The 144,179-nt window shown below is 40.0% G+C and overlaps 2 protein-coding genes across 11 annotated transcripts in view; both read left to right on the top strand.

The window, feature by feature from the left end:
• The window catches only part of TAPT1 (transmembrane anterior posterior transformation 1), a 50,146-nt gene extending 15,598 nt beyond the window's left edge, over nt 1-34,548 (top strand). For 2 of the 3 annotated variants that reach the window (XM_086611896.1, XM_086611895.1), the window contains 11 exons: nt 6,507-6,669; nt 9,619-9,754; nt 10,635-10,732; nt 10,889-10,958; nt 20,235-20,315; nt 21,219-21,328; nt 22,944-23,003; nt 24,394-24,462; nt 25,942-26,018; nt 29,126-29,286; nt 32,922-34,548. In XM_086611896.1, the coding sequence (XP_086468022.1) occupies nt 6,507-6,669; nt 9,619-9,754; nt 10,635-10,732; nt 10,889-10,958; nt 20,235-20,315; nt 21,219-21,328; nt 22,944-23,003; nt 24,394-24,462; nt 25,942-26,018; nt 29,126-29,286; nt 32,922-33,151 (1,255 nt within the window). In that variant the 3' untranslated portion in view covers nt 33,152-34,548. The remainder of the gene's footprint in view (nt 1-6,506; nt 6,670-9,618; nt 9,755-10,634; nt 10,733-10,888; nt 10,959-20,234; nt 20,316-21,218; nt 21,329-22,943; nt 23,004-24,393; nt 24,463-25,941; nt 26,019-29,125; nt 29,287-32,921) is intronic. The other variant, XM_086611897.1, reaches the window with a different exon arrangement.
• A 45,652-nt stretch (nt 34,549-80,200) lies between these two features.
• On the top strand, nt 80,201-142,509 carry PROM1 (prominin 1). 8 transcript variants are annotated; one of them, XM_086611451.1, is made up of 27 exons: nt 80,201-80,420; nt 101,199-101,257; nt 104,440-104,466; nt 106,008-106,213; nt 112,684-112,804; nt 116,505-116,568; nt 119,775-119,864; nt 120,538-120,561; nt 121,189-121,406; nt 121,817-121,891; nt 123,097-123,160; nt 124,965-125,124; nt 127,209-127,361; nt 128,182-128,305; nt 128,732-128,835; nt 129,256-129,340; nt 130,694-130,840; nt 131,120-131,191; nt 133,801-133,893; nt 134,666-134,683; nt 135,062-135,123; nt 136,705-136,777; nt 136,856-136,924; nt 137,501-137,593; nt 139,125-139,240; nt 140,320-140,388; nt 142,491-142,509. In XM_086611451.1, the coding sequence occupies exons 1-27, from the start codon at nt 80,201-80,203 to the stop codon at nt 142,507-142,509; spliced, it is 2,625 nt and encodes an 874-aa protein (XP_086467577.1). The 8 variants fall into 8 exon arrangements, with proteins under 8 accessions (XP_086467577.1, XP_086467578.1, XP_086467579.1 ...); XM_086611452.1 differs by lacking the exon at nt 120,538-120,561; XM_086611453.1 differs by lacking the exons at nt 120,538-120,561; nt 134,666-134,683 and adding an exon at nt 123,799-123,807.
• The last annotated feature ends 1,670 nt before the right edge of the window (nt 142,510-144,179 follow it).

Below are 144,179 nucleotides of genomic sequence, written 5' to 3'. Positions count from 1 at the left end.
TATACTATATAGTGAAAACATTGTTCATTTTGCAATTACAGTTGCTGAAAAGCGTACCATAGGCAACTGTAGTGAGTTTTTTTTAGACTTTTTTTTATACAGTAAAAACAAGTTCATGTTTGTCCTAGGGTGCGTTTTATGTTCCAAATGGTCTAACCACTTTAAATTCAATGAGCAAGACTTATTAAAACACTTATCACCCGATCTTGGTTATTTCAGAAGTCAGTCACTTAAGCAAACTTGTGCATTAGCTACTTCTGGTTTGTGATGTGTCAAAGCCAAATATCAGTAAACTGTGATTTATTTTTAATAATGCTCTACTTAAAGCTAAGTAACTTTAATTATACAGGTGTTGAAACAAAAAGGGGATTGGTGGCGTAGATGCCTATACATTGAAAGCCTTGAGCTGTTTTGCTTCTTTAATAACTTAAGGAAAAATACTGTGAAATCCAGCATGCTCTTGTTGAAACAGTCACAAATACTGTGTATCGGTAGGATGACCATTTGTAGGGTCATACTCCTTATGAATGATTGAACCTAATGTTTTTCAGTCAGTAGATGGAGACAGAACTCTTATTACTGTATGAAATGTGGATCATGGCCTTTTGAGTATGGTACCAAATAGACATGCCTTGAAAATGACAGTCAGGTAACTAGTTCCTTAAACTTTCACTTCTCTAAGGAGATTGCTTGTGACAAACACTGCTTTTCACACCAAATTTTTCTTCATTGGGTAGCCGTTTTATGTATATCTTGAAATAAGTTTGACTCTTTTTTAACACTTGAAGTGGATTTTCTTGCAAATGTCACAAGTAATTATAAAAAAAAAAAACACATTTCTTTTTGTTGTTATTCCTAAAATGTGTAGAACAAGTTTATGGACAGCCAGAGTATTTGGTAGTATTCTAATTTGATAGTACTTTAATGATATAGAATAGCAAAGTAATTCTTCATAACTGTTTATGAGGAAAGTTGCTTCATTTTAGGTTTCTGAAGTGGGAGGACAGACACATACAGATCCAGTGGTTTTCTAAACAGAGGAGAGACTTGGATTCGCACGTTCCAAATGTGTCCCAATGCGGACAAACCATAAACTGAGAAGTGTGGAGTATGAGTAATAAACATTGAGCTTGTGAATTTGTGTTTTTTTTTTTTTTCCTATAGCAGACTGTTTTTCTGAATTCCTGGTTCTTGATTAATAGCAGCCAGTGCACTGTATAAATTTTGCCATAGTTTAACTTTCAACTGTCTCAAACACTGTGTGATAAGCATTGAGCTTGGCATGCTTCTCCTTTTGTTGATTGACTGGACTGAAACAGAAGCATGCTGTGGTGGAATAGGGAGGTATAGTAGTAAGGCTTGCACATCACTTTCTTATATTAAAATGAATAATAAGCTTGTATATCCCCTTAAGCATACATTTGTATAATTATTTTATTTTTAGACAGAAGAGTTTGTTTCAGTGGAGATTTTCTGTCAATTAGTAGACGTAATGGTAAGTGTACCCAAAGGCTGAGGAGTTGGAACATCTTGTTAAGTACGCACGGTAGAATATTGGAAGTCCCTGCGTGTGTTTTTTCTGTTGTTTTAATTCGCTAGTTAGTGTTACAGTGTGAGAGGGCTTATCTGTAGATGATTTCTTGCATTTTCACTCTGAATTCATGCAGATTGAAGGATCACCTCATGTTTAAACAGCTCAGTGTATCCAGCAGTAGTAATAGTAAAGCAATAGAAGGTTTTACGTACCTGATAATAGAAAGAATGGATAAGCCCTACTCTTTACTATTACGGTACTTCAGTGTTTGAAGAAGTTTAATTTAAAAATTTGATTCTTTGGTAGTCTACTATGTACAGCTAAGTGTGGGAACTTGAGGCTTAGCGTAATGAAACCACTTGTAAAATTCTGTAAAGAGCATCTTGGACAGCATGACTTAAAGGAAAATGTTAGACGTAATAATGGAATAATGGCAGAAAACAGGTGAAAAGACATAAATCGTGTATCTTGAAGTGTTGAAGGACAGTCTAAACGCCTTAAATCCACGTATTTATTGGCTTATGAGATGTGAAAGTTGTAATTTAAATTATATTCAGCTGTGTAATCAGCCAAATTGTGAAACAACTCACATAACATTATTTCTGGAATCCAGTAGGGTATAAGAGGAACTGCACTTGGACAAAGGCTCTCATACTATCTTTTAACAGCAGAGTTCCCTAAAGCTGGGAAATTGTTAATATTTAATTCACTTCCGCAGCATCACTGTATGCCTGGGATAGCTTTGAAGGAAAAGACCAACTGATTTCTATGGAAAGATTCTGCTTGCTGTTTTGTAACTGGAATGATTAAATATAAAATAAGATAGTTGTTATGCTCTTCATTTATTGTTCTCCTTTTCTCCTCATGAGAAAAAACGCCCATGACTAATTTTCATGTGAAATCTTTCCCTCCGTCTTCTGTCACACTTCATGCACAACTGTAAAAATACAAAGTCTTTTGAAATGAGCTAAGTTGTCTCAGCTTCTCATATCTCTGTTCAGTGGTTTCTAAAGTTGTATGGTAGCTCAGTTTGCCTAGTTCTTACCTCTTGGCTCCGTACTTTGAAATGAGATATTGAAAGAGTTATCAGCACTGTGCTGTGTATTTCTTGTTTACTTCTTGACCTTTGCATAGTTGTCATAGCTTTTTTCTTTGGTTTTCTGAGATTCTGGTGCAGATTAATACAGCATTATGAATTTGTATGTGATATTAATCATGAAATCTGATTACTTAGTGCTGAGGATTGTTCTGAAAGTACTTTACAGTGTTGGCACTGAGTAGTTACTGAAGACAGTAAGTAGAAACATATTGAGAAAAACGAATGCAGAAAACATGTAATGGGTGGGCTAAGACTTTATGACAGGCATAAAATCACATCAGCCTGTATGTGTTTATATGTATTACACAGTTTAATGCGAGGGATAGGAATGATTTGTGGGAAAGGCAGATTTAACCAATGCAAGCTTCATCATACACTAAAACTGCAGTGTTCAGTTCTCACTGAACACTGACCGCATCATTTCATAACTGCAGGCTTTGCAGTTGTTTCTGTGTGTTTGCCAAAAGGTACAAATCATTAAACTTAATCCAATCCATTTATGTGGTTTCCTTGTCTTTGTAGGAAATAATTATCCCTATCCCATATTATATTCAGTGTCACCTCAGAATCCTTTTGCACATGATATTAGCCAGAGCAGAAAAGGATTCTGCTGCAATAAAAGTGCTTTTGTGGATTTGTGCAGTAGACGTGGTTAATCTCTCTCAATTGGAAATATGTTAGTTGTAGACCTAGTTGTAGATTACTTGCCTAGTCAATATGAAGGAGTCTTACTTAGTGTACAATAAAAGAACGCTGGAAAATATTTTAAATGCCAAGATCTTCTTACTCTTTTCACTTTCTAGGAAACAGTTTGCTGTGCTCAGCATTTGCAGTAATCCCTTGTATGACCAGGGGTTAGAGGTGTTGACAGCTCTTCTGTCATCAAACTGAGTAAATTGAAACTGTGATGATATTTTTACAATTTCTTTTAAAGTTGTGTTTTGAAGAAGTTGTTGCAGCATTACTGTTGGTTCTGTTCGTGTGGATGAGAAGCACAAGAAGATATTGCACAACTTTGAATAGAACATTAATAGAGTGTATTTTTAGTTAAAACATCAGGAAAAAATGAAGTGTTTACTGCAGTTTTTTCTAGACATACAGACTACCGAGAAACTAAAACCAAGTCACTTTGAGAGGTAAAATTCTCTGAAAACATTGTTTCAATGTACTCTGTTCTACAAAAGCTTAATTCTTGTAAGGCACAGCAATCGGGTGTAGTTGATCTGGCCCTTTGGAGCAGCCTTTGAATTGAATGGTGGTGATACTCAGTTTGTTCTGTACGCAGCACGTTCTCAGAATATCTTCATCTTTCCGGTGTATAGGATGCTGTGTGTGTATAGAGTTTGTGTTCCCCTGTGATATTTGCTATCTGCTTTTACATTGGCTTCTCTGGAGTCGGTTTTACTGAAGTGAGTGTAGTCATACTGATGAAAATCAACACAAGCAGAGGAGCGGTAGGGTTAACAGTACAGAATAACTGCGACTTGTGACTGTACTGGTGGTTGAGCATCTTTGATGTTATTTGTAAGCCAGAAAACCTTTAACATGATAATTTCAGTCGATTTGTGGACATCAAAGCACTTTCCTGTGAGAATCTTTCTGGACTGCTTCAGAAGCAGTCAGATAAGCAGGTTCTGCTTACTACTGCATTTCAACAAGAGACCATCCCGTTGTAAAAATTGGTACATTGCCAAACTTTTAAAACATAGACTGTTGAAGTAGGTGTCTCTCTTGCTAGTCAGGTTTTTCTCTACCAGGTACTCTGCTTCCCTAATGATAAGGTACGTGTTGGCTGGAAGAATGAAGATGCTAATTTTCTGAGTAACAAATTCTGATTCTCTTTTTCAAATTAAAAGACCTGGCGTTACAGGTGTAGAGTAATAATACCACTTTATCCCAATCTGTATTGCGTAGTATGAGTGTTTTCTGAGGAACTTGTACCAAAATGACTCTGAGTACACTTCCAAAATTCAAGTAAGTTGGAGAAAAAGGAACATGTTGTGTTACTGGGCAAATGAGTGCTAATCATAATTGTGAACTTGGTTAGGTCCTATACACATTTCAGTATATGCTAATCTATTTTAAAAAGTTCAATCCTTTAAGTCAGATGTAGTTAAATAGGGCAGTAAACTTTCAAAATGTAATTTTGCAGGTTGGAGAGGTTTAATTTTTCTTTTTTTGCAAGTTGCATTTTTGTGTGTGTGTCATGCAAGGGTATAGTCATAGGTTTTTTAAGCAGCAGGCAAACACTGAACGTGCTGAAAAATGGGCACTTTCAGTTTTCTGTAAGTTTTTTAATTGGTGTTTTCATTTCAGACTCAATTTGGGAGGGGAAAAAAAGGAAGAAAATTGAGACTTTTTGTCAAGGACTTAGTCTGAAATAAAATGTGTCATGGTCACTGTTTCTGGATGACTTCTGAGAGCAGGAAAATACCTCTTAGAATGAGAAAGTCACTCTAAGCAGTCCTGGTGTGCTGGACCAGGTTCAATTCTATTATTCAGAATATAACTAATGTTAATACAGATTATGCAGTTAAAAGTGTGTAATAAAAGGAACAGTTGCTCTGTGTTCAAAGTGTAATACTGTAAATCTGAGAGTTCATACTCCTACAATGAGCATAATCTATTCGCATATTGTAGAATGACATTGTATGGTTCCATAAGTGTTATAATGCATGAATGCTGTCTTCAGGGCTTTCTTCTTTTGAATAGAAGACCAGAAAGAAACCCAAAGTATAACACACCAGCTCCGATATTGTATTTAAATAGAATGAATCACGTAGCTGGGATTTTTGACTTGTCTGCAGGGTCTGTAGAATGTCTTGACTCCCAGAGGTCATAAGTAACTGTTCAAATATTTTTCAAAAATAGCATGAATTTTTAACTTATTCTAATTTTTTTCTAAACATATTAGCAGTTTATGGGAACATTGTCTGACCTCTGAATTACCTAGTGATTTAAGCATATAGAAAATGAAAATTTGCAACTTGCATTCTGCTAATTGGTTCTGACTTTTGTGAAACGTTAACTTCTGCAAAAGCCTTTCAGTGTATATTAAAAATAAATTATTTCTCTATTTTTTGATATGTAATTTTCAAATAACCTTTTGATTTAATTTTAAGGCTTTTAAAGTGCTTTGCATCCTATTAATACTAAACTAAGTAAATAGACAGGTAAATACTGCCTTGCAGTTTCATTATGTGTATGGCTGCTCTTGTGGCAATTGAGGTAAAGCTATTTTCTTCCTGTAGTTTTAGTTTATTAGAGTGAAATTGTGTAATGATTCATTTAGTCTTCTGAGTTTCTTGAGGAACTACAGATAGAAAGCTTCTGTGTTGCATCAAGATCTGCCTCAAGCTCTGATGTCAAATTGTTTGCATTTACTGCTGGAGAGCTTAGAGCTAAAAGAAGATATGGCATTGTATTTAGAACCTATTCCTCAGCATCTGGATCACTATGTTGAAATTGAAGATGATGGCTTCATTTCTTTTCCTTTTGGTTATAGCAAATACAATTTCTGTAACTGAGTCAAAATAGAGTAGAATTGACTGGAAGAGGGAAGGTAAATTAAAAACCAAAGGGCATGCATGCGGAAGGTTCTTAACAATCAGGAGCTGTTACCCAACAAAAATAGTATTTTAACTAAATGGATGTGGCAGATAAGAGAATGTGATCCTGCTCAGGAGTGTAATCTATAAATGTGTATCATAGTCATGGTGTTCCTTACGTGTTGGAGTGAGGGACGGGGCAGTAATAAACTACATTAAAATATATCTTTGATTAACAGTTTCCATAAATTCCTATTGACTTGGTAACATTGGTATTTTGTGGATATATGACATTTAGTGGAACTTTTTGCCCCTTGTATTTCAGTGATAGACGTTTGCTGCAGCCTGCTCAGGTATGTGACATTCTCCAAGGAGTCATATTGGTCATCTGCTACTTCATGATGCACTATGTTGACTACTCTATGATGTATCATCTGATAAGGGGACAGTCTGTCATAAAGCTCTACATCATCTATAACATGCTTGAGGTAAGAATATTGGTATGAGAATATCAAGCATGCTTTTTTCAGACTATCTAAAATACTGTTGTATTATATTATTTGTTCTTAGAATACGGCACATGTTGTGTTCTCAGAAATGTGCGCACACCCACGATAATAAGTGTAGATGCAGTGAACAGACAAGTTCATGAAAAGTAAGTTTTGTAGATACTGTTTTATACTGCCCAGTTCTTGGAGCTTATTAATCAATTTAGTTGAATGAAAATTGAGAACTGGAAACAGAAGAAGAAATGTCTTAAACTGCAGAGCAAGAAGTGAAATGAATGAGACTTTGAACTTGTTGAGAAAAGTAGAAACTATTGATTTGAAATAGTGATAAGATCCTGAGAGAGAGCAGAGAGGGAAGATAGTAGAAGACACTGAACTGTAATATTTAGGCAGTCTTTGCTGTGAATTGGAAACCATGTGCCATTCCATTTTGAATGAAGAGAAGAGTTGAGTTTCTTTGCTATATTTGGCAGAACCAAAAGTGCGTGTCTCAGCTAAGAAGTGCTGCCTGAGTTTCTCTCCTTTAGGAAAGGAGGAAGTCTGTTACCACTCACAGTTATTAGAAAAATTACCTCAGACTTTGAAGTTGGAAACGGTGTCTCATGAAACCAAGTATGCCAAGCAAAGGACATAGTTTTTAGGGGACTTTTTTACTGTGGTAGGTTGCAGCCACAGTATTGGCAGAAAACGTCATGAGATCCCACTGAAAGACTACGTTGATAGTCAGCTTTCAACAGTTTGAATATTGGCTTGCTTAGACTACGTTGATGAATTTGGTTATAAGTCTTCGCTACTAATGCAAGCAGTGCTTTTTAAGGAACTGTTAAATATGATTTATATTTTTTTTAAGTAATAAACGTCACCTTTTCACAGGTTTTCAGAACAGGAAAATCTCTTTAATTTAACTAAATCACTGAGCAACAGAGATGTTTACAATGTCGTAATGTTTTCGGCTGTTGGAAAGTCCAGGAAATATTGTCCTGGACAGGTATGAGGAATGTAGAGTCTTCAAATTATGTACTGAATGCTCCAGATAGATAGCTGAAGGGGAGCATTCAGCACATTTGGCTTAAATGACACTTCTCTTCAGACCCACCGGCTCCTGCTCCTTGTGAGGCCTCAGTGTGCATTACGCTGGTGACAGCACTCACCATGGAATTCTGCTGGAGCCTGCAGTCGGCGTGTAGGGTTTAGGTAAGTCATATTTGGAAAAGCAAGCAACAATAATGTGTGGTGGGTTTTAATATTTTTCTATCCTGTCAGCTAAGAAACAAGGACTGCTTAAATAAAAAGGAAAACAAAGCCACTGTATTAAAACCCTCACGATATTGTGAACAAAAACTTAGCAAACTAAGCATTCTGTAGTTGGTGTTACTACACCAACTGTAATTACTCAATGAGTCATCACAATGAGCAGGAACCAAATAATGCAGACCACCTTAATTTAAAAAACTTAAAAGCCGAAAACAATACCACTGTAAATGTCTCTCAAGCTGATGGCTTTTTGGACTTCAGATTTATGATAATTCATCAGCTCATGGTTTGTTCATTTTATTTAATAGGTGATGCTTAGAGGAGCATATAGTACAGTTTACTTGAGACATGCAGTAAAAATTTGTTTTAGTTCAGCCTTCATATTTTAGGAAACTTAATACTTGAATAAATTAAAGCGTATGACTTTTCTTTTGGAGAAAAGGTGTCCTTACCTTTAGAACTCTTAATTAACAAAGTCAGGAAATGATCCCAAATCTAGGTTTACTTATGTTGTCCCAAGAACTTATTTGCTAGTTAATAGGTATGGTTCAGTATTAGCAGGTACATCATGCATGTAGTTCTGTATTGCTACATGTCGTTTTAACATGTCCAAAATTGTTGTCTTGCAGAAAGACAGTAAGAAGAAATAGCAGTTGTCTTTATTAAGTAGAGATAATCAGTTTTAACTATTTCCATTTCGTTGAGTTATTAAGCAATGAAAGTATCTTTTTTTTTTTTAACCAGCATGTGCCTTGGTATACCAAATTGAATTTTTGAAGTGCTCTTTTTCTTGTCCTGTGCAGCTTAATTTTAGAATTACTGAACTGTAGCATATAGGCAGAAAAAAAGTCTTTCCTTGTAAAGTCCTTTCCTCAGTCTTCAGTTTTACATACTTGCTGGTGATGAAGTGTTGAGAACTGGTGGAACTCCATGTCGCCTTTCTTGCTGTGGTATTGAATTACAAGCTCAGATTGCTGTCCATGTTTTACCTGTCTTTAGAATTACTGCTCCTTTTCCCCTAATTGTGCATGTGTTCTTTGGGTTACAATTCAGGTATTTGTAGTTTTTTCAGACTAATTTTCCCTTTGTGGCAGAATTTCTAGTCCCTCTTGATCACTTGCAGTTGTGGTATAGTACTTTTAATTTTGAATTCTGCTTTATGCAGAGATTTTTATTGAGTATATACTGTCTTCCAAGATGTAAGGAAACAGTACAGCCAGATCTAATTTCAGTCCTTTTTGTAACTATAAGCTGACGTTGTTCCATATCACACATTTGAAATTGGCTTTTCATTATTTTTCTCCTGTATTAAACCCAGAGGAGTGGGAAAATACATTTAGGATAGTTTAATGCAACATACATACTGCTTTTTCAAAGGCTGGAGTTTGAACTGTGCTTGGATGTGTTCCAAAGAAGCATCTAAGATAATACTACATGGTTATATATTGTAAATACTGTTGAAAAGGGGATAAAAATGAAAAGGGAAAGTAAGCTGCTGAGTATACAAAATGAACGATACCACAGTGAAATCCAGAGTGGAAATGGAATGAACAAGAGATGGAAAGTGATAAATATGTGAAACTTTTTTTAGGTTGAGCTGTTCTTACAGTGGCATATTCAAGTGTCGGAGAGAAAAATATTGCTTTAAGGCAGTAAAAAGTTCTTCTTGTTTAGGTGGCTGATCGTCTGTTTTCTTCATTTGGACAAGATATTTTGGATGCTCTTTATTGGACAGCTACAGAACCTAAGGAGAGAAAAAGAGCTCACAAAGGTGTGATTCCTCACTTCTTTTTGGCAGTGCTGTATGTCTGTATCCTTTTTCTTCAATAAATGGCAAAATTTTCTAAATTAAATCACGCAGTAATTACTCTGCATTTATTTTACTATTTATGTATAAAAATATAAAATTGATAGTATTTCTAAATCAGTGTTTTTACTTTCAAAGTAAGATTGCCAGTATTACAGGTTTTTAAAATGAATGAAAAAACCTTTTAACCTCCTTTAAAAAAACTCACCTTCATAAGGGTATACTACTGCAGTAGTAGACAACTTTTTTAACACTTAGTGTGTAGTAAAATGAAAAATAGTAATTGGATAGTTCATGGAAACTTTGATTTTTGATTTGTATTTGAGTACGTCGAGTCAGAGGGTCTTGAAGACAGTGGGGTTTTATTATTTAGTGGAACATTACAAACACCTAGCTTGAAAACATTTTCTTGAAATGAAGGGATAAACTCATGCATATTCAGGATGCAAGTGAGTTTATGTGAAATAACCTTGCAGTGAACTGATGAAAATGACCTGTAAAGAGATACGTAGTCCTATAGGTGTGTTGATGAATTTAGAATTCTTGTACTTTCCCCTGTTTTCTCTGAAATTTTTAGGCTAATTCTGAATCTTTCTTTATCTCAGATTTTTTTTCTTCAGGTTGTATTGCTGTTTCTCCTGACTAATGTCATAGGGCTTTTTTAGAACAAGAAAAATTAACATAATTATTACATACTACAAAGCACTGTGGGTACATTACCTAGGTTTAAGTACTGTCTTCCTGTAAATCTAGTTGACAGGGAGATAGAAACTTTTTTGTTAAACTTTGGAAACAAAACAAGAAATTTGAGTTTTGGGTGCTGTTCATTACTGTTGTGCAGAAAAATTGTTTCGAAATATGCTTCCTTAACCCTGCTATCTAGTCCTGCATGCTATTCTTATAATGGTTCAAGCAACAACCCTTAATGTGGCCTTCAACTCCCACAATAAATCACTGCTTACCATCATGATGTCGAATAATGTAAGTATGGAGCTTTATTATATAGCTACCATAATTTTTTTCAGCATCCTGTCTCTTTGTGTATCATATCTCTGTTTGCATATTATTTGATTGTCTGTTTCATTTATATCGGGTTTGTATCAATAAAAACTAACTAACTGTTTTTAAAAATTGCAGTTTGTTGAAATAAAAGGAAGTGTTTTCAAGAAATTTGAGAAGAACAATCTTTTCCAAATGTCAAATAGCGGTATGTATGGCTATGCTAATCAGGAGAAAATGTGAAGTGAGAGGCTGATGTTTTTAACTTATTCATTTATTTAATATTATTGTTAAAACAACTTTATCTTGGTAAATTTGAGTGTTCTGACTTTAATTCCTCATCTACCCTATTAGTGTTTGGTTCAGTAGGAGGCAACTGGGATTCCACTTCCAGGAACAGCTTTTCCTAAAATGACTATTTTTTATTTGAGGTGCTAAAACAACGTATTGGCTGTGCACTGAAGTTATTAAATACTAATTTTGGATTTAAGTTACGGTATTCAAAATATCCATTCTTTGAAGTCTCTGAAGTCTTCTGTGTTTTCAAAAAGTTGAGTTTGTAGTGTGCTGTGTTGACAGCAATCTCAGAATGCATGTTGTTTGGCAGTTGTCAGTACGAATCTTGAAATATTCCTCCTGCTTCCAAAGAATGTGATGATGAAGTAGCTGGCTTATGAAGGAGATACCAGAGATGACGGTAACTTTTGACAGGATAGTTAGGAAACACATTATGCTTCTGGCGCTTCTTAACTGTATTGCTGCTTAGTAGGAGATTTGGGAACTCTTGTTCAGTGTGTCTCATGAGGAAAAGCTGTTACAGGTGTCTTTTGATGGAGGTTCTTTCTAATACTAATATCAGCCATCTGAAATGTGTTGAGTATGTTTCAAAATTAATAGGAGAAATTGCACTTTAAGGTTGTAGTACAGCTTCTTTGCTTGTAATATTTTCTGATCTTTGAACACATTTGTTTGTTATTTTGTGCCTAAGACTTTTTTGGTCAAACCTATTTATACAGATAAGCAAACAGAATATGTTTTGTGTTTTTTCAGTCCAACTCCTTGTTTTTTTAAACCAGAGAACTCTAATATTCCATAGGTTAAAAAAAAACAATGTTAGTGCTTATTTAAAAACAGATGATTCAGATTTTTTTATAGAGAGTTAAGCTTTCAGCAGGCTTGCTTCAGGTTTTGAATTCTGGCTGTTGATGTGATTTTTGACTAATTCATCTGCAAACTAATAATATTACATGCAATATTAAATGACAATTGTTTTCTGATGCTTTGGATGAAAGACTATTTACATAAAATACGTATGATATATCTTAAGTACATAACAGAAAAATTAACACCTCACAGAAGTTCTTAAAAAACAAAGAAAATAATCTTCCCAGATGGGTTGATAAAGTGTTTATTCTCTGCTAATAATATGTATTTTTGGTTCCAAGATTTAAATACTTATTTTTTTAATTAAATGTATTAAACTCTACAGTGAGAATATCTAAGTGATGTTTATTAAAATATTGACATAAAACATAGTTGAGTTTTCTTAAATTTTCTTTCGTTAATCACAATACTTGCAGAAAATAGTTAAAAGTATGCACCTGGGTTTCCTACTGAAAGATGGGGTCTATTTCTTCATTTAAATGTTGAAATAAATGAGAGACTGCTATTAGAAATGTCTAGTAATTTCGTCAATAAAAAGCACCTGCAATAGTATGCTTGAAGAAACGTATATCAATATTTTATTGCTAGATATTATTATCGAAGACCCATAATAGCAATGTCAGGTCTCCTTTATCACTTGGTGGAAAAAGTGGTTCCATTCATTATACTGAATGGGGATGGAAGCAGGTGAGTACATACATGGAAGAGTGCACAAAGCAGGGTAATTTATTCCCTTTAAATAGATAACTTTTCCTGGAACACTTCACAGTATGGTTATAAATAGCAGTGTTTTTCTTCTCATAGAGAAATAGCATGATAGGTTTTTAGGAGAGATTTTCACCTCTTCTGAACTTGAACAGCTTCACTGCATCACAGCTTCAGTAAGGATGGATCAGTATTGCTTCCGTTCATGTATCCTGATAGCTTTGTTATCCTTTAAATGCTTTATTTCCTGCAGTTGAAGTGGTAGTGCCTCTTGCATTGGCATGCTGTGCCAATGCTATATCCTACCCTTGGAACTGAGGCTAGACTCATGCTGTGGACTGAGCTTTCAGTTAGCTTTTGGAGTGCCTTGTGCATCCTAGAACATGATATGCTTAAACTGCATGCCTAGACTGAACTAAACTGCCTCAATAAAGCACTAAGTATAGGTTCCCCCATATATTTCCCACCTTTCTTTCAGTTTCTTCCAGCTGTTTCTGGTCTTCAGTCTCTGCTGTAGGGCAAGAGTGGCAACAGTAGCTGATTAAGCTTAGACAGACTGAATGGATGGCCCCTTGCCCCACCTTTTCTGGGTCTCTGCTCAAAATATTACCGTTGTCTCAAATATATGGTTTTAATTCAGTGAAAAAGTACTGATTAGTACACAGAAGCTAAATATACTAATTCTTGTTGGGGGGGGGAGGGAAATAAGGTCAGTCTCATAGAGGCATCTGAGGAACTTGTCATGAATAGGTGAAACTTCCTTCTTATTTAACATGTTAATGGAAAGAAAAATATGAACTAGCACAAAAGCAAGATATCAATGACCTCAAGATTATTGTGATCAAGAGAAGTTGCTACAAATAGAATTCAAAAGCAAGTGATCTTGTAAATAGAAGCATGAAAACAGAAATGAACTATTTCAGTTGTACTAAGACGTGTCCTATATCATGCATTGAAATACCTTGCAGAGCTCTGATGCTACATAATAAGACACCAGGACATGAAGTGCCACCAAGCTTACCAGTTTAGATGTGGAAATCATTAAATCATTTTCACTTGGCATTATGCTCAGCACTGGCTTGTGGATAGCGAGCTGATGTGTGGCTGTACTATTTTTCCCAGTATTTCCAGTTCTGACTTACTGACTGAGTCAGTGATCCTTCTCACCTTTATATGGCCTGCTAATTCTTTAAAACTTCAGGACTAAAAGACCTGTGAATCATCTACGTAAAAACTGTTTGAACAGACCATGAAATACAGATTGGTTACACAGTTATCTAATAAACCAAACCTGTTATTTTTTAGGTGCAGGAGGTCAACAAAGATCTTAAGGTTTGTATACAGCTGCTTGAGATTGCAGCTGCAGAATCTGTGATTTCAACCATATCGGCTCCTGCAGCTTTGATTTGTCAGCTGCAGCAAAACTACTTTTGCATTTTTACTCTATTACTAAGGAACTTACGTACCCCCAAGCAATCTAAATACTGTGGCCATTGGAAAAGACCTCTATACAGAAGACATAAAACTTTATATTTGTTGTAGCAGAAAGAAATATTTCCCTAAATTTAAATAGTATATCTTCTTTTTGAAATAGATACCTGTAAGCTAATTTTGTAGAGTTCAGGATTAGTGAATGAGGAGACCAGAATTATAGAGAGAAGCTCTTTCATCATTGTTGAAAGCCTGGCATGCTGCCTTCCTTTGTGCTTTTAAATGTCTTACTTTAATTCCAAACTGTGCTTTAAGCTAGATTTTTCACAAAACGCCATTGTACCTCATATGAAGTAGTACATTAGGTGCAGTGTGTTAATGTTACTTGCTTCAGTTGGCTGTTTAGCCAGATTATTCTTTGTTTTTTAAATCTCTTACCTCAAAGATTTAACATACTTATTCTGAAGCTTTAGGAACTTCAATTTTTTTCTTTATAATTTCTTCCTTTTATTTTTCTTAATTCTGTGTTTTCTTCTGTGTTGCTGTTTTATCAGTCTCTTTGGCTTTGATCAAAATATTGAACAGCCTTTGTTTTTATCTTTGGTCTCTGGCATTCAGTCTGCTTTCTCATGTGTCTTTATTTTTTTTAATACCGTTGTTTTAATCCAGTTGTTCATTTTAAGGATGTGGGAATTGGGGACAGGAGTCCATATAAGATAGATCTGTGCCTCCTTGATTCCTTATTTAGTCTTTGATCCTTTCTTGTGCTCTGGTCACTTGTTAAGAGGTAATTATCACTAGAGCTACTTAGGATTTGCTGAAATGTAAACAGAAAGATCTTGTTTCACTTCTTACATGCAATGATTTATAACCAGCTTTTTATCTAAACATATAAACAGTGAAATTAACATGATCAAAATAATTTTTTCCTTCCTGATTGAGGATTCCTGCGTGATGTGTCATGGAATCTGGAAGGAAGTAACTAGGTGTTCTTGTTGTGGTTCAGCCCAGCTGGCAGCCAAGCTACCATGCTCGCTCACTCCTTCCCCCCTTCCATGGGGTGGAGAGGAGGAAAAAAAAGTAACAAAAGATAAGGACAGGAGGGGATCACCCACCAATCATGGCCCCCAGGCAAAACAGACTCAGCTTGGGGACAAATCAGTTTAATTATCAGTTACTTCATTGAGGATAAGGAGAAATAAAACCATATCTTAAAAACACCTTCCTCCCTTCTTCCCAGCTCTGTCTCCTCTCGCCAGCGGTGCAGAGTGACAGAGACTGGGGGTTTTGGGTCAATTGATCACGCGTTGTCTCTGCTGCTTCTTAAAAGGTCAGGACTCCTTACACTCTTCCCCTGCTCTGACCTGAGGTCCCTTCCCACAGGAGACAGTTCTCCACAAACTTCTCCAATGTGAGTCCTTCCTGCAGGATGCAATCCTTGCCCATCAGATTGTTCCAGGGCAGGCTTTCCCCATGGAGTCACAGCTTCTTAAGGTGCAGCCAACTGTTCCAGTGTGGGGTCCCTTCCCACAGGCTGCAGATGCAGCTCTGCTCCACTCTCAATCTCCAGCCCCATGGGGTCCTTACCCATGGAGACAATCCTCTACAAACTCCTTTGGGCACAAGCATCTCTGCTCCAGCGTGGGGTCCTCTTCCACAGGATGTGGGTGGATCTCTGCTCCACTGTTTCTTTCATGGGCTGCAGGGGGGCCGCCTGCCATCTCACCATGGGCTGCAGGGGAATCTCAGCTCCAGTACACCTCCTCCTGCTCCATCTTCACTGACCTTGGTGTCTGCATAGTTGTTTCTATCAGATCCCTCTCCTCTCTGCTGCAGCCGTGCTGGGCCTGACCTGCCAGGTGAACCTCAGCAGTCCTGGCAGAATGAACTCTGGGGCACTTTGGTGCTCTCCATGCTGTGCTGCTGCAGCCATCACCAGTCAAGTGATGGTGGCCCAGCGTCCCCCACCTCTCCCCTCTCTCTGCTGCCGGTCCCACATGGCACGGGTTCCTTTGTTCCTTTCTTAAATATGGCATTCGTAGAGGCGTTGATTGGCTCAGCCCTGGTCAGAGGCGGGTCTGACTAGGGTGGGCAGGGGCGAAACACGATTTCTCGCATCTCATTACAGGGACAATCTCTGCAGTCCTCCCCTGCTACCAAAACCCCACCACATAAACCCAGCACAGTTCTAAAGACTATTTGCTACTCAGTTGAATAGAAGTGCCACTTCTGGATGTCTGTTCTTGGGATCTCACTGCCCTCGTTGTTAGTTACCACTCCAAAGTACCTAAGTTATTCAGAGTTCAGGTCCTTCCTGAATGAGTTCAGTAGTCAGCTATTTGGTATGTTGGTAAATTAATTATGCTAGTCCATGCTGGATGCAGTGCTGTCCAAGGAACATCCTTTATCTCCAATTACATCCATTTCTGTAGTCTTTTACATGTTCTTTAAAAGCGATGATACCCTCTGACACAGGTGACAATTAAACTTTGAATCTCTGTTGCTATCAGTTCTTTAAACTGAATTCTGTATTTTCCAGAAGGATTTACAGAAGGGCAGAATGTGTTATTAATGTGTGGGTATAGAATTCCATTTGAATTGGAATGGCAAGGTTGATGTAAGTGGGGCAAAAGTATTCAAAATCTGATTTGGTTATGTGAAATCCTTTTTTGGGCTTTACTTCACAGAACCAATAGAAAAAAAAAAAGTACATCTTGCTTTTTTCCCCTATTGCCTTTGTGGCAGTATGTGCATTACTGGCTTTGAAACAAATATTTACCACCTCTATTCGTATGAGAACCCTAATAGGCACACGACTCATCTTCATGGAAGAAGGTGCGTTGTGGTTAGATTTTGACATGACAGCTAAATTCAGATGTACTGAGTCTTGAAATGTCTGATTCTTCCTTTCCCTTTTCTATATACTGAAATAGATATTTTAAAGGAATCTGAAAAGATTTAATCAGATGTAGTCATTTGCACCACCAGTGGATGCAAGGAAGCATGAGCAAGTTCAGTGTCATCTTTCAAAATAGTCTAAAGAGTGTGTATATGGGGAGTATGTAGTATGATGTGTGGCCAGGCTTCAGGGCCAGTCCTATTAAGAGCAGAGTTTAAGCATGGTATTAGAATGCAGTCTAAGTATGTGCTGACAAGAGACCAACCAGGAGATAAGTATATCTGAATTAGTGGTAGGTGTCAGTTCTTCTACACTTAGGAGTATAAATGGTGAGAAAGTAAACTTTTAATCATGTGCTAGTGGAGGCAGCTGGAGAGCATTTAAAACATCCTCAGCCTGCTGTTCTGACTGTCATTTAACCCTGTCTTATAATGGAAAAGGTTATTAAAGCTATACTGTATTCTAACTGAAAAAGTTAGTGATATACTTATCACCAGTACTTTGTGTGATATGTTTGAAACTGAGTTTAAATGGCTTATATCAATGTTATTAAGGGTTGTCATGATGGAGAATGAAGGAGAGATCCCTTTTTCTTCCCACTGTACTCTTCACCACGCTAAAGCACAATAGAGACATTTCCTTTTGCTAGTACCTGTGCTCTCTATAACTGAACACCAACACTGGTGGCTTGTCACTGTTTCTCCAGGTTCACAAATAAAGTAATTTACTTTCCTTTTGCTCTTCTTTAAGAGCATGATATCTGAAAGCATGAATCTAGGGATGTCGCCTCACTTGTTCTATAGTTCACCACATCATCTAAGAAGTGACAATACATGGTACAGGAAAATCCCCTCACCTGTTTAAAAAAAAAAAAAATACATGTACATGTGCAACATCAAATAAATTCATAATAAATGATGGAACATTATTGGTGCGTATTTTGCATTCTGAAATTTTAATTGTTATTTTGTTTTGGATATCCTGGAGCCTTTTTTGTCCTTGTCCATAAGGGTGAGAAATGAATTTCTGAATCATTTGAGTTCACTGTTGAAGCTGCTGTAAAATGCCCTTTCTCCCTTGCTTGCATCTCTGACAATCAGTTGATGAGAGGGATGAGGATGAAGAGCAGCCACACTCACTCCTCTCACTCAGAGCAGCCTTGAACAACTGTGGCAGCAGAGATAACAGATTAGAAGGCAGGCCAGAAAGAACAGGAAAAATAAGAAGAGGGGAAACAGGTGTCAGCCCATCATCCAGTCTCAGAAATTAGTGAGGGAAAAATCTTTATTATTATTACAGCATAAGAGGAAATTTAAGGCCAAAGATGTCCCTTCTCGATTTAATCATGTTGACTGGTGAGCTGACACGTACTGAGCAGGTAATAAATATCTAAAGGATTGACTCGAGACATGCTTTAATGTTTAGGCCTGAATTAAGGTCCTTACTTCCCACTTGAGAATTTCTATCTGTACAGGCCTCACTGGGATCTGAAGGTAGGATCTGAGTGTTGTCTTACACATTGCTGATCAATGATGGTTCAGGGCAGTGTGGAAGTATGCAATGTGGGAAATAAAAGATAAAACCTTTTTGAGATTTTGGGCAGAAGTCTGACTACTTTTAGCGACTACTTTCAAGTCGCTAATGAGTGTGATAGAGAATATAGATCAAGGAATGCTAGAGTGCGTATTAATCCACCAGGGAAGGTGCCAAGCGATATCTCATAGCTAGATTTGTCAGAAAATGATGTGTTGTGGTAATTTTGGCAGTATTTGGTGAATTCAGAAGCATAGAAGAACATACTTGCCTTGCTGGAGTGTTATCGTCAGGAAACCAAGAAATTAGGATCAGGACTTCACCTATGTCCTGTTTTTTCTGGTATTTAAATTTATTTTACTAAAGGATTTTCTTGGTTCTTTTCCTATACATGTGCCACTTGTTCTATTTTGGAAATTTGTGCTTCCTCTGACCCTTCCCCAGTCTATACTGAGAGACGAGTTTATGTACCCCAGAATGTGCCTTTTATATGTGTACATGCAATCTCATTCTTCTTGAATTTTGTGTGCTTTTTGTTCCCTCTCCTGGAGGAGATCTTTTGGTTTTGCTCCCTTCCTTCAGGCTTGCTCGTGTTTTGAAACCTCTTTTTAAAAATTAGATATTGTTGTACTAGAGTGTAGTAACCATTAGCATTGTCGTTTATCTGTAGTCAGAGGTGATGAAAGCTGCTGACACAAAGTCAAATATTTTCTTGGCCAGCTCAATCCTTGTGTGTTCTTCTGAACATTTTTATTTCTTGTGTCCTAAACCCAGTAAGTAGAACCCTACAGAATATTCAAGGTGCTTAAGGGAATGAACCCATTGGATTTAGAGACGACTCACCCACAAAGAAATTACTGTCACAGTTATTCACGGTGTAACAAGTGATAACAATATCTTCACTGATTTTCATAGTAGTTCTGTCTTCTAAAAAGACTTCTTCAAACTTGCTAATTTATGGTGACATTTCATTTTAGGTTTTACCCCATTTTTCAATAATACAGTTTCAGGGAGGTTTTTAGTATGTTAACAAATGTGATGCTTCCTGAAGCAAGCTGTATGGATCATTTCTAGAGATAGGGCACCAAAGGAGACAAAAAGATCTTGCCTAGTCTGGGAGGGCAAGTCATAGGACTCTCTCAAGTCGAACTGCTTTTGTGTTACAGATCTTATGGTTTTGATAACTGAGCTGATGTATCCTGCTGTTCTCTTTCAAGGTGCCAATGTGAAGGACTAGTACAAACCTAAATAAGATGTAATAATTGCATTGAAACACTACCCCCCTGCCCCCCTGCTACTGGACCCGGTATATAGCATTTTGGATATTCATGATCTGTAGAAAATGAAAATTGCCTTGCTAATAATTTGAAATGACAGACAGGTGTATTATCTCCATTTTTGCACTAGGAGGTGCTGGTTCTTTTTGAATCCCACAAGAAATGCACAGACTTTATCAAGAAAGATGACTTTTATTAATGTATTAGAAGAGGTGATAGCAAGTCACAACTTCAGTCTCTTCTGATGCTGGGAACCCTGAGGTGATGCAGCATTGGACAGACCTCCAGTCAGGCCACAGCATACTGCAGAGGTTTAGTTCTCAGCATCCCCTCCCCTCAAATCCGATGAAGTAATCTGTGGGAAAGATTGTCTAATCCAAGACCTAATAAATGTTAGAACCTCAGAATGAGTAGATACCTATGTATACAAATAAATGTCTCTTTGGAGTTGACAGCTTTTTTTTTTCTAAACTAGATATAAAGGAGAGGTTCACCACTTACGTGTTGCTACTAATTATATGCCTAAGAAATATGGAACAGTTCTCATGGAATCCAGGTGAGTAAGCTAGTAGAAAAATCAAATACAAAATGACAAATTCCTGTTCTATCATCAACTGTATCTCTTCTTTCATCAATCTGAAAGATAAGGGTAACTGGGACATTTAATTGAGCAATTTTAATTTGTCAGATACCTTAGATTCTCATTTTTCTATTTTTGGCTTTGCTGTAAGAGTGACTCTATCCCTTCTGCTAAAAGTATATGCTGTTATGCTACAAACGTGCATAGTTATGTTTCAAGTAGTGTCTTAAATTATTTCTTCCCAGCCCTTCCCTTTCCTTGGAGTATGTTGAGGATGAAGGATCCCCTAGATAGTTTTATTTTGTGGGGCTAGTGAGATTGAAATTTGATACAAGATTATGTAAAACTTTCCATTTATAATTTAATATTCATTATACTTAGAACCATAAGTTCTTAGAACCTTAGAATACCATATTGAATAAATATTGAGTAAAATTTGGATTTCATTTTGTTAAACTTTTGCTTTAATAATGTCGATCCCTGATCTGTGTGGTGTGTTTCACTTGAACGTTACCAGTCTACCTAAATTTTACCTTAAGCATCTAAAAGTGCAGGTGCTCTGTCTGTTCCTCATACATACTGAACACCTACTATCTAGTACATGGAAAGGTTGTCTTCCTAGTAGAGATAAAGCTTTGTGAAGTAAAGGCTTTAGAACCTGATCCTAATTGTGGTGTGATTGTATAGTACTCGTAAGTTTCTAGAACAGCAGTGGACTAAGTGGAAACTTGCACTCTACATGCTGAGAGGTGATGTAAAGTAACAGACTCTTCAGACTGTTACAGAGGATTTTTCACTGTTGAGTGGAAGTGTTATAATTTTTGTTTTGTATATTGACATCAAATTAAATGGCCTAACTTATTTCTTCCCAACCTTCAGATCACCTTTTGGTGTTATTCCCAGACGTTTGCATGGTGGTTGCTGCAGAAATTGCAGTGGATATTGTGAAGCATGCCTTTATAACAAAGTTCAATGACATCACAGCAGATGTAGGTATCCTATTTGGAATACTGAGTGCTATTTTAAGTTGTAGTTTATTTTGCTATTTTTTTAATATTAAAATTTATTCCAGTGTGCAAAATGTAAAAATTATTTTCATATATAGGATATCGTTTGGGGAAGCATGGTAATTTCCTGATATAATGTACTTCTGAGAATCTTTATCATGTGGAATAAACACCTCTGTTTCTAAATTAGTAGTTCCAGATCCATAAATTATTGAAAGTGTTGTGTAACAGTTCACATAATATCTACAATTCCCATAACTGGCAGATCGTTTTGTGAAATGAACACTAGTTAAATTGACAGAAGGTTACTTGTGCTACAGTCTAGACAGAGCTTGCACCTTTTCCTAGCAGAATGGATTGTAGGTTAAAGTTCAGAGTTTAGGAAAAACAGATCTTCTGATGCTGCTGAATCTCTGTTCTTGCACGTGTGTTAAAGGTGGAATCTGAAATCAGATTTTTTTTTTTCCACTGTCCCTGGTGCATGAATATGAAGCAGGTTATGTTAGTTTCCCACTTCTGAAATTTCTTAGGCCATGTATATATTATGCAGTCCTTCTTTTGAAGTAGTAGATGAGGTTACTTTTTGTGTGTTGCGGCATGATAACGTTGGCCATGTGTCTTGCGTGTTGTGTGAATTCAAATGCACTTGATAAATTTGTGGAGAGATCAGTTAGTGTTTTTTTTCCCTAGTAAACCCATTTTTCAGGAAATGAGATCAGAACTTGGAAGTGCTATCTTTTTCAGCATCTCTAAAGTAACTGCATTGTGCAGTGTAGAAACAAGTTTAATAGATGTACTTAATAAGCTCCCTTGCGCCAGAGGCATTTATGCATGTCCTACTTTCATCTAGAGAGTGTGGAAAAGAGCAGTAATGAAGTCATGATAGCCAAAAATGTAGCATGCTTCAGTGTGCTGAAACAGCTGGAGGATGGAGGTAGTGAGTGACAATTTTGCAAGGTTTGTTTAACAAACTTTGTATTTTTTGTGTGAAGTTCTGAAGATTTATTGTTGCACGGTCAGGCTTTTTCAGAAGACTTGAACGCCTGCAGTGCAAGTCGCCCTACCACTTAGCCTTAAAATTATCTTTCCTATCTTAGTATGCAGAGCTGTTCTAAAAAGAAGGAAAAGCTTCATTCGTCTTCTGATACAATTTGCTTTTTTCATGGGATCACTTGCTTAGTATATAAGTAAACTCTCTCATTTGTTTAATTTGATCCCAGTGCTACCTTTCATGTAGCTTAAAACAAATTACGAACTGTAGGAAAAAAGTAAACATTGTTTCTCTTACTTTGTGTTTCTGATGATCCTCAAATTCAGTAAATGCTTCATAAAGTTGCATTCAATTCCTAAAACATAGCACAGTGTTTGTTTGGGGTGTGTGTGTATATGTATATAAATGCAAGTTACTTTATTGCAGAAATATAGACTAATCTGTTGAAGGGTGCAATGTGACCTCAGAAAAACTGGCTTTGACTCCTTCAGCTTATGCATAAGTGCTTCTAATGTTTTTATAGAAATATTTTATGAATACCTCTGTTGCTTCTATAAAGTGTGATAACAAATTAATCACACATCCGATGTGCTGGATTTTTCCCAGGTCTACAGTGAATACAGAGCCAGTCTTGCATTTGACCTTGTTAGCAGTCGACAGAAAAATGTAAGCCTGAAAATAAAGGCATTTTCTTGTATTAACTAACAGAATTGCGGGGCTGGGGGTGGATTGGAACAAACACTTAAAGAAATACATAAAGAACTGTTATACTCCTACAGCATTGAAATTCTACTCTGCTCTTTTTATTAAGAAATAACAGGAATATCACCTTGTGATTTATATTCTTATTTTTATCCAGTTGTTCAGGTCAGTTTGGGCTTTATATAATATATTGTTGAGAAGCCTCTTCCAAATACACGTACAGTCAGGGGATGGTTGTAGCAACTTTGACGTTTGTGAGTTATATGGGAAGTAAGTAAGCTTAACAAGATGTTCTTGAGATAATTTGGAATTACTGTTCTTTTAGCTCTGTTTTAACTGTGTTGGATCAAAATACAATATTGATTAGGAATTTATATTATTTCTTCACAGGCAGCATGCACAGACGTATAGGGATGTTTGTACCATGCATGTTACTGTTGTGGCATGGGTATTTACAGAATGTACAGGCTGCTTGTGTTTTTCATTAGTACTGAGTACTGTTTTTTGGGACACTATTTACAGCACACCTTTCCTGGATTAGTCTCTTAACTATTAGTGAGTGCTCTAACTCTTAAATGAACTTTATTGTAATAATTTATGGCATTTTCTTGGGAATATTTAATAGCTATTACTAGGAATGCAGTAGTTATATCTCATAAAGAAGTTGGATACCTTCAATTAAAAATAATGATTAATAATTTGCTAATTTAAAAAACAGTTTATTCGTTCTGAATACGTCGTTACTTTTCCTAAGGATCCTCTGCGGAAAATGAGTGCCTATGATGCTACCTAAATTTGGGATAACGTTCAGTACTGCATGAAAGCTGTCGTGCAAAGCAGTTGTGTTTTGAGAGCTCAAATGTAAACGTATTTTCAAAATTATTTTGACACAGTTTTCCTGAGGCTAATTATAGATGTTTGTAGAATGATTTAAAATTGCTAGTGTGGTGAATAATAGTGGGAGTTTTATTCCTGTTACGGGTTTTTCTGTACAGTATTTAAGGATCAAAGTCAAATTAATACTAAAAGGTCTCTAAGCTGGTAATAATGTGCAGATGAAATATCATTGTGCGTTTGAATTCAGTGTCCTAATTGCTCTTGATTTAGAGATTTGTATTATATTCCAGTTGCTCTTGATTTAGAGCACTGAAGCTAATCTCACTGGTCATGGTAGTATTACATTTTTGTCTGAGAGTACAGCTATCTGAATTTCAATTTCAAAATATGAATAGGTACACTTTATACCACTGTAGTGTTTGTTAAGAGATTGACTCTTATCTAGAGGGTGTGCCACACTAAAAGAAGCTCATTCCCTTGCATAAATAGTTCATTATTCTTCCTCTTTTTTTGCTAGGCATATACAGATTATAGTGATTCGGTTTCCAGAAGAATGGGTTTTATTCCTCTTCCACTGGCTGTTTTAGTAAGTTGAATCTTTCCTATCAATTTTCTGTCAATTAGGTTTCACTTTGAGAATATGTGCTTGTGAGATGGCTGGCTCGTTTTGAGGTTTTCAGGATGAAATGATCACGTTAAGTAACTGCAATAATGCTGCAAGTTTGAGTTAGCATTCAATATAACCTATATCACATGCTAATTGTGACTTCACGAATGTGTTACTGTTTATCAGACTTTCGTAGAAAATCAAATGCATATTAATTTTGTAGAATTTATAAGCACTTGAATTGTAGTGTAAACTACATCTATGCTTATTAAACATTTATTCATTTTGGCAATTATCCTGTTCATTCATTTGGAATAGTCAAAGCAGCTGGTTGCCAGAAGGTTAGCAGTAGTGCACTAGGATTTTTAGTTTTTTCATAGAAGTTCTTGTGATAGTCCCTGTAATAGTATGCTTAATGAGTAAGTTTTCTTTTATGTGGGCACTGAGCTTCTGAGCTGTTGTAGAATACATGATTCTGAAATAGTTGACCCTGTTACATGGACATGCTGCTATAAAATGAATCACTTTATTATTGGAATTGTGTCCACATGAGGTCTGTTCTGAATTAACTGTTGCAGAATGTTTTCTGTAAAAAGGTGTTCAGACTTTCCCCATACGCACATGTATACTGGCGGTAGTTGTAATACTGTGAATGTGTCCTTGCTTTGCCAGCAAAGATACTAATCATCGTTTTCCTAGAAGAATGTCAATATGAATTAACTTTTAAATGCAATATTCTCCTGTGGAGATGAGGAAAATAACTATTGACAGGCTTTGCCTAGTTTTTATCTAGGATTTAAAAAATAAACCAAACACAACAACCAAAAACCAGAACAACTATGATCATAATCATGATTTCTTTTATAACTAAGCAAAGTACAGCAGTGAGAATTCAATTGAAATGTTTTTTTCAAGTTGTCTTCTGATATGAATACCAATAGGTTTAAAACAAACTGAAGCTCTTTGCTAACTTGGAACCGTAACTGTGAAATACTGGATTAAAACAGATTTCAGAATTGTTTATTACTGAAACTTGGAATTCATGTGCCTAGTCCACAAAGCAACTTTAAATTCAAAATGTTAGTGTAGTGCAGAACACTATTTACTGCATCAGTATCTCTTGACATTTTCCTCAAAAATTAACTCAGCTTCCAGCCCTTGACTTTTGGGGAGGTTTTTTTCTCTTGTTATTTTACTTATAAGTCAGTGGTGAAGGAAGCGTTATCAGACTGTAGTTTCGGCAAAGTTGCAACTAGATGCTACTATAATACTTACTCAAACCAAAATCTTGGATAGTTAATGCTACCAAGGGGAACAGTAGAATAAATTTATATTAATGCAAATGTTTTTAGTTTGGTCTTGAATTTGCCAAATAAGAAATGTCTGTTAAAAATACTCCATTAATAATTGTGTGCTATATATTTTAACTTAACTATTCAACTTTTATCCTTAAAACAGCTCATGAGAGTCGTAACAAGCTCAATAAAAGTACAAGGAGTCTTAGGTTATGTTTGTGTTGTGCTGTTCTACTGTGGGTGAGTAAATGGACGCAATTCAAAAGTATTTACCGTTATTTGATCAGATACGTGAACAAAGCTTGTGTTGATACTTTTAGGTATAAGTGTAAACACAGTTTATGTTCAGTAGAACATAATAATATAATATATATATTATATATATATAATATATATTATATTATATATAATAATATATATATTATATATAATATAATGTCCTATGGCAATTTGTTTTCCAAAACCGATCCTTTCACTGCCAAGTCAGTTTATAATTGTGTTGTCCTTAACTTCTCACCAGTCAATACGTACTTTTGAGATGTGTTTAGTTGTACATTAAATCCAATCTAGTTTGCGGGTCTTAAGGCATTTGCTGTAGACTATATGAGGATGACCAGTTTCTAGGGAAGCTGCCTACTGAACTGTGTCAGCGTTTTTTGTCTCAGTACTGATTGATATTGGAGTCCTCCTAAAATTGACCATAAAGAATTAGATGATTCAAATTGCTGCAGCACAGAGAGCCAGCCTACAGTATTGTGGGAATATATCTTCCAGTGCCCTACCACGTTGTTTTTGCAACTGAAGGTAGCAAGACTTGGGGAAGTAAAAGACTTCTAGGTCTGGGGCAGTGGTTCAGCAGATACACTGGAAGAGAGGAGGCTGCTGTTTTACAATGCCTTATGAAAAGAATGGAATTACTGCATGTTTTTATGGATAGATAAGACTCTTTCCTCTAATCTGACTTTGATCTGAAAAAAAAAAGCTGAACTTGTCCTGAAGTGTCTAGTCCATGTTGGGTGTAGACGCACCTCCCTTTAGTGTTGGATAACTGGGACTTTGAGATATTGCATATAGACCAAATATTAAAATGTTAGTCATACTTTGATTTCTTCCCCGGTGTACGTGCTGTGCCCTCTCTCTCTCTTCCTAAAGCCAGCTCTATGTCGTTGAAAGCACCAGCCCCTGATCATCACATTCAAGCTGTGGTTTACCAAGCTTAGCACCTTCATTCTGCTCAGTGGTTTTTCCTTTTTCCCAATATATGTAATATTTCCCTACATTTACCATTCCACTGCTGCAGCCCTGTCCTGGATTTTTCCCTGTATCTGTGGCTTGGAGGATGGGAAGGCAGGAAGAAGTAATGTGGTTAGCATGAAGAATTAAATGCTGCCCTTCGAAGGCAAAGGTCACAAGAGTAAATACATTTTGGTTTATTTTGTCCTTATTGAAAAGTTAGAACAGATTTTTTACTTCTGCCATGATCTCAGGTTTGAAGCTAACTCACCTCTTGCATCTTTCAAGTAATTTGTGTTCTGAACATAAATTTCAGCTTTTCATCAGATTATTATAGCATAGATACACGAGAAACTGTGATAAAATCCGAAACAGTTAATAGGGCAAAGGATTGAGACTATAATGTGGAGGACATGGTTTTGTATTGATATATAACAACTGTAATACTGTAAGTTATACTATTAAAGAGTCTTGCCCAGCATATGAAACCTGAGTTTTGTTTTTCTAGGATTTTGAACAACTCTAAAGCTTACATTGTTGTTTGAAATTTGAGCGTGAGGTGGACTGACAGAAAAGAATACAAGGAGAATTGCTAGAAAATCTGCATAATTTTCCATGAGAAGCCGGAACTGATACAGTAAAGTGTTGATTTGTGGCCTTTTCAACTTTTGATCTCATTAAATCAAAGTCAAATCATGCTGTAAACACAGACTGTCTCAAAACAAGAGCGTGTTACCTAAAAAAGCGTAGGAAAATACACCTCTAAAACTTACTAAAAGCAGAGGAGAGCTTCTCAACAATCCGAAACAAAATCTGTCCCGATAACCTAATAAAAGTGTAGAGAGTCAGGGCTTTCAGCTTGCATAAAATGATATCTTCTTTGTGGTTGCTTGGATACTAAAATGTCACTTTCTTCTGAATACTGAAAGTGATCTGCTCTACTCTGCTTATTCTTCCATTTCTCTAAACTTTTTCTACAAGTAAATGTATTGCATAAAATTCCCTTAAAAATGTAGTGTACTGTTTTTCTGTTTGACAAGTTCTGATTACATTAATGCAGTGAGAGATAGTGAAGCTGCTGCTGAACTGTGCTTGGGTCACTTTATGATTAAGCAGTTAGACTCCCTCCATGGATCTCTGAATGTTCACTTCAAGTTGTCTTTTTCAACTTAGTGATGTACATAAACAGATTTTCAGAGAGTGGAGGATGAATTTAGAGTCTGCATTCGGTTCACTTTTGTTACATATGTTGCTTTGCATAGAGAGTATTTATATTCAGCCTACAGAGAACAGATCACTATTTCCTTGTTCTGTAGTGAGCCTTCACCTGCTTCCTTTCTGCTTTCATCTCTGGAGTGGACATTGGTCTGCCTGTCATGTAATGCTAGTAATAGAACTTACATTTTACAAAGCTCATTTGAGTTGTAAATCTAAAAGCACTTGATGGTAGATGAGACCTTCTTGTTGTTCAAATGGGAAGACAGATATAAAAGGGTCTTCAGTGATTTGCTGAAATTTGTCCTGCAAATGAGTGATAATACAAAGGGAATCTGCCACCAGCTGGACTGTGCTAGGATGGTAATGCAGTGCTGCCTCTTTGATTTGTTGAGTTTTATGGACTGTCTTTTGTGATGTGAAAAAGAACTTTTTATGATTAGCCTGTAACTTGTGAAAGCTAGATATTTGCTTTCTTGAGGTTCAAAGTCCGCTAGTGATCCTTGGCTGGGCACAATTAAAGGTACAGTTTTAACAGCAGTGCGTTTAATTTAGACTTGCACGGTTGAGGGCCCTTTTTAGTTCTGTGTTTAAATATTTGATGTATTAAATGGCTGCTTAACTGTCCTTTTAGTCCTTGTGTTAAAACTTGATGTTTTTTTCTAGATGCCTTCGGAAAAAAAATAAAAATAAAAAAAAGCCTTGAATCTGAAACATTGTTAGGAAAAGGAAATTACCTTTTGATCTTGCTATTGAAGGGATTTAAGTATTAACTAATCCTTCCAAGACAGCAGTAACCATATGCAATTATTTTCATATGAATAATTGCTGTATGAATAATGTGCAATTATTTTAATATGCTAATGCAAATATGTAAATAAGTCCTTTTATTTTTTCAGGTTAATATCTTTAAAAGTCCTTAACAGTGTTGTATTGCTGGGGAAGTCATGTCAATATGTAAAGGAGGCAAAAATGGAGGAGAAATTATTCAACCCTGTTTTCACTGCCACTCCAGGTAAGCCGGCTGGCAAACAGCAAAGCATGTTTAAATCGTCCCAAGGTAAGGCTAACTGCCTTGTTTTGTTTTCAACTGTAATGAAAAATGCTCTCAGACTAAATTTAATATTAAACCAGATAAATGACAGTGCTGCACAGTATCCCTGTTGCTGGACCTTAATTGTACCATATCATAGCTGTGAACAGAAGTCTGTAAATGTAATAGAATTTATTGCTTTTAGTTCATGCATCGTCTTTTGATTATAGCTACTCATCTATCTGATAAAACCCCACATTGATGTGTGGAGGTGATAGGACATCAGAACAGTAGCACGCTTTTTTTTGAAATTCATAGTCATAGAATGGGTCAGATTGGAAGGGATGTTTTAAAGATCATCTAGTCCAACCTCCTGCCATGTCACTACACAAATAAATAAATATTTACTTATCATCTCTGGCAGTGCTGAAGTTTAATAAAGAAAGCAATCTATGCATTTCTTATGGAAATTAATGTAAAACATGGCACACGATAGGTATACTTGTAGTTGTCAGGAACACGTTAATGAAAAGCTTTATGAAATCCAAATAGGAATTTCAGCTGGTCTCTGCTTGCTTTGCCTCAAGTCTGTGCAGCCTGGTTTTCTCACATAGGTCCTCAGCATTAGGGGTTAATATGTAATTGGAATGGGGCATTATTATATTCTTGTGACACAGAAACAGAGACCTTTGTTCTTCCAGTCAACTGAACTGAATTGCATGTCTTCCTCTGTGAGGGGCTCAGAGAGAACCCTCGAGAGCTTAACAGTGAGGCTTTTATTGTGTTCACTCTATTGCTTGCCAAAGACTTGAACAACTCGAAATGTAAGGTGCTTATTAGTCGTCGTAGTGTCTTGCCAGCAATAGTAGAGTTAAGAATTTGTCAATGTTTCAGTCATAAATCTCTGTATCTCACCTGTGTCAAATGACATCAGGCAGAAACTTGGTGCAGACATTTATTTTTAAATAGCTTAAATTCGTAGAGTTGCTTTAGTTTCGTTATGAAAGAATAACATGAATTGGTCTGAATGTCTTTTGCTTTTCATTAGATGAGTATTGTAATGATAACGTTTTAATTAAACATTTAGTACTAGGCTTGGATATGAGACTTAAGTCATATTTAGATTGACCCTTAAACTTACAGTAAATAAATCCTGAAGAGTATTTTTAGCTGAAGCAGCAGCAGTTTTACCAGGCGTGTCAGCAAATGAAAAGATTTTGATTGAAAAGTAGCAACTTCTTCACTTCCACCGATGATGGAAAAAGCTCAAATTTTTTTACAGTTTTCTGAGATTTTTAACTTTTAACAGCTCTTTATTTACTAGAAACCTCAATTATGTGAAAGAATTATTTTACCTTCCCCAGCTTCTGTGTGTTTGCATTATTACTACTGGGCTCTGCAATATCAGTTAATCCCTATGCCCCACTTATCAGGTTTTTTTCAATAGTCTCTCAACCCATCTCTTCCTAGAATGAGGATGAGGGAATTAATCTGGTCTACTTTCTATCAGCTTCTAATGTAAGTTAATTTATTTTCCTAAGAGTTTCCACCTTGTCCACAGAAACAGTTTAAAATTTTGAAGGATAAAATTGTATACTTGCTCTTGAAGGATGGAAGTTCTGATTACTGGCAATCAATCAGCGTTCTCTGGAAGCTGCTGGGTTAGAAAATACCTTTGTAATGAAGTTCTACAATTAGCATTACTTATATCCTTTCTTGATGCAAGTTTAGTATGATGCAAGTGTAGTACATTTGGCTTGCATCAGACTGTAGAGAGTAATCCATGTACCTTCCAGTAGTAGATGGTATACTGTGAAGAGATGCTGTACAGAAAGAAGTTTTTGTAGTAATTTCGACAGTGCTGCCATTCTGACAAATAATGTTCCCCTGGGCTGGTCTGTGGTACTCTCCACATTAGTCAGATTTTTTCAGATTGCTTTAGAAGCAATAACTTAGTCTTTATGAGGAGACAATAAATAAGAAAAATTTATTTGCTTGTCATTTGTTTATGTATTTTAATTCTTTAAATGTTTTAGCAAAATGTGGAAACAATACATGGATATTAATTACAAATATCTTAGGTTAATGGAGCCAGTGTTCAATTGCAGTGAAGTAAGAGGCAGGAATAAAAACAGACATCTTTAATAGAACTGCTTTAGGAGTCAGCTACTACTGCGTGTAGCAGTGCATGAGTCATTAGCTATCCCTAGAGAAGCCAGGTTTATTGTACTTATGTAGAGCATTAGGCACCTCTAATTCCCACTAGAGAGATTTCTTTTCTTCATTTCAGTGGAAAATATTTGTGTGATTCACACAATGACTGTCAAAAATCTTTTTGCCTAAGCCAAAAAAAAAAAAATCAAAACCAAAAGAATGCAGTGTATGTCGTAACATCTGCTGCATATGCTCTTCCTTGTTATCTGAACTTCCATTGAATTCATTTTCTATCCTTTTACCAAATTAGAAAAGGAAATCTCTTATGGTAAAACTAAGAGGAGGTAGTAGATTAGTAGTGGCTTCCACAAAGCATTCATCTGTTGCTTCTGCTTGTCACGTTATGACACAGGGTCAGGTCAACAGAGATCAGGGAGCAATTTGACCAGTCTACCGGCTTCCCAAGAAAGACGAGACCCTTGTACCCAACCCGTCTGCCCGCCTTGGGCAGCCCGCTAAGTTGGAGGGTGTTAGCCTTACTTATTCAGGGACCTCACGGGCAGCACAATGAGCCGAACCCCTTATATTCTCTATATCTATTATGGAGTTTCTTGGAACTTATATTTATATATGTGATAAATTTTATTACATATGCTCGTGACAGGATACAGATTTGAAGATAGCCGGTGATAGGGACTGATTGCGAAAACAGATTTGATTTGGAATAATATAAAACTAGAACTGAGCAGTGATAATACTCAATAGCTAGCAAGATGTTAGTAAATGCGCGTAACACAGAGCTCTCACCCAATAGGCATCTCTGTCGGGGGAGAAGAGAGATCCAGCCAGTGGACTGATCGCAAACATTTCGATGGCGGGCTTCTCCCTAACATCCTCCTTCTCTTTTGCCATTTTATACTATTTCTTTACTTTTCGGTGGAGCTTGAGTGACTTTAGTCATACCTACTTTTGCGCAGCCCAGAGGGCGGGTAGCTTTTGAGGTGGAGGTGTATTTTGGTATTATATTGACGTTATAATGAGCACAGTTCAGCTTCAGAACATGATTTCACCATCATTGCTGAGGCAGTAGTTGTGATCCATCTTCCTTGATAGTAAATATGTGGTTATCTTCGCCGGACGTTCTTTATCCATGGTAACAGAGATGAGCCATGGTACCTCTGTACCACTCTGTTCCCCACATTATGGATGTTGCACATTCCGTCCGACTAGATGCAGGCCTTGTCTGTTCCAAGTGCGTCTGTTCCTGGGAGCAGCAACTGTGTCTTATCTCAAGACTGCTCTAATATTACAGCTCATGTTAAGACGTAAGCTGAACTTTGGGGGACAATATTCTCCCATTCCCCCCCAGTTTGTTATTTTTCCACACCGCTGATTTCATACAGCACAGTTTTTCAGGACAGCTTTGGATGAATCTATATGTTATAGATGCATCAGTATGTCTGTGTTAAATTCCTTATTATCATTGTAATTGTCTTCTGTTCCAACAGGAATTTCCACAGATGAAAATGGATCTACATCAGTTACCAATCAACCTGTGCATCAGAAGGAGAATACACCGTCTCTACTTCTAACAAGCAATTCTGATCAATTTCTGACAACTCCTGATGGAGAAGAAAAAGATATAAGCCAAGACAGTTCAGAATTAAAACACAGGTCTTCAAAGAAGGACTTGTTGGAGATAGACAGGTTCACTATTTGTGGAAACAGAATTGACTAAGATTTTTTTTTTTATCAATGTGCTAAGGATACTGAGCTGTTGGGACAGCAGATGCTATCAGAATGGACAGTTGCCAAAAAAGGCACATAAATATTTATTTAAAAACTTATATTATTAATGGCAATAAATATGAATTTCTTTCTACAAGTAACTTGGCTTGGTATCTGGTCAGGTCAAGTGAGTGATCTTTAACTTGCGTCTTGGAAAATGTGGTGGATCGTGAGTCTCTAGCCTGGTGGCAGAGCTGCAGTATCAGTTTTCTAGAAAATAGACTGAGAAAAAAGCAGAATCACAGAATGTTAGGGATTGGAAGGGACCTCAAAGGATCATCTAGTCCAATCTTCCTGGCGGAGCAGGACCACCTAGATAGGATCACACAAGAATGCATCCAGGCGGGTTTTGAACATCTCCAGAGAAGGAGACTCCACAACCTTCCTGGGCAGCCTGTTCCAGTGTTCTGTTACCCTTACTGGGAAAAAGTTCTTCCTCATGTATAAGCGGAACCTCCTATGTTCCAGCTTATATCCATTTCCCCTTGTCCTATCATTGGATGCCACTGAGAAGAGCTTGGCTCCATCCTCATGACAGTTACCCTTTACATATTTATAACCATTAATGAGGTCCCCCCTCAGTCTCCTCTTCTCCAAGCTAGAGAGACCCAGCTCCTTCAGCCTTTCCTCATAAGGGAGATGATTCGCTCCCTTAATCATCTTTGTGGCCCTGTGCTGGACTCTCTCAAGCAGTTCCTTGTCCTTCTTGAACTGAGGGGCCCAGAACTGGACACAATATTCCATATGTGGCCTCACCAGGGCAGAGTAGAGGGGGAGGAGAACTTCTCTTGACCTACTAACCACACCCCTTCTAAGACACCCCAGGATGCCGTTGGCCTTCTTGGCCACAAGGGCACATTGCTGGCTCATGGTCATCCTGCTGTCCACCAGGACCCCCAGGTCCCTTTCTCCTGTGCTGTTCCCCAACAGTTCAGTCCACAACTTGTACTGGTACCTGGAGTTGTTCTTACCCAAATGCAAGACTCTACACTTGCCCTTGTTATATTTTGTTGAATTTCTCTCCACCCAACTCTCCAGCCTGTCCAGGTCTGTCTGAATGGCAGCACAGCCTTCTGGTGTGTCAGCCACTCCTCCCAGTTTAGTGTCATCAGCAAACTTGCTGACCATGCACTCTATTCCCTCATCCAAGTCATTGATGAATATGTTGAACAATACTGGTGCCAGTACTGACTTTTGAGGGACTCCACTGGATACAGGCCTCCAACTGGATTCTGTCCCATTGACCACTACTCTCAGGATTCTATGCTTCAGCCAGTTCACAATCCACCTCACTACCCGATCATCCAGACCACACTTCCTCAGTTTAGCTGTGAGGGTGCTGTGGGAGACTGTCAAATGCTTTACTGAAGTCAAGATAGACCACATCCACTGCTCTACCATCATCCACCCACGGGGTGACGTCCTCGTAAAAGGCTATCAGGTTCATCAAGCAGGACTTCCCCTTAGTGAAGCCATGTTGACTGCCCCTAATGACCTTTAATCCTTGATATGCCTAGAGACAGTGCCAAGGATAAGTTGTTCCATTATCTTTCCAGGGATGGAGGCGAGGCTGACCGGTCTATAGTTACCTGGGTCTTCCTTCTTGCCCTTTTTGAAGACCAGAGTGACGTTTGCTTTCCTCCAGTCCTCGGGCACCTCTCCCGTTCCTCATGATTTTAACAAAGATGATGGAGAGTGGCCTGGCAATGACATCTGCCAGCTCCCTCAGCACCTGCGGGTGCATCCCATCAGGACTCATGGATTTATGGATGGCCAGGTTGCTTAACTGGTCCCTAACCAAGTCCTTGTCAACTAGGGTAGACTCTTCCTCTATCCTTACTTCCTCAGGAGCCTCAGGGTTCTGGGGCTTATTGGGATAGCCTCCAGCAGTATAGACTGAGGCAAAGAAGGCATTCAGTAACTCTGCCTTCTTCTTATCCTCTGTCACCAGGGAACCCTCCTCATTCACCAGTGGGCCTACATTGCCTCTAGTGTTAGTTTTATCTGCCATGTATTTGAAGAAGCCCTTTCTGTTGTCCTTGACCTTTCTTGCAAAGTTTAATTCCACGGAGGTCTTAGCTTTCCTAGTTGGCTCCCTACATCCTCTGACAGCAGACATATTCCTCCCAAGTGGCCTGCCCCTCCTTCCATGATCTGTACGCTCTCTTTTTCCACTTGAGTTTGCCCAACAGTTCCCCATTTAACCATGGAGGTCTCTTGGTACCCTTTCTTGACTTCCTACCTGTTGGGATGCACAGGTCTTGAGCTTGGAAGAAGAGGTCCTTGAAGGCTAACCAACTGTCTTGGGCCCCTTTACCTTCTAGTACTCTGTCCCATGGGATTTCTCCTAGCAGTTGTTTGAAAACGTCAAAGTTGGCCCTACTGAAGTCCAAGGTTCTAATTCTGCTAGATGTTCTCTTCCTGCCACATGAGGTGGAAACGAGTAATGGATAATAATCAGAGGGCTGTACCAGACCAGGGAGTTTCCTAGTGATGTTCCTGACCCGGGCCCCAGAGAGGCAGCAGACTTCCCTGTGGGTTGGGTCCGGTCAACATATTGGCCCCTCTGTTCCCTTCAGAAGGGAATCACATATGACAATTACCCTCCTTTTTTTTTAACAGAGGCAGTCAGAATGTGTAATAATCCTGTTCTGCGTTATGAAACCATGCTTCCAGAACATACTACTTTTCATGAAGGTTCCTCCACTGTAAAGATGTTCCTGGAAATGTATGACAACTTGACCGGAAGCTTGCCTTTCCAGTTACCTTGTTTTATTAAACATCTGCAAGCAGAATTCAAAACGTGCTTTTATCAACAAACGCGTAAAGCGTTGGTACATAAAACAGTAAGTCAAGATAGCTACTCTTGTCAACAAAAATCTTTTCAAGATGTATCTTGAAAATCTTGTAAACAGAATAAAATTTTGCCTTTAAATTAAAGACTTACTGCATACTATTTTATCTAAATGCTAAACACAGGAAAGATCACAGCAATGAAGGTTCTGCTTAACTGAGCAAATACAAAGCATACTCATTTCTTATGTTGTGTCCTGCAAGGCACATTATTTATAAAATTATTTTTAAAAGCTGAGGATTTTTTGTTGCTGTAGGAAAAAATAATTAAGGGGCACTTCTGTAGGGTAAGGAAAGGCAGTGTTAATTGCAGCAAGGAAGTGTTGTGTTGGAACTGCATGTATGACATTGAAGCAGCAGGAAAGAATATTACACTGCATTTTGGGTTTAACTCTGATAAGAATGACATCTGTGTACTAACTTGCCTGAGAACATGCCTATAAAAGCTCATACAGACAATCAAATCAGAAACAAAGCCAGATATTAAAAAACACCACCTCACCCGCCCCTTTCCTTTTCTTCCCGGCTCTACCTCCTCCCCCAGCGGCACAGGGGGACAGGGAATGGGGGAGTGCAGGTCAGTTCATCCCATGTTTGTTACTGCCGCTCCTTTTCTTAAAGGAGGAGGAGTCCTTACACCCTCTTTCCCTTGCTCCAGTGGATCCCCTACCCACAAGGAAAAATCCACAGACTCCTCCAGAGTGAGTCCTACCTGCAGGATACAATCCTTCCCCATTGGATTGCTCCAGTGTGGGCTTTACCACAGTCTCGGATTCTTAGGGAGTTGTAGCCACTTGCTCCAGCATGGATTGTCACATGAACTCTAGATGTGTCTGTGCCTTGTCGTGCATCCCATTCTCCACGACTGTCCTCAGGCTCAGGCATCTCTTCTCCACGGGCTGCAAGTGGGTCTCTGCTCCATTGAGTCTGTCCTGGCTGCAGGGGGGGTGCCTGCCGTCTCGCCACCAGTTGCAGGGGAAACGCAGCTCCGGCACACCTCCTACCGTTCCATCTTCACTGACCTGGTGTCAGTGTGGCCGTTTCTCTCAGATCTCAGTTCTCTCTGGGTGAACGCGGCCCGGTGGGCACCGTGGGAGCGGGGCGCTCCCCGAGTTCCCCGGGCAGCGCCAGCCCGGCATGGACAGCCACCTGGCTGGAAGCCGGGAGCGGGTGCAGCGCCCTCCTCCCTTCTCTCCTCTCTCCCAGGCAAAGCACCTTTTCTGGTTTCTTTGTCCAAACTTAAATAGGGCAATTCGCAGAGGCGCTGATTGGCTCAACCCCGAGGGGGGTGGGAGTCCAATCTGGTGGCCAGAACTGGGTCTGACCCGGTTCCAAAACCAGGGCACAGGGAGCAAATCCCCTCTCCTGCCACCAGAACCCCTCTGGTACATCAACCCATCTCACTTAAGTAGATGGACTAGATCTATAAAGAGCATTTGAGCATTACAATGCATCTTAATTTCTGGTGTGACATGCTGTGGGAGAGTTGATGAAAGATGGTTTGGAATCCTCAGACCAAAAATGGTATAAATTTGAGCTCAAAACATAGGCTGGAGACTTGTATCAGGAGAGACTCTGTAGTTAATGATAAATTCTTCATATATTGTTGTTAAAATACAGCATTAACTTCAAATGCCTTTCAGTTATTTAAGCACCAGTTTCACTTTCCAAGGGAAGGTATCATGAAAGTATTTGGGTGCTGAACAAATGAAGGCAAAATTTGCTCTTTGCTAATTACACAATTTGTCAGAGTGGGAAAGCCAAAGTTTATTTGCTTTATGAACATGTGAAATTCTAATTTTTGTGCTGATTGCTGAAACTTGCCGGACTACAGTAATACAGCAAACGGAGGCAGTTGGACAGAGTTATCATGTATCTGAGCAGACTTGGTAATGAGCTCGCTTTGCCATACAGTTAGCATTGTCTGCCCTGGTGGGAACTTCTTGCTGCAGTCTCTCAGCCTCTCCTCTCCCATCAAGACTAGCTGGAGTAATCGCCAAAATCTGTGGTTGCTGTTCAGAGATGAGAATAAAAGGAAGAGGACTTGTGCTGGGGAAAAATCTGAAATTCTTTAATTTTTGATGTATTTTATACTAATTGGAGATGTTCACACATTGAAATTCAGATTATCTGTCAATTTGGTGTATCTTGTTTTTTAATTATTTAGCAGTTGCTAAAGAAAGCTTGGAATTGCTTTCGTTTTTTTTTTTTTCTGTTGAATGACATTCTGTATCAATTTTATAAGTGCATCTTGTGTGAAATTCAATAAAATTCAATTTTGTAATATTTGTTTAAAAAATGAAAAGGACAGCGTCAACATTTCTTTCTTAGTGTTCAGAATTGGTGAACTTGCAATGTATTTATGGAAATCGGAATTTAATACAGTGAAGTAAGATTCTTGTAAATGTGAGACACGAATGTGCGTAAGAACTGGGTTATTGGTGGCTTTACTTCTGTTTTATTTCTGTAGCAGGTGGTTATTGCCACTTCTAGGAAGAAGGTATTGATGCCAGCCTACTATTAATTTATTTTTTAAAGGCAAAAATGTAAATGAAAAACTATTATGTCTTAAGGGAGTTGCAATTTATGTTGTCAGTTACTACACTTGGACTAGTTACATCTACACAACAAAGCCAAATGTAATTGCAACATAAGCTTAGGCAAATCCTTTCCTGAACACTTGATAGTAAGATTGAAAAGGTAAGGGCTAACTGCTCCTAAGTCCTGGCCTAGGTCTCGTCTTGAGGCTGGGAGTCTTTGTTGCTCCATTTTTACACTTGAGTTGTGGTGACTAGATGTAGAGCAGTATGGCCGGGCTTTGGGATGTGGCAGTTACATCTCCATTGATTGTGTAGGCATAACTTTGTTGACTTGGGGATTGCAATAATTCAAAGGTATGCTTGAGCCACTGGTTATAGAGGGCATTGCAAATGCAACGCTTCCCCTTTAAACTCTCTGAAAGCCTGGTACGAGCCCAACTGGGCATGAAATTTCATTGTCTTCTCCTGCTCCAAGCTCTCTAATGGTTCTCATGTTTTTGTTCATTGTTAGCAGAGATTCCTTGAATATCTAGCACCACATCTTTAATGAAAGGTCAAAGCTTCAGCTCTGACCCTGGGTGGTTGTCTCAGAACACTAGAGGTAGCTGAGGGGGAACAAACAACAACAAAAACACCACAAAACAGCAACACCAAATTTCTTGTCTATACAGTTCTTTAATTCTTCAGATGCTCTTGAAAAGTCCCTGTCTTAACAGTGAAAAAAAGAAAGAGCATCAGAGGTTAGCAGTGAATAAATTGAGTTATTCAATTCATAAATCTCTCCAAAAATAAAATCTAAACAGTTCTGATGCAAGCAGTGATATTTCAACTAAAGTCACAGTTGCCAAATTAATTCCAAAAGCACACACTGAGTACAGTTCATAATTAATATTATTCATTATGGGAGCATTAAGGAACAACTGTGTTTTCCATAGGATGAGCAGAATTTCCCCTCAAGCAAAGTAGTTTTACAATCACAAGTATGCTTTTAATTTACTTGCCTCTTAATTTAGAGTGTGTTGAAACTTTTCAACTTTATCTTGGTTTTTTGTGGTGCAAAAATTTCTATATTCTAAGTATTCATTTAGGAATCTATTTTTGTAAGTCGACATAGTTGTTGATGTCACTGTTGTTAAAGCCAGTATTTGCCCAGTTGTGGCTGCTGTGCCAGCTCAGCTGTTGGGCTACAATTCTGAATCTGCTTGGTGGTGGTAAGCAAGGATGAATGCACCATAATTATAGCACAAACATAATCAAACTCTGTGAGATTCCTGAAACATTGCAACATTTTGTCTTACAAACTGGACTACTCCATTGTGAGTAAATTAGGAGTTGTACCAACTGTGTCAGTTTTGGGTAATCATGGCTTCAGAAATGCCCTTCACAATTGCTAAACAAATTGTTTGCTCTTAAAACTTCTTCAGAGTAATTGCTTTTTCTTAGAAGTTTGGGATATGTTAATTTTGCTGACTCCAAGGGAGCAAATAGTTTTGTGTAAATACTAAGCAGCTGGCAAAGTGATGTGAAAACACTGTGAAAAAAGTTCACAGTTCACGGAAAAAAGTTCGTGGGCGTGGGGGAGGAAGACAGAGGAGTCAGTTCTTTGTGAGAGCAAAGATGTGGGTTGCAGCAGCACTGCCTTGAGTTCTAATATTTTTAGGGTGACTTTGGTGCAGTTCTGTTGCAAACTTTGCTAAATAGATCCTGTATTGATCAGGCAAACATTGCATGTATTAGACACAATATTGCATTTACTACTTCCACATTTTTATATCAGAAACTGCTTAGTAATCTTTGGTGGTACAAGAGCGATTTTTAGTGCATTTTTAGTAGACTAATTTCTGGAGTTCAGAGAAGGCTCGGGTTTTACGTGGGTGTTGCTTCTTCCCATCCATTCTCAGTTTGTTAGACTAGAGCAGTAATAAGTTTCTGTGTATGTTGACTACTTTAAATATCAGGAGTATGTTCCTGTGATGCCCAGTCCTGACACATGCTTATATCCTCTGTTCCTATTGAAAACGAATTAAGTATCAAGGTAGCTCAGGAATTACGTGTTTGATGCTGGCAGTTTAAAATAGGTAATTCAGAGAAGTGGAATTGTGGAGTCATGGCAAGTGATGCCTCTAATTTACTGGGAAACATGGCAATGAATCTTGCACTGGACAACACATTGTTAGGCTCAGTACAGTCAATGAAAATGGGAAGGTATTTGAGTTGATGCTGGCAAGTACAATCCTGGTGACAGGACTGGCTGTCGGTCCAAAATTTTCCTACTGATTTGATTTGAACATGACATTTTGTTAAAGGCAGCAATATAGCCATCAGCCAACTTCTTTATATATCCAAGGCTGCAGAAGCCGTGCTAAACTAGTCTCTTCTGGAAACAGTTCTTGAAGTATCAGGTGTGTATGTGTCTTAACCTTGAAGCTATGGGACCTTGTTTTCAGGTCAGTTAACACTTTGTGCCCTTCGGACTCTTTCAAGGCGTAGATGTAATGAAAATGAACCTTGCATGAGACTTGGCACTAGCTACTGATTTGAGACAATACCGCAGCAGAGAACACATCTTTTAGCCTGATCGGAAAATTCGAGTTGTCTTTAAAATGACTGCGGTATTGGAGAGGGAGAGCAAATTCTGCTCCATCTGAGTTAGTGGTTTGTGGTACTTGTTCTGCCATTTAGTGACCACATGCTATTTTGCCTCCATGAGAGCAGGAGAAAATTCTCTAGCTAGTTTTCGTGCTAAACCCTCATTTCTTAAAACCAAGGACCAAAGCCCCAGTGTATATTTAATAAGTGATTCTTTACAGTAGATGTTCTGCTAATTGTCTCAGAGTCATTTTGTGGAATTGATTTACCTGCTTTGTACGTCTTGTGTTCAAAGTGGCAAATTGCATGAGGTAAGTTTCAGCTTTTGATCTGAATACACGTGTCATTTCTTTTATTGCTATATATTAATTGATTTGACAATTCTAGTTTCTAAAACATTAAAATTCCAGTAATCCAAATTTTCAGTAATGTGGATTTTTGTCATAAGGGACCTGAGGGCAGTGGTTGTGCTGAGCTCTTGATATGCTAACCAAACTACAAACCCTAGGAAACAACAATACAAACTCCATAATTTCACATAACCACCATAAGGAGCAAGATAATCTCTGGTTTATCTCTGATGTGAGCAGTCCCTGAGAGAAGAAAGCACTGTGAGTAAGAAACCAATACACAGTATACTCAGTTTGCAGGTCTTAGAGTTTACCTGTAAATTGTCTTTACAGATTAAGGAAATGAGCTGGGTCTTAAATCTGTCCTCCTTGCTGTCATTTTGGATACGTCAAATTTCCAGTGGTTATTCTAGTGTTCATCCAGGCTATAATCTGCAGCTTTTTTTTTTTTTAAGACAGAAGACTGAATAAAGTTTTTCTGTAGAGGAAAATGTTCTCACTGGAATTTAACTTGAGCAGGGAAGGGCTCTTGGACTATTAAAAAATGTTGGTTGTCTTATTTTTATATTAATTACCTTTTCTTCCTCTAAAGACAATTGCTTGGGGTTTGCCATAATATTCCAAGTAGCTGTGGGCAGCCTCTGGTGAATAGTGGGGTGGGTATCAAATGATCAGCGTTATGATTTCATTGCTGGGTAATACAAGGGCACCCGGTAACCTTCAAACACAATCCTGTGATGGCTACAAACCAGAGCTCCCTAATTAACAAGAAGCTGTGGCCTAAAAGCCACATGAAACCTGTTAATTCTGTTCAGCATATTATGGAGCATTTGAAAGCATCTCCTTTGTTACCCCTTTCCCAGTGTCTTGACGAGAAATTATTCAGGATAATGTTTTTCACAAGAAAAATAATCAGGGATTTTCTCCTTCTGCCCAGCGTGGGGTAATGCTCAGCAGACTGGGGCTTCTAAAGCCTGTGTCTTTATATGGTTGTGAATGTTCTACAAAGAGTGTGTATATGATAGGGAGAGAGCTCATAACTACAACCAGTGGAAAAAAAATTGAAATGTTTGAAAATAGACTCTGCAAATGTAGTAGAACTTCATACATGAAGTGTGACAGTTGGAATAACGTGTGTTTGGGTGCACGTTTCCAGAGATACGTTTGCTTATGTTTATATGGAAGGGACAAAGTAGGATAAAGTCTTTTTTGGTTGTCATTCCACACTCCTAAGCCGTGCTGTTTTGTCACTTTGGCTGTCAGCCTAGCCCCCTCAAATCACCTGAGGGGTCCCTGAACAAAATTGGACTCTAACACAAGGTACTGGGTGCTTTTGTTCCCCCAGCTGGATAGCAGGTCTGCAGAGCACGTAGTTGCCTTTGCGGAGGTATGTGCTCAGCACTTGGGGAAGGTCTTCCTTTGAGAAACGTTTTCTCTGATACCAGATGAGAAGCCCTGGTAGAGCAAGATCTGAGTATGTAGATGAGAACAAACCCCCTCATTCACGGATGGTGTAACCCTTGAGTTGCTGCGCTGTGAGGCTGGCGGGGTCTGGCTTTGGGCACTTGATAAGAGCAGGTATTTCCTCTCCTTTGTTACCCGGCTCAGGAATTTGGCCAGGTATGGTTTCCCTCTGCTGATGGGTGCCAAGGTGAGGCTGTGATGCGAACTCTGACAGGCTCTCCTGCACGTAGAGAACAGGGCAGAAAACGGAGGCCTTAGTCGAAGCCTCCTTTGTAATAATGCAGCTTTGTATCACGATACAGAAGTTTCTTACTTGACCTCATGTTGTAGTAAGTAAACGGTATGCTTGCATCCAGAGAGAATAATTTAGAGACTTCTCTTGCATCTCAAAGCCGACAGCTGAGTGCCCAGGAAAGGGGTGAGGGATGGTGCTGATGTGGTGCTGTGGTGGTGGTGATGATGATGGCACAGGAAGAAGGCAAATGGGCTTTGTTTCACTTGCCCCATGTAAAACGGGGTGGGTTTGTGTGTGGGCATGTAGCAGCCTGACACATGCTGTAGGAGATGGGGGTAAGAACATCTGAGCCCATGCTTGTAGAAGGCAAAGGCAGCATTTATAAGAGCCATCCTACAAATACAGCAGCTCCAGCTCTTCGACTACTGGATCTTTGTAAGCTGCTTGCCTTATTAGGCCATTCATACACACACAGTCACGGCTTTTTAAGAACAAGGGAAGACAGCGCAGTACACTAGGCTAGAGCAGTTGAAGTATTTTGAGAGGCCAATGTCATAATTTGGATCTTCCTGGTTTTAGTCTGCTGTCGTTTCCTCCTTGTTCCTCCGTGTTGGTGCTCATCACTTAGTCCAGCACTGGTGGCTGGGTTCCCTGCCATGAGAGCAGCGGAGAGCAGTTATGCCAGGGCTGAGGTTTGTCCTCTCAGATGTTCAGCTGATTTCCACCTGTTTTGTTCCAGTACTCACTGCTGCACTCACTGATTTTACTTGGCTACTTTTTTTAACCTTGTTAATCAAGCCTGTTTCACAATATCAGAGCTGGATAGAGCTTCTTATTCTAGCTTATGTCCGGTCCAATGCAGCGTCCAATTCATGTACATCCTGATAGATATTTGCTTAACATCTTCCTCAGTCTTAAATGACAGAGATTCCACAACCTTCTTGCACAGTAAATATGTACTGTAAATGAACAGTAAATATGTAGAACTGCAAATGCTGTTACTACCTGTAGAAAGCTTCCTACAGTCTGTTTTAAGTCTTCCTGACTGAAATTTACCCCCCACACACACTTTTTGTCCATCCTGGGCATGGAGAAAAAATTTCGCATCTTCCTCCCTCTCCTTTTCTCTTACACCCTCGGCAGCTGAGTTGGCTTCATGTTTCCCTTCGGGCTCCTTTGCCAACGAGTTCAGCTCCTCTTTGTGCAGGCAGTTGGTCCCATGCTCATCCTGGGCACAGAACTCCAGCTGATGCCTTCCTACCCAGCTGAGCTGAGCCTGAGGATTACGTCAGCCAGCTTTTAGTTGCCATATCCTGGTATGGGATTTACGTCTTCAAAACAGGATGCTGCTTCTGACCTGGGAGAGTTTGAATGCACTGCGAGATCTATATACTTTCTGTGGAACCACCTAATTGTTCCCAAGCCTGCACTTGTGCTGTAGTGTAGTGCTGCCAAAACGTAAAATCCTGTATTAGAGTGGCTTCAGTTTAATTTTTTTACCATCTGTTTCTGCAGTTAGTCAAGTTTATTTTGAACTCCTGTCGTGTAGTGTATCCACAGCCCGCTCTTTACCCTTTCTCTGGCACCAGCACAATACTACTGATTAAAAACACTGAACAGCAACGGAGCGTGAAGAAACCTCTGCAGAATCTTACTGCTGTGTGATGATGAAATAGTGAGAAATACTCCCCGAGCAGGATTTCCCAACAAGCTTTGTCAACTGCTCCAAGCAATTTCAATCTGTACTGTGTTTCCTTAGTCTGAGAATATCTAAAGCCTCATGAAAATCAGCATATGTGAATATCTGCTGCTTCTCACCTTATGGTGTATTATGCTGTTGAAGGGAAATGCACTGGTTTGAAATGATCTGACAAATTTATGCTGCCTTTCATTCATGTTACTCTTCAAGCACTGAAAAGAGCAAAACCCAAATCTAATTACTTGCCCAGAGAAATTCTGGAAGACTGCAGCTGATCAGATCTATCCTTTCCTTTTACCCTGTTCTAAAGATTGCTCTTTTAAATCACAAGAAAACTGCTAACGACTGTGTTAGCCACTTTCTGGAGTTTTTTGTTCTGGTGCCCAGGATAAGACCTAGAGGGAGTGAAAAATCTCACATACCTCAGTACTGATGTGCCAGGATCTGCATGAGCCTCCATGAAACTGCTGGTGGTATATTTGGTAGGGAGAATGGTGGGTTTCATTTTCGTGTGGTGTTCCCACAAAGAAGGTTGATATGAATCTAGTAAGAAGCTCTTGTAATATGTTGTGCAAAGCCTTGCTAATGGGCCTTCAAGTACCTACAGGGATAAAAGGAGGAAAGTGCTAACCTAACACCAGCATCAACATTTATCAAAGGACCTTAAGGAGGAATAGGGAAGAAAGGAGGTAAACCTCTGAAGTGTCTTGCGATGTTCCAATGTCCAGTGTTGAGAAACAAGAAAGCAAAGTCCTGTCAAAGTCAGCAGGCAACGCAGTGTCCCACCATAACCCTCGAACACAGGGTAAGGGCTGCAGCTCTGCCTCTGTCGCTGTCCTTTGCCAGCTTGGGGAGAGGGAGCAGCGTGCAGCCCGGGCAGTATTCAGGCATTCAAAATGTTTGGTGGAGGCATTCTCCCATATTCCTTTCTGTCCTTCTGCTGGATTTACAATAACGACCTGATTTGTTCTGGTCCTTAGACTTTAGTCCAAATCAAGCTCTTATTGCTTAACCAGTGGGCTCCTGTTACTCTCTTCCTCCCAAATTGTACTTAAAGTTTCCCCATCCTGGAAAGCTGGCAGGCAAAGAGGCATTCCTTGTCAAGAGAAGTCCCATCTTCCTCAACAGCTCATGCAACGTCATCCCGTGGCTGAGGGTGATGAAACCATCCTGGAAACATCATCTGTGTGCTCATCTCCAGGAAGAATTTGGCTCCACTTGATCCTTGAGCAGAAGGATTAAGATTCGCAAGTCTAGAGCAACACCACCATTACTTTTCACTCCTTCTCTCAAGCCTTGAAAGTATCTTAGCTGAGCAGTCAGGGTCACTTGGTGCATGACTCTTGGTTGTCTTTGTGCCTCTCCAGTACCTTTGAGGCTTGAGTGCCGACAGAGATCCCATCTCCTGGGAAGGAGTCCTTCTATCGTGCCCAGCTGAAAGTCCACCAGCCTCTGCTGCTTTTTCATGACTGTGAAATGGTTTTTTGGCAAGTCATTTGTTATTTTCTGCAACAAGGAGCAAATCCTGACTTGCTGGCAGGATATTGGAGCAGCAATTTAAACCATCTTTAACCTGGTGGCTACCTGTTAAGAGCGGGAGCAGAGGAAGCTTGTAATCCGTTCATTTCCTTCCTACTTACCATAGCAGATAAAGCAAGCAATTAATCACTTTCTTCATAACAATATTTTTAGTGGAACACTGTTATCATACCTCTTCTTGATCATCTTTTTTTCTAGACTAAACTACCTTCATGTTCTTTCCTCTAGAGCCTCCATTATTTGTCTGCATCTTTAAAGTCTTGTCCCAAAGAGTGGAGGCAGTCCTCCTGTGAAGGCTTCATTGGGAACAAAACCAACAGAATAATGATATCCTTTCCCTGTTATGCTCTTATTAATGTACCTTATAGTTGATAAGATGTTTAACAGTGCTGTTTAACATCTTTGTCGATGACATAGACAGTGGGATCGAGTGCACCCTCAGCAAGTTTGCTGATGACACCAAGCTGTGTGGTGCGGTCAACACGCTGGAGGGAAGGGATGCCATCCAGAGGGACCTTGACAGGCTGGAGAGGTGAGCCTGTGTGAACCCCATGAATTTCAACAAGGCCAAGTGCGAGGCCCTGCACATGGATCGGGGCAATCCCAAGGACAAATACAGGCTGGGCAGAGAATGGATCGAGAGCAGCCCTGAGGAAAAGGACTTGGGAGTGCTGGTGGATGAGAAGCTCAACATGAGCCGGCAATGTGCGCTTGCAGCCCAGAAAGCCAACCGCATCCTGGGCTGCATCAAAAAGCGTGGCCAGCAGGTCGAGGGAGGTGATTCTGCCTCTCTACTCAGCTCTCGTGGGACCCCACCTGCAGTACTATGTTCAGCTCTGGGGCCCCCTGCAGAAGGACGTGGGCTTGTTGGAGCGGGTTCAGAGGAGGGCCACAAAAACGATCTGAGGGCTGGAGCACCTCTCCTATGAAGACAGGCTGAGAGAGTTGGGGTTGTTCAGCCTGGAGAAGAGAAGACTCTGGGGAGACCTTCTAGCAGTGTTCCAGTACTTAAAGGGGTCCTACAAGGAAGCTGGAGAGGGACTTTTGCAAGGGCGTGTAGTGATAGGACAAGGGGCAATGGCTTTAAACTGAAAGAGGGGAGATTTTGATTAGAGATATGAAAGAAATTCTTGACTCTGAGGGTGGTGAGCCTGGAACAGATTGCCCAGAGAAACTGTGGAACATCCCCGGAAGTGTTTAAGGCCAGGTTGGATGAGGCTTTGAGCAACCTGATCCAGTGGCAGGTGTCCCTGGCCATGGCAAGGGGCTTGGAACTAGATGATTTTTGACATCCCTTCCAACCCAAACCATTATATGATTCTGCGATTCTATAAAGCAAATCTTTAATTAAGTTATCACTGTCAGCATAAACTTTGGACATTTCCCATTTAACAGCGTGGGCAACTGCACCAAGTCTGGGCTAGACTTTAAAAGGATTTAGATGCTAATTAATTTGATTTACGCAGCTGAATGCTGTTAGAAAATTGATCTCTTGCATATTATGTTGAGATTGTCACTTCTCTTTACTAAGGTGTAACAGCCATAGATATGAATTAATGGTTTTGCTTTGGGACCCCGATACAGACAATCAAAAGTCTCTTTTTTCAAGTCCTGAAGCAGGCAATTAAGATGCAACATCAGCTCTGCTTACAATGTCACTATCTTGACATGAAATCCTAGATGTAGCGCTATGAAGGAGAGATGAAAGGTCCAAGCTTTGTCTGATTTCCTTTGCACTTCAATAATCTTTACACTTGTACTTCCAGTGAGGTGTCAAAGATTTGGATATTATATTTTTGGATGAGAATTGAAATAAAACACTTTGGGTAAGAAGTTAAGTTTCTGAGCCTGTACTCTTGGTGGAATACCAGCAGACCACAAAAAATCAGAGACATACTTCAACCAGACACGTTTCCCATGTGATGAATGTATTTTGTACAGTGCTAATTTAGTGTAAAGACCTCGCTCTTGTCTATAGCATCTAATGGAAAAACCTGAAGTCAAATACTTGTTTAAAAAACAAAACAAAAAAAAATTAACAACAACCCAAACCAAAAACAAAACCCCACAGAACTCACCCCATACCATCTTTTCAAGGCAAATGATAGCAATTTCCAGGGCACTGCAGTTTACAAACATCTTCAAAATGGTGTGGGGCAGCTCCTCAGTTCTAGCTGACTTTTCCTAATTAAAACAAATTCAATTAGTAATTCCTAGGTTGTAAGTTGAAAGCACCAGTACAGCTTGTCCTTCAATGCAGTAACATTTAAAGATACCTTTAATCTGAAGTAATTAATTAGGAAGTATACTATAGTTCCCCCCAGGCAACTCCCCTAGCAAACAACTGGCAGTACTTAAAAGCTTGTGTCTGCTTGAAAGTGATATACATATTAAAACATTTACCCCAAATTCTGTAATAGCTTTCACTTAAGCCACAATCCTTTCCACTTTTTGAAATGTGCAATAAATCCCTGTGCAAATATAATATCGTGCTTTCACATTTCAGCCAATAATCTCAAAAACAATAAATCTCAATTAAGCTTCACAGCAGCACTTCTTCCCACAGTGGGACATAAAAGACTGTTTCCGCTTCAGAAATTCATGAAATGAAGTAGAGGGAATGTTACTCACTGACCCCAAATCTGTCTTATAGTAAGGAACAAGGACAGAAGGACCTATAGCGCTGGTCTGTCCTAAAGTACAGCACTTCCCTGAAGCAAAGGAAACTATTTGTTTTACTGTCTTTGTGTTGGGTTTCATCAAGGGAACATGCAAGGGTATTTCAAGCCTCGGCTTCAGGATTATTCATTCTCCATGGGTAAAATTCTGAGCAGGTTCACCCTTCTCCGAAGCACCATGATTGATACACACCATGAGATTGAAAAACCAAAACGGTTTGGATACGACTTTTTTTTCTCAGACCTCTAGGACATATTTTTTTATAATTATTATTTATTTGAAAGCTTTTGTCTGTAACCCCAAGAGCTGGAGGCTTTTTCTCTAAAATAAATACATAAACTGCAGATCGTCATAGAATCAGAAGACCCCAGGAGTTCCAGCCTTAGGAAATACAGCAAGCGCAAGTACTGTGAGACTGGCAGGACTGCAGTGCAAAAATGAGGCTTGCCACCTTAACTGAACATTTTCTCCCAGGATGAAATGCTCCTCTACTGCAGAGAACCCTCAGAAGAAGTTTTGCATCATATTACCATATAATTATATGGGCTTATTAAGAGCAATCATAACAAGAACTGAACAACTCCTAATTCCCATCTCTGTCATGAACACACTAGTGAGTGTTGCCTTGGCTGCACATGCAGCTTCGTTTCAAGGCAGCAATTAGAACAGATCCTTTTATAACAGAGTTATATCAGAGTTAGCTGATACTTTGCTTGCAGAACAATTTACTTTGACTGAAAAGTTGTCAGAAGTTGTTGACTCTACAGTCACATACAGCTCTCAAGAGCTAATAAATACCTGATAATGCAGAAACACTTTTTCATTCTTCAATGTGTCTCTGAGAATTCTTATATCTAAGTCTTTTCCGTTAAAGAGTATGTATGTCTTCCTCTTTCCTGATCTCATGATTTCTCAGTGTCCTTGAATGGTACAATTAGAGGTGAGAAGGCAGGTCTGCTCCAGATCTGGTGTACCATTGGACCAAATTTAGTATGACAGTCTAAAATTATCATATCACTTCATTAATCATATCTACCAGTTAAGTTCTGACTGTGGCAGCAGTAGTCTACTGGAGTTCCTCAGTTCATCTGCCAAAAGTGTCATTGGCTGTAGCAGAAAGCTAACAGTAGAATTTAGATTGGGTAAGTACTGATAAGAGCATCGTTTCTCTATTTTCATTCCATTTGAGCAACATCCTTCGAAACGCATCAGTCTGTATGTCTGTTGCCCAGTCCTGGCCTAAAAATTGTTCTTAAAAGTGTAATGATATTCAGCACTGGTCACATGTGTGAAGGATGTGCACTGAATGCATTTCTCCCAGTAGCAGAAGTATTTGTTATCTGATAACTATAACCATACTGAGTCGAGGCCAACCACTGTGCTGCAATTCAGGTCACGCTGTGTTAGGGGAGCTACAAACGTGTTGGGAAGGATCATAACTGTGTAGACAGTTGAGGATAGTAACTGATGATCTGGAAATTTGACTTGAGTGACACCATTTGCTTCTAGCAGTATTCACCTGCGGAATTTGAATGGGAGCATGAAAATAAAAAAAAAAACCACAGCAATGTCTTCTGTGCTAAACCAGGCAGTTTTCATTTGTTCATTACTCTGTTGAAAAATAAGTTGGAACTATCAAACTCAGCTTTAGGCTAGAGTTTTGATAGGCCAGTTCTCTTGAAGGAACTCTTTGAATAAGTTGTAGTTCAAATTTATTTGTTTTCAAGAAAAATTGCAAAGTGTAAATCAAACACTTCTGTTTCAAAGTCCAAGCATAATATGCCTGTATGGTTCTACCATATAGAACCGATCAAAGATTTAGTGACACTGTTTGAAACAGATGCTATTTCTCAAATATTCCTCAATGCAAACACACTAAAGGTTCCATTAATTTCAGAGGGCTTTATTAGGAGGCTTCCTTAAGAGAGTCTGAAAGCAGAGTGAGGCTCATCTTCATTGTCTTGTTCATGACAACGCAATGACAAGCCCTAGAGCAGCAAAGGTCGCTGTGTGAATTTCCTATGGGAATTACTTAACATCTTCACAGGTTTCACTCTGGACTGCTGCACAGCTGAATCAAGACAGTGAAAGATCAGAAAGGTCTTTCAAACTTTTTTAACTGCAGGAGGAAACTGAATGTGGATGCATCTTGAATGCAATGCTGTTTGTTGACAAAGACTCTGGTGTTGTTTAGCAGAGCCTGAGAAAGATCAAACAGGACGGTGTTTCCTTTTTAACATCTCATCAGCCTTACAGCCAGCACCCTGGCCCAGAGCCCTGTCTTGGCAGATTTTCTTTTGCAGCTGTACCCATGGCAGTCCCCAGTGGCTTCCTCTGAGTTCTTTTTCCTTCTCTTGTGCTCGTACCTACACCCACTTAAGCAATATTTAAGTGATCTTTGTGTCTTAGCGTTGCCCTTGATAAGGTTCATAGAGGGATTCCTCTTTAAACAGATACCACTTCTGAAAATGCATCCACGTTACTACAGCGGTCCTCTTCCCACATTGGATATGGTTTAAATGGGGTAAATCCTGGTAACTGATGGAAAGAAATGAGTTTGAACTAGACTGCCGAAGCTTGATGCGGGGCTTCACACACTGTCTCTCAGCACACAATTTCCTTCCTAAACTGTGACCGTCCTTTTAACATTCAGACCCTCATCTCAGTCTGTTTGTTTGCTGTTGCAAGGCCCTTCTCGCACCTGAATAATCTCACTTAAACTAATGGTATCTTAGTTAACCCAGTGTTTCCCACAGGAGAACCAACCATGGCAGAGCACAATAATCATCAGAGGCAAGGACAGTGCCCAAGCAAACCAAACAGCAGCTGCCTTTCCAAAGAAGACCCTGTTTCACTAGCAATAGTAAAGAGATGGAGATAAATGCAACTGTGAATTAGTGCACAAACAGGGTCGTCAAGAATTTCTCATTTCCCGTCACTTAGGACTGCTTTTTCCAGAACATCTGGTGTTGATACTAATAATCTCTCTCTCTTTGATCTTCCCATTTTTTTACTGCTTATTTCTCTCTCGCACAATTAACGCAAGTTGTTTGTGCCCTTTTATGGCCACCATATGTTGGAAACCTGAAGTCTGCAGGGAGACTCAGTCAGCCCTGCACAAGCTGTCGCAGTGTTTGAGCGGAGCAGCTGGAGTTCTGCCAAGGGAGGTTGCTTTGGACCCATCCTGCTGGATTTGTCTCGTGTTTCCTAGACACTGTAATATTCCTGTTAGCTCTAATGATCAGGGAAAAGACACTTGCACACACACACACGCAAGAGGTAGTTCACAGATTCTCAACAACTGAGAGACTGAGCTGGAATTTGATATCTGTGAAGGACTCCAGGGAGAAATTTTCCAGGTTTATCTGCTGCTCTGTCCAGTTATTGTTTGACGTCCAACTCAGAAATATAAAATACTATTGTCACCAGAAATGCCTTTGATGAATATCCAAGAGTTAGTTCTAGTAGGATCACTATTTCCTCTGAGGTTTCTATTGGGAAAAAAAAAAAAAAAGGTGAATTATTCAGAAAACAAGAATGTTATTTTGACAAGAAGCCCGTTCAATTCCCAATGTTTTGTACGCATTCTGTCCTGGAAATTTCAGACTCTTTGCATCTGAGATGTATAATTTTCTGCCAGGTAATTTCTCTGTTTTCAAGCTACAGTTGCCCTAGAGGTGATGTCAGTGTAACTCTGCACAGCCACAACCATCTGAACGAGTCTTGGATTCTTTCACATAAAAAGGTCTGTAGTCCTGCTCTGCCAAAGGCTGCACAAGCTCTGGCTGTCTCTTAAATGCTTGACAAAGGTAAAGATGGAGCGCTGCGCTGTTGATTTTTGGATGTCAGACATATCCCTTCATGTGGATCTTCTTTAGGACAAGTGCTGGTGAATAAAGGGTACCCCAGCACGGCAGTCTTGGAGTGGTGTTGGCACTGCTTCATTTAATGTTCTTTGTCTAGAAGTGTCCTTACTTTTGCTTTGGCTATTAGCATGACTAGACTTGGAGGGTCTGGTCCCATTGTATGAAAAAATGTTGCATAGAATGCAGTTGTATAAAAAGAAAGGGTGCCCTTGATTTTGAGAGCATGGAGGAGCTCTCCCTGGCCAATGAATGCCATAAGAAAGGTAAGATTCACCCTTCACGAATAATAAAGGGATGTTGAGTGATGAAGGCACAGTATGATACAGACTATCACATCGAGTGGAAGTATCACATGAGTGCAAATAAAACTCGAATTTCTCCAGTCAACCCATTTGCAGGTAGAGAGAAAGAAATGGCCAGAGGATGATATGCCAAATAGTTCAAATGTTGTGGTTTTGTTTTTCTCGTAGCATAGTACAACTAGGTGCACTCAGAAAATACTTAGAGAATGACTCCAGGTTGAACAAAAATACCTCTATTTCTGTGCAATTAGAAATTAAAAGAACTGTTTTGGGTTTTTTTGTATGCATTCAAAGTGCCATTTGCTCCAAACCATAGGAGGGAGGATATCATCTTCCCCCTTTAAGCTGGCTACAGACTGGACTGTTGTCATGGTTTGATGTGGAGGGGGGGGTGGTTCTGGTGGCAGGAGAGGGATTTTGCTCCCTGTGACCTCCCCGGTTTTGGATCCGGGTTAGGCTTAGTTCTGGCCACCGGATCAGATTGCCATCCCCCTCGGGGTTGAGCCAATAGGGCGCCTCTGCGAATTGCCCTATTTAAGTCAGGACAAGGGAACCGGAAAAGGTGCTTCGCCCAGGATCGACCAGAGAAGGGAGGAGGGCACTGCCCCCGCTCCCTGGCTCCCGGCCGGGCGGCTGCCTGCGTCGGGCCGGCGCCGCCCACGGAGAATGGCGGCGGCGGAGCCAGCTGGGGAACTCGGGGGCACCCCACTCCCAGGGTGCCCACTGGGCTGAGTTCACCTGGAGAGGACTGAGATCTGAGAGAAACAGCTGCATCGACAGCAGGTCAGTGAGGATGGAGCGGGAGGAGGTGTGCCGGAGCCGAGTTTCCCCTGCGGCTGATGGTGAGATAGCAGGCGGCCCCCCTGCAACCAGGACGGCCTCGGTGGAGCAGCGACCCACTCGCAGCCCGTGGGGAGAAGATGCCTGAGCCCGAGGATGGTCGTGTTGGGGGCACGGCAAGGCAGAAAGGCATCTGGAGTCTTCGTGACGACCCACGCCGGAGCGAGTGGCTACAGCTCCCTAAGTACCCGAGACTGTGGTATAGCCCACACCGGAGCAATCTGTGGGGAAGGATTGTTTCCAGTGGGCTGGACTCACGTTGGAGAAATTTGTGGATTTTTCCTCGTGGGTAGGGGATCCATTGGAGCAGGGGAAAAGGGTGTAAGGACTCCTTCTCCTTTAAGAAAGAAGCAGCAGTAACAGCATGGAATGAACTGACCTGCACTCCCCCAGTCCCTGCCCCCTGTGCTGCTGGGGGGAGGAGGTAGAGCCGGGAGGAAAAGGAAGGTGGGGGGGGGGAAGGTGTCGGTTTTAAGATCTGGTTTTGTTTCTTTCTGTCCTCTCAAGTAATCGGTTTTTATTTCCCTTTGTCCTTCTAAGTAATCATTAATAAACTGTTTTGCTTTGAGAAAAGCGCTGCCTGTTTTGCCCAGGACCATGGTTGGTGGGTGCTCCCTCTGTTCTTGCCTCAACCCTCAGTCCTTTTGTTTTTTTTTCTTTCTCTCCTCTCTACTTTATTGGAGAAGGAGAGACTGTGTGAGTTTTAGTTGCTGGATCAGCCTAAAACCACGACAACTGTGAACACTGTCAACACTGAAAACGAGGCTCTATTGCAGTATGATCCAGCTGCCAGCTTAAGGATGGACATTTTCTTTTTTCGTGTTCTTCCAAACAGGTAATGGGAGAGGTTTCAGCATTGTCATTTTCTTGGGGAAGAAGAAATTCTTTCTGCTCAGGAAGAATTCTTGGGGAATTGCATGAGTGACACTGATTCCTTTTTTTTTTCCTTTTAAACATAGTTATTTCTGGGTCTTTAAGCAGCTTTGCACTGTGAATCGCGTCTATTTTGAAACCTAGAGACTAAGGTTTTTTATGAATACCAGTTATGGAATCTGAATCCTTATCAGCAAGACTCAAATCCCATTAGTATTGCTTTTTGCATAAAATATTCAAAATTAATGATATATATTTGTAGGGCAAAGGAGGAGTAAATTACTGAACAGGAAGAAAAAAAAAATTATGTAGGAAAGCATGGCCTGAAGTCTTGGGAAGTTACATGTGATGAATAGGCAAGTGTGTTGTTGAATTTGGTTATTTTCTGTAGGTGGATGATGGAAATGCACGGAATTGATGTGCAAATAATGCACATACGCTTAGTAGCTCTGACCCATTGCTTCTGAAACAGAGGAGAACGTACCAGGAAGAGTCTGACAATAATGCTCAAAATAAATCTTTAAGCCACATGGACACATATGGCTTCCAGCAGGCGTTACAAAGACAGACTGACAATTTAGGAATTGTATTTTGATGATTCCTTCTCTCCTCCTGCCCTCACTCATCATGAGGGGGTTTTGTGACTATATGGGTGGGGGCTTCCAATGCGTGACTTATTCAAACACTGAACTTTTCAGTTGCTAGAGGGTAAATTTACATAAAATGTGTGTCCTCTTTGTGTGCTACTGAAAACAAGTACATACACAGTCCAATTTGTTTATAAAATCTCAGAGATGGACATGAGCTGCAGATGAATCTGAAAGAACAGCTGGCTCAAGCTAGACGCTGTGGATTGGAAATACTAATTAATGTTCTTCTAAAGGCTGTATGTCATACTGCAATTCACCCCAGGTCTAGTGAAAAAAAGATATTCACAGCAAGAGACCAAGCATTGCAAGTATTTGTATGCTATTGAAACCTTCACTCAAAAGCAGCAGAAATTTACCCTGAGCTTTTCTTCTGCTTCCACATCCCTAAATGGCTCTTTGCAATAGATCATAGTGTTTGTACTTTGGACAGAATTATTGTAAATAGAGAGGGCAACAGGCAACTCATTTTTCTGTATCCTGATATCTTATCTACTACCTTTCTGCTCTGGTAACTGCAGTGGTCTTGGCAGTGGAGGAAGCTCCAGGTAACCCCACCCGGTGGGAGCATGAAGAACTGTCCCTTCTCAAAGCAAGGCCGCAAGCTGGGGAACTTTTCTTCAGACTATCCCATAACATTTTGGTAAGTAAAAGTAACTAAGTCTTGTGAAATCCAGAGAAAATAACTCCTCTGCATATTTTTCCAATTACAGAGGACAAGAAAACCCCATTTGCCTTGACCATGATATCCACAGATAAACTAGAGGGACTTAGTTGAAGGCCTGAGTCTTCCTCTGGTTGACAGCAGTGTTCTGGTCTTTATGTCAGCCTCCAGGCTGCCAGGTACCAGGACTCCTGCCGTCCTGGCAAACCTCTCCCAAACAAAATCATGTTGTGACTTTGGTAGCCTCCCATTAGGCTTTTTATTGCCTCCCTGGCAGAGTGTCCTTTCCTTGCTGTTTGCTGAAAGCGCTTCAACAGCCTTTCCCTTACTGTGTGTGAGTAAGACCAATGGAAGATCTCACCACCGTACAGAACCCAGAGCTCTGTCCCTGTCTGAAACACTGTCTAACAGAATTGATAAAAGAATTAAATCTTCCAGCAAGCGTCTCAAATAGATGGAATATTCATGTTTGGAGACGATGTATGTTCTGCTTTGGATACGGAAAACTAGCTCCCGTCCAGTGCATTCAGAATCAATAAACAAGTTGTCACGCATAACTTTAATGGCGAAAATAACTTTGCGGGGGTGACAGAATGAGGATAAATGCATTTAATATGAAATCTTGTTATATATATGGACACATAGGCTGTATTTCTCATACACAATAGTGTAACTTCCAAAGCATTTTTAAGGTTTTTATAGCTCCAGTTCTGCTCAAAAGAGAATTCACCAGACCGTGTAGAAACTCTCCCCCTCCTTTAGGTGGCTTAATACATGGGCAAAACAGGCAGCTGCCAAAGATGGAAGCCTGACAGGGGTGGTAAAAACCCTACAAGAGGCAGCCACTGCCTACAAGAAGGGGGATGGCTGCTGGTGGTGAGGGTTTCATCTGTGTAGGGCAGGGGCTGCTGGCTCATTCTTCAGTGGGACCTGTACCGGGGAGACATTCACAGCTAAGAAACAGAAGTTCAGCTTTTTCTACTCCGTTAAGACTTGCGTTGGCCTTATCCCTTCCTGACCCATGTGAAGCTGAACTTCTGTGCAGGATGCGAGCCTGTGTTTGTAACACAACTCTGATCTCAACTGAGCTTCTCTGGCATTGTGGGGGAAGCAAATAAAAGCATGAAATAGTGGCTAATACATATTTGGAGTTTTCTGCCCTGATGCCAATAGCCATGATACCTGCATGGTGTCACAGTGAAGGCAGGCTTTCTCTCCATGAAAATATGACTAAAGAAAAAAGCTCTCAATGATGCCGATTCTGTAATTTCATTTCTAATTGGTATTGTACTATCTGAAACAAAAGCTCAGCACTGCCAGAGGGCTTTTGCATGGTTATGGCTAATACAAACAAGTATTCAAAAGTGATTCTTCCTTTGCAAGCTGATCCCATGGTGTGTTTACCTAAGCCATTCTCTTCTGGCGATAGCTTGGTGACACACTTCAAGCATAAGAATCACTAAACTAGATTTAGTCATGCATACTTGAGTCACAGTCTGGTGTTACTTAATTTAGTACAGGCCATTAAATATTTTTACCTCTGTATTAGGGTCAGGACAGGAGAACTAATCAAGTAAGATTCAGTGAGGCTTTATATGTCATATGAAGTGCTCAAGCTAATCTTCCACACCCAAACTTACTCCCTACAACATTGTGACTGAGACAGAAATATACGGGGGTCATATATTTCATGTATATGCCCATATATTTACTTGTGAGTTTGGTGAGACTAGTCTGCATGCGTGCAGGGGCAATATTAAACTAATGTTTAATAATCCATCTTCTTGCAAAAGCAAAGCCTTTCAAGGTGAGGATAAAGACATTCAAGGTGACAACCAGAGCAGAGGCGCAGAATCCCCAGCCTGGTCTGACCTGAAAATGTTTTATTGGTACAGATGTACCATCGATGTGTTGTAGTGGCACAAAATACTGCTTACTTCAGCGTGGCTATCTTGGTGCAAGACATGTTCGTTGGAGCTTCAAAGCACAGGATTTAATAATATATCAAGAGACAGTTACACTAGTGGAAATATCTGTGCTACACAGAGGCCTGAAGTAAAAAGACACATGTGGCACAATCATTTCAGAAATCTTAATCTATTTAGCCTCTTTAGTATTCATCTTGTTAAACATGTACAGCACTAAATAAATTGGTGCTACTTAAATATTTATCAGATGTCTCCCTGAATGTTTAAATAACAAGCAGGCAGCCAGTCATAAACATCAGCCCTTTTTTTACCATCTCTCCAGGATCATCTACATTTATTTTTTTCTCCTCAAAGGCTCAGCATCACGGTCACCCCAGTGCCACCGAGCGGGAAGGTGGTGGGCAGGGTCCAGAAGGCTGTGCGGGAGCAGTCCAGGAGGCTGGGATAGAGCCCAGGACCCCCTGTGGGGACAAAATGCAAGTCCCTGGCACAGCAGTGAGTTCCCTTCCCCTGGGCTACAGGGTCAGCCCTGGGCTTGGCCACCTCAATTGGTTACACAGCGCTGTTCATGGCACTGAGCAGGCGTCTCAGCGCGCTTCTATTTGGAACAAGTTTTGTTTACCTCTGTGATTCCAAATCTTGCTGCAGCTTCAAGCTGTAATCATAATGTTGTTATGATACAACATCATAATGTTGTATCATAATACATCATTTGCAGCATAATTTTGCTGCAAATAAGCTTTAAAAAAACTGGTTTGCATCATTGCCAGGAAGCTTAAAAGCAGAAAGGAAAGAAGTCAACTATTTTAATATGAATTACGAACACATAGCATCAACCATTAACGCAGACTCATCCCACATCCCATTTCCACTGGTGACTACAGTACATTTTAATGGTGCAAAAGTTTGTGCTAGGTGCACACAGAGAATTGTAATTAGAATCTGCTTCCAGCCGCGTTTCACACAGTGCTGGTGCCAGCCAAGCACAAAGACGTGTCCTGCTGCCAAACACTAGAAGAGGAAATCAAAGCAAAGGGTCCTGACAAGACCACAGCACGGCACAGACCTGGGTTCTGATACCAGAGTGCAAGTCCTACAGATTCACTGGGTTCCGCAGTGTTAGGTTCAACTGGCATGAGTGACAACAGGGCCAGGTACACAACAATTGATATTCTGCACTTCAATAGCATCTTCCTCCTCAGGAGCTGTGCACTTCACAAGCATCTTCGTTTCCATTTTACAGACAAGGAAATCAATGAAAAGAGAGGTTATAATAACTTTCTGCCATTTGTATTAAATGTTGGGGAGAAAATGAACAAAAAAAATTCAAAACTCTCTGACTCCTACTTTTGTGCTAGTACCACCAAACCATGCTTAACTCTGCTCTGCATGCAACTGAGAGAACTGATGGCATGTCAGTCTGTTCATTGTACGCGACAGGCCGGTTAGATATCAATAGTTCGGTGACAATCTCTGAGGCATTTCAAGCAGGGCCTTTTGGATCCAGTTCTGTGCCTTCCAGTACTTTCATAGAATCACAGAATGATAGAATCATAGAATGGTTTGGGCTGGAAGGTACATTAAAGATCATCTAGCTCTAAGCCCCCTGCCATGGACAGGGACACCTTTGCCTCCACCAGGTTGCTCAAAGTCCCATCCAACCTGACCCTGAACACCTCCAGGGACGAGGCATCCACAACTGCTCTGGGCAACCTGTTCCAGTGCCTCACCATCCTAAGAATGAAGAAATTCTGCCTCAGATCTAATTGAAATCTACCTTCTTTCAGTTTAAATCCATTGTCCCTGTCCTATCACTCCACACCCTTACAAAAAGTCCCTCTCCAGCTTTCTTGAGGACTCCTTTAGGTACTGGAAGACTGCTGCTACAAGATCTCCCCGTAGCCTTCTCTTCTCCAGGCTGAACAACCCCAACTCTCTCAGCCTGTCTTCATAGGAGAGGTGCTCCAGCCCTCTCATCATCTGCATGGCCCTCCTCTGGACCTGCTCTAACAGATCCATGTCCTTCTTATGTTGGAGGCCCCAGAGTTGAAGGCAGTACTCCAGGTGGGGTCTCACAGGAGCAGAGAGGTAGAATCACCTCCCTCAACCTGCTGGCCACGCTTCTTTGGATGCAGCCCATGCTCTCTGTTGGGATGCATTACTCCTGTTCTTGGAGGAAGTGATTCTTGTATATTAACCAGGTTTCTTGGGCCTCTCTTCCCTCCAGGGCTTTATCCCATGGTACTCTACCAAGGAGATCCCTGAAAAGGCCAAAGGCTGCTCTCCTGAAGGCCAGGGTAGTGAGCTTACTGTGCTCCCTCCTTACCACCCTAAGGATCTTGAACTCTGCCATTTCATGGTCATTTTTCTCAATGATACGGATAAGGGATCGGAGGGTGGCCTTGGAAAATATGCAACTGATGCCAATTTGAGAGACACAGCAAGCATTTTGGAGAGAGGATTATTCAAAATAGTCTTTATAAACTGGTAGAATCCTAAATCAAATATATTAAATTAAAGAAGCAAAGTGAAAAGGAGGGAAAAAAATCAAACATTCAAAACCCAGGAAATACTTGCCTGGGCAGCAGTACTGCATAAGAGATTCTGGATATCAGAAGGACCGACAAACACACTCAGTATGCATTAAGGATGGGATGCTCCTACTAAAAAGGCAGGTTCAGCAGTGCATGAAGAAGAGAATTATATGTATGGTATGGGACATCAGTAAGTTGCTTCCCTCAGGAAGGGAGCCTTCAGCTGGAGTCGCATGTTTACTTAGAGGAACTACATGTTTTAAAGGACATACGCTAATTGGAGATAGGTCACAAGACAGAAATTAAAACATGACTCTTAAGATAGCTTTAAAGCAACTGGGCTTTTATCCAGAAAGCAGAAGACCAGGGGAAGGACATGGTAACATGTTCCAGTGCATGTTCCAGTATTTTGAATGTTATAAAACCAATGACAATCAATTACTCTCCATGTCAGCTGAGGATAGGATGAACAGAAATCAACCTAATTTGCAGTAAAGAATATTTAGGTTAGATATTAGGAAAATGTTCTCATTATGAGCATAATTAAGCATTGGACCAGACTGCCTGAGGGACAGACACAGTGTATCTGCCTTCACAGGAGGTGCTGGAGTGCAGGTTGGGCAAGCGCCTCGGAATGCTCTGGGCAGACTACAGGTGGGAGAGGGAGCTGGGGACCCTTCCTACTGTGTTTCTATGCCTGCATGGTATTTATGAAGTTCTGAGTTCCAGCGCCTAAATGAAATGTGATATTTCTGACACCACTATCTGTCTTAACATTCATCTGGTCTTCGTAGCAGCTTCTCAAAGCTAAAAGTTTGCTCCAACTGGTTAAGCACCTCAATTGATAAGACTGAATAAAAGTGCTTCAGAGAAATTTTTTTGGTCACAAACAAGTTCAACATGACTTCATACTACGATCAAAGCACTTCTAAATCTGTGCTAAACCTCTTCCTGCCCACTGAGAAGAACTGACATTCTGCAGATTTGAAATACAGCAACTGAGGCATCCTGGATACAAAGGTTAACCTAGACAGATTAATATGAGCTCGTATAAAGCTCTTAATGCTATTCGAAATGCTAATAGTGACTGACATTATAGGGTTTCCTGGAACTGATTTAGAAAGACGAGAACTGTTTGCAATAAAAAGCCTGTTTATCTAATAAGAAGAGCAAAAATTCCTTAATTACCCAGCAATTTAACCAATTATGATCTCATTTAACAGACAAATCATTTCTAAACACGGCATCTGTCTGGTTTCCCAAGACACTCTACTGTACTGTACAGTGCTCTTCAAACAGGGCTCCAGAGGCTCTTCATAAATACATGCTGACAGAAACCTGTGAAAAAGGCGAGTTTTATTACAACCATTTTGCCAATTGGTAAAGTGAACTGCAGAAAATACAATGTTTTTCTCAAGATGGCAGAGAAGGGGACAGACAGATTCATAGAGAGAGGTTTTATTTTCACAATGTCCATTCCCTAGTCTTTTGTTCCAAGCCTTGGATACACAGCTCCTGGTTAAGCAGTAAACAATCCTCTACCCTTTTCAGCACACAGGTGCTCTACAGAGATGCTTTTGAAGATTTTCAGCCATGCACATGCTTTTCCTGTTTTTTTCTTTTTAGTGAAATAACAAACGTGAGACTATTGTTAATCTGGCAAAGGCCTAACAGGTATTTTGAGAACCTCGGGGAGCTGAGACATTTCACTGAGAGTAGTCTTAATTCACAAATAGAACAGCAGTCCCTGGTAGTATTGCATATCCTGTTTCTGCAGCAAAAATGTCTTAGAAGGTTTTATTCCCCTTTCTAAAACTGGTGAGAAAAAATAGACTTAAAATCTTTAAGCATCCAATTATAAAAATACTATCCTCTCTTCTCCATCATGGAACTTTGATATTAAAAAAGAAATTGGGCTTCTGACTCAAAATTAAAAGACAAGATATTTAATTTACTGTCTTCCAGATGTTGCAAAGAGACTGCAGAAAATAAATATCGGAATGGTTATAATATACACAAACATAGGCTGGAAATTCAACTGGAAGGATTTTCCAAGTGTATTTGGTATGCTGTGTCACAAAGTACAAACTAATAACATTTGATGTATACCAGAGCTCAGATTTGGCTGACAGCTACATACATATATATCTCCTCTTGTTGGGTTCAATGTAAACTGTATTCCCATCCCAGGGCACACTTTGTTTTCTAGTCTTTCTGGGAATTTTCACAGATTTCACACAGGCAGGAAACATTTTTCATGTGATCTCTTTGCTCGTGCTTTGGCAACTCTTGGACAGAAATACTATGCACACTTTTTTATAATGCTTTGCTGGGTCTTGCTCTGTGTATTGAGATATTCTGCAAGCTACTTAAATCCAATTACAAAACCACTGCCATATGCATGTTTGATAATACCAAACAGCTGCTAAAGAAAGCTTAAAATACATCTAATGTGCATTTTTTAATTGCATGCCTGTACTGTATCAACTCTCAGATAGCTCATATAGAATACTTAAACTAGTATGTTTTACTGCAGTGTATTGTGGATTACTTTTTATACAACGACTGCTTCTACAACTGAAGCCTGATTTTGGAATTCATTTCCGTTCCTTATGGCAAATAGCAGAGAGTATTTATATACTACAAATCTGCAAAAGCAAATATTTAAGCCTGAACAGAGGCAAATGCTAAGGTGAGCAAGGTGCAACAGAAACTGAAATCTGGTAGCCTTGAGAAAACTTTACCAAAATATGGTAAAAATTACTATCGTTTGGACTTGTAAAGTTAAATACAACAAAAACGAAGTCCGTAAGTTTGTGGGAATAATATTCCTGGCAGGTAGCTGCCCTTGATTGTCCTGTAAGGTCTTTCGGTGACTGCCTCTTCAGATAGGCAGGATGAAATGCAGAGGAGTTAAATGAAGTGTCCACTTAGTGAGAGGAGTGGGAACAGGAGTTTGCAATCTAAGCTCAGTCTATTAGACCTCCAGCTCTTCAAACGTCTGCTCAGGGATGTTTGTTCAATGTTCAGGGAATTGAAGAGCAGAAAGACTGCCACAGTAAGAGTTAGGTTCAGATTTACAGATAAAGCATTAGAGTAACAAACAATGGCTTCCAGATTTGTCAAAAGACCTTTTCCACCTTAGCAGCTATGTAGGATTTGCAGGCTTTATATGCTGAAGAGAGTATTGCTGCCTTCTAGTTGGAATTGTCACTAAAACCCCCATCTTTTATCTGTCATGTCCACTTTGGACCACTGCCTTTTCCAAGTACAGACCCTCCTTTTCTACTCTGTATAGCTCGTACCATTCTTGATGGCAGGAAAAACCAAAAACATTCATTCACAGGCACTACTATAACCACGAGGTCAGGCACCAGTGCTGGTGGCTGTTAAAACACATTCTTTAACATAGTTCTTCCTAATATTTAGTTCAGAAAAGGAGAGAAAAGCATGGAAGTTATGCTTAGCAAGATTCTCATCAAGAATGGTGATAAACTACGGTAACAGTTTTAGTAGATACGAAGTATGGCTATTGCAACTGTGGCTATTGCCCAGATTGCCCAGCTGGATTGAATTGATTGAATTTCCTAATTAAGGTTTAGATCCTGCCTACAAAAGGCGGGCCATTTCCTTCTGGCTGTGTGAGATGCAATGATATCCTTGGAGCTGCAGCCTAGGCTTGTGAGCAACAACGAAGGATAGACTTTAAGACTAGTATCACCACTGAGTGGTACCACACCTAATTCTTTGGTATTGCTTGGTGCTATGGAGTCACTACAATGTGAATCACAGAATGTTAGGGATTGGAAGGGACCTCAAAGGATCATCTAGTCCAATCTTCCTGCTGGAGCAGGACCACCTAGATCAGATCACACAAGAACGCGTCCAGGCGGGTTTTGAACATCTCCAGAGAAGGAGACTCCACAACCTCTCTGGGCAGCCTGTTACTGTTACCCTTACTGGGAAGAAGTTCTTCCTCATGTTTAAGCGGAACCTCCTGTGTTCCAGCTTATATCCATTTCCCCTTGTCCTATCATTGCTATTACGAGGCTGTTCAAAAGGGTAGAAAAGAAATTGGAAGCTGAAACTAGGCAACTCAGATGAAGGCTAAAATATGAATCTTTGATAATGAGAGAAGGTGGCCCTTCAGAGTGCGCATGATCTAACCAAATCTATTGTCACCTGAAACCTAGGTGCCTCTCTCCAAAAGTCTGCCGTACCTGATGAGCTTGATGTTGAAACTAGCATGTGAGTCTTTACGACTTCAGGTATGTTGTGCGTATGAATCATACTCAAGGTGATCAGAAGAGTCCTCTCTGACTTTAAAAAAAAACAAACAACCCTATGAATCAAGTTGCTTATGAAACAACACTTGATTGTTCATTTCTTTACTGGATGCAGAGCAGACCAGAGAATGCATAGAATCACCGAATTACTGAATGCAGAGCAGACCAGAGAATGCATGACTTGCTGCAGTCCCTTTTATGAAAGCAGGTGATGAGTAAGTATGATGATGACAGCTGGGCTTTGTTTTGCCCAGATTACGTGTGCACTGTCTCTGTTTCCTGTGCCTGTGTGGGCCTCCATCCCCAGGCCAAAGGGTGCAGGCTGTGGGATGTGCTCAGGTGAACTACCTGCACCCCAAGCTTCACTGTCCCTGGAACTGTGCTGGTCTAAAGACTACACATGAACCACTACTTATGCAGCCAGAGACTGGAAACATAGGCAAAGAGCAAACCAGCGTGACAAGGTGGCTGCACCCCTGCTGTACTCATCAGCACGATGGTGAACTCAAGCAGAGAGGGAGGGAAGCTGTAGCCTGCAGCAGGGCAGAACCGAGAGGCACGCTGCAGCTCTTGGAGCATGAGGCTGATTCTTGCTCTGCTGCCTGCACAAATACAGCTCTGTGCTACCTCTTACTCAGGCTACATTTTAAGACTGCAGTTTAACTTTAAAGCAACAAACCTCAGGTGTCCTCTGACAGTATAAACGTTCCCTGTTCTCAAATGCTTAGTGTTGCCATGAAATACCTACAGAAAGTCATTTGACGTTCTGACGTGCAGAAAGGCAAAGGAGCAGAGTCAAAGGTCAGCTTCTCTTTTTTATGCCTTATATGCTTCAACAGAGGAAATACTTTTCCCGTTATTCTTCTCTCATACTTTAATCAGCAGGGAGGTACCACACAGGAAATAACAAATCAATAAGAACATTAGGGTGGAAAAAAAGCCACCTCCTTCATAAAATTCTGAAAACATCTTCCTTGACTAAAAAAAAAATTTAAAAAAATCCATTATACTACAGAGGAGAAGATGGCATTTTTCTTGGATCATGTTGTCATCAGGGCTGCGGTCTTCTGTTCAGCCCTAAGCCCTAATGAACTTTTTTGTGCCAAACTTGAGAAGGCTGAGGAGATAAGAAGGGAGCTGGAGCTATGAGGTGGTAAAGGGCAGAAGCTGCACTTCTGTTTTGCATGATAATGGCTTGTGGATAGCAGGCTGCTGTCCTGACCATTCAGTGGTAAATTGAAGTCTGGGATGGGGACAGACAGAAATAGTATTTTTTTCAAGTGCGCAGTTTAACATGAGGAGAGGGAGGGAAAAGTTCACCACCTAGACAAGAAGCCTGGACTAGGTAACAATAAAAATTGTTCTTTACCCACTCTGTAAGAAACTTAAGGATCAGGTAGTCAGCAGGCCTCTCTGAAGGGCGTACAAAACCCCCGCCTCTTACTATCCTGTTAATAAATTTTCAGCTGAGGTACAGCCTGTGTGAGATAAATCGTTATACCTCATATAGTTCATTTGAGGAGACTTGCACTAGGTGTAAAGTTAATAATAGAAACTAGAGCGAAGGGGCCCTGTCAGGTTAATCCTGCGATGTGTGTTGTTTATGAGCTTCCTGCAAGATGTTGTAGGTGGTGGTGTCATTCTCTCTGCAAACATAATGAACGGATGCCTTCTTTTCTTATATTTTGTTGTGCTACAGATTATTTTATACTGATTTTAAAAATAACCTTCTTCCAGTCTTCTTTACTCGCGTCAGACAGAATTTACTCCAGAGCAAGCAGAGAAAAGAAGGTCACTGCAGCAGCTAAGCTCCTAAGGTAGGATTACATTTTGTGCGAAGCATGGGATAGTTACCCTGCGCTGAGGGGACTTCAGCTTATCATAGGGTCACAAACAGAGATGAAAACTGATCTTTTTTATCCTGACAACTGACTACTGAGATCAATGACGTTGCTTCTGTGCTAGCTTTCATGAGCGTACTTGTTTTAGCTGATTAATTATTTCTGTCCTGTTTCATTCTTACTGACATACAGATACCCTTATTAGATGACTAGCTTGTTTAAACTCTGAATTACAGTCTCTCTTGCCTCTGTCCAAGCAGCCCAGCTCAGGTCCTAGCTCTCAGAAAGGGTGAATAAACGCCTTGATTAAAACAAAATCAAATAAAATAAATAAGCCACAAGAGAGAATGAAGACTCTATCAGTCTTAACTCCAGGTGTCCATGACTGTAGCCCGAGGTGAGTGTCGTGGTTTTAGGCTGATCCAGCAACTAAAACTCACACAGTCTCTCCTTCTCCAATAAAGTAGAGAGAAAAAAAAAAAACCAAAAGGACTGAGGGTTGAGGCAAGAACAGAGGGAGCACCCACCAACCATGGTCCTGGGCAAAACAGGCAGCGCTTTTCTCAAAGCAAAACAGTTTATTAATGATTACTTAGAAGGACAAAGGGAAATAAAAACCGATTACTTGAGAGGACAGAAAGAAACAAAACCAGATCTTAAAACCGACACCTTCCCCCCCCCACCTTCCTTTTCCTCCCGGCTCTACCTCCTCCCCCCAGCAGCACAGGGGGCAGGGACTGGGGGAGTGCAGGTCAGTTCATTCCGTGCTGTTACTGCTGCTTCTTTCTTAAAGGAGAAGGAGTCCTTACACCCTTTTCCCCTGCTCCAATGGATCCCCTACCCACGAGGAAAAATCCACAAATTTCTCCAACGTGAGTCCAGCCCACTGGAAACAATCCTTCCCCACAGATTGCTCCAGTGTGGGCTATACCACAGTCTCGGGTACTTAGGGAGCTGTAGCCACTCGCTCCGGCGTGGGTCGTCACGAAGACTCCAGATGCCTTTCTGCCTTGCCGTGCCCCCAACACGACCATCCTCGGGCTCAGGCATCTTCTCCCCACGGGCTGCGAGTGGGTCGCTGCACCACCGAGGCCGTCCTGGTTGCAGGGGGGCAGCCTGCTATCTCACCATCAGCCGCAGGGGAAACTCGGCTCCGGCACACCTCCTCCCGCTCCATCCTCACTGACCTGCTGTCGATGCAGCTGTTTCTCTCAGATCTCAGTCCTCTCCAGGTGAACTCAGCCCAGTGGGCACCCTGGGAGTGGGGTGCCCCCGAGTTCCCCAGCTGGCTCCGCCGCCGCCATTCTCCGTGGGCGGCACCGGCCCGACGCAGGCAGCCGCCCGGCCGGGAGCCAGGGAGCGGGGGCAGTGCCCTCCTCCCTTCTCTGGTCGATCCTGGGCGAAGCACCTTTTCCGGTTCCCTTGTCCTGACTTAAATAGGGCAATTCGCAGAGGCGCCCTATTGGCTCAACCCCGAGGGGGATGGCAGTCTGATCCGGTGGCCAGAACTAAGCCTAACCCGGATCCAAAACCGGGGAGGTCGCAGGGAGCAAAATCCCTCTCCTGCCACCAGAACCACCCCCCCCTCCACATCAAACCATGACAGTGAGGCAGCAGCGGGCTAGGCTCGGTGCTGGACCACATACAGCTGCTGGCCGCTTGCATCACACGCACTGGTGACTTCATTAGCCAGGACTCAACTTTGTGACTGTGCCTGTGGGACTCAGCCTGGGTCCCACACCCAGGCTTTCCCACACCCTGAAAGACACCAAACTGTGTGTGCAAGTTTGGTCAACAAGAGCATCCTTATTTAAAATCTATCTTTCTATAAAATGAAATTACCCTTGTGCAGGAGGTTTTCAGGAATACATTTGAAAGCATTTATTTAAGGCTGTAAGTTGTTGCTTTCTAACAAACCGAAAGGCCCTTGCTGATGTGGCCACATTCTCTGTCAGATGGCTCTTTATGTACAGTTCCCACGGAGAGGGAACCTGGGAGCTGCTGTCCAGTCCCTTTATGTCACCAGAGAAGCGTAAGGTCATGGGGCTGGAACCAAAATCTGGGGTGGTAGCTGGCCACTACTCCCTGGTCTAATATCGAACATCATCAGAACCAAGTCATACTCCTTCTGTTCCAGTGTCAAAAAGAGATGTGCCTTTGCTATTTTAATTTAAAGCATTCCTGACATGGTAATTTATCAGGATGTCAAGCGTCAAAGCTTACGAGCAGAAATAAAACACAGCTATGACGGAAAAATAGGGTGGGGGTAGCTCATAAAAGAAGCTACAAGCTCCAAGTATATGCATCATATAATCCCTGTCATTTTGTATCTTTGTTTAGCTGTGAAATCTGTTACAGCAACTACTAGTGGTTTCCTCAGACGAAAAGTGATGAATATAATTTTTAAGTTCCTTGACGAGTTGTCATGCAGATCTATCACCGTCGCAAGAAGGGGGCACAGCAGAGTGTAATGGCAAGACATGTGTAGCTGACAAAACATCAACTCTCTGAAGGCATCCTAAAGTGATATACAGCAGGATAAATCTTCCATTCAAATGAAGGCAATCCTCACTGAAATCATATCCTAAACTGATGTGAATTGAAGGTCTACAATGAAGTGTCATGTTGTTTTCTAACTTTGAGAATGAATTAAGTAAGACTGTCCATTTCCTTTTTTTATGTTCCCTCAGGAGTGAGAAATTAAGCAAATACATGGCAGGCTATAGAACACAGCAACTGTGCCGTTTCCCACCATTTTTACAGATCCTAATCATTCCTTCAATATTTATGTGTTCTTTGTCTAATATAGCAACATGTTGCTCCTGCCTGCTCTGCCAGAGTCTGCAGAGCCTGGGCTAGCCTGGCTCCAGCCTGGAAGGGTTCACAGCTCGGAGTTCGGGCTGTGAACTCACACAGCCCGTAATCCCTTAAGCCTCGCATCCCACAGGAGAATTAAGGACGAGGAGACATGCAGCTGTGGGTGCCAGAGAGGGGAGAAACAGTGCTTATGGGAAGCTGAGCAGAAGGAGGGCAGGCAGTATGCGGGTAGCTGGTGGGTGCTGCTGGGCAGCATTAGCTAATTGGGAGGGCTGGCAGAATTCGGAGGGCTAAGCCGGATCCGAAGGGAAGGGTGGCATTCGGCAGCAGAAGGGAGGACAGAGTGCATGGTGGCAGAGGGCAGGGAAGGATTTAGAGATTATAATCCACAGAAAGCTGGGCAAAGTGGGCAGGCATAGGGCTAAGGGGTAGAGCTGACAAGAAGGATAGATAGACTGGTTGGATTTCAGGGTGCTGGCAGACTTTGCTCTTAGGTGTGTTCTTGGCAAAGGGTTTAAATCACTATTCTCCGTATTCTTGGTGCAGGAAAGGCACGCTGCTCCTCTACCCCACTTCCATGCACCCTTCTCTCCCTGACCACACGCTCAGGGAACAGCCAAAGGAAGACTAAATGCAATATAAGACCCTTTCTACCTTGACCTTTTTCTTTTCGGGAGGTGGAAAGGTTAGAGTTATGATTTTAGATCTCTTCAGCAATACTATGTTTAGCTGAACTCCAGCTAATGAAAAAGGCTATTTATCTAACAGACCTTTAATCACGAACTCTATTTAAAAATCAATTACATCACACAACCATTATAGTTAAGCTCTAAATCTCATGTATCTTCCTGTTATCTGAGGTTTTTTCTCTGAGATAGCAGAGATGATTGATACGCAGCCAGATTTTCAAATGCTCACCACAGAGAACGGGCCAGGGTTTTTTTCTCCCAGCTGTTCCTGTTTTGGATGCTTATAAAGCAGGTGTTCAAAGGCCTTAGCACCTACTGCGCTGCGGTTTGAAAGACCGCTTCTTCATTTATGTGAGCAATTAGGGGTTTAGCTGTCTCAGGAACCTGACCGCAGCTCTGAGTGCTGAGATAATTTAAAAGTTTTGGCCACAAAGAATAACGCTAGAAGACATCTTGATTAATTTTAGCCCAATTGCCCTAAGGCATAGAGGACCACAGACAAAAGATGGCACAGTCCCTGGAGGACAAGTTTTCATGATGCTCTCTGAGCCTGTTAAGACTCCACACCATTTTCACATGTTCTGCTTCTCTAATGTGACTCTGTTACACCATGCATGCAAACCACATGCCAGCACATTTTTCGCAGCGCCCACAGCCAAACATCAAGCAGGTAAGTGCGCAGCGAAGCAAGCCTGGACACCGCTGTGATCATGGCAGGGAGACAGGGAGCGAAGGAAAGGGCTGCAAACTGGTGCAGTACTTCCCGCTTTACAGTTGTCCGCCTCTACCTGACATGCAGTTAGCGGAGAAGAAACATCACGGAAAGGTCAACAGCTGCTCAGAGCAGTTTCAGGTCAGACGTATGCTTAGGGCTGCCAGCAATGTAATGGGAGGCAGCTGAAGAGGTCATGGTTCCGTTTACCATCTCACCGTGACAAGCTCTGACATTTTAACTAGGTGCTACTCAGAGAACACATTTTCAGTACCTAATACGATATAAATTATCTTAACTCAGTTACTTCCAGAGACCTTGGGCAAACTCCTTGTATCAGGCTAGATACCAATAGTACAAAGAAACTCAGACGTGACTGGAAAGCTTTCTTATATCGATGGCATCATCCATAAAAAAGCAGGGAAGCTGTTACACATGGATAATACTAATCAGAAAATAGATGTTGGCTTAGTCTACCGAAGAAATGTCTCCATTAATAGTGTTGGCCTTGATTTAGTTTCAATTCTCTGAAATCTAGTATCTTTTTCTTGTAACTCCAATTGCATGTCCTTGTTTATGCAAACTACAGACACTTCTCGTCTAGAAATCCTGTGGTCGCCTACCATAAATTGTAGTAAACCTATAACTTGTATTCATTAGTAATCCAAAATAAAATCTTAATGTTTTTGGCTTCAGCAAGGCTACATTTCCTGAAACTTCATTCCACGCAGTTCTCTTCCACATTTCCACATTGTCTTCAAGTTCCTACTGGCTATTCCACCCTTGCAGTTATTTGTCACTGTAGCCATATGCGTTCACTCTGCCGTTTAAAATCAGTCAATGAGGACAGTGAGATTCAGCCTTTCTGTTTTAACTCTGTATGGAAGCAAGGGAATCGAATCCATCAGACCATCTGATAAGTAGTGTAAAGCACTCACAGCACATTATTTGGAAGGAATTCTCTTGTATTCAGAACACTTTTCATCCAAAGATTAAGACAGGAACTGTATTTCTGAATTTGAGTACTATCTGGCTAATTTAACACACTTGTTCTTTTGTCAAGATGATCTCTGTTTTCCCCAAGACTACAGTATTGCTCCCCTTTGGCTTAGGGTGCATATGAGAACTTCAACAAGAACTAAGTATGAGCCTTTCTTTGACCTCTATGTCACTCCATATTGGGTTGTATCACTACATATCCTCCTGCGGAACATGTCCAGGATTAGCCCTGGTCAGAATAGTTGTTCTTTCTATGTGGAGTCAACGTTGCAACTCATTCTTTGGTACGCATTGCTGGCAAATGTCCTGAGCTGAAATACAGGTAAAGTTCAGCAACACCAAACATCACTTGTGGGAAAACTGTTCCATGTTTGGCCAAACTTGCATTAGCAATGCAGACTGCTGCCATAGCGTTGATTTCTTTCTGACTGCCAACGCATAAAGCCAAAAGGGAGACTAACAGCTTTCTCCATCAGTGTTTTAGGGACCTCCAAGGAACCAGAGTGACCTTGGATCTCCAGATCTTTGCCTTGATCTGTGATGCTGAATAATGGAAGGTCTAGTAAGAGAGGTAAGAATCACATTGATGTTTTAAGATTGCAGTGGAGGAACCATATTAAAGTATCAAAGCTGCAAAGTAAAATCACAAAGGGCAGAAGAAGGAAAGTGCAGGAGCCTTTGCAAGCGTATGTTACTGTATTGCGACCTGTAGGAAAAGTGCTTCTTGTTTTACCAATAAATCGCTGGCCCTCAGAAACAAAAACCACTTAGGAACACAAATACCCGTCCTAAGAGAAACTGTAACGTCATCACGAAATAAGACACCTCTCGGGAAGGGTAAAACAAGGTGTTTTTCCAAAAGCTAATGCGCTAAGTCACCTTGATAAGAAAAGCAAACCCAGCTGAACTCGTCGCAAGCCCCCGGAGAAATCGCCAAAGAGGGATGGTAGGGCCGCCCCTGGGGGCGGGAAGCAGGGATGTGCCGCGGCGGGGGGCGGCCGCTGGTCCCGCTGCTCCGGGGCTCCTTCTTGGCCGCGTCCCGCCTCGGAGCCTGCCCGGCGCGGGGAGCAACAGGTCGCCGATGGCTGCGTGCTCCCAGCCGCCTTCCCGCACAGGTGCGGGCTCAGTCGGACCCGCTCGGCCCCGCTTAAACAGCCGCGGCACGAAGCCTTTCCCCCCTCCCTAACTCCTGCTCGCCCGGCAGGTCCCTGTGGGATTAAACCCTTCACGCTCCTCCTCTTCCTCCGCCCCAGCCTGCCGGGGTGGTCCCGCACACCCGGCCCGGGGCAGAGCCTGCCCTCCATAATCCATGCGCGGGCGGCGGCACCACCGCCGCGCTCTGAGGAGGCGGGCCGAGCGGAGCGGGCCGTGCCGTGCCGTGCCCCGGTGTCTCTGTCTCGCTTTCCCCGCTGGGTCGGTGAGTGCTGCCGGGCAGGGGGTACGTGAGGGAGGGTCCCGGTGCAGCGCTGCTCCGCCTGCGGCGGGGCCGGGAGAGGCAGCAGCTGGGGGTGGGGCTCCTCCGCCTTCCTCGGCTGCTCCCGCTGCGGGCGGCAGAAGGTCCTGGCCGGGGGAGTGCGGCCGCCGGGGAGGAGGGCCCCTTCCCCCGCGGGAGGAGAGGTGTCGGCGGGCAGGGGGCCGCTGTGGGAAGCCAGGTGAGGGGGGTCGGGAGCCGTCGAGGGAGGCGGGTGCCCGAGGGAGCGCGGCTGCCTGCAGGGAGGGTGTCGGTGGGGATCCCGAGGGGGCTCAGTCGGGGCTGGGAGAGCGATGTGCGGGAACGGGGAGTGGTGGGATGGAGGCGCTGAGGGAGGGAGCCCCGGCCCTGAAAGCGTGGGGTGAGGCTGGGGCAGAGGGGCCGGCCATAGGGCAGGTCTGTGCTGGGGGGAGCCAGCTTGCGGGCAGGGGCTCTGCGAGAGGGAAGGGCTTGGCCGGGGAAAGGGGGCTGCGGCACGGCGGGGCGGTGTGTGCCGGTCCACGGGGAGCGAGGGCGGATCCGCCCGCTGAGGAGAGTGGGGGCTGCGAGTGAAGTGGGTTTCCTCCCCGGAGGGCCGTGTGTGGCGGGGACGGCTGAGGAGGGGTTGGCGGCCGGCTGTGAGTCCCTGATGGCTGAAGGCAGAGGAGTGGCGGGAGCGGAGCGGGGAGAGCCCCGGAGATTTTCGGGGAGAGGGGAAGCCGCTCCGCCGGGAGTACGGCGTCCGCTGAGGGCACCTGCCCGGTTCGGAGGACGTGGGGAGGGGGCAGTGGGCGGTGGGGCCTGGGAGGCGGAGGGGGACGAGGATACCGCGCTGGCCTCGAAATCGGCTCGTCAGGGGCGGAGGAGGCAGGGAAGCAAAACTCTGCCTCGGCTCTGCGGTGGAACCGTGGATGTGAGCGGGGAGAGGGGCTGGTGCGCTCCCGCCGGGCGTCCGTGCTCGGTGCGGCAGCGCGCTGCGGCGAGAGCCGCCTCGGAGGAGTTAACTGAGGCGGTGCTGCTGGTGGCTTGCTGCTCCGTGGGGACCTGGGCAGACCGCGACAGCCCGCCCCGGCTCCTCGAACCTTTTCCTCGGCAGGGGCGAGCTCTGCTGGGAGCTGGGAACCTCGTCCGAGAGCGGGGGAGAAGGGGCAGCTGCGGTGGTAAACGCGGGCTGCATCTTCAGTCGCTCTCCTGCATGTGCGCGCAGAGGAAGAAACTGCCAAATCGGTCGGTATTCCAGCGGAGGCAGAGCTGCGGTGCCCGTGCTACTATGCAGTTTGCAGATCAAGGACTAAGCAGCGTAGTAGAGGAAGAGGTCTCCACAGTTCTAGTAACTGGAAGGACGACAAGGGAAAAGCTGTCTCAGCTGCCAGTGGGAGTACGCAGGATCTGGATTGGGATGTGTATTCAGCCCTCATCAGTTCACATTTGCCAAAAAAACTGCCTTTTTATGTGTTTTAAAGTTTTCTATGTGATGTTGAAAAGTGCTCTCACAAGGGCATACTCGATGAGTACTAGGGTAAACGCACCACTTAAAATCAAGTTTTAGATGTATTTCTTTTGGTTCAGTTAGTGAAAAGATACTCTAAAAATTTAAGCAGTCAGCTGAAAATCAGACTTGCTGATCTTCTGGAAAAGATATCTCAATTAAGTTAAATTAATTTTTACAGGTGTGTTGTTGCTTGCAAACTCCTGTGACTTATAAAACAGTAGAGTTTTTTGGTGTTGCTTATTTATTTATTTATTTATTTTCAAATTATCAAGTAGCTGCTCAAAGCCAACCTGGGTTCTGAATATCCAGTTTTTCTGACTTGAGGACTTGCTCATTTTGAGCATATAGCAAGCATGTCACAGATGCATACTGAGGCTACCTTGTGTTGAAGATTCTATTTGTTTGTTTGTTTGTTTTTCAGGGCTGCAAGACTCTATTCTGCAGTCCCTAGTGCTTACAAGGCTTATTTGCTTCCTAATCCTCCTATGGCAACAGGTTGTAGTTGTTGATAAGCTTAGGACAGATTTTGTAACAGAAAACTGTACCTTTTTAACTTGCCAGCATCTAGTTTGGCTTGCTGTGTTGTGTGTCTTGAATAGGAAGGTGTCGTTTGTGGTTTCTTGGGTTTTTTTTTACACATGTGAGAGTTGTAGTCTACCTGTAAGTATCTGTTTTGTGGCTGTTTTAATTCATTTCACTCTACTGGTGGTTGCTCTTCTGGGAGCAGCCTTACTGAAGAGGGTTGTTGACTTGGATTTTCACATAACTATTAAAAATTGTAACAAACATAGCCAGATCCTTGGTGTGGGCTTCCTATGGACAACTGCATCTTCCACCATCCCATCGTGGTCCACTGCCAGCAGGCTCCACATTAAGCTTTAGCAATCTAGCCTCTGGTTGATTGAATTTCAGTTCACAGGGTTAATCATCGTCGCATCACTGCACTGCAGCGTTGTATTTGCATGGATTGCAGTGTTAAACAGGAGGAGGCCAGTCCTGATGAAACAAAGAGCTGGACATCATGCTGTTTCTGAGCTCTGCTATTTAGAGTTGATGTATCATGGAAACAGTTGCTGAACTTCTGCATCTCTCACTGTCTCCTCTCCCCCTCTTAAACTTACAGTGGAGTTGCTGAAGCTTTATTGGTTTTGTAGAATATTATAATATTTTTAATAATAAGTAAGATATATTGGAGATACGATAGTACTGCAGCATACTTGGTAAAACGGTGATGGTGTTCTCCAGAGATAGTGGTTAAAACCCCAGGAGTTATTTTTAGTGACTTATATGTGTAGAATGTTAGTGACAACTGCAGAATAAAAAGCAAAAGCTCTAGTCTTTTAAAGATGGACACTTGCAAACTACACAGAAAATGAATTAAATGCTTTCATTATTATATATCTTATTAAGTACTTAACAGGGTTTGTGTTTTGTGGTTTTTTTAATCAAAACATAGTAATGAAATGGGTGTCTTATTTGATAATTAATGTAAGCACTTCAAAGGTTCACACAGCTTCTTTTCAGTATTTACTTGAACTTGGGGAGAGTTATACTGGCAGTCATGTAGCTCACTGACTGCAGTGATGCCACGCTGTTTCTGAGGAAATGAAATGGCCACAGGCTGCAATGAAGAGTACCGTAAACTGCTACCTAATTCTCTTTATATGTGTGATTCGTGAGTATGTCATTCTTGCAGTTCTCACAATTGCAAATTTCATGGATAGATATTTTCTTTTTTATACTGTTTGTCTAGAGTAGTTAACTACTTATACGCGCCCAGCTAAGTTTCTTTCAGATATCAAGGTAAGAATAACTGCTGGGAGCTTTTTTACATCTGAGTTATTTTTGGGTGGGTTGAATGCGTACTGAATGCTCAGAGGTATCCTGAGTTACAGGTATAATAGTGTTTCTGCAAGTTCGTGGTTGTTATTAATGTAACCTTGAAAATACATTAATGTTTTATTTAGTGTAGAGAGATTTGTTGTCGGCCTGGAGGAATTGTCCTGTAAGATCATATATACCATGTTTATTGTGGTATGTTTGCCAGCAAAGAATGAGCAATGTATAGTCAGAAATCTGCAGGGTCTTTGATTTGCAAGTAACCCACCTGCTTTGCTGAAAAATTTTGAGCTTTATAAAAGCTTAACTGAAAATTTACATGTAGAGTTGGAAACTTCTGTAGAGTCTTTGGAATTGAAAGCTGGTTATGTGTCTCCACTTCGCAGGATATTGTTTGTATCTGAGTACAGGTAGTGTCCTTGCAATTTCAGTAGTGTCCTTGTCATAAAACTGCCAACTTTCTGTCTTGGTTAATGTATGACTTCGCATTTCTAGCAGGCGTAGTGATTATCCTCCTATATTGGGAGGACGTTTTGATAGTGCTTTATTTGCCTATTTGTACAGTTAGATACTCTCTAAATTCTGACAAAAAAAAATAGTTCTATATACTTTCTCTTCTGCTGCTCTCTCTCTACTATAACAGAACACACTACAGAGAACATACCTTGTCTTCTGACTTTGCCTTAAGACACCAGTTAGGTAGGCCATCTCCTCTCAGTTTCATCTTTCACAAACACACCTAACGTTTCCCTATATTGTACGCTTTTGTGTCTGTTTCCTTAACTCTTGGGATCAAAGCTCAGTCACCATGTCTGAGCTTTTTCTCCTGACTCATTGAAGTGTTGCAACTGTACTTGAGAAATCTCCAGAAAAACTAAATTTTACTTAGAAAAAATATTCAATTTTTTTTTTTTTAAGAAAACTAAGTTGAACTGTACTTGTGTCAAACTTGCACAATTGTCACTGTTGTGTCATTAAGGCAAAATAATTTATTTTTTTCACTTAGTTCCGGTCTTGTGATATACAAGATATATCTACAGATAGAGTTTTGGCAGATTTGATAATAAACTGCAGCCTAAGCAATTTTCAGTTTCTGCCCTAGAGTAATAGGCGCATAAACAAAAATTCCACTGACAAATATCTTTTAGGCTGAAGAAGACTAATCTCAAGAAATAATTAAAGGAGGAAGACAATATTTTAGAGCTGGGCTTTTTTTTTTTTAAATATTCTTCAATAAAACATTCTTTTCCAGGTAGGGAAATACAGTTCGATATGTTATGTTACAGTTCTTATGTTTCTGTGTTGAGCATCATATTTTAGAGTGATTGCTAGTCACCTTTTTTGAATAAGGCTTGGGTAATTCTGCTATTCATAGCATTATTAGTTCATTCTTCTTTGTTTTCACAATCCATGAGGGGGAAAGATAGATTTGAGGTTTTCTTCTTAACTCAGTTGCACTTCAGGGAAACAAAACTGTCTCTAGGTGTTTGATCTGATCTTATATTCATTTGTTGCATATATTTTCTTGATCTACCCTACCAGCATGGAGTATTAAACAAGCCTGAAACATCGTTTCTTGCAAGTTGACACTGGTTTTCAGAAAGGTAGCCTGTGTTTTACCAGAGACTGCAAAGCATGGGAGAGACTTGAGTCTCACCTTACTACCAATTTTTAAGTCTTTTGTCTTCAACATCTCTTTCACCTGGAAGCACTTTGGAAGTCAGGGTATTGCTGTAGGATTGGGCTGACTGAGACCTTGAGGTGCTTGCGTTGTTTTCCTGTCATTCCTGCAAGTGAATGGTCTGAACTCCAAGGTGGAGATTAATAACATTTCTATTGGGTTGTGCTGTGTGCTCCCTAGTTTGAAGGGAGCAGCTTGTCATGAGCAGTGTGTTCCCGAGCATCCCCACCAGTGGTAGATCACCAAAGATATTTCAAAGATAAGCCAGTCTGATGAGTGGGAGAGTCAGTGCAATGATCACTGACACACTTGTCAAGTATGTATGACTTCCAAAGTCAGAAAGGGGCAGAAGGTTTTTCTGTTGCCTTTTCTTCAGTTTTTTTGGTCTGTTTCTGTGGAGACCACCATGGCCCATGCTGAAGTGAAGGAGTCTTACCTAGCCCCAGGTAGATGAAGGTGAGGACAGTTATTTTTTTGGAAACTCGGCGGGAGAGTGGGGGTTCTGCTTACATTTGTTAAGTGGTGGTTGATAAACCACTGTGATTTTGTAGACTCAGAATGTTCTTAAACATGTGTAAGCATCCAAAGTTACCTTAATGCCACTCAGCTTTTGCAAGCTATGAATTCAAATTGTTGAGTTGACTTTTCCAGTTCCTAAGGAGAACCTTGAGATAGTTTGAGTTAATAGAAAGTAATTACTGACACCCATTGTCACCTGTCAGGAGAGTGAAGTTTTGTTGTGGTTTTTTTGTTTTGTTTTTTGTTAACTTTTCAGTGATGAATAATTTCTTTCCTCAATCTTGGAGGATTATTAGGAGTAGCTGACATCTTAAATTCTTCCTTGAGGTGGAATCTGTGGCCTTAGCTGTGAAACAGGTGTCAGAAGGATGCCATCTGTTAGGTCATACATGGGGAAGGAAAGCAGAATCCTATAAACTGGAAGGATTTAGATTAAAACTGGAAGGTTTTACTGAAAGGTTGAAATTAAAGAAGCTACAGGATATGATTTGTAATGTCCATCAACTACAGTAACATCAAGTGGCTGATTAAATGCATTGTGTAACGGTTCTGACATGACATATTGTACTTAGTCAGAAGTGCAATTTGTACATTGTTGCTTTAGTTTTGTTTCCCTTGGAGCTGTCACAATGCTCTGCTTTGTTTTTGAAAACTCACTGACCTGGAACTATGCATAATTGCTTTCCCCCTCCCTTTCAAGTACAGTATATGTAGTAGACAATATTATTAACAAACCTCAATCTTTTTTTCTTTTCTATCCTATTTGGCTTGCTTTTACAGCTATTGATATGTTCAATTTTCACAGAAGATCGCTGGTTATCTTGTACTTTCCTATGTGCTTGCACACACCTTAACGAGCTCCTTCTTGTTTTTGCCAGAGATGGTGCGCTGAGTCATTTCCACGAGAGGCTTCTGTACCACTCCGAAGCAAGAACACGTTAAAGAGTAAAAGGCGTGAGGGCGCGCCAGTGTTTTCCTGGCTAGAAAGCTAACCCCCAAGTGAATGTATTGAAGATTTCTAGACTTGGTGGGACAAACATCTCTACCTCCAATTTTATGAATACTGCTAGCTATGGCTGTGGAACTCTGTCTGCTGCTGCTGCTGTTTTGTGGAAGTACTATTTCAGAGGTACAGCCCATATACAAACCACCTCCTGGGACTTTAGATTTTGGATTTGTACCAGCCAAGACGTATGATACAGGTGCATACCATGAACCTGGGCCAATAGGAATTTTGTTTAAAATAGTACATGCATTCCTGTACTTAGTGCAGCCAAATTCTTTTCCTCAAGGTAAGCAGATAAACAACTTTTTTTTTTTAATTAAGATTTGTTACTGATGCATTGATCCTATTGTGGATGCCAAGACCATAATTTAGAAGTAAACCATATGAAGGGCATTGTTAGTAGCATGTGTTACGACCTAGAAATGTGTGCAGTTCCATGTAAAATAACATTTTTCTGCTAGGCATAGTGGGGAGAGGTTGTTAATGAAAATGAAATGTTGATGACATTTCACAGAAATTTGCTTACGTATCTCAAAGTTGTCATTGATGCATTTGAGGGTTTTTTTCTTAACTGAAACTTTCTGATGTATGCTCAAACGCGTGAGAATAGGAGTGAAACAAACTGCTTTGTATTTCATATTAGATCCATAGGAGATGGCTCTCTGAGATTTGCATCTTACGATAGACAGTCAGGTGGTTATAATATTATGAGATTTAGCCTAGGAAGTCAAAACTTCACAACTTGAAATAAATTTCATTTGTTTCCACATTCGTGCATCCACAGTCAAGTTTTATATAAGGGCAGTTCCATTACACAGCTACTTGTAACTTCGTGTTCCTTTGTAAGCTGAATTTAAGACTGCATTTGTTTTATTGAGGTGGGTTTTTTTCCATTCCTTTCCTACTAAGTTGTCCCTTCTTCTAAAGAAAAAGTTAAGATATTGGACAAATGTGTGCATTGATTAAAAAGTGGTTGCATTGATTAAAAAGTGGTTTTGGGAACTCTGAGTGTTTGTGGAAGTGGCAGCTGTATCAACTTAGCTTTCCAACATGCATTTTGTTTCATTTAGCTCTTGAAAGAAAATGCTAATGTGTTTGTATATGATTGGCATTTAAAATGATATCGAGGTGAAGCTTTAATAAAATCTAAGAATGGATTTGGTTTGTTACTGATTCCTTTTGGTGGTTTAGCTGTAACTGTGTATAAAAGATGTTTATATTATTTAGAAGTACATGTTTCAATTTATATATTAAAATCTTTGGTAATATAAAGTCTTAAATTCTTTGGTCATGTACCTGTATGATATCTGTGAACTAGTATTTGCTTGTATTTTTGACATTTCTCAATAGCTATAGAAGAATGAGCTCAAATGAACTTGAATGAATGAATTCTATTTAGACAAATGCCCGCAGTCCCAGATGTTAACCTGGAGGGCAAAAACCTGGCTTGTTCCCTGTAGGATCTATCTTTTGAGTAGGTCTTACACAAGGTGTAATGAGGGCAATTGCATGAAGCTGACAGTAATGTCACCTTTTGGAGGACCTGTTTCCAGATACCTCTGCCTTTGTGGCCTCTTTCCTTCTATTAAATATGCAGATGAGCTGTTTGAGACCTGATACATTAGGATTGTCATCTGCATTCAGCTCATAGGAAAGGCCTTCATTGTGCCTGAAGCCCTGCTTTAATAGCTTTAATATTTTATTCTCTTATGATCGAGGAGACTTGATTTCAGTGAGATGTTTACAGTGTCTTTACAGTAACAGGAATTTGATCTGTGTCAAATTTAATATTTTGTGTCCTAAGCATGTAAATAATTGAGTTTAGAATTTACAGTCAAGATTATAGTCCTGTGGGATTGCTTGTAGTAGTCGTGGATCAAGTAGGTGTTAGGAAATACGGCATGAAAGAGAAAGGAGACATCCAGAAGTAAATCACTTGTTCTTAGCTTGCAAGCTTTGAACATCTCATACCTCTTCTCCCTTCCTTGCAGACACTTTTTGCCAAATGAGTTGGTTTTAGAAGTTTGGCTTTTGTTACTTGCATTAGGTGAAGTCCTTTTCCCATGCCCCCACACACCTCACTGCAAAATACAGATTTGATGGATCATGTCAGTTTGAGTCATACCATTTAATTGGTTAATCCCTGTAATCTCTTTTGCCATATGCTCTTCTGTTTTCACATTCAGAGTATTAATGGTGTAGTTAGATATTTGAACTGCTTTTTTTTTTTTTTAAACTGCCAACTTGAAATAGAGTTAATTCTGATTCAGAGATGAAAATAAACATAATCACATAGGCACAGAAAGCAAGCCTTTTGATGTTTCTAACTCAAAACTTTGGCATTCCGACTGGGCTGGTGCTTCAGAAGAGTTAGCTCCAGGTTGATGCTCCAGTGTATTGTATAAAACCATAACATACAGAAGTGATTTGTGTGCAGGACTTGGCATCAATCACTTAGACCTTTGATCTTAGTAGTCTTATATTTTTTTTCTAATACTTAGACGTACTTGTTGTTAGGTTTTCCAATCTACTGTTAGTACTCTTAGCTGGGACGAAAAAAAAGTGACAGGATTGCTTAATTGCATGTAGATATTCCTGTCTTTGCAAGTTATTTTTGTGCTTGCAGTAGTGCTACAATGAAGTTGAGTATGTTACAATATAACATTCATACTCATTCAGCCGCCAGTACACCTTTTGGAAAGAAAGCTTGTGTTACAAGGCAAAATATGAAGTACATCACAGTCTTTGCCAAACGCTATTCAAAGTATTTGCATGCTGCTAAGCCTTAACATTGATTTAAGTGTTCTTATATGTTGCTTAAAAGTTGAAAGAGATCACTTCATTTAAAGAAAAAGAATCAGTCAAGAAATATTTTGTAAGTTGGTGGGGTGTTTTTTGAGTTAAATCTGAGTAATTATTTACTCGCTTCTGAATTGGTTCATGCCATCCAGTTTGTGGACATGCAACATAATCTAAGTTTAGATTTAATAGGTAGATTATTATTTGGGTTAAATATAGCACTCATGTAAAGCACAGTAACAGAACCAGGGCAAGCAACTGTAGAACTCCTTTTTTTAAGTTGCTGAGTCTTTAAGACCAGCACTGTTCTCTTTGGATATGGCAAGAAACTAGTTTTAGAAAGTGAACTAGGATATCTGATTGCAGTGCTTCAGTGAGTGTAAACAGATTCTGCTTTCAACTCCACCAGTCAAATACTTTTGTCCTTACTAGATGTTGTACTGGTGTAAATGGGCGTGAATTTACTCCCAAGCAGGAACTGTTACGCAGGGAAGCAGCTCCCAGTTTGAGTTAATGATACACTGGAGTGGAAAAGACTGTTTAGTCACTGGTTTGCTACCTGAGGCTCAGTATGTCACTTTAATCTTGCTGTGCCTCGGTTTCTCCATTTGTAAAATGGAGATGACAGTGCTACTGCTCCTTTTGTTGAAGACTGTATAGGATAGAGCATTGTTAGTCTTCCCTGTTAATAGCACCACTTACAATAAATAGACAATAACAGGAAAACTACAGGTTGCTTCTATCACTCAGCTAACAAATTGTCAGTTTTTCTCCTACCTAGAATTTGTCATGAACTGCAGTGTTAATTTATTAATAAAGTTCAGTCATTTCCTGGTTGTGATGTGGTGCGTGTCACCTGTTGTCTTGGAGACCTTCAGATGTGAACTTTGTGTAGACAAGGGTATGGTCAGTATGATCCTCTGGCTGCTGTGAATATCTCACTGTGGCTTTGTCTTTGTTCCCGTGGAAACCAGTTGTGAGTTGCAGTAAGAGGATGTTAATCTGAGATTCCGCTTGCCAGCAGGATGTGCACAACAAGTCTTTGGCTTCACAGCTTGTGTCTTGTAACAAAAATGTGAAGAGTTCACAAAGGAAACAAGCTGGGAATAAAGCTACTGCTCCTATTTATAGGCGGAATAAGACAAAAACTTACAGGCCTGTTTACCTTACTGTACCTGAACGTATTGCAGGACAACTGCGCCACTTATTTTAAGTTACAATTGTGTGGTGGGTTAGGCTGCTCCAGCAACTATACCCTACACAGTCCCCTCTCACGCTCCCCCACCCCAGGGATGAGGGAGAGAATCAAAGAGGAAAAAAGAAAAGAGACCCGAGGGTTGAGGTAGGAACAATTTACTACTACCGCTACCAATACATATATGTACATATCTGTATATATAAAGGATAAACATATACAAACGAGTGATGTACGGTGTAATTGCTCACCACCCCTTGACCGAGGCCCGTCTCGTTACAAAGCTGCAATCCCGAAACAGATAAAACCCGATACCGCAGTCCCGGATAAACGGGAGGCCCCGAGACAGAGAGCGAGAGAGAGGAAAAAAAAACCACTCTGAGCACCCGAAAGTGAGAGTCCCGGAAGGGCAAAAGCCCTTCTTTCCGGCTGACCCTCACTTTTTTACTGGGCATGACGCTGCATGATATGGAATACTAATTGGCCAGTTTGGCCCTCAATCTTAAGTTCAGGTACAAATCGTAAGGAGAGTTGTGGACCCCTTGTCCCGGCTATACTCCCCCCTTATCCTGTTGTGCTCCTTCACACTGACAAGAACCCGGCAAGCTGAAAAAGTCCTTGAGACCTCAGTGCCAACTATAAACATCAGTGCACTATCAGCATTTTTCTCAGAGCTAGCCTCTGAGTAAAACCAAAACACGGAGCTCTTCTAGCTGCTAAAAAGAGGAGCTGACTCTGTCCCAGATAAAACCAGGACAAATTGCTTTGTCCCAGCTTCTGCTTTTTATTCTGGATCACCCTGTTTCTGCTGACACAGAAATAAAACTTTAACATCAAAATCAACTGTTGAATGCAGGTACTTCCTGCACAAAACATCATATGAAGAGTTAAATATACTGTCTGTGGGAAACGAGCATAAATTCATTTTTAGACCTGGACTACACCTCTCAATTCTGTTTGTGGAGTCTTACTTGTTGAACAGTTTGAGCCTAAGACTGAGGATCAGAACTTGATTATTTTAATGCTAAGTCCTATTTCTGACCCCTTTTGGTGTTCTCTTCTCCTCATCTGGTCAACCTTTAAAGCAGCTGCAAATTGTGGAGTTCAGCAAGTTAGTCTTGTGTTCCCTATCTCTGCAGTTAATATCTCACATAAGTATATCCAACAATTAAAACTTTAAAAAAAAAAAATCACATAACTTTATGTGAAAATAAACAGTGTATCTCTAGCCTGTATAGATGTAATAGAAAATGCATATGCAAAATCTCGTTGTAGGTGAGCGCTCCTAGGATATTGATAGCTGTGCTGGATGTGAGGTTCTAAAGCAGATAATCAAACACTCTATCATCCTCTCAATTAAAAACTCAGTAAGTCGGAATTTTTTTTTTGTGCGTAAAACTAGCTACTTTGCCTTTTGTAAATATTTAGTTCTCAGTTCTCTGTTTCTACTTAAATTTTGCTTCATGTTAGTAATAAATCTTCCACGGCTCCCCTACGAAAAAAAAGCATGTGTCTGGATGTTGCAGCATTGGAGCTAAACTCAGATATGTATAGCTGCTAATGCCCTTTTGTTTTTAAACTTGAGACTTTCCCAGGAACGTTGGGTATGTCTGTGCCAACATGCCGTGAAAAGACTGCACTCTGGCTCCGACTCGAGCTCTGACTTACGTGCAGATGCTGCACTTCAGCAACACGAGATACTGCTCAGGTACCCAAAGTAATGATGACCTTTTATAAAAACATAAATTACAATATCCTTTTTCCAATTGTGTGAAGTCTCAGTTTTAGTTTGGGTGTGAAACTGTAGTGATGTGATAGACTGCTTTTGTTTGAGCCAGTGTTTGACAGTTACCCCCTGTTCATGTGGGTTGGTTTTCTTAAAGTTTACGTCCTGGAGATGGGCTGGGACCACAGTGGCAATTGCTGGTGCAGGAACTGAGAAGAAGGGAGAAAGAACAAGACCCGCCTATTAAGTTAACTGTTAGATTGGCCAAGCTGCATTGTGTAAGGACAATTCCAGTAAGCTATGGAGTCAGTGTCTTCACTACATCCCCGTTAACTGTGTTGTGTTTTTTTTTTTTTTCTCAGCACTGTGGCTAGAGCTGTGATGTTAATTTAGAGCAGTAGCTGAAGTGTGTGTATCAAAAATGCAGATTTCAGTGACAGAGGTTATAAATAGCAAGTAGTGGTGGTGTCATTTGGGTAGAACTGGGATAAGAAGAGAGACTTATAGTGCTTCTTTATTTGGTATTATGGTGTATACATTGAAAAAAATGTCTTGTAGCTGATGTTGGAAATACTGGGGAAGATGGAGCAGTGGAAAGATACAAGAAAAATTAGCTTCTTTTCTCTGGCCATTCGTATACATTTAAGGAAATACTGTTTGAAAAATCATTGCTTATTTCATGCTGGGAAGTTAAGAGATGCTCTACTTGATGACATATGCATGTAAACAAGGACATGCTGAGAATGTTTCTGAAGCAGATTTAAGGCCTGCTTTTTTATTTTCTTAGGTGTCAGAAAAGTAATTTCTTTTTCCCTGAACTACTCCAAACTGTAGATTATCTAACAGTGCTTGTCAGAAGGATTTTTTGTGGACAGGGAGGAGACAGAGGTTTTAGGGAGGGGAGGCTTATAGAGATTATCTACTAGAGGCTACTGTAAAAAACTAGTTGCAGACATTAATGCTTCTGTGATGTCTACCTACCAACTTCTTTTGGATTATGTAAAAAAAGAATTTCTTTCGCTGACAGATATTGTGTGGAAAATAATGCCAGTCATTTTTAAATCAGTGTAGCATAGCTTATAATGTGAAAATCTTGCACTACGCACACATCTGGAATCCTCACTACAGTATTCTCAATATTTGCCCTGGTCTGGTTTAGTACTGCCTGCCAGCTGTGCCTAGGAAAAAAACCATGCCTTGACATGAAAATGACAATCCAGCTTCACAATTTCAACATTATTAGGACAGAAGGGAGAAACTAATGAAAATGAACCTTAAGCAGCGTTTGAGGGAGTTGGGTTACTTTCTATGGGGAGTGTGTTCAGAAGTGGCCTTGCCACAGATGGCCATGGTAATAGGTTGCAGGGCCGCTCAAGCAGTAGTGGCTCTTGGAGGCTAGAGTATAATGATAAATAAAATGGGCCTGTGGTTATGTGGTATTGAAACTCAACTCTTATTTCCCAAACCTAAGCTGCCTTCCACTCCTGCCATATTAGACAGCTATGTCCTTTTTGTCTGTTGGGAATGCTTCCTGGCAAGTGGGTTGGGTGTTTTCTGGGAGAGGTACTGAATTGGCTCAGGAAGCCAGCTCATAGTTACAGCATGGGCAGTGCCAGGCCAGTGCTTGAAACTGTCCTGACACTATTCTCTTCGTCTATGGCCATTAATGGTAGACACAAGGTATAACCAAAGAGCTGATCAGCAGTGTTCCCTGCCTCCACAGGGGATGATTCTGGGTGCAGTTAGATCCAGGAGTGCCAACTACAAGGAAGGGAAGAATGGGAGGTACAGCATGATATTGCGACAGAAGATGGCCCTGTTATTTGTTTATCATTTGTTTATCATTTCACAAGCCTCTAAGGGACCTCTCAATTCCTTCATCATCTGGGCTGTTATGAAGCATTTTGAGTTAATCATGTGAGATGCTGTATGGATACTGGCTGTTATTGGAAAACCAGTCATTTGACTTTCTCTTTTCTTTGTCATACACTACCACAATTAGATAACATTATTCTAGTGCTCTCATTTTTGTCTGACAGTTTGTTTAGGTTGTCATTTGCAGAGCAACAAACTCCTAGTTCTTGTTCAATGATGGCAGCTTCTTGAATGATGTCAGCCAAAGTAACAAGAATTTGATAGATCTTTGTAACAAATCTTCTTTCTGCAATCCTAATATTCAACATTTAATAATATTGACAATTCTGACAATTAGAATTTTTTCTTCTCTTTTTCTCTTTTTTTTGTTTCTTAAGAGACTTTGTATAACTTTTAGATCTTTTAGATGCTTTTTTTTTCCTCAGTGAATATGCACTATTCACAAGTTGCTGGAACAAAATAAATGTACAACTATTAATTTTAGTGGGTTTTGTCATCTTTTAACAGTATTAAATCTTTCCGTATTGATATTAAAGCTTTTGAGTATACTTCTTCCTTTTCCACAAATAAGTTATCTTCTTGTTAGTAGGGAAACCATCTGCCCTGAATATCAGCTATTGTAGTTTAAGCTGACTAATCCATCAGTATATACATCTTAGTATAAGCCTACCAGTTACCAAAACAACCCCACAAACCTGCTTTAACACTTTTTTTTGCAATATGCAGAATATATTTCTTGTCATCTAAAAACAATTCTGTGATTAAATTGTGAGCGGGACTGCATCATAACATGGTCAAAATCTTTCTTTTCTCTGAAAATATACCAAATTATTTTATTTTTGTGAACTTCAAACAGTGATTACAGTTGTGAATATGAATGTTCTAAACTACTACTGAGTATTGCTTTGGCTGTTTAAATCAGCTGAAAGATGCCTGGGTGTACCTCTACAGAACAAACACAAACTTGAGGCCTAATTAACTTTCTTCAGAGTAGCAACCTTTACTTTTGCTTTGATTTTTGAGTGAAGTAGCGAGCTCTGTAGTACTTTGAACCACTATGCGTGCCACAGTTATTGAACATTGTGGCCCTTGCAGAAATGGGAAAACAGAGGAAATTCTGAGGTATCTCAGTGAAGCTGCTGGAACATCAGTCACAGAGGTAATTAAAAGCTGGTACCAGCAGGTCTCCAGCATGTCATTCCCAATTATCTGTGTTAATATTTCCAATAATTCAATTTATGCAATATAAGAGGGGGTTTTCTGTGCTTCCCTCAGTTTACAGCAGCTTCTGAGGAGAGAAAGGAGTAGGATAAATGCTGTCGTTCCTACAGTCTAAATATTTACTACTTTGATCAAAGTTACAAGTTCAATATGTCTACACACCCACCCAGGTTGCTCAGTCTCTGCAATGTGCTAAAACAGATGAGCATACACAGTGCACCAAGTTAAATCTTTGACCGTAATCTGTTGTAAATCCTTACCAGATGGTGGCCTAGAGAGAACTTTAGGTAGCTACTGCAAGCAAAGTAAGTGGCGAAAAATAGCTGCCATGGCACAAACGATGTGCTACAGAAGTTTTGTTGCCTTCAGAAAATGAGAGAATGCAGTTTCTGTGTGGAATACTTCTTCAAAGCTTTCTACTTGACTTTGTGTCTGTGTGATATATGCAAATTTATTGCAGCCTCCTAAGCAAAGATTTTTCTAAAGGCTTCTCTCTTTTTGTTCTTTTTCCAAAACTTCAACAAGAACAGAACTTTCTTTGTAGCAAAGAACAAGTAGAAAGTCCCTGCAAAGGTTATTTTCAAAGGAGAAATCTTTCATTCTAGGTGTCCTGTAACAGTAGTGTGGCTATTTCTTTTTTCTTTAAACGTTTTCCTGACCAGATTCTTTAACGTTTTCTGTGCATGTTGGTGGAAAGCAGAATGTGCCTAGACAGAAAATGTGACAGCACTAAGGGAATAAACTCAAGTTCGGGGCAGCTGTAAGGTGTGAAGATCTTCTGTGAAAGACTTAAATTACCCGTTTGATCTTCCTGACTAATAACAAGCTTGAGGAAGCTACATTAATAAACTCGCATTGTTTCATCCATATTTTTGGGAAATTGGGGAACTTTGTTTGTGCACAAATGAAGTTCATTACTATGATCTGATCCACTGCTGTATAATTTCTTCAGTGAATTAATGGTATTTTCTGTCAAGAACGGTGCAAAGGGTGTGTGGGGAGTATCCTTAATTTCATGTTCTGGTTACTGCAGCCTGCTCATTCAGCAGCTGTTGTTGCTCTGCAATTCCTCATCTTCAGCAGTTGCACTGTGCTGAGTCCTGCCTGTGCTCTGGTTAAAGCTCACCCTGTTTGGACCACTCCTACAGTTTCAGTCCTGCTCGTAGCTGTTCATCTCTTTGTTACCTACTTCATATTGCAGCTCAGCCCCCTCTCACATTGCCTCTCCCTGCATCCAGTATAAGCTTGGACTCATTTGTAGGTGGTCTTGTAGCTTGTCCTTTCAACTGTAAATAAAGCAGTATGTGCTTTACAAGTCTGCTGAGACCTTAAAAATGCATTTACTGTGTTTTTTCTTGTGTCATACTGTGTGTTGCTGGATTTTGAGACCAAGTCAGAGCACTGTAGAATAAGCATATTTCTCTTGCTTTATGATCAGCATGTAATTAAAGAATGTGGAGTCAGAAAATGAGAATGGACAGTGATTGTGTTGATGAGAGGAAACAGCATGCTGAAGGCAGAAGAGGGTGAAAAGGCAGATTGCTGTAGCAGATGAGAAGTTAAAATACTTAAACAATTTAGCGTGTATTTGTTGTTTTTACCTCCATGCAAACAAGTTCTTCCAGCCATTGTAGAGTAATAGGTTCTGGGGCTTCATTTTGCATGGCAGTGATGAGGTATAGGAGCAAAGTTCCTTTCTTACTTGCCTTTCTTTTGTGTCCAAAGATATGGCTGATGGCTTAAGATTATAGTTTTGCATGTTATTTCTTTAATGCAGGTGAATAAACAGGTGATTGATCAGAGAATTTCCTTTCACCATCTCTGTAGCGGCAGTAAAGGGGAAGGCCCTGGCTTACCTGCTGCAGGAGACCTCTTCAGCGGAATCTGAATGTGGCCATAGTAAAGGCTAATGGCTAGAGGCTTTCTAATTTTGGGGAAGCAACCAAAGCCCCACTAAAGTCAAAGCAAGTATTTTAAAATGTCAATATACTGCACTTGCAGTAAAGCTTGCTATAAGATAGCTGAAAGGTTTTTATCTCTGATGATAAGTCTGAAAGGCTAATACAGCTTTTCTGATTTTGTTGGACTTGTGAGAGTTATTCATTAGTCTGAGTCATAATTAGAGAAGAAAAAAAACAAGCTTGAAGTAATTTTAATTCATTAATTTCAGAATAATTATTGCTACTTACTTATGGCACTAAACGTGGTCAAACCGACCCATATTCAGAGAGATGCTGAACTGTTCAGTGTGTGTAGTCCATTGACTCCATCTATTATAGATCAAGGGTAATGGGATGAAATACTATGATATGCAGTAGAATGAGGTAGTATTAAAGGAGTTATTAATTTATCATGTATATTATCTCTGTAATTCTCCCCTGTTCTGAAAGATCTCCATTCAGTGTGACATGAATGCTTCAATTATGGTTCATACTGCTTTACTTGAAGACCTTTTCAGAACAGAAGCCTGCTATGTCCTTTGGTCTGCTGTCTCAGTGGAGGTGGGGGATGGAGATCCACGCAGCAGCAAAGGTGCAAGGGTTATTGATGTGTTAGAAACCATGGAAGCGCTTGAGAATGGTCATGTAGGAATTAGGGCTTCTTCCCCCAAAAAGGTGGTGGGATGAATTGCGCAGCTGAATTGCATCTACACCAATACATGCACAAACAGGAGGAGCTGGAAGCCATTGTGCAGCAGGAAAACTATGATATAGTTGCCATCACAGAAACCTGGTGGGATGACTTGCACAACTGGAGTGCTGCAATGGATGGCTATGAACCCTTCAGAAGGGATAGGCAAGGAAGGAGAGGCGGTGGGGTAGCCCTGTGAGTTTTCTGATTGTTTAGAGCTTAAAGGTGGTGGCAATAAGGTTCAGTGTTTATGGGTAAGAACTGGGGGGAAGGCCAACAAGGCAGATGTCATGATGGGAGTCTGTTACAGACCACCCAACCAGGATGAAGAGGCAGACAAAATATCCTATAAGCAGCTGGGAGAAGCCTCACAATCACTAGCCCTTGTTCTTGTGAGGGACTTCATCTTACCAGGTATCTGCTGGAAATACAGTACAGCAGAGAGGAAACAGTCTAGGAGGTTCCTGGAGTGTGTGGAAGATAACTTCCTGACACAGCTGGTGAGTGAGCCAATTAGGGAAGGCGTTCCCCTGGACCTGTTGTTCACAAGCGGAGAAGGACTTGTGGGTGATGTGATGGTTGGAGGCCATCTTGGGTGTAGTGATCATGAATGATGGAGCTTTCGATTCTTGGAGAAGTAAGGAGGGGAGGTTAGCAGAACTGCTACCTTGGACTTCCGGAGGGCAGACTTTGGCCTATGTAGGGGCCTGTTTGACTACTGAGTTCCTTGGGAGGCAGTCTTGAAGGGCAAAGGAGTCCAGGAAGGCTGGACATTCTTCAAGAAGGAAATCTTAAAGGCACAGGAACAGACCATCCCCGTGTGCCAAAAGATGAGCTGGCAGGGAAGCAGTCTGGCCTGGCAGAACAGAGAGCTTTGGCTGGAACTCAGGGAAAAAAGGAGAGTTTATGATCTCTGGAAGAAGGGGCAAGCCATTCAGGAGGACTACAAAGATGATGTGGGGTTATACAGGGAGAAAATTAGCAGGCCCAAAGCCCGACTAGAACTTAACCTGGCTACTCCAGTAAAAGAGAACAAAAAGCGTTTCTATAAACACATTAGCAACAAAAGGAGGGCTAAGGAGAATCTCCATCCTTTATTGTATGTGGGGGGAAACTTAGTGCCAAAGGACAAGGAAAAGGCTGAGGTACTTAATGCCTTCTTTGCCTCAGTCTTCCAATGGTAAGACCAGTTGTTCTGGAGATGCCCAGCCCCCTGAGCTGGAAGACAGGAACGGGGAGCAGAATGAAGCCCCTGTAATCCAAGAGGAAATGGTTGGCAACCTGCTACACCGCTTAGACACACACAAGTCTATGGGGCTGGTTAAGATCCACCCAAGAGTACTGAGGGAACTGACGGAAGTACTCACCAAGCCACTTTTCATCATTTATCAGCAGTCCTGGCTAACTGGGGAGGTCCCAGTTGACTGGAAGTTAGCAAATGTGGCGTCCATCTACAAGAAGGGCCAGAAGGAGGAGCCAGGGAACTACAGGTCTGTCAATCTGACCTTGGTGCCAGGGAAGGTTATGGAGCAGATCATCCTGAGAGCCATCATGCGACATGTACAGGACAACTGGATGATCGGGCCCAGTCAGCATGGGTTTATGAAAGACAGGTCCTGCTTAACTAACCTGATCTCCTTCTATGACAAGGTGACCCACTTAGCGGATAAGGGAAAGGCTGTGCATGTTGTTTACGTAGACTTTAGTACTGCCTTTGACACCGTTTCCCGCAGTATTCTCCTGGAGAAACTGACTGCTCATGGCTTGGATGAGTGTACGCTTTGCTGGATCAAAAAGTGGCTGGATGGCTGAGCCCAAAGAGTTGTGGTGAACGGAATTAAATCCAATTGGTGGCTGGTCACAAGTGGTGTTCCCCAGGGTTTAGTACTGGGGCCAGTTCTGTTTAATATCCCTATCAATGATCTGGCTGAGGAGATCGAGTGCACCCTCAGTAAGTTTGCAGACAACACCAAGTTGGGCAGGAGTGTTCATCTACTTGAGGATAGGAAGGGTCTGCAGAGGGATCTGGACAGGCTGGATTGACGGGCCAAGGCCAGTTGTATGAGGTTCAACAAGGCTAAGTGCTGGATCATGTACTTGGGTCACAACAACCCTGTGCAGAAAAAGACCTGGAGATATTGGTCAATAGCCAATTGAATATGAGCTAGCAGTGTGCCCAGGTGGCCAAGGCAGCCAATAGCTTCCTGGCTTGTATCAGAAATAGTGTGGCCAGCAGCACTAGGGAAGGAAGTGATCGTCCTCCTGTACTCGGCACTGGTGAGGCTGCACCTCGAATACTGTGTTTGGTTTTGGGCCCCTCACTACGAGAGACATTGCAGTGCTGGAGAGTGTCCAAAGAAGTGCAATGAAGCTGTTGAAGGGTCTAGAGCACAAGTCTTTTGCAGAGCAGCTGAGGGAACTGGGATTGTTTAGTTTGGAGAAAAGGAGGCTTCGGGGAGACCTTATTGTTCTCTCCTTATTGAGAGGAGACTGTAGCAAGATGGATGTTGGTCTCTTCTCCTAAGTAACAAGCAGTAAGAGAAGAGGAAATGGCCTCAAGTTGCACCAGGGAAGGTGTAGCTTAGATATTAGGAAAAATTTTTTCACTGAAAGGGTTGTCAAACACTGGAACAGGCTGCCCAGGGAAGTAGTTTAGTCACTATCCCTGGAAGTATTTAAAAGACATGGTAGATGTGATGCTTAGAGACGTGGTTTCAGTCTCACCTGTGCCTGGCAAGATCATGGAGCAGATGCTCCTGGAAACTATACTAAAGCACATGAAAAAAAAGGAGATGATTGGTGAGAGCCAACATGGCATCACTAAAGGCAAATCGTGCCTGACAAATTTTGTGGCCTTCTATGATGGGATTACAGCATTGATGGATAAGAGAAGAGCAACTGACATCATCTACCTGGACTTGTGCAAAGCATTTGATGCTGTCCTGCAGGACATCCTTATCTCTAAATTGGAGAGACATGGATTTGATGGATGGACCACTCAGTGGATAAGGAGTTGGCCGGATGGTCACACTCAAAGAGATGCAGTCAATGGCTCGATGTCCAAGTGGAGGCCAGTGATGAGTGGCATTCCTCAGTGGTTGGTATTGGGGCTGGAGTTGTTTAACATCTTTGTTGGTGACATTGCTAATGGAATTGAGTGCACCCTCAGCAAGTTTGCTGACGACACCAAGCCGTGTGGTGTTGTGGATACTCTGGAGGGAAGGGATGCCATCCAGAGGGACCTTGACAGGTTTGAGAGGTGGGCCTGTGTGAATCTAATGAAGTTCAACAAGGCCAAGTGCAAGGTCCTGCACATGAGTTGGGACAGTCCCAAGAACAAATACAGGCTGGGCAGAGAATGGATCGAGAGCAGCCCTGAGGAGAAGGACTTGGGGGTGTTGGCTGATGAGAAGCTCAAGATGAGCCAGCAACGTGCACTGGCAGCCCAGAAAGCCAACTGTGTCCTGGGCTGCATCAAAACAAGTATAGCCAGCAGGTCAAGGGAGGTGATTCTCCTGCTCTACTCTGTTCTCGTGAGACCCCACCTGCAGTCCTGTGTTCAGCTCTGGGGCTCCCAACACAAGAAGGACGTGGAGCTGTTGTAGCGTGTCCAGAGGAGGGTCACAAAAATGATCTGAGGGCTGAAACACTGCTACGAAGACAGGCTGAGAGAGTTTGGGTTGTTCAGCCTGGAGAGGAGAAGACTCTGGGGAAACCTTATAGCAGGGTTCCAGTACTTAAAGGGGTCCTACAAGGAAGCTGGAGAGGGATTTTTGCAAGGGTGTGTAGTGATAGGACAAGGGGCAATGGCTTTGAACTGGAAGAGGGGAGATTTTGGTTAGAGATATGAAAGAAATTCTTGACTCTGAGGGTGTGAGGCACTGGAACAGATTGCCCAGAGACCCTGTGGATGCCCCATCCCTGGAAGTGTTCAAGGCCAGGTTGGATGAGGCTTTGGGCAACCTGATCTAGTGGCCGGTGTCCCTGGCCGTGGCAAGGGGCTTGGAACTAGATGATCTTTAAGGTGTCTTCCTACCCAAAGCATTCTGTGACTCTATGGCTTAGTGGTGGACTTGGCAGTGCTAGGTTATTGGTTGAACTTGATGGTCTCAAAGATCTTTTCCAACCGAAATGACTCTATGATTCTATGTTATATTATGCTTAAAAAATTTCTTTCATAATTCGATTAACGCTGGAGTTGCACTATACTGAACGCGCTCAATGGAATTGTTTCAGTGAAGAGGAAGCATAGCATTCCCAAAGGTTTTACTCTGACTGTTCTGCTGTCATCTAGATTTGAAAAGCTTTCTTGGCAGAAGAATTTGTAACTGATTTACGTTGGTACTTAATAGCCAGACAGTGTATTTTTAAATCTCTGTTATTTTTGCTATCCCTTTCTGTAGAGCAGTTCTAAGAGGCAAGCCTAGCGCCAGCCTTGTTTTCTTGTCTGGGTAATGAGATGCTGAGTGTGCGTACACAATACCTGGGCAACGCAGGACCTGGCGATGATGTTTTCTTAACCAAGGCTTCTCAGAGGTGCTTAATGTTTCATCACAAATTGCATTGGTGAGTTAACAGTTCATCTGGGTAGTTAGATTTGCTGTGGCAGATGGCATTTCGCATGTGTGGTGAGAGCAGGAAGGAGCCAGCGCAAAGCAGTAATGTAATTAGCTGTGTAAATGAGCCTCATAAGGTAAATCTCTTTAACCTCAGTGATGAAATGTGTTCTGTGCTAAAGCCTTGGATTACTGGTCCTGTGAAACAATGTGTGCAGCTGGTCAAATCCAGAAATAATCACATTAATTTGGAAATAAAGGACATCACTTTTTATCATGCTTTCCTAGCACTCTTATATTTGACACAGAAATCAGCCTCGAGGTGGTACTCTGCCAATATCGCAGAAGAGTGTTGGGTGGAGGTACCTTAGTTCGGTTTTAAGTAAAAACTCGTTGGAACGCTAGAGATGAGATGTTCTAGCTAGGGAGGAGAGGTGCTTCATAAAAGCGAACCAAAACGACAGACAACATTAAATGTGAACTGAAGTGTCTCCTCCTCCTACAGTGAGCAGCGAAAACATGATGCTCGTGTTTACAGAGTAGCTGGCACAGGATGGACGTTCCCCCACTTAACCCTTAAGCGCTGCGGTAGTAACCGTAGTTACTGCTGTTGATGTGCATGAAACCTAAGAGGGAGATTCCTGATGCTGCAAAGCCACCAAGACATAGAATCGTTTGGTTGGAAGAGACCCTCAAGATCATCAAGTCCAACCATCCACCCTGCATTGTCCGGGTCCCTAAACCATGTTCCTCAACACCAAATCCACACTGTTTTTAAACTCCTCCAGGGATTGGGACTCCACCACCTCCCTTGGCAGCCTGTTCCAATACTTCACAATCCTCTCTGTAAAGAAATTTTTCCTGAATTTCCCCTGGCATAACTTGAGGCCATTCCCTCTTGTCCTGTCATTCATAACATGGGAGAAGAGACCGACCCCCATCTCCCTACAACTTTCTTTCAGGTAGTTGTAGAGAGCGATAAGGTCCCCCCTGAGAGCCTCCTCTTCTCCAGACTAAACAGTCCCAGCTTCCTTAGCCACTTCTTGTAGGACAAGTTCTCTAACCCCTTCACTAGTTTTGTTGCTCTTCTCTGAACCCGCTCCAGCACCTCAACATCCTTCTTGAAGTGAGGGGCCCAAAACTGGACACAGTACTCCAGGTGTGGCCTCACCAGTGCTGAGTATAGGGGGACAATCACTTCCTTGCTCCTGCTGGCCACACTGTTTCATGTTTGTGTTTACAGATGCGCGCGTGAGTTACTGCAGGTAATCTCACATGCAGTTACAGTCAAAATTAGTTTTTCGTGGGAATATATATGATGACTTGGACATTTCATTTGAAATTAATTAACTGGGAATATGTCTAATGCAGTTGATACTGAAGGCTATTGAAATAGTAAATTCATGGGAAACACGGGTCGATCACTGTGTGCTGCCTGGTAAGAAAAACACCCTGAAGCTTCATGTTGTTTCTAAAAAATCATTACAAAGTACTGTAAGTAGTAAATCCTTATTCAGCAAGGAAATCTCACATTCTGGAATATTAAGGAAAAAAATGGGCTGTGTAACAGAAGCCGTTGTGCTATGTATGAAACCTGTATTATTCTCACTATTTAACTTATTCAATCCATGTGGGAACTTTTCGTGCCTATTTTCAGGATTTCTTGTTTATTATAAACCTAAAGATGTTTTAGTTTCCGATGAACACGCTTCAGAGCCTCTAAATTTCAAAAACTCATTGAAAATGCTGTTTTCTGCATGAGTTTGTCATAGTGTATTAAGGTTGATTTCTGTCTTTTTTTTTGACTGACAGGCTATAAATTACGGAAACAGTATAAAGAAAACCTGTGAATCGGGAACATTCTGAGGAATTTAAGCGTATCACAAGTAATCAGAGCAATTTGGGGGGTGAGAGGGGGGGGAGTGTTTTGTTTTTGTTAAGTATTAGATGTGCTCCTTGGAGATACTCAAAGGATATACCGGATGTGACCTCTGGTAACCTGCAGTGGGTGACTGTGCTGAGCCGGAGGGTTGGACTGGATGATCCTGGGGGGTCCCTTCCAGCCTCAACCACCCTCTGTTTCTCTTGAGTAGTTTTACATATGCATACGTGTACACATACAGATGGCCATTAATATATAGATGTTTGTATACTGTGTGTATAGATGTATGTAAAACGATGTAAAATGTTTTTTTGTTTAATTTTCATTTTAATTTATGAGGGGGACAGACACTGAACTAGAAGAATGGGTAAAATCTTTCAACTTTTATTTAACAGGAAAGGCTAATGCTTTTAAAATTTTATCTTGTGCTGATTTCCAGCAGTAGGAAATGTATCAAAAGAAGCTTTTGTCAGTAGTAAAATTTAGCTTTCTTACATGCTTCCTGGCAGTGCTTTCACTCCTCCATTTAAATTATTTATAATAAAAAGTCAGCATGATTGTAAGATAACTTTGGAATAATTTAGATCAGAAGAGACCTCCAGAGGTCATTGAGTCCAACCTTTTTCCAGAGCAAGATAAACCTCCAAGTTAGGAGCAGCCTGGAAGTGAGGGCAGGTTGCTGAGGCTCTCCTGCTTGGTTTTGGAGTGGCAGGGCAATGCCACAGCGTCCTGGGCAGTCGGCTCCAACATTCGACTGCCCGCACACAGACGGTCTGTGTTGCTTCATGTCACTGAGGATGACAGAAGCTATTCCTTCTTCTTCTTCCTTCTCATCGCGTTCTGATTGAAGTCGGTAGAATTTTCTCTCTGGTGTCTGTTCTGCGGTGTGTTGTCACACAGTGCTAAATGGTTGAATAAACGTGTAAACAAGAGAGCTATTTTGGCCCTTTTTCTGCTTGCTAAAAGGCATCTAGCTGTAGAGAAAATTAATTGCATTATGTATTTTATGCCTTGATGTTTCTTAAATTTCGTTATTTAGTAGGTATATAGATATAAACAAGAAGAAAGAGTGTTGCCTCTGTTAAAGAGGGAAAAAAAAAAAAGATCTAACAGACAGTGTGAACTACTTTTTTTGGGTCTGTGCAGTTCTGCCCCACTTGGCTGTACACCTCCTTGCCACTGAAACTCCTAGAGAAACACAGATGCTGCCTGGGATGGTCTTAGTACAGAGAGGACTCGGCTGGTCCCAGTGTGCGACATGTCAAGAGCTCCAGCGGTGGATCAGTTGTGTGTTGCCTGTGCAGTGGTGTGTGCCCTTTCCTTCAGAGGGCTTGACTCTCTGATGCAGAGCTGGAAAGGATTTGCTGGGATGTAACTCTCTTGTTCTCCCCAGGTGCTTATTTTAGATATGTTTGGGGTTTACTTCTGTTACTATGGGATTCAGCCTTATCTTCCAGCTTATGTATGGTCTTTCCAAAATGAGGTCGCAGCACTGTAGAGAGTCCTTGATCATGTACTGCTAGCACTCTTTCTGAATTTTAGAATATGCTTCCCGTCTGTGCATAATTTGTGATTTGACACTCCTATGATATGTTGACAGATTGTTTTATTTTTTTATTTTTTATTTGGCATTCTTTCTGGTTGCAGCTTTCTTGAAGGGACTGACTTCCTTGAAACAGCAGTTGTTGCCTCGCTGTGTGTGTTTTCTTTCCTTGGACATAGTTTTCTGTGAGGAACTCTTCAGGATCTCTTCAACTTGCAGATCAGTCAAGTCCATGTTCCCTCTGCCAGGTTGTTGGGGAGGCAAGACTATGGACACTGTTTTCTTAGGGATTTTTTTTCCTGAGCCACATAAAGGATTAAAGAGGTGTGAGATCACAGCCCCTGTGAATTCACTGAACATGTTTCATGAGTGCTACAATAAATTCTGAGAGGGCTTGGATTTTTTGGGAGATCAACAGTCAGTTTTGAACCTACAGGTCCTTTGTTGATCTCCAGGATAGGTGACTTAGTGGAGATTTTTCTCAAGTGCGTTGAGTTGCATATGGGGAAGCTAACAATGGGGCGGTAGTACCATGAGGTGTGAACATGGGGAGCAAAGTGCTTCTCCTCGAGGTTTAGTATGCTCCTTCATAATGTGCTTCCTCTTGGTTAGGGGAGACCAGATGTTCAGTCAGTCATATCTCCCAAACATCCAAACGCTGCTGCTTGTACACAGCCTAGCATGGAGCACATCCAGAGCCACTGATGCCCCTCTGAGGCAGACAGTCTGCAGAGCTGGGGGTTCACCTCTTCAAGTGCAAGGTATCACAGAAATGACCAGGAGCCACAGTTCCCAGTGTAGTTCCCACAGGGTTGGCAAAACCTTGGTAAGAGTAGGCTGGTGGTGTCCCAAAAAGGTGATCCATTTGTTGCAACTACTGGGTTTTACTGAAAGAAGCTGATGCAGTGGAATCATACTTGTAATGTTAAGTGGCATTGTTTGTGTTATCTTTCTACTTTCTTTTCTTAGTGGTTGCTGTATTTTGTCTATATTGCCAGTAAGTTAGAAATCAGTGTGTTAGATGGAGCTGCACACACACAGTAAGTTGGCAAGTGTTGGGGTTTCTGATTTGTTTTGACATTGTTGCATGCTCTCATGCAAAGACTATTGGTCCAGAGACCAATAAAAAAGTAAAGAAAGAAAAAAAAAAAAGGGAATAATGTTGACAAGATAAGGGCCTTCTTCCTTGTACCATTCAGACAAGAAGTCATTAACATGCTTGTTTTTCACATTATGTATCTAATTCCATATATATATGTGTAAGCACTTGTCATAAACGCAAAGGAAAAGTGATTCTCCGAACTTTGTCCAAGTAATTGATAACTTTGTGATTTACTTTTAATAATGATGCTATGGTCCAGAGGATGACCTCGGAAAAAAGGTCAGTGTATTTCAGTGGGAATTCATTAGTTGATAGCTAACTTGGTTATCTTTTTGTGAGCTCATAAAATGTACAGTTGATTAAAAATATTGTTGCTAGTCAGGTTTATGAAAGTACTTAGGTGTTGTCCATCCTGCTGATGTCTGTTCTTAATTTTGTCTTGCTTACCTAACAGTAGAATTCATACCATCCTCTTTTCCTTGTTTTTATTATTTATGTTGTTTAAAACTCTGACATATTCTTGCTTATTTTCAGATCTTATCAGAAAACTAGCACAGCAGAAGTTTGGAAATACACAGGGCGATTATCAAAAGGTAAATTGTCTATGTGTATCTGCATAAAATAATGAAAACAATGACTTTGAAATTAAGTTTTGTTTCTAAAATAGGAAATAATATTTTAAAGTTATAACAACAGGATGCAACAACAAAATTTGTGAATGATGTGTATGATGGTTTCATACAAAATTTGGGACCAAAACCTTCAAAGAATATTACGAAGAAATTTTCATAAGCCATTGTAAAGAAGCTAGGCATAAAGACTCACTTATAAACTCCAGCTATAATGTGATTGTGTTGTCTGTTGCACGAAGATTGAAGGCCCTTTCTATTGAAAAATAGAAAGCTTTTATTAGCTTTTATTTAAGAACACTTTATAGTAGCTTTTTAGCTTTTATTTAAGAACACTTAGAGAGAACCGTTACTGCTCAGCTCTCAACTTCAGCTATTGTCCTCAAAAAACTGAATTCACATGCTGGTTCTGGTGCCTTTATAAAATGAATTTTCCATAGCCTACTTTGGTTTACAGAGTGTGCTAATCACATCAAGGATGTTTTCCATTCTCTCTTTAGGTTTGTAATTATCCTGTAACAGTGGAAATTCGTAGGGTACTTGGTAGCAAGAGAAGATAGAACATAACGTGGATCTGACTTTAGGCCATTCTCAAGGACAGTACTACGTCTTTGAAGCAATGTCACTGTTTTTAGTTCCTGCAATAGGAACCTTAATCAGGACCACACAAGGGATGTGTTACTTCGTTTGATCTTGCTTATAGTCCCTGCAGTATGGCGTACCTGTCAGGGAGATGAGTATGGAACTTGGCGTACAGTCACTGAGCCATTGCCTAGAATCAGAATGGCCTGAATGATCTTGAGATTAACGGGCGGAAAGCCTTGTGCTTCCGTGTCTTCCTCACCACAAGCCTGTCACTTCAGTGTCTTGATAACCTCTGCATGACATCTGAGTGTGTGGGTATTGCCCTTATGCTGCATCAAGTGACTCTTGCTGATCTCATAGGGTTGTTTTGGGGCTCTGTGTGGGTGGTACATCACAAGTTGTGCCTGCACACCTAGGGAGGAACAGAGGGCGGACTTAGTTGACAGAGTCTTTGGACAAAGCAATTAGACCATAGGTGGTATGCATGAGTGCGAGTACAGTGTCTAGTAACTAGCGCATAAGCCATGAGAAATTCGAGACTAATGGCAGCTGTCATGCTGCATAGTGGAGACACTTGTTAAAATACTGTGTGATTATAGGATTGCAAATGCAGCATTGTGTGTGCTTAAGTAGTAAAACAGAGATGGGTCGTTTATAGGTCCTAATTCTGACCTGAATACAATGCAAAACTTTAAAACAAATTTGGAAAATGAAAATATATCAGGACAAGTAGAGAGTCCCTGAGCAGACAGAAGCAGCAGTGAGAGGTAGCTGTGAAGAGGCCAGCATGGCTGTAGATCTGCCCCTGGAGGAATTTCCGATGGGGATAGGGAAGTGTGAATGTCACTGAAGAGTGCACATAAGTAGTTAGAAATGTTGCCTGTGGTTTTGAGCACTCAAATTTCAGGTAGAATGAACTCAGGCTAGGCTGGATTCAGAAAGTGTCTGTTAGGGTGATCTGGGAAACACACAGATCTTTAGAGGAGACTGGAAGAGTTTGATTCACTTAGGAAAAGAATTGATAAGGGGTGTGATTAGCCTTTTTAAATATATATGGAGAAGAAACACAGGAAGAAAACACTGCTCTTTGGTCAAAAGATGGTGCTATCACAGAAGCAAAGGGGCAGAAATCAGCCATATGTAAAGCCGTATGAGAAGAGGACTTGCAGACCAAGTGTTGGGAACAGCCCTTCAGCAGCAAGAACAGGAAATCTGGTTCTGATATTTGTCCTGTGAAATCTCTGCTGTTGTTCCTCCATATCTTTTTTTTTTTAACTTGTTTGTAGAATGTGTTAGTGACCCAGGAGGCCCTTCCCACTCCTGTGCTGCGTGTCCCTGTGTTCCCAGTTGGACTCTTACCGTTGACGTCTCAGTCCCGCTGTCCCATGGCAGGGACAGCAATCTGCCAGGATGGCCCAGCAGCTGAGCACAGCTGCCATACCTGCTTGGGGGGAGCCAGCTCGCTGCTGCCATCATTGTTTTACTTCTGCTGGGAGACATGCTTGCTTAAAATGTTCAAAATCATACTTGGCACCAGATTTATGAAGGAGGGTAAGCATTTGTTTTCCTCCCGTTGAAAATATAGTTCTGAACATGATTTTGAACGAATTAAGCATGTTGTACAGTAGAAGTTTCGTAAAGATTTATGTGACGCTGAAAAAAATTTCCTAAAACTTGAGAATGTTTCTGATTCTTACACATCAGACTTTGCGTGGAGGGGTCTTGCTGTCTTTAGCTTGTCCTCTTCACTTTTCTCTTCCACTTATGAGAAAGGGGAAAGCCTTATCAGCTGTGAACTTTTCATACAGAGTTGAAGGGGAAAAATATAAGAAATTCTATTTCTATTGTGGAAACAAAGGGGAAATTGGGTTCTTCTGAAATTCCTGTAACTGAATATTTAGTTTTCAGTGTTTTTCTGAAATTACAGATAAGAAATAAGTTAAGAACCTGATAAATAGACCACTTCAGTCTTTCTTGAATGCCTTTTCTTTTTTACTTTTGAACAATTCAAAATAAACCTCTACATAATTAGTTAAAAGTGTGGGTGAATTCTGTGTGTAATGTGTTAAGGTCTCAAAACTGCTACTCAAACTGCTGCTTTTATGCCAAAATAAAACAAATGTTGAAAAGAAAGTTATTTGCAAATATCATAGGTGAGTTATGACAGGTGGAATTCATGAAGAAATTGCTAAGCCACAAAGTAATGCAATCACTGGCCTTCTCTTCTGTGAGATGTGTTGGGAATTGTAAGGAACAGATGTTCAACGTGGAAATAACTGGTCTGTTGTTGCTTTAAGATGGAGATATTTGTTTGACAAGTCCTAGATTCCTTTCACTTACCAAGGAAACCAGAAATTATTTGCTATGTGTTTTATTGTAAATAATTTTTGTAATTATTTAATGGTGCTTTTATGCATTAGTATACCTTAGTGGCTGTTTACTATTGTTTCTCTGTTGTTAATTGTTTTGGTTGTGGTTAATTATTTGTTACTCATGTGATTTGTTTTTGTGCATGCTGCCTGTGTATTATACACATTCTCCATTTGTTTTGACTTCCACAGCCAGAAAATGTTGTCCTGACTCTTCAGGTAATGTCTTATGGTAGATGTACAGCTTTGAAAAGAAACTAACTATGTCTGTATGCACTTACTTCTATTAAAATATCCATAATTGTTTTTAATGTTTTTTAAATAGTGTCTTTCCATCTAACCTATTCTAAAATTTATGTTGTCAAATAAATTCTGAATTGTTCAGCTAACTAGAAAACAGTAATTCTTTTGCAAAATCTACCCAAATTCTTCATCCAAGCATCTAGTCCGTATTCTTCAGATGGGATAACAGCTTTTAACCAGCAGTTAATAATAATAAAAAAATAGGTTTCATCCTAGAATTGGTAATTAGGTCAGAATTTTGCAGCTCTGCTAATGGTGATGGATGGTTGCTGTATTCGGATCAGTTGGTAATTCTAGATTATGAGGAAGGGCATCAGCAAAGCTGATGGATGATGGAGCATGATGGATAGCTTGTGAGAAATTGTAACTTGTTTTGCAGGACAATACACAGCCTCAATTTCATCCTTTTACTGCCAAGTTGCCCTTGTGTTGGTGGATTTGTAAAACAGAAGAGGACTCAAAGTACTAGTGTGAGAATCAGTTTCCCTAAAACTGGGAAAGGAAAGGAGAAAAGAGATTTATGAGGAAGAAAGACCACTGGGGCATGCCCACGCTGTGCTGCCTACCTCTGTGTGCAGACACCTGCCTGATCCAGTTCTGGATGTGTTGGCTTGTGTTCGCAGCAGAGGGAAACAGCATGGCCAGCTCACAGCTTATCCCCTGGAAGCCACGTCGCCTTGTGTGGGGCTGTGCCAGGGCTGCCTGGCCCAGCTCCTCAGTCCTGGGGCACTTTTACTTCCAGCATAAAAGCTAGTTAGGGTATTGGATTGCATTGGTCCCTTTCACTCCTTCCAGCTTTTGAGAGCATCCTTTTAGTTGCTGCTGCTTTGCTGTTTGGCAGCAGAATAAATGTCTTTACCTGAGAGAGCTTAAAATCTACTTCTTCATGTTTTCTAGTCCCTAAGCAGTTTTTAGTTCAGCAGTTTGGAGAAACCTCTGCCATCGCAATCCATCATCCAGTGAAGTATTTCCCTTTGCGGTTCAAATGAATCTTTCCACTCATAACTGATTAAAAAGGAGAAAAAGCTAACCCTTCCTCCCCCCATCCCAGATGAAGTGTTGATGTAGTCAGCCTTGCTAACATTTGTGGAGCCTTTTTGGAAACAGATGTGAGAAACAGTAAATTTGTGGTCCGGGAAATCAGACGTGTTCATTTATAACCTATTTCAATTGCATTGATTCACACTCGTTTCTTGTGAGCGTATTTCTTTAACACTCGCTCCGGTAGTTTATGTAGCTAATGTTCTAGCTAAATAATTTTTAGCTATCAGTATCTACAATGTTATGTGTCTTTTTGTTAGAAAAGTTGTCAATTACTGACAAAATACACCAAGTCCGTAACCTCGGTAACTTAGTAGGGCGTTTAATCTGTAGTTTGATTTTTAATTATTTGCTCTGTATTGATTGCAGTTGCTGTGTGATATCTGCTATTACCACTATTTTTGTCTGAATTACAGGCCATCTACTATGAAATCGGTTTTATAGTCTCCGCAGCCTTGGGATTGCTATTTATTTTGTTACTGCCTCTTGTGGGACTTTTCTTCTGTATGTGTCGTTGCTGTGACAACTGTGGTGGGGAAATGCATCAAAGACAGAAGAAAAATGCTGACTGTCAGAGGAGCTGTTTTGCAACATTTCTTTTTGTTGCTTCTTTAATAATAAGGCAAGTGTAATAAAGAGAACAATATGAAGCTTGGTATAGAACTAATTTTTGCAGTGTCATATGACAAATAATGTTACTGTATTAGCCTACAGGTGCAGAAATGATTTTACTAGACTAAGTAATATTATTGCTTATTAAAGAAATGTGACTGCATTATAAAAATGCTGCTAGCATTGCTATCCACAGATCATTATGTTCTCGCTTGAGAGGAGTGTAGCTGTGAAACAAAAATTAAGCTTGAATTTGGCAAATTATATTTTTGTCAGTCTCAGAATGGCAATTGCAGAATGTTACGTTAAACTTACGGACATAAGATACTGTGTACTGTGTTCAGTTACCATCCCATAGAGAACTTGGTGTGCAATGTACTGCTTTGTTCTTGATAGTGTAGTATTGGTGAGAAAAGCAATTGTGTGACCTCCTTTAGTATTTGCTGTTTTCAAGATTTTCTTATTAGTTGAAAATAATGGTTTTTTTGGGGGGCACTGAGTTGTTCAAACCATGCATGCACTCACTGTAAAATCCTGGAGTTTGGAGGCATTTTTGCACTGTTAGTGTTAGGAGCATACTCTTTTTCTGTGCTGGGTGTGTAACAGATGATAAGGGACTACAATCTAGACTTTTCTTTCCCTGTAGATGCTTTCAAAATACATTGTTTGTTTTCAGGTTTTTTATTTTCTTTCAACTTCTTGATATTTTCACCTGCCTACTATCCTTATTTTGTGATTGTTATTAAAAAAAAAAGAGTCAAGTCTTTTGATCTGTACTATGTGACTGTTCAGTCAGATGGGACTTTGTCACTTCACTGTAATCCAGATTTATTTTTTTTCTTTACTACTGTTTTTCATGACACCTTGAGACTTTGCTTATACTCAAGTATTGACCATGCTGATATCAGGTATGGGAGTATGCTCTTTTCTCCCAGGCATCACTAACAAACATGAAACTTCAGTATTCTGAAGACCAGAAAGCCAAATAGTATTGTAGATGCTAGGTGCGTCCCTGCCATGATGACAGGACAGAAGTTCTTCATAGTACAGTGGTGCCTCAAAAATGTGCCTTTACACCACGTTGCAGGATGCTGTGTTGCAGGATACTACATTCTGATTATAATGGCTGAGGAATGTTGCCTGTCAGCAGAGAAATTAAGAGATCGTCCACCTTGTTGGTCTCTTTAACTTGTACGTTAGCTACCCGCTATTCTTGTGGTATTAAGCATACCCAGCATTGGCAAATGCTTCTTCTCAGGTCGTGAGTGGGAGATCAGTGATCCCTAGCAACATGCTTGCCAGGACTAGGGAAACTGCCTCTTTAACTCATCCTCTTTTACTCATCCTTGTCCTTTTGTATAAGACATCAGGAGTATCAGATGCTTACCCTAAGGGGGCAGTTGGACTGGGCTCTGTCTGCAGGTTTCCACAGGTGGGGATAATCTCATATGACTCCCTGGCTAAGTCTCTAATGCTGTAAGTGTTGTGCAAGGCAAGATAGGACTTTACAGGGCTAATACTACTGACCCCTGCCTGTCTGAGCACTCAGGTCTCCAGTACGCCTCCATATAAAGCAGGATTCTCTTGCCCTCTTGGCTTGTCTTTCACAAGGGAAGAGAAGATGCCATACCTGGATCTAGTTAAGTCCATGTCAGCTTGCTTACTGCTATACTGAAACACAAAAGGGGCAGTCTGGTGGAAGCTGTTGCCCCAACAAAAATTAAAAAAAAGGGAGAAAGTCTGAGGTTTTCTTAGAACTGTTTCCCTATTTCTTATACTGTACTCAGACTAAGTCTTCTTTTGGATTTATTATCTACTTTTGCCCCAAGTTACCATGCAATTTCAGCTTAGGTGGAAGATTTACCTGTAGTTGTTCTTCCCAAAACCATACATCTCAAGGACTGTGCCACAGCTGCATACATAAGCGGTGACAATAATCAGAAGAGTTTAGTGCTGTGCTAGTAAAATGCGTATGGGTACTTGCAGATGGAGCCAAAAGAACAAAAACTTGAATGATCTCTGCTAATACAGGATTACATCAAGATGTGCCATGAAATCACTGCGGTAGGTCCTCTCATTGTTTGAGTATAGTTTAAAGTTCACGCAGCATTGAGGGCCTCCTTTTGGGAGTATGTCTCCCAAACCCCTGCCAGGTGACTGGAACGCCGTACACTCCTTCACCTCACCAAGTGCTTGCCACTTCAGAAGGTGCATTTAGCAAGGCATGCATCCATCAGAGTACCCTGAACCCGCACCTCTGACAGTGGAGCTTTGCTTTAAATGCCCTCCAGTGGAATGTACATGAGGACAACTTCTAGAGGGAACAGGAAGGTTTTCTAGGAGATGGACTTCTTGAAGATGTACCGTGTAAGTGTATGTTCTGCATCTTCTCTCCATCTGTCTTGCTGTACCAGCTGTTCTGGGATTCTCTTAGTTAATGGATCAGAACTTTGAAGAGCAGGAAACATGAGACATTTTTCTTTTCTTTCTTTTTCCTTTTTTTTTTTTTAAACTTTTTTTCAGTAGCATGGAAAGGCAGGTCTAAACTATCTTTACTTGGCTGGGAAAGGTCAAATGCATGGTAGAGAGTACTAGTAGGGGAAAGAGACTGAACATGGAGCTTGCAGTAGCTTGTATATAGGCAACAACTTGGAAAACTCGAGGAACATGGGTATGGCTTTTCTGTGTGTCAGCGTGCACGTTCACGCTGACATATATATGCTAGTAATGTAGATTTTAGAAGATTTCAGCTAGTAGATTTTACTCATGAGAAACATCATTTCTACTCACTTTTCCACTGATACAATGCTCTGGTAATTAGGATGAGGTTTTAATACTGAGTTTACTGGGATAATATGTAAAAGAAACACAAAGATGACAAATTTATTCAAAAAAACCCACTTCTACCTAGATATGCTCTGTGAAGGTGAGGTATATGTGGGAAATACAGTTTCCTCCAGAAGAGGGTATAAGAATTATGTCAGAAGTCTTGTGATTACATACACAGTTGTTTATCTTAAAATGAATAGGCCTTAAGTGTTTCATTTCCAGTAGATGCATTTTGTGTTTGATATATTTCTTTTGGTAGATTGAGTCAGAAGCACATGCAGTGTTTCTGGTAATTCACAAATTTTATACAAGAGTGTTGCCATACAAAGTAGGAGTCTATTGCTAAAGAGCACAGAACATAGAAATGATCTGTCAAATGGGTAGCTGAGTAGATTTGATATTCCAAATTTGTCACTAAAGCAATTACGTGCTTTCTTCAAAGGTGAACTGAGAGTTTAGGGACAGATTGCTGCTATTTCTTTTTATTTCCTAGTTATCCGCAAGCTTAGGCAAACATACATTTTCTCTGGGAAAGAAATATAATTTCATTAATTCCTCTGCATCATAAAGACAAGGAAGGGACGTTTGATTTTTGAGAAAGCGTATATTGCAATAGCAAATATAATACTAGTAATAGAAAGTGTCCTGAAAGAAAACTACATAGTCGGTTTTCTGTCCTTCCAAGAGAGCTTGTCTTATCCGCAGCTTCAGGAAAAAACTTACGTTACTGTGTATGAAGCTAGGGAGAGCCAAGGCTGAAAGAAGGGAGTGATACTTGCTATCTTGGCAAGTACCTCATTCAGACTTCACAGAAGACCTCTTGGCTTTGTGAGATTGGTAACACACGTTCAGAACCTGGAAATCAACGTTATCTAAAAGGGTTGGTGAAAAAGTTGATACAGAAATCTCTAGCCCATTATTTTCTTAAATTCATTACCTAGTAGTGAGGGAGGTGGCATTTCCCGAGTACGTAAATCAGTTCAGGGTTTCTGTTCTGTGACTTGAAATTTTTTGCAAGCACAGCTGAGGGAAAAGCTTGGGTCCCCCCCTTCAACTGGGTTAGTAACATTTATATCAGACTGTGAAACCTGACGAGAAATTTAATGTGGAATATCTGACTCCTGAAGAGGCTGTTTAAACAGTTCTCTAATCTGTTACAGAAGAGATTTGTCCTTCTTATTCCTGCTTTATGTCTCTCTCCTTGTAGCTGCTTGTTGCATGTTGACTCAAGGCTCAGTTATACAATAGATTTTTCCTCTCATGTTGTGTATTTGTTTAGTTACATTCAGAATGTAGCTGCAATTGTTCTGAGTGCCTTGTTTGCTTAAGGCATCTCCACTCTCTTGTTTCCTCCCACTCCTTCCTTTTAAGAGACTGAAAAGAAAAATGATCATGCTCAAGTCTTACAAAGTACTGTTTTGTTAGCTTCCAATTGACCTTTCTGCTCTATGAGCATAACATTGAAAGGACATGAAAATGCTGGCTGTCCAAAGAAAAAGAATGTTGTCATAAACTCCAAACCTCAGTGTGATATACAAATGTTTACTTTTCCTGATATCTTGAGATAGTTTGTCTTCTGAGAAATCAAATCAGACAAACCCAAAAGTTTTACAAACAACTACTATCACTGTAGACTGAAAAGAAATAATATATTGCATGTGTCCAATAAGCTTACTTCTGCTTATGTTGACAGTTATTCAGTTTCCTGGCATTTTATGCATTCTGAGTTCTTGTTCCATGGGTGGTAGCTGATGATAACGGCTGCTGGGCTGTTGGTCATAGTGGAAATAAAATTATGGCATTTGCAGTTAATTAAATAAATAGTAAGATAAATGCTGGTGTCCCTTCATGCGTTAGTGACTTGTGGGAAGGTAGTTAATAGCCAGTTTTGAAGACATAGCTGTGAAACTTTCGGTAGAGAAGCAACCTCTTTATGTCAAACTCCATCATACTGTTCTGATTTTTTTTGGCTATTGAGAGCAATGTTAGTGCAGCAATCCTAGTAGACCAACACCTGTGGCGTGTAGTCTTACCATTTCTCCCTGTATCATGCTCTGAAATCAGAATTTTACTACTGAGAGTATTTGCCAGAGCAGCAAAAATTCTTGTACTTGAGACTAGTTTCACTGGGAAAACAAGCCTTTACCTTGTTTGGGAAAGCTAAAATATGAAAAGCAAAATAAAGATCAGGGTTTGGTTTTGGATCACTAGTAAGAGGAGACGAGCATCATCAGGGTGTTTGCTCCTGTCTTGCTAGTATTTGCAAATCATTGTTCTAGGTACCTGTTTGCTCTCTGCCATCTCATTTATGTGGCTGTATTGTGGCTTCCTCTGAACATACATTCTTTGGAGTAAGAATTATACTTACCATATATGTTTTTTGCCCAGTAGGGAGCCTGGTATGGATTTTCTCTTAGGTCTTTTTTAAAAATATTAGTATTTAGATCTTCTTGACACCCCAGCTCAGGAAGTTTGACAGTCTGTGAGGAATACAGCACCATTTGCATCAGTGACTCCCTTCGGTCATTTGGATGCCTGTAATGGCTTTTCAGGGTGCTGACTCTCTAGTATTGAGGTGTTGTACTACAATGCAAAATAAGAGACTGAACAAACGTGCCATCCGAATTGCCTGCGATGCACCTGACTGCAGCCTCTAGGCAGTGTTTGCCCTTTGGGGCTGCATCATGCCTGTGTTGACTGGATCTCTGCTGTCTACCAGTTATATCTGGGGGAAGTTAGTGCTCAGCACATCACGTGGGTTGGGAGTCAGCCTGCTTTTGAGGCTGTTGCCATTCTGGTGGTTACTCTTGATTTTTCCGGTGCTTGTCTGAAAGGTTAACTGTTGTGAATGTGAGATGCTTAAAACCAAAAAGTTATCCTTCTGTTTGAGTCTATTTTACACCTAAACTAAGCAAAACGCTAAGGATCATGAGGGAGCTTTTGAAGCCTCTCATGGGAGTTTTAATGGCCTTTTTACTTACTGTTTGTGCAGATCTGCCATGCTGTAATTAGAATTTTACAGTGGAGAATGATCAAATAGAAAATAATCAGCAGCAGTGCTGACTGGAAGTCTAGATCACTTTCCACCTTTTGTTTTATTATCAGGAAATGCTTATGTATTATTTTAGCATTAATACAGACTATTCTTTTGCTTTTAAAAGATCTATGCAATTATGTAAACAAATCAAGCCATTATGAGTAAATATTGCTGAAGTTTTCAAATGAAAAATATTTATTTTTATAGTTATTTTATGAGCATTTGCTTGTAGTTGTGTCAAGGTTAATGATACTTTTAAAAGAGCCTAACATTTCTAAGTCTCGCACAATTTCTAGGCTATACATGTTTTCTGACAATATCAGTGCAAGTGAATAGGTAGCTGTATGTTAATAACTTCTGAAGACTTAGGGTTAACATTGCTTTTTCCCTCCTTTTCTTGAGTTAGCAGTACAGTATCAGCCCTTACATGTAATTCCTCTACTTTGCCTCATGGTGCATGTGAGAATTTGTAGTAAGGAAAAGAGAGTGGAAATGTATGGAGACCTTTATTTTGATAATGTTGATTTTTTTTTTTTCCTGTAATTTTTTAGTTCTGTTTTATGTCAGAATGGTCATTTACAGTAATAAATATCTGTTATCTACATTTTTTGTAGTGTTGGAGTGCTCTGTGCATACGCTGCCAATCAGCATTTAACTAACCAAGTCAGAGGAGCAAAGAAACTGGTTAACAGTAACTTTAAAGATATGAAAATTTTCCTTAACGACACTCCAGCGGTAAGGAATTTTTTCTTTATGGGGAATGGGGGTGGGAGGGAAGAGTGAGTAAGAAGTATTGCAGAAAACAATTGTTTCTTTCTATCTGATATAAATCACACCTGCAGTATTTTGTTTATTCTTTGTGTGTCAGTCTCACAAAGTAGAATAAATGATGCAAGGTAAGACATATTCACACAGAAGTAAATATTTGAGAGTTATGCTGATGGATCAGCATTCTTTGACCAACTTTTGAGCTGTACACCTGGAATGTGCTGTGAGGGTGCTTGTAGGCCCTTTTCCTCCTACTGAACTAGTGTAGATCGCTAGCAGAAAGTGAATCATTTGGAAAAATATGTTTTTTAAATAAAAAAAAAATACATTGCATGAAAACTTGGATTCCTTGTTGCTCTTTCCTCTTACTTTGTATTTTGGACTTACTTGTATGTATTCTGGGACAGAGCTACAGTAACTTCTTTTCCAGAAGTATTTTTGACTGTTTTTTCTTTAAAACCAGTGTCATACTGTGCCATACTGAACAGGAAAGATTCTCTCTTTTCTACTTTCCAGCTTTTCTTAAAGTCCCAAAAGCAGGCCTCTTTTCTTTCTTGCATTGAAAGAAAAAAAAAAGAAATGCTAGTAAGGAAGACTTGTAAACCTTCCCATGTACAAATTTCAGGTATTTATGGATTAGGAGGAAAAAAAGTCCAACATTCCTGTTGTGTTGAATTTCATTAGTTTTAATTAATTAAATTTAATTTAATTAATCTTTTTTTACTTCCACATGACTGATAAATTAGAAATAGGTAGAATTCACATAGTTATGTAGGATCCACGAGGGTGGTAGCATCCCAGTCCCAGTAACTCTGGGATCCCATACCTATGAGCTGTTTGTCTGCTGACTGTATAAACACAGGAGACATCTGGGGAATGCCATTAAGTGTTTCCATATCTGGAGTTCTTCCCTATACAATTAATCATTTGTGCATGGTGGTGTGACAGCCAAGTGATGGAGGTATGTGGCAGGAAGTGGAGGTCACACCTACCATCTCTTTCGTGAAACAAAGTGCCATTTGTCGGTCTAGAGCTGACTTAGGGCACAGAAAGATGAAATCCAGTTGTGTCAGAAACCACTAGACTCCTCTTCACAGCATGCTGAGTGCCAACAACTGAAAAAGTCGGATTAGAAAATCTGTTACATAGAAGTAGCTATCTTAATAGAGAAGAAAATGGACACTAGCTAAAAATTTAACAAAAATGCCTGCATTTTTGTATTTAAAAGTGTCAGGACTTCAACATTTGTGTCAGTGTTTCCTCAAAGTCTCACTTAGGTAGTAGGTTTCCAGTTTCTATGCAGGATTATTAATTTTTCATTTTAGACTTGATGACGCTTAATGATGCAGTCATCAGATATATCTTCTAAGTCATTTTGACAGACAAGGTACATGGGTATCATGTATAGTCACACATTTGTGAGGATTTCTTGAGCACAGGAGAAGGACTTCAGCTTCCTGAAAAAGTCATAGAATCCAACTAGTTGGCTATAAAGCTCCGGAATCCTAACTGATGTCCTTGACTCATCAGCGTGAGGTGTACAGCATGTAAGAGGATTTGTAAAAAGTCGTCACATGTTAAGAGTTCATGTCATAGAAGATTTGCAGACTATGAGTGATAACACTATTAGTTATATAGAATCGCCTTTTGTCTGTGACATTGCTGGTGACAATGCAAAACCTGTAGCCCTGCAAAATTTTAGTCCTCAGGTTAGCCTATAAAGACAAAACAAACAAACAAAAATAAACCTACAGCTGCCTTAATAAGAAACTCATTTTTTTTCTCCTTTTTTAGAAAAAGGAAGTCTGCCTTACTTTGTCATTTAATTACATCCACTCTGTATGATGAATAGATTGGTTCGAGAGTGGTTTTTTGTCTGTTATTTCTTTGTTTACTCCATGAAAAGTTTGAGACTGCAAGTGAGATACACTTTGGTGCGTATTTGAGTCATGTTTAAAATTGGAACCCCATTCGTCAAGTGTGTTAACCTTTACATTACTTCAAGTCAATTGGAGTGGGATTCTTAATGCGTTATTTTAAACATGCAGAAAGCAATTAAGGTTATTTTAATGCCTTTTCAAAATTAGCATAGTAAGATTTCCACTTGGGGTGGTTCTTTGATAGCCTTTTGTCCAAACCCGGGATCTGGTGATAACTAAGTTACTGTGTGTCATGGTTTAGCTGGGCAGGCAGCTAAACTACCACCCAGCAGCTCGCTCACTCCTCCCTGTCCTGTGGGGTGGAGAGGAGAAAAAAAATGTAACAAAAGGCCTGAGGTTTGAGATCAGAACAGGGAGAGATCACCCGTGGCCTTGGTGAACAGACTTGGCTTGGGGATAAATCAATTTAATTCGTTAACAGTTACTTTAGAGAGGATAGCAAAAACCAAAGCCAGATATTAAAAACGCCTTTTCCCACCCCTCCTTTCTTCCCAGCTTCACAGGGGGACAAGGAATGGGGGTTCCAGATCAGTTTGTCATGTCCTGCTTCTGCTGCTCCTTCCTCAAGGGGAGAGGACTCTGTACACTGTTTGCTTGCTCCACAAACTTCTCTGACATGATTCCTTCTTGCAGAATGCTATCTTTACGCATTGGATTGCTCCAGCGTGGGCTTTCCTCACAAAGTCATGGATTCTTAGGGCACAACCACCTGCTCTGGTGTGGAGTCCCTTCCTGTGGACTGCAGATGCATCTCTGCTCCACCATCAGTTTCTAGCAGTGTGGAGGTCCTTCCCACGGAGACAGACCTCTACAAATTCCTTTGGGCACAAGCATCTCTTCACCAGCATGGCACTTGGGAATGTTCCCAGCTATGGTGCCGTGGCCATCTCCAGTCATGTGGTGGCAGCCCAGTGTGGCCAGACTGCCCTCCCCTCCCTCTGCACTGCGAGTCCCGCATGGTGCGGGCTCCTTTGTCCCCTGCTTAAATATGGCACTCGCAGAGGTGCTGAGTGACTCGGCCCTGGCCAGAGACCAGTCCGACCGGTTTTGCAGCCTGATGAAACTACAGCCTGATGAAACTCCCTGCATCTCCTTACAGGGACAATCTCTGCAGCCCCTCCCCTGCTACCAAAACCCCATCACATGAACTCAGCACACTGCTTTATATCATTACAATGTTGTGGTAGAGCCCAAGTTGTGACTGGGCTAAATCCTCCTCAGGGTAAGGAAACCCATTTGCATTAAGACAGAGCAGCCAGCTCCTTTCCGCAAGAGATGCTCCGACAGACTGCCCAGGTACAAGCCAGTCTGGTTGGTTAATTGCTTGAAAATTAGCACCCTGTCAACTTGCCACTTGTCTCTTCATGAAGGAGGAACTAATGCCGCTAGAAAATCAAACAGAGATGAAGACATGCAAAAACTTACTAGCCTGACTGACTTGAAGCTTTCATAAGGCCACGATTCCTGCTGCTTAACACTTTTAAGCTGAATCACTTACCCTGGAGATGGTCCAATTAAGTAGATGTCCCAATTAAACACAGATTTTATTACGTGCAATTCTGCCAAGCAAAATTTTAAAATACTTAGTTGACTGAAAACAGAGAGCCAGGATTTTGGAGATATTGCACAAATATTTTGATTGTTTCAAAGTGGCAGTTTGACTCATTATTTAAAAGCATTACTTTTTTCCAATTATTTTAATGGGGTTTTTATCATCTTCTTTTCAGCAAATTGACTACTTGGTGAGCCAGTACAACACAACTAAGGATAAAGCACTCTCTGACCTAAATAGTAAGTACTTGATTTAAAGGGGGATAGCAATGTGCATTTAAAGACTTCAGTAAGATGATGTAAATAGCTTATAATGCAAAGTGAAATTTTATTTATGAGAATATGATTTTCAAGCAAAAGTGCTGTTCTCAGTGGTAAATGAGACTAAAACCTAAAATTCTTTTCACATAAGATGTCTCAGAGCTGTTATAATTAATATTATTTCCTGAAATGAAAGTCTCTAATAAATTACTTGTACAATGAGTCAGACTAATATTTTATTCCTTTTTATAGTTCAGTAACCACTAATACTTAATGCTTTTTTAGAATATTATTCCCCAGTTTTTAACAATGGAGCCAAATGTCAAAGAACAAAGCTACTAGTTGTTTTGATGGTTCCAATGAGTGAGAAATCTCTATATTTGTTTATTTTTGTTGTTATACAAAAAATACTTTGTCCTCTACTCAACTAGAAGTTCAGATATAAGCTTATCTTCTTTCTAAAGCTGCTTAATGTATTTGCCATTTCAGAATGAGCAGTTGAAAAGCAGGAGATAAAACTTGAAATACAGCTGCTGCACTTTCCCCTTCAGCACTGTTACAATACAAGGTGTCACCTTTCAAAGCTTTCAGTAAACAGAAACAATCAAACCACTGATATTCTTTTTTTTCCAGAATTTAAGCATCACTTTCCAAAACTGATGATAACAGAAAGGGCCAACCATATTCAGTGCAGATTAGAATCAAGCTGCACCTCTTAGCAGGTGTTAATAAATGTGTGCAGGTTGGCATTTCAGACTGAAGTGAAATACAGAAATACCAAAACTGATTTTAAACGGGATTGTTGCTGGGATCAAACTGTTAAACTGTGACAGCATACCACTTATCATGCCCAAAATCTATGCTTCTGTCTAGGTTTAAAACATTTTAAAGGTTGTTTTCGATGCAGTCAGCTAGGCATAACCTGAGGTCAATGCATCTTGTCTATATGAGGCTACTAAAGGATATTGAAAGTGATTGCTGAAGTAGTAATAGTCTTCCTACTTAATTCGAGGCAGGAAAATGGTCTAAAAATGTGTGTTGTCTTTAAGTCTATAATAACAATAATAATGAATTGATATCTTCATTTCAAGTGCTAGTTTTTAGCTTCCCAGGCACTCCAAACCGAAATTTCAAATTAAATGTTTATTTGTTCTCAATGCCAATTTAATATGTTAGTTTACAGGAAACTAGCTGGATCTGCGATGAGAGTGCTCATTGATAAATAAAGATAGCTTTTATTTTCTTGAAATACCAGAATTAGGTGTGTGACACCTGGGAACAAAAGGATTTCATTCAAAGGGTATCAACAGTATCATAAACCTTGAGAGAAACATAGATGAGTTCAGTTTGCCCACCCTAAGGAAACGCTGAAAAATGTTTTCTGTGTGATAAAAATTCTCATCCCAAGCCAGACATGACAGTGCTGACAGTAATGGATGCTTCTGTACAATGCGGTATTCCCATCTCATCAAGAGCAAAAAAACTCAAAAAGCTGTTTACCGTGATCTGAAAATAGAGAGGACCCAGCAGCTATCTAAAGGATATAGAATCATAGAATGGTTAGGGTTGGAAGGGACCTCAAAGATCATCTAGTTCCAACCTTTCCACAGACGACCATTTCATTTTTCAGGTCAATACGTGACCTCCAATGCTCTAATATCCTTTGTTAATCCCCATACACTACGTGCAAGGCGTGCCCTTACATGTAATGATCGACACCTCTGAACACTTCAGATGCTTCATCAAACTCTGCTCGGCGTTTGTCTGTCTTCTTGCTGAACTAAGCTTCATTTCTGTTTGTGGGCAGTGAGACAGGAGGGTTTGGAGGTGGGGATGGCTACGGATAAGCATGAGGCCAGCGCTGTGGGCATCAGCGCTGAATGCACTGCATGAGGGGGCAGGGACTGGAGACATTGTGCTTAACACGCTTAAGGGATTTCAAGGGAGATGGCTGGCAGGTCTGGGTTGTGGGTGACCTTGGCATTGCTGGAAACACAAGGAACAGGAGAAAGGAAAAGAATCCATCTTCTAGTTTCTCTTGCACTATGAAAACTTCGTGTATAGGGAAAGAGTATGGCACAAAATTCCTGTCCAGATGTTGGACCTCTTAAAGATAGATTGTGGGGGAAAAAAAAAAAATCTATTTCCCAAAAAGTAGGCAATGCAATGAAATAGGTATTTTGGAGTTTGTTGAAATGTTATGTGTCTTCACCTTTATGGTCAAGTGCTAGTGAATATTCTCCACCATATTTTGATTTACTGCTTTTGTTTATAGGCCTATAGTCAGCTAGAGTAGAACTGTGTTCCTGTATGTGGTGGGTTAGGCTGCTCTGGCAACTATACCCTACAGAGTCCCCTCTCACCCTCCCCCACCCCAGGGATGAGGGAGAGAATCAAAGAGGAAAAAGAAAAGAGACCCGAGGATTGAGATAAGAACAATTTACTACTACCGCTACCAATATATATATATACAGATATGTACAAGGATAAACTTATGCAAACGAGTGATGTACGGTGTAATTGCTCACCACCCCTTGACCGAGGCCCGTCTCGTCCCGAAGCTGCAATCCCGAAACAGATGAAACTTGATACCGCGATCCCGGATGAACGGGAGGCCCCGAGACAGAGAGCGAGCGAGAGAGAAAACACTCAGAGTCCGAAAGTGAGAGTCCCGGAAGGGCAAAAGCCCTTCTTCCCGGCTGGCCCTCACTTTTATACTGGGCATGACGCTGCATGATATGGAATACTAATTGGCCAGTTTGGCCCTCAATCTTAAGTTCAGGTACAAATCGTAAGGAGAGTTGTGGACCCCTTGTCCCAGCTATGGTCCCCCCTTATCCTGTTGTGCTCCTGCACACTGACAAGAACTCGGCAGACTGAAAACTCCTAGAGACCTCAGTGCCAACTACAAACATCAGTGCACTATCAGCGTTCTTCTCAGAGTGAGCCTCTGAGTAAAACCAAAACACGGAGCTCTTCTAGCTGCTAAAAAGAAGAGCTAATCCTGGTCCCAGCTAAAACCAGGACACTGTATTATCTTCTGTCACTAAGTTCTGACTGTCAGGCCTTGGAGAAATTTTAGTGATATACTTTGTTAAGTAGAGAGTCTGACAGCGCCTGTGCTAATAGGTAGTTTAAATTGAACTAGTGTGTAATACCTTTTTTTTTATCTCTCCATACTACAGACGTTGGACCTTTGCTTGGAAGCAGAGTTCAAGAACAGCTGGGAAAAGAAGTACGTCCCGCACTTGATGCGGCTCTGACAATGGCAGGAGGTAAAGATGTACCTATTGTTGTATTAATGTTCTATTGCGATGGTAAGACAGGCATCATCTCTCTAGTGCACAGCATGAGATGGCTTTGTGCAGTACCATGATTCAGCTTACTGTTTTCTGCATGCCTTGATGTTTCTTTTAAACTGAGGATTTCAGATATTTTAAGGTTTATAAGTACATTTAAAAATAAGTGAAGATTTATATGTCATGGTGGATACCTAGTTTCAGCAATCATTGAAGAAAGATGAAATCCAAGTTCCCTGCTCCAGGTGGTTGTCCCTTTCCATTGAATATGAGGGAGTCTAGGAAAACTGTTCTTTAAGAGCTGTCCGTAGGTCTTTGCAGGTTAGTCTTCGACAGGTCAGGGAGTGAACGTACAGTGGCCCCATCCTGTACACTGCCAAGCCTATTATGAGTGTGCTAACCATCGTTTCTTCATTGTATCTTTAAGTTTAGCATTGCTCATGCTTAGTTCTCTCTCCTTTTAAAGAAAGTATTCCTTCAGTATTTTTTTCTATTTAAGGTTTTTTTTCAGGTATCAGGTACAGCTTATAGAACAAAGGGAAAGGCATCCGTGAACTTAAGTCGCTTTGTTTTTTTTACCCATTAATTCTTTCTCATTCACTCGTCATCATTCTCCTTTTTTGCTTTATTTCTCTTATTTGTCTTGAAGTCAAAGTGGAAAGGGCTATCAAAGGTAAAAAAATACCATAAAACATTGTGTTGTGTGAAGTGCACTTTATTTTTGTAACTTGTGTACTTTTAGTTGTATCTGTGTGGGGTTTTTTGTCTACTATACACCTGTTCAGTGGCTTTTTTTGTTTGTTTGGTGTGATTGGGTTGAAACCTAGAGCTAGACAGTGTTGAACACTGATTAATGCTTGGCTGATGCAACATGATCTCCTTCCCTTTCATCTTGCAACTACATAATTTGTGAGTTGGATTATAAACAAAATACTGAAACTACTGTTTCACGAGTACGGGCTTTCTTTTAATTTCTAATGACCAAGTGTTAAAGTTCTTTACTGAAACCACTGGATAAGGAGAGATAGGGAAAGGGTAGGAAAGAGTAATTTGGGAAGTGGGTAGAATCTCGATAAAAGTATCCTGGGCACATTCATTTGTTTGTAGAAAAAAATAAGTGATGTATTTGTATGTGCAATAAATGCGTATTCTATGCCAGAGGGTTTTTCTGGGAGAGAGGCAGGGTTATTTAAATCAGTAGCGTTAAGAAAGCATTTACACATGTGCGCTTTCTCTTCGTATCTGTATCTATGGACTGGTTTCTAACGAAAGATTTTTAAAAAACTTAACATCCTTGCAGCCATCAGAGAAACGAAGGAAGCACTGGAAAATGTGAGCGTCTCTGTAGAAGTTTTGCAAGAGGGAACAGAGAGGCTTCATGCAAACTTGACAGATGTTAAAATGCAGCTAAGCAATACCCTCAATGATTCTGCATGCTCTGCAGCTCAGGCTGCCTCAACTTGCAATATTATCAGGAATTCATTAAATCAACTGAACATCAATGCCAATTTTAGTGGGGTAAGAGAATATTTTTCGGACTCTTACAGTGTGATTGCCTTGAATAAGCCCAGTAGTGTCTCTGCAGCTTAATGGTTCAGTGTGTGCTGTCACTTGTGAGATAAGTGACCTTCCCTTATTCTGTTTTTCTGAGTAATTCCAGGCACTCTTTTCATCTTCTGTGTAGAAGAAAATAAAATGTGTGTCAAGCAGCTACATTAAAACGTTGCTCTGGGCAATGAAATAATCTGCCCTCCCAAAAACACTGAGGTTAAACTTAGCTTTGGTACAGCAAAGGTTTCAGGAGTGTGCTAGAAAGATTCTGCTACAAATTTTCTAGTTTTCTTTACTCTCTCTCCTATCTTTGAAATATTTAGTAAATTAGCAAGGCTACTACTTTAATATGACTCAAGAATGCTTTTGCTTCCTAGTTGCCAGGAGTGAGCTCACAGCTTGCCAAGGTCAATGATGTCCTTAAAATAGACCTTTCTAGTCTGGTTCAAAAGGTATGTTTCTTAACAGGCTTGTAAACTGTTAATTAATAAACTGCGATACTTAGGTATCACTTGTTTTCCCTTTATTTTCTCAGGCAGAATTCTCTTGTTCCCACCTCATCCTGCCTCATGGTGGATATCTCTCTTTGTTATTCCATTGTTTGGCCAAGATTTAATATTTGAAAGTATGAATGTAGTGCTTTATATCCCCAGGATACTACAGATCAAAAATGTATTGCTAGTTGTCTGCCTGAAAGAACGATCCTTAAAAAACAATAAGGCAGAAACATGACTCTACTAGCATGCTCTATGTTTTGTGGTACAAACTAAAGAAAAAAAAATCCAGGCTCTCCTAATTAATTGTATTGTATTCTAGCTATTTTGAAATATGTCTTTCAAATTCTTTATGTGCATATTTGATATTAAATCTGGTGCAATGGACCTAATGTAATTGCTATTAGTATTTTTGCATGACTGTCCACAAAACCATAATTTTCACTCAGAAAAAAAAAAATGCTTAGTTTGAGCAGTTTAAAAATCCAGCAATCTGAAAACGTTTGCTAGGAATAGAAGGCACTTTCTGAAACCAAAGGCTGCTTGTAGAGGGGTCAGACCCCTGTCTGCTTCTGAAGTGATCAGGCCTGCAGGAGGTAAGGCTTCAAGCATCCACTGCAGTGACTTCTCCTTTCTGTCCAGATGTGCTACTCAGCTTGGTCCCTGCGGTTTAAACCCTTTCTTTTCCCTTCTCACTAAAGAAAGCATTGCAATGGCTTTAGAGGCAGTTGGATTTCATTGTTTGTAACATGGTTTCACATTGAGAAGGCATGGAATTGCAAAGAGGTGTTTGGCTCCTACACAGCAACTCCTTTCACTTGGGGAGTCTTCGTTTGTGTGTTCTCAGTTTTGTACGAAATAGATCTGACAGGTGACAGTACTATAAGGTTTGAAATGATTGTGGCTGATCCCTGTGTGTTTAAACGTAGGGCATTTTTTTTTTCAAGGGATATGCTGGAGAGCAAAGTGAATCTGAAATATACTTGAGTTCCGCTTTTGCTTTGACCTTTTCTACTGTGCAGTAATAAAAATGTATTTTTCATAGTATTAACATGTACATTTTAGCATGTGTATACTCTTACTCCTTGTATAAGAGCAAAAAAATTATACAAATAATGTGACAATGAGAGACTCATTATAATTTTTCCGACTTTTATTCTTAGGGTTATGCAGCATTTAATGATACTCCAGACTTAGTGGTGAATCAAACAAGAAACATTTTATCAGGTGAGGACAAACTATCTTTTCACTTTGATTGTTTAATGTTGATATCTTTACATCACTTACTGATGTTTTTGTTTTATTCATAATATGTTTTCTGGATTAAAGATCATTGAAAATGGAAATATAAAGCTTAATATTTTTTAAAATGAATTGGTTCCACCAAAAAAAAAATAGAAAGCAACTGTGTCTTAACGAGGACCCAGAATTAAATATAAAAGTAGACCGTATGATATTTTATGGAGGAGTTTTTTTAGGCTTTTTACTGCTCAAGTGATGAGAAATCTTGGGATTTCAACTGCACAATGACACTTTATCTCTATGTGGTTGAAAAGCTAATTTTCCTTGACTGATGTGTCTATGATGTATTTAGGAGTGTGATGTTAAAAAAACTGAACCTGCCTGCTGCTACATTAAAATGTAGTGGATGGTGAAGGGGAGGTAAAAATATGCCTTAAGGATAATATAAATGTTCTGAAACCAGGACATCTCTCTTAATTCTTTTGCTGCTTGGACTTTAAACGGTTACTCTTTGACAATACCTGGACTCTTGATGTTTGAATAAAATGTAGTATAGTGTATGTATACTAATCTGTTCTAATTTCTATTCTTGCGTTGTGGACCTGTACTGCATATATAAACAGCTGTTCCCTGTAAGTTTTTCTTTTTTTTTTTACCCTCCCTGGGCAAAATGAAACACAGTATTTATACAATCAGCGTACTGTGTGAACTTGCCTAAAATGAGCCAGTTTTCTAAAACTGATGTTATGCTTTTATTTAGGAAATATAGTGCAGATTTACTGATTTTCAGTATCTGCTGATATGCCTAAACACAGGCTGTCTTAGTTTATCTACTTATAAATTATTGGGGTTTTGTTTCTATAAAAACTGAGTTTGAATTACAAATAACACAAAAAAAGTTTTACTAGAGAAAAAAATTGCATATGTTTGTAAACTTTTAAAAGAAGAGTGTTTTGATACCTGATTGAATTTGACGAGTAAACATCGAAACAGCCAGGCAAAAACTTGTCCAGTTCTTGTTTGAGAAAGAGGAGGGTGTTGCCTACCAACAAATAGCACCTATAGTTATACATCCTACTGTTTCATGTTCCAAGTTGAGAGAATGGGAAGAGTAAACAGAAACTGCATTTTACAAATAGACAGTGTGTATAAGAAGTGAATTAATCATATCTTTGTGTATCTAAACAGTGTGTATCTAAACTGTAAGTATAGGATAGCGTGTTCGTTCATAATTTGAGGGAAAAAATGGCTTAATTGATCATTATCTCAAGAGTGTTGCGAACTAATTGGAATGAATTTATTTAAGTAATCTTTTTTAATAAGATTGAAAATAACTAGTATAGATTCTCAATATAGGCAGTCTAATTTCTTTCACAGAGTTGTATTCCCAAGAGGTGGAGTTTAAATAGATTTTGATCTTCTTCATAAACTTAGTGGCTAATTTTCTTGTTCAGTGTTACCATTTGCAGTATTGCATGAAAAGCAAGATTTAAACTGGCTAGATAAAAGGTGACACATTCATTATAACACAAGGAAAGAGAGAACTCTGGCTCGACATCTACATCTTTCATCATTAAGCTGAATGCTAAAAATAAAGTATGCATTTTAAAATGCCATCATGTTACTTGGAAGCTCAATGTTTTTGTTGCCTGCTTGTCTCTTCCTCATGCTTGTCTTCATGGCTTGCTTGTTAGATGTGGCAAATGGCTTAATAGCATTTTATAATGCATACATGGAATATAAATTTCTCCCACAAATCTGTAACAGTGCAATATGTTTATTCTTTTAGATATCAAAAGCGTGCTGGAATCCGTTGGTTCAAATATCACTACCTTCACAAAAACACTCCCTGTTCAGAAGATTTTAACAGATTTGATGGTATATCTTACACAGAGTGAATCATACGTTCAAGATTATTTTCCAGTAGTGGAGCAGTATGATTTCTACAGGTATGTACAGCAAATAAGGCAGGAGTTAAGTGCTACTTGTTTTTAATACTTTGGAATATTTTAATGTTCTGTGAAGGCAATTAAACTATTAATGATGAATACAGTGAAACAAAGATGCTGTAAGGCAATTGTTTGTTTTTGTTACTGGCATTTTGATAAAAGCCAAAACCACAGCTAATCATCACCTAGATGCTCTTCCATTACAGAGAAAGAGGTAGTTCCTGCTCTGTAGGCCTTCAGGCCTTTTTCAGGGAGGATAGACAGGTAGATGTCAAAGATGTAATGCATAAAGAAGTTATTTGTTTTACAATGCCGGGGGACTTGTTATTTAGGGCTTGTTTTTATTGATTTGCTGGTAAGTTGCAAGAGTGTAGGATGGGAGAGGTCTGGAAGCCAGTCCCTTTTTATTGCACTCTTTTTACCACAGAGGAGGAGTTGCAGGGATTTTGCTTCACATCTTGTAAATATCTGTGCATCCATGCTTGTTCCTACTGGTGTAGTACTTGTCTTTGTGAGTGCTTGGGTTGATCGTACTTCGTGAGAAAAACGTATTCTTTCTCTTTTAGCCTTGAGTAATCTAATTGAGTAATAATCTCATATTTTGAAGCATAAAAGGTTTCATTTCATATCATTTAACTTTGTCCAGTTTTAGTCATTTCAGTCCTCATGCTCATCAAGTTCTCCCTAGACTTTGACACTTCACTTGGTCCTATATCGATAATTGCTTCTGTCTTTGTGTCATAATCAGTTTCACTGCGACAGAATAAACATGTTAATGGCTTTATTGCAATGTTAAATAAAAGTAAGCAGAAGATTGAACTTTAAGAACCTTATGTATAACCTTACTTTTAGCCCATTCCTTACCTGGCTGTTTTTTTTTGTGAGCCTTAATTTGATAAATTTATCAGTATTTTCTTTAAGATTCAGATCTTTAAGGTTCAGATTCCATTTAACCAAGTAAATATATTTCTTCATGCTGCTACAGTATGCCTCTGTTAATTTTGTATTTAGATTAAAAAAAGTGGAGAAATGTATCTCATCTGCATGGCGCTTAAATACCTGTTCTTGTCAAACCCAACGTGGTAGTACTTGAAGTAGGAATGAAACCAACAAGCCTGTAGTTCTCCAAATTATTTCTATCCATCCCTTTCTTAATTACAGGTGCATTATTTGTAGTTCTTAGTAAGTATTTTTTTATCAATGTGCCTGTCAGCATTAATGTTTTTCTTCTCTATATTGGCTGTGCATATTCATTATGATACTCTTTTCTCGTATTTTTCTGGTTCCTGCTTTCTCTCCACAAAGGTATAGGAAGGAGAAAAGAGGACTTAAGAAATATAAGCTGGGAGAAGTGACAATGAAAGGGAAAAGGAAGAGCAGAGGGAATGAGGAGAAGGTGAAAGGCTAAAATGACATATAAAATGTGTAAATAAATGGATGTGCTCCAAATATGTGGATAGATAGAACTGTGATGTGATTTTAATTAATAAGAATGAAAGTTCAATTCCTATCCAAGATCTTTCTCCTGATCAAGTTCCGTTAACTGCTCCATACATTGAAAGCATTCCAGCATAGACACACAGAGCTTAGGTTTTAATAGCCTGGATTACAGTTATTTGCAATTACCAGCCTAACACACTGTGTGCAAGAAGTAGTGAGCCTTACAGTAAGAGCAGTTACATACTTCATGACCAATGGCCAGTCCACATTCATGAATTTCTCCTTTGCTTCTTGACCAAACTACTGTTTGAGCATCTGCCTCTTCTGAGTCATTGTTGGCTTCACTGGGACACTTTGACACTTTGGTACAGTCCACCTGCAGTAACTGGAATTGGGAACACCTTATTCCTGTGATGTTTGTTCCCCAGCCCTTCAGTAGCAGCTGTCTATAATTCAACAGCGGTTATGTTCTAGCCCAAAATACATGCTAGTGTAGGAAAGCATTTTTGCATTGCTGACATTTGTTGCTCAAACAGAGCAAAGAGTGGGCCAGTTGGGAATATACTGTTGTGTGATGTATTCTGCAGGTCTCCAGTGTGTTCTTTGCATGCTGATAATCAAGCACTTTGGCTTTTATTCCTTAGGTGGCTCGGTTGTCTCATTCTGTGCTGCATGCTGGTCCTGATTCTGGTCTTTTACTATCTTGGACTGCTATGTGGCACCTGTGGTTATGATAAGCATGCTTCTCCAACAACCAGAGGCTGCATCTCCAACACTGGAGGAAACTTTCTTATGGCGTAAGTTTCATTTATTAATGAAAAACATAATAAAAGTATTTATAGAAGGTTGTTTTTATTGATTTTGAAGGACGTATTTATGAAAAGAAGTTGTTTCGTTACCTATGTATATGTGGTGAATAAAAGTAAAACAAAAATAAATATTAATCTCATGTACTTCCACTGAGGGACTTAGGGATTTTGGGTTGCTCTTTCATTGAGGATCATAGCTGAAGGATAAAACCACTGAATCTACTGTTTTAAGGCGAGTGCTGTAGCTAGTGAGTTTCTATGTAAGCCCATTCGGAAATTGCAAAAACTGTCAGCAGATAATTGAAAATATAAAGGGAATTTGTAGCTTTTTACTACACTTGAGCACTTCCTTAAAAGAAAAAAAAAAAAGCCACGTGAGGAGAAAAGAAACATTTGACTTTCTCAGAGCACTTTAGGAGGTTTGAGGTTGCTCTTAGAAGTTCCCAGTAGTGGTTTAATGCCATTTCTGTTGGGTCCAAGAGAGGATTGCATCTGAAGTCTGTCTAAAACTCTTTCAGACCACAAGACTAGAAAGTTGAATTTAGAAAAGAAAATTGTATACTTTTGTGACTCTTAAACTTAACTCTTGAAAGACAATGCAAATGTCAGCATTTTAGATGTGCCTTAGCTGAAGACTTTACAGGGCTGAAACATATAAGATGTTTCAGAGGGCAAGAACTTATTTGGAAAACAAGTATTTCAACCATCTGCGTTTTCATCTCTCTCTCACAGTTGCTTCACTGTTGCCTGAAGTATATATACTTTGTTCTTAAAAAGCAAAAGCTTACTTGACTTATTTCTTTTTCAGTGGTGTTGGATTCAGTTTTCTTTTCTCCTGGGTGCTGATGATTGTAGTGGTGCTCACTTTTGTCACAGGTGGAAATGTAGAAAAACTGGTCTGTGAGCCCTTTGAAGATAAAACTTTATTCAAGGTGAAGTTATTCAAGTTCTTTAAAAAAAATGAATAGAATCCCCCTGAGTCCCAGTGATCATGTCAGTTATGTATAGCATGTTATTTTTTATGGGACACTTGAAGTGAGTTTGGATCTGGTTTTACTTTTCCCTTATGCACCAAATAGGGACATTCATCCTTTCTTGGTTTAATTTGCTTCACAGTGTAAATACTGCATGTCTGTCTTCCTTCGAAGATAATTCTTTCTATGATTCAGCATGTCTTGGTGACATGGAGCTTCAATATTCACTTTCTGCACCAGAGAGATTTAATTCACCGTTTTGCTTGTATTTCCATTGCTGGGTAATAAGCTTAGATGTGGGTATGTGTCAAAAGATCACATATAAATAAATTCATTAAGTGAAAACTCAGAATTATAGTAACATTACTGAATTTTGTCTTCCAGGTTTTGGATACTCCCTACTTACTAAATCAACACTGGAAAAACTATCTTTCTGGCATTCTGTTTAAAAATCCGAATATTAACTTGACTTTTGAGAAAGTGTACAGGTATTAAAGTTACGGTCAAGATTTAGTTCAATTTATGCGTACTGTTTTTGTGGTAGCTTCCACGCTTCATGTTTCAAGCACATGCAGAAATTGCATGTGTTCCAGAAGACATTATGATTTTCTAGTGAATCATTAGCAAAAGCAATTTTCTCTTATATGTAAGTTATTAGAGGTAATCTTAGCGTAATATTGTATAACAATAGTAGTTGAGCTCTTTGAAAAAATAATTTGCGTCTTTGAGACCAGCAGAAATTGTTGATTACTTGCTTTCATATAGACTGAGCTTCAAAAAATATACACAGAGCTTTTTTTTTTTAAAGGACTGATTTTCTTAGAATATTAAAACATTGTTAATTGTTCTCTTAACACTTGGTCCTCAAGGTGGTTTTTAGGCTGATGTATGTATTTTTATTTTTATAGTGATTGCAAGGAAAACAAAGGAATTTATACTTCCCTTCACCTAGAACACCTGTTCAATATCAATGAATTTCTAAATATTAGTATGGTAAGTAAAGAAAGTGTGAGTGAGCTCATGACTATTTTTGAAGGCTAGAGAGGTGTTTGCTTTTAGTATAACATAGTATAGCAGGTCTGGGTTTTGCGGGATTTTGGGTTTTGCATACAATACATCCTGCAAGGAGGCAAGAACTGTCCAAGATAATTAGAAAGAAAGAAATCAATTTACAAATAAGATGTCCTTTACCAGTCTCAGTGAGCTATGGAAGATTTTCTGATGTGCTTTTTTTGTGTGTGCTGATAATAATATTGTTTTTTCGTTTTGAAACTCCCATAGAAGATTCAAGTCTAGCATCTTCCAGAGGCTGCTTACAGTGTTTAATGAGAGTCTTGTTCTTTATATGAATGCCTTTCTTGGTGTGTTCTCTTCTATTCTATTCTAGTTAGATTTATGTTGGTCCAGGATATGATACGCTGTGCTCCTAAGAATGGTTCCAATTTCGGTGGGAAGGGGTTGGAATAAAATAAAATCTTTTCAGTTAAGCTGTAGTAATGCATGACTGCACTGTCATTACATGACTCTACTAATTTTGGGGTTGTCTATAATACTGATCCTCATTACAGCAACCCCTAGGGGATCCATGTTCCATTCTGCCAGGTGCTGTATAGATACAGTCCCTGCCCCAAATAATATACAATTAAAATTAACAGAGAAGATTCACTAAGAGGGAAAAGTATTTTGAGATTCTGCAACAGACTGACGGTGGAGGCTGAGAAGAAAGTCAGGTTTGCAGATTCCTCATCTATTGCTCTGCTGCCTGTACAGGACAGGTAACAATGTAGATTTGGGTGTAGTGCAGGAAGACTTCAGGTAAGAATAAGCAAGTCATCTTTAGTCACCATTAAACATGTTTAGAGGGGTCTCATCTAGTGGCTAATACAGCAGAGGGCGTCTGTCCTGGCCACAGCTGAGATACTGAATTCTCTAGGTTTCCTTGATTAGGGCCAGGGGTAGATCTTAAATTTTTTCAGGATAACATTTCCTGGAGGGGAAGGAGAATTCTGTTTTATCTCCATCTCTTAGGAGGGACTAACATCTATTTGGAGAAGCCTGCTTAAAAACTTAATGGAAGACAAGTAACTAATTTGTGTGAAAGATGCATAGGTAGGTTAGAGCATGGCGTGTCTAGACTATGTGGATACTGCAGGTGAGGGAAGAGCATTACCTGGTAGATTCTAACAAAGTTAATTGAATTAAACTGATGTAAACAACAATCAATGTGTGCTTCTTTATGGAAGGGAGGAGTCAGCAAAAGCAAGACACTTCTTGTGGGGAGTGGCCCATAGAGGAATATGCAATGGGTGCAAATGACTTTTGTGCTTTATTTTGTTTCCTGCTCAGTATACAGAAGATGTAGCACTTAAAATTGAACATATTCAGATAAACCTCAGCAAAATCATTCTGCTGGATGAAATTGGGAAGGAGAATCTTCTGAATTTCAGCTCTTCAGGAATAGAAGGGATAAACTTTGCAGCATATTTGACCGAGGTGAGACTGTAGTAAACTAGAGACCTGACTGGGACAAAGCATAAAATGAAATGTTTCTTTAACAGTGGATGGAGCAGAGGAAAAACTTGCATTTGTGTGAAAGGGTGTGTTTTGAAGAATCACAAAACTTGGAGCAAAAACACTTCAGAAGTTAAAGTCAATAAACATTTAAAGAAATAAAGGCTAGACTGAGTAGGTGGTATAGTTAAGTGCAAGCAGTCTGTATATGCAATAGTAACATACTCTCTTTCTTTCCCTGCTGTTCACATCTTGTTTCAGATCAATAAAAGTGTTACCAAGGTTGATCTTCTGTCATTTGCTAATGACTTAGAAGCAAGAGCAGACCAGCTGGTAAGTTTAATTCACTAGTACAATAATACATGACATTGTATTGTTTATACACTACATAAATATAAACACGTAGCCAATTATTTAGACTTCCTGTGGAAGGATTCTTGTACTTCAGACACTTACATACATGATGCATTGTCACATAAGGAAAAACTTTCAAGAATAATATTGTATATGAGCTATATTTTTAATATTGGTAATTATTGATTTCTGTATGCTAACTGTTGGACAATTTCTGCTTTGGAAGTGTAACTTCTTAAATTCCGCTGTTTGCTTAAGAAATCAGAGGAATACTCTGTTCGAGTATTTCCTGTGATGCTGTCTATATTTTAGGGTCCCAGTTGGAAGAAAAGTTGGTTAGATCATGATGGAAAAGATGATTTGAATTAATTTTCTTTCAGTTAGTGAGCAGAAGACTTTGCAATTAGCAATAAGATTAATACTGTGGCAGCTCATAAGGGCTCTAATGAGAAGTGGGGCTCCATTGTGGAGGGAGAAAGCACGAAAGAGATCCTGTCTGCTCTGAAGGGGGTTTTAAATGCAGTCCGATGGACAGTGGTCAGAGGGTGTAGCTACAACATTGCCCGCAAGTGAATCTGCAGAATGACATGGTTGTGTTAACAGACTGAATATTCAGTTGATATGTTCGTATGCATGTCAAGGTCACTTTCTATTTATTTTTCAAAATAAGAGTCATAGATTGGACACTGGCCCAAGACAGATTCCTGCATTGCAATGTGGGAGAAAGAATTATGCTGCGCACGTATTACAATTGCTTGGATCACTAAGGGACACAAACAGCAGTGAGAGACTGCTGTTTGGAGTTTATCAAATATCCATCTGTCCTTCAGGGAGAGGAGGGCAGCAGTAGAGGTTTCTGGTGTGTTTACTCCAGCTTTTTGCATAATTTGATCACACCTGTTGGCATTTTATTTTTTTTTCTGCCACATGTGCACTCATGTCAAGGTTAGGCTGCTTGTGCTTTTTTTTGTAAAAAAAAAAAAAAAAAAGCACTGTGGGTGAGCCATACATTGCCTGTTTACTCATGTAGGTTCTCTGCTGCCTTGGACAGATACCAGTAGCATTGGCCACACTTCACTTCCATTTTTCATTTTTACTGTGCCATTTTGAATGTTACACAGGTGGGGAGTTTTTGCTGTTGTCTTGGGGCTATTTTCTAAGTGAAAGTTGAAGTTCTTCAAACATGATGTTATCTTACATAGAATTGTCTCTGAGGTGTCTCTTTAAAGGTATATGCTACATAGCTCCGTAAGGGTAGATTGTTTTTTCTTTATTTTTTGTAATAGAATCTAAAGGAGGCATTAGAATTGACAATAGATCAGGCAGAGTAATTTCTTCATAGAAGAGATAAAGAAAAATACAATATTAAATGTGTTTACTGTCACAGTGTACATTTTAATTTCTTCCTTGTGATGCCATTTAGTGTAATCTATGAAACATCTTAAAAAAAAAAAAAAAAACACAAAAAAACCACAACAATACAATGCATTACAAAAGTTAGACTGTTTCAAAATTGATACTGATTTCCAGGATATTTTACAATCCCACTTTGTTATTAGTGATAGCTCTTGAAGTTTACAAGAACAATCAATTAAAAATAAACTTAAAACTTTTGGAATTAACTTTGAGTGTATACTTTGCATTTTCTGGCACCTTACACAAAATTGAAAGTATGTTTTTACATTGGAAGGAGCAAATGGAATAAAACTGGCATCAAACTAAGGGGTTAGGGTATAGAGGAGAGAGAAATACCACCCCTAGGTGTTATTAGGTAAGTGGATTCAGCTTGTCAGCACAACAGAGGAAGCAAACAGATTTCTGAGCATTGAGGTCTGCCATTATTACACTTCCTAAATGGAGTTAGCCGTGTGTATTTATTGCGTATTCAGTGTGTATGCAAGGAGCCAAGTGATTTTGCTACCTAAAGGAAACAGAAAAGAGGTGTATTTCCAAGAGTAAAATGAAATTTTGCAGCATTTCACAACAAGCATGAGCTCTAGACAGGCATTTGGACTGGAAAATCAGGGCACAAACTCTTATCTTCTCACCAAAAGTTGGGAGCACAAAAATGAAAAATACCCTTTACAGATGCCTTTGCAAGTTACTGGCTGAAAATATTCGAACTTCTTCGTCCCTCGGAAGGCAGAGAGCGCCCCAGGGTGATGTCCACAGTGGCTGAAACAAAAGCAAATACCCGTGACTGGGAAATGCTCATCCCAGCTGTGGTGCTGCGCTGCAGGGTTCTTGTGATGAAGTCTGGCTTGTGGCGAGTGAGAGGAGGATGTGCTCGCTCTTCTGTATTTAAGATGGCTTAGTGTATCTTGTGAAAATTCTCTTCAGTTAAATCTGTGCTGATAATGTTATAGCTGGAAAAGTACTATAATAGATCTGTTTTGGTTGCTGACATTTGAATTATTAATGCGGTGATTTTTCCCCTCCTTCTGTTGAGGAATTCAGTTTGCCGTATCCTATTGTTAGCATCAGCTGTTCTGCAGTGGATGAGTATAATGTGGAACTTCCATTGTTTTTTGCTTTGTTGGAAAGCTTTGAGGCTACTGAACAATACTGCATAATTGCATTTTTTTCAGCCAAAAGGAGCACTGGAAAATGCCTTAAAAGGACATGCAAACAACATCCGAATGATTCATAACCAGCAAGTCGTTCCACTAGAGCAAGCTATGGTAAAATATTAAAGCAATATTAAAACGTATTTATAGAAAATGTGAATCTCTAAATCTCTTAAATACGGTTTAGAAACCTGGACTTTTGCTGTTGTATAAACACAGATTGCATTTGCATTGTGTCACTGAAGAGTAATGTAGTTAAACTATGTGTTTAATATGTAGTTTTCCTACTTATAATATAGTAACTGTCTAAAATCATGAGCTTTTTCTTCCCTGTTTTTTTCTGTATCTGTTTGTGATGATATGTGAACAAAAGTGGAAGCAGAGGGGAACTTTACAAAATTCTAACCTTAAATCACTCATTTTCTTTTTGCTTACAATTTGTCTTCAGTAGTAAAAGCAGTTATCACTTTCATGCTTTATTTTTAGGAGTTAGCCATCTCCTGACAGTATTGGAGTTGGAAACTCCTTACAGTAGTAGTGTTTAGAGCCAAAGAAAAATCTTTTTTAATCAATGCTATAAAAGATGTGAAAATATGAGCTAAAGATGATGTAAAAGATGGACTGCTCCTGCCTGATTTTGGCAGGCACTGATTTGTATAGTGTATCAAGCTGTGAATTTCATACATGCTAGTTGTTGGTTTTTCCTCTACATAATGTGAAGACTTTTAGTTTATCTCAGCATCAGATACAGTATTTCTGCCCCTATCAAAGCCTACTTGTAGGAAAGCATTAGGTCTTCTGTTCCACGCTGTTTCTATGCTGTTCTTTCCTAATTAACTCCTAATTATTCTCATCTCTTTTTCCTTTTACAAAACTGACTGTCAAGAAATATGTTAAAGCTAGGGTAAGTGCTTTTTCCTGTCTGAAATTGCACAGTGAAAGAATTCTCTGAACAGTTGGTTCTGATTTTAACTGTACTCTCTTCACTGCAAATAAATCATACTCAGTTTATTGCTACTAACCGTAGTTAAATCTGAAGCCTTCCAGTATGCAATTCATAACATAGTGCTGTCAGTGAAATGTTGATTCAACGATTAAAAATACAATATGTTAGTTTTAATACAACTCTTGTTACTATATACAATGTGATATGTTGCATTAGAAACAAAATAATCTATAGAGGATCAAAGCATGCATATAATGTCAGAACAAGTGGGCTCTTACCTGTAGTAATTACTTGAATCTTTTTTTCCCCTCCTTTCCCCCCCTTCCTTTCTAATAGAGCACTTTAAATCAGAGCATTAGGTTACTGAAGAGGACATCATCTGAACTTATGGTAAGCGTTTCTTTCTGGCAACAGGAACATTTTAATGTGTTTTAAATCCATCCGCCACATATGCAAGGCATATATTTTCAGTAAGGCTTTTTTGTATTCCTAGCTGTTCTGTTATTGGAAGAGATTGTAAAGCATTGAGGTAGTAACAGGGATTTAGATGAGATCTCTTCTGCACAGCTTTTTCTACCCTGGGTTTCCCTTCCTTATTGAGGAGAAGAAAAGGGTTTTTTTTAAAAAAAAAAGAACGTTTGGAATATTTTTTGCCATATGAATTGTAAACTTAATTGTCACGTGATAAAATAGACTTCAGTACAGTTCCATATATTACGTTATTCGTGTTCTTAAAAATGTAGTAGTTTTTTCTGTAATCGTCGACTGCAAAACTTGGGGGGGGGGGACAACCAAGAAACAAAATGCAAAATTACAACTGAGGAAAGAGAGCTTTGTGATTCATATCCTTAACCACCTCTTGCCCAACATCCAGCTCCTGCTGAGGCCTGTTTCTTTACCATTGTACACATTGTCTTCCTGCTTCTGCAGCTTCAGCCCTGCTGTGGGAAGCTGGGTCTGTACAGAGGCTTCCCCAGGGCAGCCCACTTTTGCCTCTAAGCAGCAGTTAGCGCCTGCACCACAATGAGACCAGCTGCCTTGTTACTCTGCTGGACTAGGGGGAATAAGCAACAGGATGGTCACTTTTTGACAGGAAAGCTTTCTGTCACCACCAGCCTGCCTTGCCTCTGGTAGCAAGAATCCAGCCACGCTAGCTGACACTCTGGAGTCATAGTCACAACAGCTGGATGTGCCATACCTGCCTCAGTTCTTCCCATTAAGGTTTTCCACTCATCCACAGCAGCAGACCAGCTAGATTTCTTTCAGAATCTGTGGTTTGAACCTGGATGGTCCTGGCTTCTGATAATAAGACCATTAATAACCTTATTCTGATAAGACCATAATAATAACCATTCCTGGTTCAACCCTAACTATTCTATGATTCTAACTAAAGTGTTGATAAGAAAAGGATGATATTTGACGCTTAAGTATATTTAAGAAACATCTCTACAGTTTCAGGATGTTATCCTGAAATGTATGTACGTTATCCTTTGTGTGTGTTCTTTGAGAGACTTTATGGGGTTGTACATATATTGAAGAAGTGTCACAATCCTTTTGGATATTGATTAGCAGCCTATTCTAGCTGATAATCATGTAATCTGGCTCACTGTTTTCTTCCTGTACACTGTGTGTGTCTGTAGTGTATATACAAGCATTGATGAAAGTATCTCTACACTTAAGGAAAGGAAAGAGAATGGAGGAAAAAGCTGGTCTAGTATATAAATGTTACACAGGTTCCAGAAAAAGATACTGTTCATAACCACTGACACCTTCCTATTTTAGTACTGAGAGAATTTTTTTGTCAGATAATCATGAATTCTTAGGCAGATTCGTGTTCTGTCTGGAATTGCATGTTTTGTTGGGACAGTGATGCTGGTTTATCAAGAGGAGTAGGTTACTGACAATGGCTGCAGAGCCATTGTAACGGTGTGAAGGGATTTATTTGTATTAAATGCTGTCTCTTCCTCTCCAGCTTAAGGTGAAAATGTCATTGGTGCTGTTAATGCTGCCCAGCTTCTCATAAATAACAATGCTTCTCTAGTTATTGTCCAGGTAAGCTTTATTTGATTAAAGTACATTCATTTATGATGTCATGGAGATAAAGGTTCACTTACTTTTGTCTGTTCCTAGGAGACAAAAAAGTACATGGATACCATAGTTGGCTACTTTGAGCAATACATTGAGTGGGTCAAGGAGTCGGTAAGGTGCATTTACTTCATTGAGAGAAACTGCATTTAAAAAAAAAAAAAGCAAACATTGAAAAGCTAAATAATAATAATAAAGATAATAAGAAAAATGTTATATTGATAGTATGTTTTATGGTTTCAGTTTATAAGATATTTGTACTTATTGTAAAGGGGAAGATGTCTTCTATAAATAGTTTTGTTGTGTTTGAAGTAGATAGAAATGATGAGTTGTGTTGATGGGAATAAAATGCAAATTTAACATAGTATCATTTTTCCAGAGCTAGCCTGAAATCTACAATTTGTGCTAATATTGCACTGAGCCTGACCTTGCTTAGTTCAAATTGATGTCATTATCATCTTGTTTTATTTTCCTTTCTTCAGCTGCAGCCCTTGAGAAAGTAAACTGATGTTTTAAAGATGTGTATGTTCAGTTGATAGCATATCCCACTGGAATTTATTTTGAATGTGGATAGGATGAGAGATAACAATTTAGTAAACAGTATCTGTAACTGTAAGCAAGTTTGAGATTCTTATTTTATTCTGTCAGATACTTTAACTGTGGTGGTTTTTTTTTTAATTTGTCTTTCAGATTGCCATGGAGGTAGCAGCATGCAAGCCTATTGCCAATGTGATAGATACAGCAGTAGATATTTTTTTATGCAGCTATATAACTGATTCTGTGGTAAGAAATATTTTCTGTTACTCAAAATTGGGGCATCAAAGGGAGATTCTTTGAACATAAATCTGCATCTAATTATTCTGGCTAGACTATTCTGAAGTATGATAATGAAGTATCACATCCAAAGTTATTAAAGGAAGAAATGTTCTGATCTGGATCAAGTCCAAAGCCAAACCAGTGCTGGGCTTGTTTTAGGTTCCCATTAAACTTACGCTTCTATTAGCAAGAATTCTGTAAAATTAACTGTTCTTACTAAATCTCTTCGAACTTGAATTGCAAAATAAATACAGTACTACTGGTTTGGAATAAAAATTCTGAAAAGGGTAGATTTCAGTTTGGTTGTTTGATTCTGAACCACTTTGAAGTACGAAAGCATAAAGACTTGAAGTTTTGACAATAATCATTTCTAACTTAAGGGGATGACGTGGGGTCAGGAAGTGACTGAGAAATACCAAGGAAAACTTTCTCAAATATCTTTCCTGGAATCTGGTAAACCTCAGTGAGCTAAAGGGACTTTTTATCACTCTACTTGTAGCAAACAGATCTTGATTCACTCCTGTACAGTGGAGACTTTGAGCATGACTGGTAGCAGTATATAAGGGTAATATTGGCTTTTTCATCTTGCAAAAGAGTTTGGAAAGAGGACAGCATGCATTAAAAAAAGAATAAGAAACCACGTGCCTGGAAACCACCTAAAACATCTCCTAGCTATTATTTAGCTTTGTGGCACTTTTAGCCATGTCCTAATCATACTAACAGTAAATGCAAATAATGAATGCCAAAGTACTCTAACCTTGATAATGCTTAACCGTGAAACCTCCTAACCTGCCAGAATTGTGTTGTACTCATTGATTATCTCATAAGTCACAGAGCTTCTCTTCTCCTTTGTGTAGCCACTAACCATCTGGTGGTAGATGGACCGAGGTTTCCTAGTGGTAGAACTTAGCTGAGTCATTTATAAGTCAAAATGCCTCCAGCCAACACAAATCAAATTTGAAAAATCATCGCTTTAACATCTGGTGATAACTCAGTTCAACTGTATGGTAATGAAATTAGTTACACAAACAGGCTGCTGTTAGCAAGTTAAAAATTACCTCGAGAAAGTGCTGGAAACTCGGATATTGACAAGAACCACAAGAGAGACAACTACTTTTAAAATACCAAGGAAGGAAAAAGAAATAATGTGGCTAATAAAGTAATGCAGAGACACAAAATTACATTCTAGACCAAGGCTGACTACATTGAAATAACTTCTTAGGGTATTATGGCTGTGTACCTTAGAGCAACTTTGGACATACTCCTTTTTGGTTACATTTGTAAGACGATGGTGGTCTTACTTTAGTTCACGTTGACAATGCTTAGCGTACTCTGTTCCACGTTAGTATAAGGAGCCTCAGGAGGTTCACAAGGCCAATGGCACTAGTTTCTACTGTGTTCTTCCAGTAACAATGCTTAGAATATGAAGCAAGGATTCAGTACTTTTCTGGTAAATTTTCTCTGTGATCTTTTTTTCCTGGATTTTACTTTGTTTCAGAATACCTTCTGGTTTGGTTTGGGAGGCTCTGCAATATTTTTAATTCCTGCCATAATTTTTGCTGTAAAACTCTCCAAATACTATCGTAGAATGGATACAGAGGATGTATATGATGAGTAAGTATATACTCCTAAGTAAGCTAAATGGCAAATGGATTGAAATGTTTTTTCTAGTGTCTCACATGAAGGCGCTATAGTCCTTAAATCTTCTGTGCTGTCAGATTAGAACTGCATGTTCTTAGGAAATACTGCAGGTTTGGGGTGGTGCCTGCAAAGTGCTTCATGCAGGTGGGCTTTGATTGCCTTGACTTGCTGCGACTGCAGATACTGCCAGCTCTGACTTTGAGAAACTTATCTCAGAATGAGGTCTTCAGAGCTTCATGTGCAGCATTTATATAAATATCTTCCAAATATGCAAGTAATTAGCTTTGCTAAGTAGCCCATTAAGGTGAATTATGCCTGCTTTGTAATCTTCTTGAATTAATTATTTGCTTTCTTACTGTCTTAGTTATTCCTAACCAGTCTTTCCTTTTTCAATTGCAGTTCCTCTGTCTCAGGGACTTGGCATTTTACTTTATGATAACTGTTCTTACATATTTTCCCATCGGTTTTGTTTTTACTGTTTTCTTTTCTACTCTTTGTTTTGCTCCTTGTTCAGTTAGCCTGTGCACTGCATTTCTCAAATTTCACACCAGTCATTTTTCATTACACATTCACAAGTCAGAAGAGCAGAAACAGGCATGTACAGCTAAAATTACTCGCTTATTAGTGTCTAGTTAATTACCCCTCCTTTTCTATGTTTTTTAGTGTTGAAACTATACCCATGAAGACGTTTTTGCTGGTATTTGTTAAAATTATTTTATTCAGGTGGAAGGGGTTATATTATTAATGTAACTTGTTACTTCAAAAGAAGTAACATGTTCTGTTTCACCAGACTTTATATTAGAGTATCCAACTCAACAAGACTTCCAAAATAATTAGTTACTTTTTGGAGAATATAAGAATATTAAAAATATAAAATTATAATTATGCCATAGCTCCTGAATGTTACAAAGGAAAAGTTATCTTCTATTGTACAGACACAGTTTATCTTTGCATATAATACCATCATCCATGTACATGTCTTAGAAGCCATACTGTACATAGTACATCTTATAGTTAACATGGTCTTTCTTGGTGTATTTATTTTATTACAGTACAGAAAATGGTAATAATGGTTATCATAAAGAGCATTTATATGGTATACACAATCCTGTTTTTACAAGGTAAACCAAGTCTGAAACTGCATGCCTTCATGTGTCCTTACTTAATCTGCTATATTAATCACCTATCCAATTTTCTGCATGTTTTAAAGTGAATCACTTAATGCTCTATTTACTTTTTTTCATGATTACTCACTATAGCGAATGCTGTATGATTTATATTTCTCAAATATTCTTCACATAACAGCAGATATTTTAGTAATTTCCAGCATCTTAACAAAGCAATTGCCTAAATTTGATCTCAAAATCCAGACAATTAGGTATTTATCTAGCACAGTGGGTGGTCCTAAATTTATAAACATATTAAAATACTCTGATAGCAGTAGCAAGTGATGGGGTGGGATGCATTCTTACTTCTGAGTTGATTTATTTTTTTGATGGTGAGGAGAGGAGCTTTTCCTCTGCAAAAGGCAGATGATCCAGGGTATGCAGAAAACATTAACAGAGAAAATGGTGTTTCTGCATGGGTAGACCTAGTGTAACAGCACAAAACAAGGAATTCATGTTTAAAAGGGAGGATGTTTGAGTTCTTTTCTGTATCTACAACTTTTGTGTGGTAAAACCTTAGCTAGTTGTGAGACTTTTAGTTTCCATAGGGATAACATAAGATGTCCCACAACTTCAATATTTGGATTTCCAAAATATCCAAGTTGATTAAGGAAGGATCTGATTTATAATTGAAATCTGTAGCTCACTGTGCCTTAACTTGCAACTTCATGACTGCAAGTATAGATTGAGTATTGGCAGAGAAGTAGGATATCACTGTTCTTTCAGTGATGGGTAAATACCAAGAGAGCTCAAAGTTTGGAAGTCTTGCCAGATTTTCTGACTGCATCAGTTGTATGTTATTATTTATTAGAACTGTATTTTATAATAATTGTTCACTGACCAAATCTTGATTCTGCATTTTCTTTGGAAGGAAGTATTTCTGTGTAATGATGGTTTTTGGTGATATTTATGATCATGATTGTTATGGTCTGTTCTGCAAATTAAGGGCACTCCCTAAGTTAACCTACAAGATGTTTAATTCAAAAATGCTCTCCACTGGCATATCTAAGGACTCTCAGTTTTAAGGACTTCCAATACTTTATATGAGAGGAAACTAATAATTGCTCAGGCCTTAGAAGGCACTGTCTGATCTTTGAATCTTTAATACAAATATTAATACTTTTGAAGTTCATAGCATGTTCTCTGTGATATTTCAGTGATTGATGAATAGTTTAATACAGTGTTCCTAAATAAGCTAAAAATTAGTAACATAAAATAATCTTTTAAACAAAGACCCACTAGTTCTGTCCTGACTTCCTTTTCCTAAATCTTAAGTTACTCCAAATGGGCTTCCATAATAAAATGTAAGGATTCAGTTTGAAGCAAAGCTATCTTCTGATGTGCTAACTGAAATAATTTGAAAAACTGCTAATTATGAGATGCATGCTTCGAATTTCTCCGCCTGGGATTCCCATAGCAATAAAGTCTTGTTTTCCACTTTCATTTCAGCATACTCTTTGCTTTTATGCTATCTTTGCTTTTTCTCATTTTCTACAAATAATTTTGAGAGGTACTTTGAGAGATAGGACTTTGAATAGGTCTCTGTACACCTGTAGTTTTGCAGGTGTAAGGAATCCCATAGGGTTTTTTCTGTCTTTTGAAGTCAGGTGGATTATTTTGCTGGTAATAGATGCAAATATCTTTCTTTATAAGTACAACATGTGAATACAAGTATGAGATCTATATGAGGTATATTTATATTTGTATAGATATCTCTCAGAGGTGTTTTTATATACATGTCGCAGATACAAATAACCTCAAATGCTGCCACCATTTTTGTGAGAGCAAAATTGGAGGCTGGATTAAGGTATCAAAGGAGTGGTGTTGCATAGGTAATCCAAGCATTTCTTTCTATCATGAAACAAAGATAACCAGAAAGGTTAGTGGACAGAACCACGAATCTACTTCCTCTTGTTTGAGAAATTCTTGATTAAATAGGTAAAGGTTTGAGAACAGTTTGTGCTCACTGAGTTGTCTCACCATAGTTGGACACAATGTTTGTTTCATTTGTGGGCAAAAGAAAACAATGGTTTTGGTTTGTGTTTTTTCTTGTGTAGCTCTGTGGAACAGTGGTAACACATACTGGAAACATTAAGGGGTAAGTAATAAATATTTTAAGTCAATTCTAAGTCTGTTACTACTTCATTATTTTTAAGAAGGCCGTTCTACTTTCTGTAACATGAGTGCTGTAAGGTTTAAAAATAAAAAAAAAAAACCATTGTTAGACCATATAGCTGTTCATATGAAAATCTATGCCTCCATTCTGGTTAAATTACATTATAATTCTGTCTTCATCAAATTTTCCTGAATTGTTTTTGTGATTATTTCCAGGCTATAGAAATGAAGCTCGAGATTCTTCTACCAGGAATATATCATTATTCTTCTAAGCGTATTGGCATTTGCATTCATCTTCGAAATCCTGAGCCACTTGTTCTATGTCATCCGTACTGTAAATCCCAAATGTACCATTGAATGTTATGCCATAAACTACTGTACAGAATATTTTGCGATCAAGGCACTGCCTCTCAAATACCACTGTTCAAGGCTTGAATGAAAATGTTTTTTGGTTTTTTACTTTTTTACACTGGGCTTTCTACCTTACATCACAGTATATAAATTGGTTAGATTAACAGCCTTTGCCTAGCAATCCTCTGACAATTGGCCAAGTTATTAAATTGTTGATTTGTGTTAAATACAGTACATACACGTTTACATAAAAATACATTTTATATGCAGAGACTTTTGTATATACGTTTTTCTTAAACTTACAAGTGTTTAGTTAAGATTTTAATATTGTATAATACTCTTCACAAATGAATTTACCAGCATGATCAGTGTTGCTATTTGGTGCTCTTGAATAACCACTTTGGACTAAATTTGAAGTGTAATGGGATCCACAGTGTCTCCTTGTGTCTCCGAAAAGTTCAGTTGCAGTTTTGTTTTCTCCTTTTTTTTAATTATTTAATGTTTAGTGGGTTTTGCAGTATAGACCTAAAAGGGACTTTTTGGAGAAGTTTGTTTTGAAACTCTTTGGGTGGGAGGGTTGGGAGTGTACGTGATGCATAATATAGAAAAAAAAAAGCTAAGCTTTCTGGAGTTCAGTAGTACTCTAAAAGAGCATGAGAGACATCGTATGTTGGTGATTTTTAGAATGCTTTACATTCTCTGTCTCCCTTTTTTTAATTCACACTCACTTCTGTAATGTCCGTAGTAGTATCACTGTTAAACTGTGGCTCTTTCAGGGGGCAGTGATGCTATTTTGATAAATAATTTCGAACTATGATTTCCAATATTGAAATTCCAATATCTTTAGCAATTGGAGTTGAAGTTTGTACTATTAGAGTTATTGCCTTGAATTTAGGCATACAGTTGCATTGCTGAATTAGTTAACAGCAGAATTCATCAACAAGGCCAAAAGTATGTATGTTACTAGTGTAAAACATTTTGGTAGGTGAAGTAATTGGGTATGTTCATCTAAAATAGTGTCTCTTCATGTATCAGTATTGTTAACTTTGTTTCCAACAAGGTTCATTGGCTCAAAATAAGGATAATCATGTAAATTGTTCATATAATTTTAAGGAAATGCTGAAAAGTGATACCAGTCTTCAATCTGGAATAACCTTAAATTTTTCGGTTTTAGGTCATAAATGGAAACATTTCTAATTGACAGTATGTAGCATATGTGTATATGTAATGTTCAGAACTGCAGATTTTTAAAAGTTTCTATTTTAATTTGAGAAATGTTC

The sequence above is a fragment of the Tauraco erythrolophus genome, chromosome 5 (assembly GCF_009769465.1).
Source record: "Tauraco erythrolophus isolate bTauEry1 chromosome 5, bTauEry1.pri, whole genome shotgun sequence".
Lineage (NCBI taxonomy): Eukaryota > Metazoa > Chordata > Aves > Musophagiformes > Musophagidae > Tauraco > Tauraco erythrolophus.
Note: the sequence above shows the minus strand (reverse complement) of the source record. Positions and strands in the feature narration are given on the sequence as shown.

Bases quoted from the DNA above. Each gene is read 5' to 3' on its own strand.
- PROM1 (XM_086611451.1), top strand. From the start codon at position 80,201: ATGGCTGTGGAACTCTGTCTGCTGCTGCTGCTGTTTTGTGGAAGTACT. The intron at 112,805-116,504 runs GTAAGGAATTTT...TCTTCTTTTCAG, and splicing joins TCCTTAACGACACTCCAGCG to CAAATTGACTACTTGGTGAG. The intron at 136,778-136,855 runs GTAAGCTTTATT...GTCTGTTCCTAG, and splicing joins CTTCTCTAGTTATTGTCCAG to GAGACAAAAAAGTACATGGA.